This window comes from Malus domestica, chromosome 08 (assembly GCF_042453785.1).
Source record: "Malus domestica chromosome 08, GDT2T_hap1".
In the NCBI taxonomy this organism is placed as follows: Eukaryota; Viridiplantae; Streptophyta; class Magnoliopsida; order Rosales; family Rosaceae; genus Malus; species Malus domestica.
This window is the reverse complement of record NC_091668.1, coordinates 23,543,060-23,687,238: the sequence shown is the minus strand read 5'-3', so window position 1 is coordinate 23,687,238 and position 144,179 is coordinate 23,543,060. Positions and strand designations below refer to the sequence as shown.

Genomic DNA, 144,179 nt, shown 5'->3' with positions numbered 1-144,179 from the left:
TTGAAGATGAGTACTCGAGAGCAATGCCAGGTAAGTAATTCCAGGCAGTCAGTTACTGGCTGGAAGCTTGATTCTAAGTGCTGACTGATTGCTCTCTTTCTCCTTGTCTTGCAGGTAAGAACAAGGCCAAAGGAAAAGACAGGGAAAAAACATGATATGGGATACTCTTGCTTTTAACCCTGATGATATGAGATATTCTTGCTCTAGTATAGCTTGTTTACAGAGGTATTATCGGGGGGAAAGAAAGCTGAAAATTTCAAAAGGCTTCGTTGGGAGTGCCCTCTCAGATAAGAGGAAGGGTTGAGCATTTTTACAGGTCTGCCTGTCCGTTGGGGATGGAGGTCGACATATATAGGAGTCTCCCTAACATCAAGTAATAATGCTATTCCTTTACCCTGCTTGGTCATAGCACGGTAGTGGGAGCTGTCAGCTTCACATGTTTTAACTCTGTCAGAGCACTTTGAAAAAGTGGTCTGTGGTATCTGGAAAGCTGATGTTGCGTGTGAAGATTACAGACAAGCTTTATCCAAGGAGATCCAGCTCTTGAAGTTGGGAAAGTGGTGCCTCTTCGGTTTTCGAACAAGCAATCCTGTCAGGGATCTGGCTCTCTAGATTCGGAGAACGATGCCTCTTCGATTTTTGAGAAAGCAATCATGCTGGGGGTCTGGCTCTCGAGATTCGGAGAGCGGTGTCTCTTCGATTTTTGAGAAAGTAATCATGTTGGGAGTCTGGCTCTCGAGATTCGGAGGACGGTGCCTCTTCGATTTTGGGGCAAGCAATCTTGTTGGGAGTGTTTTCTCGAATGTGAGTAAAGGTTGGGCATGTTTGCTAGTCTACCTTGCCACGAAGCACAGAGGTTGACACACAGGGACTTTCCAATTATCCAGCAGTGGTACTGTTCCTTTACCCTCTCTTCGATTTTTGAGAAAGTAATCATGTTGAGAGTCTGGCTCTCGAGATTCGGAGGGCGGTGCCTCTTCGATTTTGGAGCAAGCAATCTTGTTAGGAGTGTTTTCTCGAATGTGAGTAAAGGTTGGGCATGTTTGCTAGTCTACCTTGCCACGAAGCACAGAGGTTGACACACCGGGACTTTCCAATTATCCAGTAGTGGTAGTGTTCCTTTACCCTCTCTTCGATTTTTGAGAAAATAATCATGTTGAGAGTCTGGCTCTCGAGATTCGGAGGGCGGTGCCTCTTCGATTTTGGAGCAAGCAATCTTGTTGGGAGTGTTTTCTCGAATGTGAGTAAAGGTTGGGCATGTTTGCTAGTCTACCTTGCCACGAAGCACAGAGGTTGACACACCGGGACTTTCCAATTATCCAGCAGTGGTACTGTTCCTTTACCCTTGTGGGTAATAATATGGTAGCTAGACCTTCAAAATTTATGTGTCTAAACTTTGGTAGTGTTGTTTCTTTGCTATTCTTTTACCCTTCTTGGTCAGAGCGATGTAGTGGGAGCTGCAAGCTTCACGTGTCTCAACTTTGTCAGAGAACTTTGGCAAAGTTATTTGTGGTACCCATGAGCTATTGTTGCGTGTGGGAAGTGGGTGATTGAACAGTACGATTCATGTGCTTTCTACTTCGCCAGAAATCTTCGACAGAATGCCCATAATTTCCGCAAAGCTGAGTGTGCGTGTGACAGGTGCTGACGAGGCTGGAAAAGTAGGTGCCTCTTCGATTTCTGAGATCGACCCTCGTGGTCTCTGAGCAGCCCAGCTTTTGAGAAAGCAAGCCTCTTCGATTTCTGAGATCGGCCTTCGTGGTCTTTGAGCAGCCCAGCTTTTGAGAAAGCCAACGCCTCTTCGATTTCTGAGATCGACCCTTGTGGTCTCTGAGCAGCCCAGCTTTTGAGAAAGCAAACGCCTCTTCGATTTCTGAGCAGGCGCCTCTTCGATTTCTGAAGCTTCGTCGAGTGCAGATTTTTATAGGGGCTGACATTAAGTTCCAAAGCACACTTGAATATCCACCAGTAGAAGCTCCATTCTTGCACTTCTAAGATCTTGATTTGTCCGACCTCTTCTCTCTTCAACACCTTTGAAAATGTCTGGCCCCTCCGACCGTCATTTTGACTTGAACCTTGTTGAAGAGGTAGCCCCGCCTTCTCCAGACAACATATGGCGCCCATCCTTCGTCTCCCCTACTGGTCCTCTTACCGTTGGGGATTCCGTGATGAAGAATGATATGACCGCTGCGGTAGTGGCCAGGAACCTTCTCACTCCCAAAGATAACAGACTACTTTCCAAATGGTCCGATGAGTTGGCTGTTAAGGATTCTCTGGCTCTGAGTGTTCAGTGTGCAGGTTCTGTGTCTAATATGGCCCAACGCCTATTTGCTCGAACCCGCCAAGTTGAATCATTGGCGGCTGAAGTGATGAGTCTCAAACAGGAGATTAGAGGGCTCAAGCATGAGAATAAACAGTTGCACCGGCTCGCACATGACTATGCTACAAACATGAAGAGGAAGCTTGACCAGATGAAGGAATCTGATGGTCAGGTTTTACTTGATCATCAGAGATTTGTGGGTTTGTTCCAAAGGCATTTATTGCCTTCGTCTTCTGGGGCTGAACCGCGTAATGAAGCTCCAAATGATCAACCTCTGATGCCTCATCCTTCTAGGGTTCTGTCCAGTACTGAGGCTCCGAATGATCCCCCTCCGGTGCCTTCTCTTTTTGGGGCTCTACCGACTGCTGAGACTTCTTCTAAGCAACCTTTGTGAAGGCTCCCTCTTGTTTGTTTATTTTGACTCAAGTATATGTACATATTTGTAACTGATCGGGGATATCAATAAATCAGCTTTCCTTCATTTCAACGTATTGTGTTAAATACACCAAAGCCTTCTACCGACAGCCGGCACTCCATGATTACGTCGAATCCTTATGAAAATGAATCCAGAACGAAATCCTCACTCGGGAAATTAAGGGAACACTACCTTAACCTACATGCTCCACTCACAAAGCTTCAACATACAAGCTTCAACAAAAGAAAATTCAAAGAACTTAGCGAAGACTATTAATCTCATGACACTTTCATACCTCATCTTTTTAAAATAATAATGTCATACCTCATCTTACGAATTTGTGTCAATGTCATACCTCCGTCAGTTTTTCTGTTAGTTTCTCTGTTAAGTGCTGACATAGCTAAAATAAATTAATAAAATATTAAAAAATTAATTAAATATAATATTATAAAATAAAAAAATTAAGAATAATTTTTTTTTTAAATGGCCTAGGGTGCGGGCCTCCCCTTTCCACCACCCGCACCAACCTTCTTCTTCTCTTCGACAACCACCAAACCCAGAAACCTTCCTCCACCCGTCCCCCAAACCTTCCCCAACCCACCTCTTCCCTTCCCCTACCTCTTCTCGTCCCTTTCGAACCCAAACCCTAACCCTAATTCCCCATTTTCAAACAGAAGCCCTCGACCCCATCGCTCTGATTCTCTCACATAACCCTAACTCATATCAGCATCTAGTCCCCCTGAGGTTCACCACCGAGAGCTACTCCATGGAGAGAAGACCTAGATACAGAGCCTACACGGAACTCAAGGAATCATGGCTAAGGAGGAAGTACGTGAGCCCAGAGGAGTCCAAAGAACCCGAATCGAAACTGACCCCATTGAAGAAACAAGTCAAATTTCAGACCCATCTGATCGATTCATAAAAAGGGTTTTCCGTTCTCGCTCAATCGATGCTTGATTTTTCAGCTGTTCTGCAAAAAGAGAACCACAAGCTATCGTTAATGCTTCCGTCGATGCATGAGATAACTCCGCTAGCGAAGAGTTGGGCGAAAGAGGCGGACGAGGTTCTGTCGAATTCAAGGGGGAGTAAATCGGGGATCACGGGAGAGAAGAGGTACAACCCACCCTCTCTTTCTCCTCTCTCTCTCACTTTTTTCCTCTCTCGCCAAACACCTGCATCCCCAAAACCCAAAAACCCTTCCCACCTTTCCCACCCGTCCCCCTACAACCTTTATCCACCATCATCTCTCTCTCCTCAGTGGCCCAAAAATTGACGGAACGTCGACACTTTTTCTCCCCAATGCCACGAACTCCATATCCTCCCTCACAAAGCTATTGTGCGTCCTACCATCGGTAATTCTGAAGCTTGGATTCTCCGCCACCAAAAACCCATCGTCGTCCTCGTCGAGCTTGAGATGAAGCACCTGTTTGCTACCTGCCATATCAAAATCCGGCGATGTCCATGCCTGAGCAGTACATACTCATCTGGGAGTAGAATCAGGCGACGTCCGACTTATTAATCGGCGACCCGGCGTTCTCGAACGCATCGAAGATTTTCTGATCGTTGCAGCTCAAAATGAGCAGGGTGCAGGAATAGCTGCAGGTAGCCCAGATAGAAAGAAAAGAGAGAGAGAAGAGAGAGAAGGTGGTGGAGGAAGGTTGGGGGGACGGGTAGGCAAGGTTGGGGTTTTCTGTTTGAAAATGGGGAATTAGGGTTAGGGTTTGGGTTCGAAAGGGACGGGAAGAGTTAGGGGAAGGGAAGAGGTGGGGGATGGGGGTAGGTTGGGAAAGGTTAGGGGGACGGGGAAAAGTTTGGGGCTTGTCGAAGAGAAGAAGAAGGTTGGTGCGGGTGGAGGAAAAGGGAGGCCCGCACCCTAGGCCATTTTAATATTTTTTTGTGTTTTGTATTCTTAATTTTTTTATTTTATAATACTATATTTAATTATAATATTTAATAATTAAATTTTAATTAATTTTTAGTATTTTATTCATTTATTTAAGCCACGTCAGCACTTAACAAAGAAATTAACAGAAAAACTGACGGAGGTATGACATTGACACAAATTCGTAAGATGAGGTATGACATTGTCATTTTAAAATGATGAGGTATGAAAGTGTCGTGAGACTAATAGTTGAGGTAGTTTTTTGTACTTTACCCAAAAAAGAATTCTGTCTTGAATGAGCAACTGTTGAAGAACTCATAAGTTCAACAGACCTACCATCAGTGTTTAAAATATCGGTATCGGTGAAAATGTCGATATACAAATTTGTAGAAATATCAGCAGATATATCAAATATCGATATCAATATTAGCTACTTTTGATGGAAATAATGGAAATTTATAATGAAATTTTAGGGTTGTCAAGCATTGGTTTGGACGAAATATAAGAGTCTCTCTGATATTTAACAAATGTGTCAGACATATCAAAGATATATGTCAATTTTAGCCTAAACTTAAGAGTTTCTTCTATGTAAGGTGAAGTTTAGACTTCAACTGCACCCCCCCCCCAAATTTCAAATCTTTTTATGATTTTTAAGATATTTGTATGGAAATATCGACTGTATTGAAGAAATTTTAAACCCTGCTACCACTAAGGAGTAGTTATATTACTGAACTAAAGAAAAGAAACATAAAGTGTTTCAAGTGCGAGGTGGAAGAAGTTTATAGTCTATGGGGCTTATAGGGTACTACTGTTGACTTTGTATTTTAGGTAGGATTCCTAATTGATATCAATTCCTTGTAATCTCCTGTAATCTCGTGTAATTAGTTTTCTTCCTATTACATTAGAGTTGTACACCTTGTATAAATACCTTTCATTAAGAAGAATAAAATCATCATTCAAAGCATTCTCTTCTTGGCACCAGAGCCTAGGTAAGAAAAAAAAAAGAAAAAAAATCGCATTGTGCCCAGAACCGAGAGCCACCGACCGCACAGCCAGTTGTGCAGCGCATCGTCACACCAGCGAGTGACGCCGTCGTTGCTGACACGAGTTCACCAAGCTGATCCCTGTAGTCACCCACCACTATCCGTTACTGCATCACGTGCCCACGAACCGAGATCCAAATCCAGAAATCTTGTCGCTGTAAATCTCGGTTGACAACCACAACTTCTGCCTGCAATTTCTTCTGCACCAGAAACTAGACCCTTAAACTCATCTTCCTTCTGCTACTCGACTCGCCGTTAGACCCACCTGGTTACCCGCATCGGAATCTGTCTGCCGATTTGTCTTTTCTTTGCGTCTGCCTAAAGCACAACGCTCATACCAATCTGTAGCTCAACACGTGTGTTTGTAAAAGTGATTTAGTCTGATAAGCATTTATTTTGCTTTGCCGTGCCTTGAAGGAAGTCCCCAGGACTAAGGAAAAGGAAAAAGAAAGAAAAAAAAATGGAAAAAGAAAAAAAGAAAAGAATAAAGAAATAGTTTTATTTTCTAGACACTGTTTGTTTTTTTTAGGGTCACATAGTTGGAATCTTTGGCCTTATTGATCACCTATACATTTCACCTAACTCATCTAGATCAATGGCAGCCCAGACACGTGCACTAATTGCCAAAGCTAAGGTAGCTTTTGAACATACATCCAACAATGGTAAGGCTTTAAAGGTTTTTGCATCTGTTATGAACAATACATGGATAATTGATTCCGGTGTTACTGAACATATGACTTGTGATTCTAGACAGGTACAAACCCTAAAACCATCCACCAAAACTGTCGTGAGTGTTGCCAATGGTAATCCTGCCCCTATTATCGGGGAAGGAACTGTGTCCCTTTCAGATACCCTTAGTCTTGATACCGTGCTTGTTGTTCCTTCTCTTGACTATAATTTATTATCTATTGCTCAAATATCTATCGTCTTGCATTGTCTTGTGATTTTTTGGCCTTCTTTTTATGTTTTTAAGGACATTCGGACTCGCAAGACGACTGGTTATGGTATTAGGAAGGAGAAGCTCTACTACTTAGAGCTGACATCGAACAGTTCTCGAATGTTGACTCAAGCTCTTGCAGTGGAAGGAAATCAGGGGGATAGGAATAAAGCTTTGGAGATTTGGTTGTGGCATCGTCGACTTGGACATGCTTCGTTCGGCTATCTGCGAAGGTTGTTTCCTAGCCTATTTATTAAGCATGATATTTCTAACTTTAATTATGGTGTTTATGAAATGGCTAAAAGTCATCGTACTTCATTTCCGCCTAGTTTGAATAAAAGTTCAAACCCATTTATGATAATTCATTCTGATGTTTGGGGACCATCTAAAACTGCTACACTTGGTGGTGCTTATTGGTTTGTTACTTTTATTGATGATTGCACACGTATGACTTGGGTTTGTTTGATGAAGTCCAAAAGTGAAGTTACTTTTTGTTTCAGAAGTTTTACAAAATGGTACAAGTACAATATAAGTCACAAATACAGGTTCTTAGGAGTGATAATGGTGGTGAATATGTTAACTCTGAACTTCATGCCTTTCCTCATCATCATGGGATTGTTCATCAAACTACATGTCCATGTACTCAACAACAAAATGGGGTTGCTAAACGTAAGAACCGTCAGCTTCTAGAGGTTGTTTGTGCTTCTTTACTCGAGGCGCGTCTCCCGTTATCCTATTGGGGAGAAGCTTTCACCTTAGCTGCGTATCTCATTAATCGTGTTCCATCCCGATCGGTTGCTTTTCAGACACCCTTTCAGGCACTTTCTTCACATGTTGATGCTCCTGCAGTCCCTAATCTTCCACCTTATGTGTTTGGTTGTGTGGCCTTCGTTCATCTTCATAAACAACAGCGAAGTAAGCTTGAACCTCGGGCCTTACGATGTGTGTTTGTAGGGTATGCATCAAGGCAGAAAGGATATCGTTGTTATCACCTTCCGACGAATAAATTGTTTGTCACTATGGATGTTGCATTTCATGAGCATGATATGTACTTTGCCAATCTTGAGTCTTCACTTCAGGGGGAGAATCAGAAAGAAGTTCAAACTTTTGATTATACTATTCCAGATATAGATAGAGTGAATGATTTGGATTTAAGTGGTGATCATTCACACAAAAACATTGATGTGAATGAATTGGAATTAAGTGGTAATGTCTTGGAAACAAGTGGTGATCATTCACATGGAAACAATGTTGAAAACCTTGAAATAGACGAGTCGACATCGCCAGATAACTCACTGCTTGATAGCTCACTGCCAGTTTCCTTACCACAGGACAACCTTGTGTCGCCAGCTACCTCACAGTTGATCTCAAGTCCCAATAACCATAACCAATCGTCTTCGATCCCGGATGCACTACCACCACGTCGTCTCCCTGATTGCATCAACCGAGGTATTCTTAAACTTACTTATAAAGCCGACCCTAAATGCAAAACTAGGTATCCGGTGAGTATGCCCAACCCTGAATCTAATGTGTTATACCCATTAAGTAATTATGTATCTACTAGTCACCTGTCAGAATCAAATAAGTCGTTTGTGCATCAATTATCTACTATATCCATTCCTAACAGTGTGCAGGATGCTTTAACTGATCCACGTTGGCAAGCAGCAATGAATGAAGAGTTGAAGTATTTGAAGAAGAATGCTACCTGGGAGATCACAAATTTACTAGTTAGAAAGAAAGTTGTGGGATGCAAATGGGTCTATATTATGAAATATAAAGCAGATGGGACGGTGGATCGTTTCAAGGCAAGACTAGTAGCAAAAGGATACACTAAAAAATATGGAATCGATTACACATATACATTTGCACCTATAGCCAAGATCAACACAGTTCGTGTTTTGTTGTCCTTGGCTGCAAATCTTAATTGGCCTTTACAACAGTTCGATGTGAAAAACTCCTTCTTGCATGGAGACTTGACAGAAGAGATTTATATGGATCTTCCACCAGGATGTAATGCTCTAGACAAAAGAAAAGTGTGCAGGTTGAAGAAATCCTTATATGGCTTAAAGCAGTCTCCTCGAGCATGGTTTGGAAGATTCAAAAAATCTATGAAAGCATTTGGCTACAAACAAAGTAACTCCGATCATACTCTGTTCCTGAAAAGACGAAATGGGAAACTTACTGCACTTATTGTGTATGTAGATGATATGTGGTAACAGGTAATAACCCAGAAGAACGTGCGGCCTTGCAAAGATATTTGTCTACAAAATTTGAGATGAAGGACCTTGGATCCTTGAAATATTTTTTAGGGATTGAGGTATCGAGAAGCAGTTCGTGAATTTTCTTATCACAGAGGAAGTATATTATTGATTTGTTGCACGAAACCGGCATGTCAGCTTGTCAACTAGTAGCTACACCATTAGAGGAAAGATTGAAGCTTAGTGTTGATCCTAATAAAGTACCAGTTGACAAAGAGAGATAGCAAAGGTTAGTAGGTCGTTTAATGTACTTGGCACACACAAGACCGGACGTTGCTTATGCTTTAAGTGTAGTGAGTCAATACATGCATGATCCCGAAGAACAACATATGAATGTAGTGATGAGAATTTTGAGATATTTGAAAGGAAGTCCTGGCAAAGGAATTTTGTTTAAAAGGAATAATCATCCTAGAGTTGAAGGTTATACTGATGCAGATTGGGAATGTTCGATTGACAATAGGCACTCAACATTAGGTTACTTTACATTCGTTGGGGGTAACTTGGTTACATGGAGAAGTAAGAAACAGAATGTGGTGGCCCATTCCAATGCAGAAGCTGAATATAGAGGCATGGCTTTGGGGATTTGTGAAATTTTGTGGCTTAGGCTCCTGCTTCGCGATTTGGGTATACTACATGATCAGCCCATGAAATTATTTTGTGATAATAAAGCTACCCGTGACATTGCACATAATCCAGTACAACATGATAGAACAAAGCATGTTGAAGTTGATCGGTTCTTCATCAAAGAAAAATTAGAAGAAAAAAGAATTGAGCTATTGACAATAAGAACAGAAGATCAGTTGGCAAATATCCTCACGAAAGTTGTTTCAAGTCATAAGTTTTCAAGTTTCTTACACAAGTTGGGCATGAGTAACATATATGCACCAACTTGAGAGGCAGTGTTGACTTTGTATTTTAGGTAGGATTCCTAATTGATATCAATTCCGTGTGATCTCCTGTAATCTCGTGTAATTAGTTTTCTTCCTATTACATTAGAGTTGTACACCTTGTATAAATACCTCTCCTTGAGAAGAATAAAATCATCATTCAAAGCATTCTCTTCTACTACTACATTTGTTCTCGTTGAGGCTACTACATTTGTAGCTCTAGTGAAAAATTTCATCCCTAATAGGCCGAAAAATGAGGCTACATCCATCACGTGGGCTAGTAACTTTATTCCTTGGATAAGAAAAAATTAGGCTACAACATGCACCAAATTGAGGGCACAATCTTGATTTTTGTTTTTTTTAGTTTAGAAAGGGGGCCCACCCATTTCTAATTCCAAAACTTGATTTAATAATTTAATTTTTCAACCATTTGTTTGATTAAGAAAAAATAAATGAACAATAGCTTTTTTTGTGTGTTCTTGATTAAGAAAAAATGTTGTGCTTTGCGTTTACTTTTCTAGACTGAAAAGTTCATAAAAATGATGAAATTTAACAGTAGTTTAGAGGTCTAAACCGAAAACATAAACAAACAACATACCTATATTGCAAGGGTATTACAATTTAAATATTTGAAAGCATAACAAGCAAACAAACCTAAATTGTAAAGTCACTACAATGTAGTTATCTAAATTCTACAAATACAAGACTTAGAATGTTATAAAATGAATTCTTATTTGTTTGATTGCGGAGAATGTGCCAATCAAATAAATAAATCAACGGATGAGGTTAAGATAATATAATCAAATTCAATGGTTATAATGAAATGAAATATTATCTTGTCTGATTTCTTAGAAACAACCAATGGATTATTAGACTGAGATACGAGAACCTAATTCAACAGTACATAAGTCATGAAATCTAACTTTGACAAATTTTTCCACTTAGTACTACAATCTAGTGATATTCATCTTCACTTGTAAGTGAGAGTTCTTATATTTGATTTTCGCCAAAGACGAATTTGAACCACATTATTGCAAGCCCATTGTGAGGCTTAACCTATTCCCCACAACCTTAATGTAGATAATATCGTTTGTTCATGAAAAAAAAAATTTATCAAAATTTGATTTTTTTAGGTTGAAAAGTTTATATATAAAAAAAATTAAAATAACACGCACACAAATCAACTTAAGAAAAATTAAGATAAAAATAAATCTACCATGTAATCAAATTACTACCTAAATGTCATTTAGTACTATGTTTTAATGGTCTTCCTTTCACTTGTAAGTGAGAGGTCATAGGTTCAATTCTTGTCAAAGACAAATCTAAACCACAATATTGTTATCATATTATGAGACTTAGCTCACTCTTCGACCCCTTAATGTAGATAATATTGTTTGTTCAAGCTACTACATAAATAAATATATAGCCCCATAGAAAGTCCAAAAGGTGTATAACTCCTCATTCAGAAAGATTCATTTTAGAGCTCCAAAGATTCCTTGGAGCTCTAAATTAAGTTATATCCACCACTTTTTTAACCTCATATATATAGAGTCCCTCATTGAGGATGCTCTTAAGTTAGGATAGTGCTATTCACACATTTCTTTTTATCTTTTAAATACCCTTATGTTATTTTTTTATTCTTTGATTCTCTTTAATTTATTTCGATCTAACAGCATATTAAAAGAGGCATGTGAAAATAAAAAGGGTGCGCATCACCCTTAAATTATTATTTGGCATGGGAATTGAGGGTGGGACATCTTCCTTTTCCAATGAAAGTTCGCATCCACCTTCCATGGAATTGTCTGTTTCTGGTTGAGTCAATTGATCTACCACTAAACAAACTAAATTGAAATAAGTGTCAGGTTCTACAGTGCTAGTGCTACTCCCCTTCTCAACTACAATTTTAAATGATGACTTGGGGTAATGTCACAGCATTACATTTTATAGTAATCGTACTTAGGATATTTTTCGTGTAATTTACTATAAAATTTAATAAAATAATATATGAAAAGGCGTACTTGCAGACTTAAGCACAAAACTCACATATAAATATCAGCATTTCCTAACCTCATTAACAGTTGAAAACAGTTTCACTTGATTCTATCAATATTCTCAAAATATTTGAAAGGTTAAATAGCCAAAATAGTCCTTGAGATTTGCATAACTCATCACTTTGGTCCCTAACATTTCAAATCGATAAAAGTGGTCCCTGAGATTGTCCACCATCCATCATTTTGGTCATTCCGTTAAAAACTCCGTTAAGTATCCCGGAGTTCTTGGCTCGAAGTTTGGGCAATTTTCAAAGCTTCGTAACTCAATCGTTTTTTAACCAAATTCGACCAATAATGTATCAAAATGAAGATAGAAAAGTGTAGAATAAGATTATACCTATTTTGAAGCCCAATGGCTGACGGAGATGGCCTGAAAATAGTCTCAAACTTGACTGGTCCGAGGGAAAACTAGAAAACTCGCCGGAAACTAGGTAAACTTTAAACGTTCATAACTTCTTCAATACTCAACGAAATCAAGTGATTCAAATACAAAAATCATACTTCTTGACGAGAAGAAGAGAATGGTATATTTTTAGACTGCTAAATCGTCGTGGTTTGGCTGGAAAACGGCTCGAAAGTGGCTAACTCGAGACCAAGACAGCCACTTTCGAGCCTTCTTTCGGCCAAAACAAGGTGATTTAGCAGTCTAAAATGGTACCATTCTCTTCTTCTCATCAAGAAGTATGATTTTCATTTTTGAATCACTTGATTTCGTTTAGTATTGAAGAAGTTATGAACGTTTAAAGTTTACCCAGTTTCCGGCGCGTTTTCTAGTTTTCCCTCGGACCAGTTAACGTTGAGGCTATTTTCAGGCCATCTCAGGCAGCCATTGGGCTTCAAAATAGGTATAATCGTATTCTATACTTTTCTATCTTCATTTTGATATATTATTGGTAGAATTTGGTTAAAAAACGATTGAGTTACGAAGCTTTGAAAATTGCCCAAATTTCCAGTTAAGAACTTCGGGATACTTAACGGAGTTTTTAACGGAATGACCAAAATGATGGATCACTTTGAAGTTTTCAAGTTTTTCCTCGGACCAATAAACTTTGAGGCTATTTTCCGGCCATATCCGGAAACTATTGGGCTTTCAAATAGGTATAATCTTATTCTACACTTTTCTATCTTCATTTTTATATATTATGGGTCGAATTTGGTTAAGAAACGATTGAGTTACGAAGCTTTAAAAATTGCCTAAACTGCCGGCCAAGAGCTTCGGGACACTTGACGAAGTTTTTAAACGGAATGATCAAAATGATGGATGGTGGACAATCTCAGGGACCACTTTTATCGATTTGAAATGTTAGGGACCAAAGTGATGAGTTATGCAAATTTCAGAAACCATTTTGGCTATTTAGCTTATTTGAAACTATCTCAAAACTTTGTAGTAACTAGAGAGCGATGGGATTTCGTGTGTATTGCCTAAGAAAAAACAATGTGAGGGAGGCCCTGTTAACGTTGTCCTTCAGACAATTTTCTTTTTTTAATAATAGCAAATTGTGGGTCATTATTTGGCTTACGAGTGAGAGAAAAATATTCTTCACTATTAAAATTATAAGTCTCTTGCATCATGCATGAGTGTAGGGGTGGACATAAAAACCGTCAAACCGCAAAATCGCATCAAACCGCATGAAAAAACAAAAAACCAAAAAGAACCGTGTTGACCGGCAAAGTCAAGTTTGAGTAAAAAACCGAATTGGACCATTCAAACTAGTTCTGGTTTTGGTTTCGAATGAACAAGAACCGGCCAGAACCAAACCGAACAGTTTTATTAATAATAAATAAATAAATTTTATATATACACACATGTCATGATATAATAAGTTGAAAAATTAGTTTCACCAAGTTGCAAAGCAGTGTGTTGATGCACAAAATCAGTGAGGACTTTGGTACAACAGAAAGTGTTAAGTTTGTGACATTCGTTAGATTGCTCCGGTTACTAGTGTAGATAAGTAAGTAAATGGATAGGGACAGGGAAGCAAACACAAGATGTACATGGTTCACCAAGATTGGCTACGTCCACGGAGTAGAGGAGTTCTCATTAATTGTGAAGGGTTTACATAAGTACATAGGTTCAAACTCTCCTTTAGTGAGTACTAGTGAATGATTTAGTACAAATGACATTCGAAAATATTGTGAGAGAATGATCTCTATTTATAGAAGAGAGTTTCTAGTTTCATTCTGACATTGACACGTGTCGTGTTGTGATTGGCTTCTGATGTTGACACGTATCGCGTTATGATTGGCTTCTGATGTCAACACGTGTCGCGCTGTGATTGGCCTCCTGGTTAGAAGGAAACTCTTCTGGGTCCTTGATGGTATAAAGTTGATCGATGCTTAGTAGTTTTGGGATTGGTCAAGTATGGTACAAGCAATGCTCCCCTAAGTTCCCGATTGAGGGAAGCTCCTCGGTTGGGGACTTGCAAGATCCAAGCGATTGAGTAATCACAAAACTTCTAAGTACCGAAGTGTGGTATCATTTTCACTTGCCTTATCTGTCTCATACATAGCTGTGGCATCATCTCTGGAAGTATTTTTCCTCTATCCAGGGGTGGTATCTTTAACCGATGAAGATGCACAAGGTAATGTATCAATTTCACTTGAACCTTACTTGTAGTTTCGAGCTTGGTCAAGTGCGATACAACACCCTATAGTAGGAGTCCCCCAAGTCGCCGAGCTAGGAGATTTGCCGAAAGAGGTAACATACAAGGTAAGCAATCAGACTTCCAAGCAAGCAACTTGGATCGGAGGTTCGACTTCGGCTTCCATTTGATTGTTCTCCTTCTCCTTGTGTCATAAATAAAAACAAGTATAAGGAGAAACAAATGTAGAAGAGATGATATGAGATACTTTTGCTTTTGAAGAAGTAACTTTCCACAAGCTTATTCTTGAACTGGGTTGGAAGGTTTTCTGGTTTCCTATAAAGTATAAGGCCGACTCAAGAATTTGAGGGTCAAAACAAGTCTATCAAATCAAGAGCGCGTTCGACCTTGATGATATGGGATACTTTTGCTGTTGACGAAGTAATAGATGAATCGGCACGTGTTCCGTTGCGCTTGTCTCCACATGCTTCCTTGTATCCTTCCCACTTGCCCTATCTGTTCCTCAGGCATATGTGGTATCTTTTCTGGAAGCATAAGATGTTGAAGATGAGTACTCAAGAGCAATGCCAGGTAAGTATTCAGGCAAGGGGTTCCAGGCAGTCAGTTCCTGACTGGAAGCTTGATTCTAAGTGCTGACTGATTGCTCTTTTTCTCCTTATCTTGCAGGTAAGAACAAAGGCAAAGGAAAAGACAGGGAAAAAGCATGATATGGGATACTCTTGCTTTTGACCCTGATGATATGAGATACTCTTGCTCTGGTGTGGCTGGTTTGCATAGGTATTAGTGGGGGGGGGAAGAAAGCTAAGTATTTTGAGAGGCTTCGTTGGGAGTGCCCTATCAGATATGAGGAAGGGTTGAGCATTTTTGTAGGTCTGCCTGTCCGTGGAGGATGAATGTCGACATATATAGGAGTCTCCCAAACAACAAGTAGTAATGTTATTCCTTTACCCTTCTTGGTCGTAGCAATGTAGTGGGAGCTGCAAGCTTCACGTGTTTTAACTTTGTCAGAGCACTTTGAAAAAGTGGTATGTGGTATCTGGAAAGCTAATGTTGCATGTTAAGATTGTAGACAAGCTTTATCCAAGGAAATCTGGCTCTCGAAGTTCAAAGAGCGATGCCTCTTCGGTTTTCGAACAAGCAATCCTGTCGGGGATCTGGCTCTCGAGATTCAGAAAATGGTGCCTCTTCGATTTTTGAGAAAGCAATCCTGTTGGGAGTCTGGCTCTTGAGATTCGGATGGCAGTGCCTCTTCGATTTTTGAGAAAGTAATCCTGTTGGGAGTCTGGCTCTCGAGGTTTGGAGGGCGATGTCTCTTCGATTTTTGAGCAAGTAATAATGCTATTCCTTTACCCTTCTTGGTCATAGCAATGTAGTGGGAGCTGTAAGCTTCACATGTTTTAACTTTATCAGAGCGCTTTGAAAAAGTGGTCTGTGGTATCTGGAAAGCTGATGTTGTGTGTGAAGATTGTAAACAAACTTTATCCAAGGAAATCTGGCTTTCGAAGTTCGGAGAACAGTGTCTCTTCGATTTTTGAACAAGCTATCCTATCGAGGATCTGACTCTCTAGATTTAGAGAACGGTGCCTCTTCGATTTTTGAGAAAGCAATCATGTTGGGAGTTTGACTCTTGAGATTCGGAGAGCAGTGTCTCTTCGATTTTTGAGAAAGTAACTTGTTGGGAGTTTGGCTCTTGAGATTCGAAGAGTGGTGCCTCTTTGATTTTTGAGCAAGTAATCTTGTTGGGAGTGTTTTCTCTAATGTGAGTTAAGGTTAGGCATTTTTGCTAGTCTGCCTTGCCACGGAGCACGGAGGTTGACACACATTGGGACTTTCTAGTTATCAAGCAGTGGTGCTGTTCCTTTACCCTTGTGGGTAATAGTAGGGTAGCTAGATCTTCAAAATTTATGTGTCTAAACTTTGTCAGAGATCTTTGGTAAAGTTATCTGTGTTACCCGAGGAGCTGATGTTGCGTGTGGAAAGTGGTGCCTCTTCGAAATCCTAAGAGTGGTGCCTCTTCGATTTTTGAACCAACGGCCCTGTTGCCCTTTCTTTTATAAGGGCACCAATTATGTGCAAGAAGTACATTCAGAGAGTTATTGCTTGTAGGAATTTTCCCCTTACTTCAGAGATTTATTGCACCTCATTTCTCCTTCATTATTTCTGAGAATGTTTGGCTCATCCGACCGTCGTTTTGACTTGAACTTTGGTGAAGAGGCAGCCATGCCTTCTCAAGACAACATATGGCGCCCATCCTTCTTATCTCCTACTGGTCCTCTTATCGCTGGGGAATCTGTGATGAAGAATGATATGACCGCTGCGGTGGTGGCCAGGAACCTTTTCACTCCCAAAGATAACAGACTATTTTTCAAACGGTCTGATTAGTTGGCTGTTAAGGATTCAGTGATCAGTGTGCAGGTTCTATGTCTAATATGGCCCAACGCCTATTTGCTCGAACCCGCCAAGTTGATTAATTGGCGGCTGAAGTGATAAGTCTCAAACAAGAGATCAGAGAGCTCAAGCAAGAGAATAAACAGTTGCACAGGGTCGCACATGACTATGCTACAAACATGAAGAGGAAGCTCGACCAGCTGCAGGAATCTGATGGTCAGATTTTACTTCATTATCAAAGGTTTGTGGGTTTGTTCCAAAGGCATTTATTGCCTTTGTCTTCTGGGGCTGTACCGCGTAATGAAGCTCCAAATGATCAACCTTCGATGCTTCCTCCTTCTGGGGTTCTGCCTAGTACTGAGGCTCCGAATAATCACCCTCTGATGCCTCATCTTTCTAGGGCTCTGCCGACTGCTGATACTTCTCCTGAGCAACCTTTGTGAAAACTCCATTTTGTTTGTTTATTTTGATTCATGTATATGTACATATTTGTAACTTATCAGAGATATCAATAAACAAGCTTTGCTTCATTTCAACGTATTGTGTTAAATACACCAAGGCCTTCTTCACTAAGTTCTTTGAATTTTTCCTTTTGTTGAAGCTTGTATGTTGATGCTTTGTGAGTGAAGCAAGTAGGTTGAGGTAGTGCTCCCTTAATTTCCCGAGTGAGGAAAACTTCTCATTTGGAGACTTGAAAAATCCAAGTCACTGAGTGGTCGTGAGACTTCCGAGTATCAAGGTGCAGTAGTATATGGTAGGAGTCCCCCAAGTCTCCGGTCGAGGGAGTTGACGAATGAGGCATTTCCTTTCTAAGTGGTAGCCTAAAACTCCTTCTTCATATATATTTGTTATGAAAGTTGTTAGGCCCAAAGAAGAGAAGGCCTAGACAATTTTATTTTATTTATTTATTTATTTTTCGAATTTTTTTTTTCGAATTTTCGAATTTTTGAATTTTCGAATTTCCGAAAAAAAAATTAAATATATATATATATATATATATATATATTGAAGCTTTGTAGGTGAAGCTTTAGTGTTGAAGCTTTTGTAGGTGAAGCTTTTGTGTTGAAGCCTTTGTGGGTGAAGCTTTTGTGGGTGAAGCTTTTGTAGGTGAAGCTTTTGTGGGTCAAGCTTTTATGGGTCAAACTTTTATGGTTGAAGCTTTTGTGGGTGAAGCTTTTGTAGGTCAAGCTTTGTTGGGCACCATGAATTGATATATCTATATTTTGAAGCTTTGTAGGTGAAGCTTTAGTGTTGAAGCTTTTGTAGGTGAAGCTTTTGTGTTGAAGCTTTTATGGGTGAAGCTTTTGTGGGTGAAGCTTTTGTAGGTGAAGCTTTTGTGGGTCAAGCTTTTATGGGTCAAGCTTTTATGGTTGAAGCTTTTGTGGGTGAAGCTTTTGTAGGTCAAGCTTTGTTAGGCACCATGAATTGATTTTGCTTCAAACTATATCCATCAAGATAGTGTGAAGCTTTTGTAAGTGAAGCTTTTGTGTTGAAGTTTTGTAGGTGAAGCCTTTGTGGGTGAAGTTTTGTGGGTCAAGCTTTTGTGGGTGAAGTTTTGTGGGCCAAGCTTTTGTGGGTCAAGCTTTTGTAGGTGAAGCTTTTGTGGATGAAGTTTTTGTAGGTGAAGCTTTTGTAGGTGAAGCTTTTATGGGTCAAGCTTTTGTGGGTCAAGCTTTTGTAGGTGAAGCTTTTGAGAGTTTGTAATTGTCCTCCATTGATGAAGCTTTTATTGGTGAAGCTTTTGTGTTGAAGATTTTGTGGGTGAAGCTTTTGTAGGTGAAGCTTTGGAGTTGAAGCTTTGTAGGTGAAGCTTTGGAGTTGAAGCTTTTGTTGGGTACCATGAATTGATTTTGCTTCACACTATCTTGATCAAGATAGTGTGAAACTTTTGAGAATTTGTAGTTATCCTCCATTGATGAAGCTATTGTTGGTGAAGCTTTTGTGTTGAAGCTTTGTAGGTGAAACTTTGGAGTTGAAGCTTTTTTTTGGGTACCATGAATTGATTTTGCTTCACACTATCTTGATCAAGATAGTGTGAAGCTTTTGAGAATTTGTAGTTGTCCTCCATTGATGAAGCTTTGTTGAATTTCCTTTTTTTTGTTTTTTTTTTGTTGGGAAACTAGAAATTTGAAAATGTGGGAGAGACAACATATACAAATTTTGCTTCCACACTGTGGAGCAAGAGATTGTGATGCAAGTCACACCTTGTAGTAGTCGAAGGTTTAGATGAACCATATAAATTGAATTTGCTTCGAAGGTTTGAGAATTGTAGTTGCCCTTAATTGATGAAGCTTTTGTTGGCACCATAAATTGGTTTTGCTTCACACTGTCTTGATTAAGAGTGTGTGAAGCCTTTGAGAATTGTGGTTGCCCTCCATTGATGAAGCTCTTGTTGGCACCATAAATTGGTTTTGCTTTACACTGTCTTGATCAAGAGTGTGTGAAAATTTTGAGAATTGTGGTTGCCCTCCATTGATGAAGCTCTTGTTGGTACCATAAATTGGTTTTGCTTCACACTGTCTTGATCAAGAATGTGTGAAGCTTTGAGAATTGTGGTTGAACTCCTTTGATAAAGCTCTTGTTGGCACCATAAATTGTTTTTGCTTCACATTGTCTTGATTAAGAGTGTGTGAAGCTTTTTACGAGTTGTAGTGTTTGCATTGTTACAGAGGGGAAATGTTTGAAGCAGATGCAAGAGGGCTGAATAGCTTGATCTTCATATGCCATGCATTGAAGTTGTTGTTAGCTTGCAATAAAACTTTGTTGGTGACTATAACTCTTGTTGGGCATAAGTGCTCCCCTAGTTGAGTTGTCAAGCTTGAGGGTTTTTGGTTATTTGTGAATGCTAGGAGTTCACATGTACAAGTTGTACCACTCATCTTCTGGTAGGTTTAATGAATGGTGGATTGATTTCATCACTTGGTTGGTGGTACGAAGGTGAGTTCCTTTATCACCTTTCATCACATTTCATCACCTGGTTGGTGGCACGAGGATGAGTTCCTTCTTCACCTAGTTGGTGGCATGAATGGCAAGTTGCCAAATGATATTAGAGTACGGGTTGTACATTTCATCACGTAGTTGGTGGCATGAAGGAGAGTACGGGTTGTACTTTTCATCACCTGGTTAGTGGCATGAAGATGAGTTCCTTCTTCACCTGGTTGGTGTCATGAGTGGCAAGTTGTCAAATGATATTAGAGTACGGATTGTACATTTCATCACCTGGTTGGTGGCATGAAGGAGAGTACGAGTTGTACAGTTCATCACCTGGTTAGTAGCATGAATGGCAAGTTGCCAAATGATATTAGAGTACGGGTTGTACATTTCATCACCTGGTTGGTGGCATGAAGGAGAGTACGGGTTGTACATTTCATCACCTGGTTGGTGGCATGAAGATGAGTTCCTTCTTTACATTTCATCACCTGGTTGGTGAGAATAAGGGCAGGGTGTCTAGGCACATTGTAGCAAGTGTCGAATGACACAAAGTATGTTGAACCCTTTCAAAGCACAGTTGGCTTATGTATGAATGTGTTGGAATGTATGATTGAACGAATATACTGTGAAGCTGTTCGTTTATTTGTATAGTCTTGTTGACATATATATAGACTTTGTTTCATGTTGGAAGCATTCATGTTGAAGCTTTGAACCTGAGTGTTTCATTGCTAGGAATGTAAGAGGATTAGGACCGAGTTGTCTAAATCACCTCTTTATTGAATTCATGCCAAATAGTCTTCATTACATAGGATGCCGAACGACTGAAGCTTAACACTTGTACAATGTGAGTTTACTTGTAATAGTACTTCAAGTGATCAGCGTTCCATGGATGGCCAAGGGTCTTGCCATCGGAGCTTTTAAGCTTGTAGGAACTAGGACGACTGATGCCAACAACTTCAAACGGTCCATCCCAGTTTGGACTAAGTGTTCATTCACTCGGGACTCTGTCGCAGAGTAATCTTTTCTTCAATACCCAGTCCCCTACTTTGAAAAAACGAGGTTTGACCCTGGAGTCATAGTGGTTAGAGATGCGCTGCTTGCAGGCGACATTCCTCAAGTGAGCCTGGTTTTTGTGTTCCTCAACTAGATCTAAGTTGAGGGTAAGTTGTTTGTCATTTTCGCTTTGCACGTAGTTCTAGACTCGGAACGTTGCTTGCTCAAGCTCAACTAGGACAACTGCCTCTGTACCAAAGGCAAGTGAGAATGGGGTTTCTCCTGTTGATGTCCGATATGAAGTGCGGTATGACTAAAGAACTTGGGGTACAAATTCTGGCCAACAACCTTTGGCCTTGTCCAAGCTGGTTTTCAAAGTTCGCTTGATTATTTTGTTGATGGTTTCAACTTGTCCATTAGACTGAGGATGAGCTGGGGAGGCAAAACATAAGTTGATGTTGAACTTAGAGCAGAACATCCATACGAAGTCTTCTATTTTGGCCTCAGTTGGATAATTGACTTCGCGGACGAAGCCTATGCCTTTGAGTTTTTCAACTTCTACCTTCATTGCCTCGTACCATTCAGCGTCATAAGATCTTCGCTTCTGTCTCATTGGCTTGGTCTTGGGGTTAATACTTAAGCGATGACAGATTATATCGGGAGAGATGCCTGGCATGTCCTCGTATGACCAGGCGAAGACCTCAGTGTTCTCTTGCAAAAAAGAGATCAATGCCAACTGAATGGGTGGTGACAAGGTGGTACCAATCTTCACCTTGCGATCCGGATAATTTTTTGAGATAAAGACCTTCTCCAACTCTTCAGCGGGTTGTGCTTGCTGGGTGAAAAAGTCTTCTCGAGGATCGTCGGGTTAACTGTTGCCACCTTGAAGATCCAAGTTGGCTTCGTCTGGGTTGGTCTTTATGACTTGGTCATGTATAGAAAGGGTTTCCTTGGGCACATGCAGGTGCTATTGCTTAACCGAAGTATTGTAACATAATTGTGTACTAAGTTGATCTCCTCTGATGTAACCATTACCATAGGGTGTTGGAAATTTCATCAACAACATATGTGTGGATACCATGGCCTTGAGATCATTGATGCCTGTGCGTCCGAAGATGACATTGTATGCCGTTGGACAATCAACCACCAGGAAGTTGTGGTAATGGTAGCTGTGTAAGGGCCTGTACCAATGGTGAAAGGTAAGTGTATGCTCCTCAAAGGTTGCACGATATCACCGAAGAAGCTTATCAGAGGGGAAATCGAGCGGTCGAGCAAGTGTTCAGCTACATTAAGTGCTCTGAAAGCTTTAGCAAACATGATATTGATCGAAGCCCCCGTGTCTACCAAGATTCGTCGTACTTCAAAGTTGGTTATGTGAGCTTCCACGATCAGTGGGTCATTGTAAGGGTAGATGATACCTCTTTCTTCCTCAGGCTAGAAACATATTGGATCCCAGTTAAGCTTTTGATACTTACCTCCCCTGATGTCTTCCATGTGAAACACTTGGTGGCCAGACCTTAAAGCTCGTTCACTATTTTTCATGGCCCTGTTTGAAGATTTAGATATGGGTGTGCCACCACTTATGGAATATATCATATTTACCTGGTGTTGGTTACGGTTACCCCTTGGAGAGTGAAGGAGGAATTGATTAATTTTTCCTTCACGTGCCAAAGCTTCAATATGATCACGAAGGATGATACATTTCTTGCCATCATGGCCGTTATGCTCGTGGTAGCAACAAAACGTGCTCGTGAGCTTGTAATTTGGCTTCGGTATCAAGTGTGCTATGCTGGGGTAAATGGTCACGCATGTGGCGTTCAAAGGTGTGTATGCCTCATACCTCGGGGTAGGGGCTATCCTGACACGTGCTTGACCTACTGTGTTGATTGCCTGGGGTCGGGGATTATCATGGCGATACCCTTGGTTATCATGGTAGTGTCCCTTACTTCTTTTACTAAAATAAGACTGGTGATGATGGAAATATTTCATTTTGCCCTGAGATTGATATGTCTGTTGACTTGGCAAAATATTAAGTAAGGCAGGGGGAGGCACCGCTGTAGTTTGGAAGGTCGAGGTCTTCTCATTTGGTTGGATCTGGCTTCCACTCCCTACTTGCTGATAATGGGTGGTTATGGGGGGTTTCCCTTGATATGTCATTTCCTCGGCTGAGGCATGGTTGTAAGCCTGTGCCATTATCTGAGAGTAAGTCTTCCAAGTGTTGGCATTGATTATGTACTTGAAGAAACAATCACGTAGGCCTACCGTGAAGGCCTTGAGGGCGGTCTTGTCATCTGCCTCAGCTCAGCGATAATACTCATGGCTGAAACGACTAGCATACTCTTGTAGTGACTCGTCCGGCTTCTGGTGAATAGTGTACAAGTTATCTGCAGAATGCAAGCAATCGTTCTGAAAGATATGTTGAGAGACAAACAGTTTCCTCAGTTCCTCAAATGAGTCAACTGTCTCAGGTGGAAGATGGCAATACCAGTTTAGACCTCCGCCAGAGAGGGTGGAGAGGAAGAGAAGACATCGCTTTTCATTGGTGTGCATCCGATATGCCATGGTGGACTCAAAGAGGTTAAAGTGTTCAATTGGGTCCTCCTTTCTAGTATAAAGTTGTAAACCAAGCTTTTGTTTTGTCTTCGCTTGAAGGGGGTGTCAATGATCCTCCTTCTGAGAGGGCCAGGCATGGGTTGGTTCCAGTCAAGTATCTCGACCTGACGTTCAGCCTTCAACTTGTTTACTTTCTCAAGGAGCTGTAGGACAAGGGGGTCTTGAGTGAAGTCATGTAACATTGGGATTTTCTTTCGTAAGTCTCCGTCGCCTCTTGGAATTAGGAAAGTTTGAGCAAGGGTGTGTGATTTTTCCTTGGACTCGCCGTATTGACTTCTAGGGTGAGTCTGTCGGAATACCTCAGAGTCTCCTGTACCTTCATGTTCCTCTAGGACATGTCGTTCCTTCCCTAAATTGGCAGCTGGCCTGGGTCGTGGGAGGGGACCGAGTCTTTCAGAAACCCTTGGGTCATTATTCTTCGAGCATATGTGAAGGGGATTCTCTCGATGTTGCTTTAGGAAGTCTCGGCAGTCACGATAAACGGCTTTCGATCCTTCCAACCCTTCTGCAAGGAGGTGTTTTCCTCCACTTCTCCTGCTTTGGGTCGAAGCAGCTGGGTTGAGAGAAGTCTCATGTTGATCAATGTTTTGATGATTAGCTTGCTCTTTATCAGGGATACCCATGACGAAGGAAGGTGACCCTCCGTGTTGGGGGGCACCCAGATGATGGTTGATGTCCACAAGGGCAACAAACTCGCGTGTTTGAGTACGCATAGTTTCGTGGAGTGTCTCAAAAAGCTTCTCATACTACTCCTGGAGGACCTCATTCTTCATGGCTATCTTGTTATTTTGAGCTTTTAGCTCATCGACTTTAGCTTGAAGAGTAACCCTCTTTCCTTCCTTCTTTCGTTGCTTCGCACTAGGTGCAAGAGAGGTGTCATTCTGTGTGCTGTGGCTTCCTTCGCTCCCCATGTTGGAGAGGGATGCCTGGTCAAAAGAGAGTGTATGAATGGTGGAAACTAGCTTGACAAAGCTGAAGAGAGTGGGAATAAGTGTCGTTCCCACAGACGGTGCCAAATGTTGATGCACAAAATCAGTAAGGACTTTGGTACAACAGAAAGTGTTAAGTTTGTGACCTTCGCTAGATTGCTCCTGTCATTAGTGTAGATAAGTAAGTAAATGGATAGGGACAGGGAAGCAAACACAAGATGTACGTGGTTCACCCAGATTGGCTACGTCCACGGAGTAGAGGAGTTCTCATTAATTGTGAAGGATTTACATAAGTACATAGGTTCAAGCTCTCATTTAGTGAGTACTAGTGAATGATTTAGTACAAATGACATTCGGAAATATTGTGAAAGAATGATCTCTATTTATAGAAGAGAGTTTCTAGTTTCATTCTGACATTGACACGTGTCGTGTTGTGATTGGCTTCTGATGTTGACACGTGTCACGCTATGATTTGCTTCTGATGTCAACACGTGTCGCGCTGTGATTGGCCTCCTGGTTGGAAGGAAACCCTTCTGGGTCCTTGACGGTATAACGTTGACCGGTGCTCAGTAGTTTCGGGATTGGTCAAGTATGGTACAAACATAGTGTATCCCATCCCATTTAGGGCTCATTCACCTCACCCTCACCTCACTCATGGCCTCACATCCCCATTCCCCCATTTCACACAGCCGACCCCTCTTCCTTGTCAACGCTCCGTTGATTTCTTCATTAATGGAGAAACGTCCTCACCTTAGAGATGGTTTTTAATAATTTCCTTGATGAAAATGTATTTTATAACATGCCTTTGTTCTATAAGCATGATTACTCTGATCAAGTCTAACTATTAGTTAGACATTGTACATCGTGCTTAGGACTTCTTGCAATACTAATATGTTCCACTCACGAAGCAGAAAAGAAACCTACTATTTAATTTCTATTACTTTATACTTGAGATTTTTTACATTTTGGTTTTGCTGCTTATCTGTTCCCACTTAATCAGTGTTACTGTTAAATTTGTTCTTTGGTATTTGTCTTCCAACTCAATTTCAATAATTGAGTAAGGCTACTATCAAATGTTATATTGTCTCCATTTACGCTTAGTATTCGGAACCGTAAACTGATAAGAACCGAATCGGAACCGAGGTAGACCGAACCATATGGTTCTAGTAATAAATTTAAGCGGAACCACACCAAATCGAACCGTTGATAGTTTCCGGTTTCGGTTCCGATTTAGGGAGTGTAACCGCACCGAACCGCACCATGCCCACCCCTACATGAGAGCAGTTTTAATTTTAACATATAGTCAAATTAAATAATTGCTTATCCCGATCCTCTCCTTTTCTTTTGGTCTTCTTTGTTAACTTCCAAAGTCTTAAGAGGGATTTCTAAGTCTATATTTGAATGAGGGATTTCTAAGTCTCAAGAGATTGATATCAATTTTATTTTATTTTTTTTAACAAACAATATTATCTATACTAAGAGAAAGATGGTGGACTTAGCCTCACAATAAGCTAACAATAATGTGGTTTAAACTCACATTTGGTGAGAATCGAACCTAAGACCCCTCATTTATAAGTGAAGAGAAATACCAGTAGACTATAGTACCAAGTGGCTGATATCAAGTTAGTAAGAGATAAATTATAAAATGTCAAACCGGAGGGATGAAAATGCACACAAAAGCATATAAGAGAGAATTTAAATGACTTATTCCAAATAGGGAGATACAAATATCTTCACATGACTTTGTAATACTCATATGGTGCATTTCTAATCCTTTCTATCTAATAATTTTGTGATGCATTTTTTACTAACTTGGCATCAATCCATGAGAATTAGAAATCCCTCGACCAAACAAAGCTAAAGGTTTTTAAGAGAAGAATGATTTGGGTTGGATATTGATCAAAGGGTAATGATAGGAAGACGAGATTTTTAGATTAAATTTTCTAAATCAAATGATGTGGTTATTAATGATTGGATTATTACTTAAATGTTGATTAATGCGCTTATTTTCTATCGGGGACACATCATTTAATTTATAAATTTGGTATACCTAGCATTGTTAAGTGGAGTTGGAAATCCATTTAACTTTTTGTACATAAAAAAATGATAATAGCCCACATCTGATGGGCCTAATCATCTATTAAATTGTTATTATTATTTATCCTATATTATTGGCATATGGAGATTGCATACTAACCATTTGAGATTTTATTTCTTGAAATAATTCTTTAAGTATGAAAATGCTATGAAATTCTTTATCAAATTTTTTGAATGAAGATCCTGTAACCCAAAGAATACAAAAAACTATTGTCAACTCTCGATATACTCATGGCACTTCCAACGGTCAAGTTCTACTTAAGTCAAGCTCTTGAAAGCTGAAGTCATATTACTTCAATCTATTTTGTATTATTTTCTTCATTATTGTGTCCATCAAAGGCAAATGACTATTTATCTACTTTTATTTATTTATATAACGGTTACACATTAATCAATATGATCATTAAATCATATCATGACGATGAATTTATATGATATCAGGACCTGCAGTCCCTCTAACTCTATAGCAAGAACAGGACCTCAGTCCATTTATCTTTACTTCCCTTCCTATATGAAGGGCAGGCATGTATCACCGTAAGAATAATATAAAGAAGATCTTCACGCAATTGGGAGCCTATAGCTCATTGCATCCATAACTAAATGGTTATATGAATATGTCGAATTCGGTGGATACTTCCCACCTTGAGTATTTTGTTTTTCCCTAATACTGATGATGATAAAATTATTTTGTCTCTTGACTAGGAATGAATTTCACGTACCCTAGATGAAAATTATTGGCTTGAATTAGAACTTAGAGTTGTTGATTCTATGTAATTGAGGGTCTGAAGTTCCTTAGTTTAATTGCATAATCAACCCACAAGAATGTTTTCTGTGGTAGTACTTATGGTATTGCAAATAGGCAGCGAGCATGACTCTGCCTCATGCGAAAACAATTGACGGTTGAGTTATCTCTCAATCGTTGGGCTCTTCATTTTAATTTGTTTTTTTACAGCACTTTATTATGTTTATTTCAATTTTCTTATGTTATTATGAATTTGTTAATTGAATTTACTTTTATATTGCATTGTATTTTAATTCCGTTCAATTCAATTTTCCATAGAAACTTATACTTTCTCTTATAAAATGCATTGCACAATTATATAAGTAGTGTATGCTTGTCATGAACCAAAAGTTCATTGACCAATTCATGGCATGATTATATTGGCCATTCTCTATCCACAATGAGATGTATGATTATCTTTGATATATTCTAAGGCTTAATAGAGTGCATTGTGCACGTCCTTGCAAGGATTTCTCACATGGGATTGGTCCTCATACCATTTAAGTCATAATTGACCTTGGATCCCCATTTTCTTCTTGACAATTTAATAGCGTATTTGTGAGCTTAATCAACATCTATGACTAGGATTATTTGACATCGATGTATCTACAAGATGGTCATAATTTAATATGTTTGTTATTACAAGTGCAATTTCTAAAATTTTGTAGGCTATTTCATGCCACTTGGGATTAATTTTGAGCACAAAACTTCTCATGGCTTACCACAAGCTTTAAGCATTTTATTCATTGCTAATATTTTCTTCGGAGATGCATCTTGATCACGTGCATCGTCATGATCAGCTCAGTTGAGGTATACATTCAAACCAATAAGTAAATGTGTACAAAAAGATGATTTTTTGTCCATTAATATTGCAATTCAAGTCAATTAGTTGTGCCCATATTTACCGTATTTTTGCGAATTGTCACTTTAATGAGACATTATTCCCGCCGCTTGGGAGATAAATGATAGTTTAATGAATGTCGTGAATCAACTTTGATACATTCGTTCTTGTCTCATAAGTCATAATTGTTAAATTACTGCATTATTAAGCACAACAAATATATAGGTTCAAACTTTGAACTCCCTAGATGTGGAGATTAGAGAGTTCAAGCCCCGATTTAATTGACAGTTATACGAGGTTATGATCCAATTCTCTAAGTTATTCATCTAAATTTGTTTGTCCTAGAAGTGGTAATGGAAGCCTCAAAGAGGCACAATACCTAAAGTATGATGAGCATGCACATGAAAAATATTTGGATTGCAAATTGATGATAATCTATAATTTTGATTATAGTAGTTACTTATATCATCAAGGTATTCAGTCACGTTTTCATAATAATGTTGACAAATTAAAGGGTTGGCCAAAATTAGAAAGATGGCAGTTCCAATTTTTGGGAGCCATTGAAAAACTTGAAATAAGGAAGCCTATAATTTAAACCCCAAAGGTTATTCTTGGGTGTGAGTAATGAAATGAAAAAAATAAAAAAGTCACTAATATGGCATAAGACTTTGTAATATATTCTCATTGTAGATGCAACCACATTTTTACAAGTATAGTGTTATTTTAGACGTGAGACTCGTGGCATGTGAAGGTTGCATGGTAACCATTTGAGATTTATCTCTCAAAATAATTATTTAAGTATTAAAATGCCATAAAATTCTTTATCAATTTTTTCGAACGAAGATCCTTAAGTCCAAAGAATACAAAAGCTATTATAAATCCCAATAACTCCTGTCACTTCCCATGATCAAGTTCTACTCAAGTTCAATCTCTTGAAAATTGAAGTCATATTACTTTAAACTTTACAATGATGACCAGTTGAAGGGTTACTATCATCATGGGTAGTAAGTTATCTAGCACAGTTATTGATCAAGGGGAGTCTTCAACAATATGCTATAATGGACATATATGTGCGTTGTGTCTTTCCCTTCAACCAAATTTTTATCCCACTTGATTTTCTCTTGTCAAGGTTTTAGCGAGGCAACATTATGCGTCTATTGCCTTATCAATGTCTTCTAAAATTGTGCTCGGTTTTTCTCCTTCATTTTGGTTGTCCCACTGGATTTTTCAAACAATGTTTTATCGAGGCAAATTGGTGGACATCTAGGGGGTGTTGTAGATATCATCTAGTTGTGGCTGCCCATATTCTATTGTTGGAAAAAAATCTACGCACCTCTGTGGATGGTGGAGGTACAAATCCAAGTAACCTGTAAAATAGCAAACAACCATGGACAAGCCCTTTTTATGATAGAATCGTTGTGCTAAGCTGGGAGAATCCTAGAGGATATCTAGGAGTAGATATTGCATCTTCTTTAGGAGTGTGATTACTTGTGGCGCGCGCCAGCTCTTAGATAATAGAAACTCTATGACATATAGAGGATCTGGCTAATTTTGTGTTGGATCAGATCTCTGTGTCTTGCGGAACAAGCATCTCAGCGAAGTTGCTCGGGTTTCGCCCACTGCTCCAGAACAAGATGATGGTGACACCATTACTCCATTAATCTAGCTCCACTCGAAGCTGTTGGGTCTATGGCTGGACTTTTAAGGTAACTGTATTCCAATCTGACTAACTTCGGCACTGAAAAATCACAATCTCACATCTAGGACAATATGTAATATGTTAATAGTTTAGTTCCTCATTGATGTAAATAATGAGAACCCTATGCTTATACATAGGGATTCTAATGAATGGAATAAGACACTCATATTTGTCCTCCATTTTTTTGATATTGTCTCTCTATTCTCTCTTATACTCTGTTGTCGCATAGTTTATTTCCAACAGTTAGCTATATTTGTCAAAAGAAGGCATAGATTCACAAACATATAGACTTTCTCTACAAAGAAATAAGGGAGTTCCAAAGTCCAATATAAAGCAGATCCAAAATCCAAAGTCAAATACCCCATTGGTAACCATGTTTTAGCACACATGTTGTCTGGATCAAATGTGGATTTTGTGAAGCAATTGTCCTTTATTATGGTCCCATGTAATGTCCAAGAAACGTTGGCAGATCCAAAGTGGAAGGAGGCCATGAACGAAGAAATGCGAGCTCTCCAGAAGAATGCTAATTGGGAGATGGTTCCCCTTCTACCAGGAAAAAGCAGTGGGATACAGATGGGAATATACAGTTAAGCTGAAGTCAGATGGATTAATTGAATGATACAAAGGTAGGTTAGTCATAAAAGGGTATACATAAAAATATAAAATTGATTACCAGGAAACGTTTACTCCAGTTGCTAAAATCAATTCCGTCAGAGTTCTTATATCCCTTGCTGCAAATCTGGATTGGCTACTTCATCAAAAGAAATTTATATATGGATCCCCCGCCAGGATGTAATATGGCTTTAAGAACCAGGTGTGCAAATTGAATAAGTTTCTTTGCGACTTAAAATAATCTCCCAGGGCATTGTTTGGAAGATTCACCAAGTCCATGAAAGCTTTTGGGCATAAACAGAGCACTTCTAGTCATTCATTATACTTGAAGCGTAAGAAGGGTAAAATCACTGCATTAATTATTTATGTAGATGACATGATGGTGAAAAGGGATGATCCTGAAGAAAGAACTGCGCTACAAGCATATGTGTCAAAAAAAAATTGTGATGAAGGATCTTGGTCCCTTAAAGTACTTATTAGGGATTGAAGTGTACATAGCGTCAAAAGATATTTTCTTGACTCAAAGAAAATATGTGATATAGCTGTTAATAGAGACGGGGAATGCTTGCTTGTAACTTGCTGATGTACCTAAAGAGATGAACTGCAAGTTATGTGAATAGGAACATCATATACCAACCAATAAGGAACAGTGTTAGCGCCTTGCTGTGGGGTTAATATATTTGGCACACACTAAACCTGATATGTCAAATGCAATAAGTATAGTTAGCCAATTCATGCATGCTCCTAGTATTGAACATAGGAATGTTGTTGATTGTATTTTGAGATACCTAAATACTGCTCTGGGGAAATGACTTATGTTCTCTAAGCATGGTCACTTGGATGTTTTTGGATATACTAATGCAGATTGGGTAGGATCTATTACTGAGACACTATTCTAAAAATCCCAGCCTAGCACTGCCTAGGCCTAGCCTAGGCGCTAGACGGCCAGTCACCGCCACGATTAATGCTTAGGCGTTTGAAAATTAAGAAAGGGCGCGTAGACCTGCTGAGGCACCCGCTTAGCCCACCCAGACCCACCTAGGTTGCAACTCACTTAGGCAGAAAATAGATAACTTTCATTTTGCATTTTATTTTTTTCAATAAATTGTAAGAGACTCGTTGAATATTTAAATGAGCACACATTATATGCTTGCTCCCTATGTTTTCAATATGTTCCAATACTTCATAATATATATGTCATTCTATTTTGTAGTTTATGATGAAATTATATATATTTTAAGTATAAACATACACTTATTTACATGAAATATAATGGATTTAGTTAAATCCGCCTAGTTCGCCTAGGTGGCCACTTAGACCTGGCCTAGCTGCCTAGGCGTTAGGCCCTAGCTCGCCGCCCGACTAGCGCCTAACGCCTTTTAGAACCTTGCTGATAGGCATTTAACCTCAGGTAATTTCACATTTGTTGGAGGCAATCTCGTAACTTGGCGAAGCAAGAAACATAATGTTGTTGCTAGATCAAGTGCTGAGGCAGAGTTTCAAGGTATGTCCCATGGCATTTTCAAGTTGTTATGGATTTGAAATTTACTTCCAAATTTGGTTTTTAGACCAAAAACAGCTATGAGGTTGCATTGTGATAACAAGGTCGCATCGACACTGCACACAATCCAGTTCAACATGATCGAACCAAACATGTTGAAGTGGATCTACCTTTATCAAAGAAAAGTCGGAAGGTAGATTAATTTGTATACCATTTGTTTAATTTGAGGATCAATTAGCAGATGTTCTTACAAAGGTTGTATGCAGCATAGTTTATCATAACTCACTTGACAAGTTGGGCAGTGGTCATATTTATGCACCAACTTGAGGAAGAGTGTTAATGTGAGCATTAGCAGTCCAGCCCAATTGGATTTCCTAGTTGACTTTATATTAGGGTTTCCTATGAATGTATAATTACCATGTATTGTCTCTTGTAAATCATATATATACTTGCTTCCATAACGGAGAAGAATATACAAAAAATGCAAAATATTTTAGTACATCGTACCAATAATAATTTGAGTAATGCTAAGAAGATCAAAATTTTAAACCAAATTTGCAAACTATAAGATGTGTCCTCAATAGGAAATAAGTAGTTAATCAACACTTAAGTAACAACCCAATCATCAACAACCACGTCTATAATTTAGAAAATTTGGTTTAAAAAGTTAGCATTACCCTAATAATTAATTTTATAGGTATCCATACCTCACATCCTCAATAACCATTGAATTGGCCTCTATGCTAAAGCTACCCTGATAAGGGTCAAACGAGATGGGGGCTGCCACAAGTTTATGGCGACTACAGCTGTGGAGCTGCCTGGCAGATCAAACGGCTTAAGTAAATAGCACATAAGTACTCATGTCGACGGCCAACTCAGCTGTGGCTGTTTGGGTCTCGCTAACCATTAGAATGGGGTTGGGGGTTGACCATTCACTTTGAGCAGAGGCGGAGACAAAGCCCCAACCATTAGTGATCAACTGTGAAGACATCTGCAAAAAAACCACATTATTTCTAAAATTTGCTAAAATTTCAAATAATTTCTTAAATTGCCTTAAATTTCAAATAATTTTTAAAATTTCACATATTTCTAAGACTTCAAATAATTTCCAAAATTTCAAATAATTTCTAAGATTTCAAATAATTGCCAAAATTTCAGATAATTTCCTAAAACATAAAATAATATATAAAATTTCAAATAATTTCTAATGTGTTTTACCATCTTCCCCACCCCATTACCCTATCCCATCATCCGACCAACTAAAACCACCACCATACCCATCCTAATACCGCATTCTGCCATCCTTACCACCTAAAGCAACCACCATGAGCCAACCACTACCTAAACCACCACCATAACCCACCCCATCGTACAACACCCTACCTTACCCCATTATCAGGAAGTGTATTTCATTGAATGAATGATAAAATTACATCAATTAGTATTTGTACAATAGCTGTACACTTAACAACTCACCATAACAAACTAACTATCATATAACCACCTATATCAGAAAATCAAAGTAATTACAAATTTGACACTGTTAACTTTTGTCTTTTACAAAACTATCCTTAATATGCCCCCTCAAACTGAACTTGGGCAACCGAAGTGAAAGTTTGGGTTGGAGCAACAAAAATATTGGCTTGGATGGTGATTTGGTGCAAATATCTGCAATTTGATCCTATGAGCACATAAAATGAACAGTGACAACATGAGAAAGAACTTTTTCCCTGATATAGTGGTAGTTTATCTCCACATGTTTGGTTCGGGCATGAAATAAAGGATCTTGGCTAAACAAATGGCAGAGATATTGTCACACCATAACTTAGGAGGACAAGGAAGAATCACACCAACATCAACCAGTAATTTGCAAAGCCAAGTGATCTCAGAGCAGTGTTGGCCAGGGATCGATACTCTACTTCAATGGAGGATCGTGCCACTGTTGGTTGCTTTTTAGCACTCCAACTAATGAGTGAATTTCCCAAAAAAATGCAAAAGCCTCATGTTGATCGTTTTTCCAGAGCACACCCTGCCTAATCTGCATATGAGAAAGCATTAATAGTGAGAGGGTTTGAAGTCTTTGGAAACCAAAGGCCTAAGTCAAGTGAGTCTTTCATATATCGTAATATTCTTTTGACTGCTTGAAAATGAGACTATCTTGGTTGATGCATGAACTGACAAACCATATTAATTGCAACGGAAAGATTTGTCATGAACCAGGTAAGATATTGTAAGCCCCCTACAAGTGATATGTACTCTTATAGATTAGAGAGCAAATGGGAGAAATGATCCAATTTAGATGTACTTAGAGGTGTAGCACATGGTTTTGCACCTTCCATACTTGTCTTCTTGAGCTGATCAATGATATATTTGGTCTGAGAGATAAAGATACCAGAAGAAGACCTTTTAACTTCAATTCCAAGGAAAAAATGAAGATAACCCAGATTTTTAATTGGGAAAAGAGCACTAAGTTGAGCTATTGTATCTTGGCAAGCTTGTGAAGAATGACCTATGACCAAGATGTCATCCACATATACAATAATAAACACCAAAGAATGATCTTTTTGACAAATAATGAGTGATCATTATGTGATCCACTAGATCCCAGAGACATAAGTGCACCATGAAGCTTCTCATACCAGGCTCGAGGAGCTTGCTTGAGCCCATAAAGACTCTTGTGTAGCTTACAGACATGATTAAGCTTGGTAGGATCTTGAAAACTAGATGGTTGCTGCATAAAAACATTCTCAGATATAGTTCCATGCAAAAATGCATTGTTGACATCTAATTGGTTGAAAACCCAATCATACTGAGATGCAAGTATAAAAAGAAACCTAATAATCACTGGCTTTGCCACATGACTGAAGGTTTCTGTATAGTCTAAGCCTTCATGTTGATGAAAGCCTTTAGCTACTAAACGAGCTTTATACTTGTCAATAGTACCAACAGCCTTCCTTTTAATTCTAAACACCCATTTACACCCAACAAGATTTTGAACAAGAGACCAAGTGCATGTACTTAACAATGCATTGAACTCCTCCTGCATTGCTTGTCTCCAATGAGAGTGTTTTGAAGCTTGGAGATAAGTGGTAGGTAGATAATCTTGAGAGATATGAGAAGGAATATGATGTTTAGTGGCAGAGTATGCCGGTAGGTAGATAATCTTGAGAGATATGAGAAAGAATAGGATGTTTAGTGGCAGAGTATGCCTTAGGTTTAAAAATCCCAGATTTGGATCTTGTTCGCATATGATGGAGGTGGTGAAGGGTTAGGGATAGAAGGAGAAGATGTAGTAATAAGTGAGGATGCAATATGAGCAATAGGTATTAAAGGTTAGGTTGGTGCATTAGTGATCTTAGTAAAGGTTAGGGTAGAAGGTATTTGAGGAGAATTGTTATAAATTGAAGATGAGACAGAAGGTTGAACTTTGGAAATTTGATGAAATGGGAATGTTAGGTCATCAAATATGACATGTCTAGAAATGTAAACCCTTTTTGATTGAATGCCAAGGCACCTATAACCCTTGTGATTTAGACTATAGCCTAGAAAGACACAAGGTTTACTATTAGGCTCTAATTTGGAATTTGTATGGTTTTAACCAAGGAAAACACCTACACCTAAAAACTTTTAGTGTTGTATAATCTGGAGACGTGCTGAAAAAATTTTCCCGATGACAAGATCTAGCCATGGTAGGCAATCTGTTAATGAGATAAACAGCTAAGGAGAATGCCTTAACCCAATAAATATGAGGAATATTAGAAGCAACTAGAAGTGTTCGAGCAATTTTCACTAAATGCATATGCTTGTGCTCCACATAACCATTTTGTTCTAGTGTGTAAGGGCAAGATAGTTGATGATGTATGCCATAATCTTTGAGATATTGAGTGAACACAGAGCTAAAAAATTCACCTCCAAAAATAGACCTCAAAGTAACAACTTTGGTATTCAACATAGTTTCAACAAGAACTTTGAATTCAACAAAGGTTTTGAACATCTCAGATTTACATTTGATAGGAAAGAATTAGCAATATCAAGTGAAATCATCCATTATAAGAAGATAATATATATAACCAGATACAGAGAGAATTGGAGCTAGACCCCAGACATCTGTGTGTAAAAGTTCCAATGGTCTAGTTGTAACATTAGAAACTTATACAAATGGCAGTTTTGAACTTTTACCCAAAGCACAATTGGAAAAAAAAAATCTTTTTCATACTAGTAGAAATAAGAATACTAGACTTAGAGACGAGTTTATTTAACACTTTGAAAGAATGATGGCCCAATCTTTGGTGCCAAAACAATGTAAATGCTTTGACAGTAGCAGCAAAAACTTTTGTGAACCAGCATTGACAGTTGTGGAGAAAAGATAAAAGCCATTCTTCACAGGGCATTTAAAAAGCATCATCCAAAGAAAGATCCTTCATAGTAAAGTGAAAATGAGATAGGTGAATTGAACACCAATTGTCAAGTGTAAATTGATTTGCAAAGAGTAAATCTTGCTTTAAATCAGGAACATGTAAGTTGAATCTCTTTGCTAAGAAACAAGCCATGAAGTTCATCAATGTTTGTAGATCCTAGACGAAGCTGAATTGTATCAATAAAAGAATCATACTCAGATGACAAACTATGAAGTGTGATGGAGATAAGTTCAGAGTCCTCAACCGGAGCTTCGATACTGGCAAGAACATCAACGATCTTCTCAATTTGTTGAAGATATGCAGCATCAGTGGATTCTCCTTTTGGAAATGTTGCGAAGTCGAGATCTGAGTTCATGAATATGAGATTGTGAGGCTGCTGCAAGAGGCGACTCAGGCTTGGACCATAGCTCTCAAGATGAATTTACACCCATAGTATATGGAATTAAAGATTCAGAAAGAGTTGAGTTTATCCAAATAAGAATATTCTGATCATTCTCAAACCAAGCGATGTACTCAGGATTCAAGATTAGGTTACCCAATGAATCTCGAGGAACTTTCGGCGGAGCTTCAATCGAGCCGTCAACAATTCTGATACCATATAAGGAAATGTATTTCATTGAATGAATGATAAAATTACATCAGTTAGTATTTATACAATAGTTGTACACTTAACAGCTCACCATAACAAACCAACTATCCTATAACCACCTATATCAAAAAATCAAAGTAATTACAAATTTGACACTATTAACTTTTGTCTTTTACAAAACTATCCTTAATACCCATAACCACCTAAAACCACGCCATACACACCTCTAAACCCCACTATGGACCACCCTAACCTACCTCTAAACCGTACCCACCCCATCTCATCCCACCTCGTACCAACCCATAAATTGAATCCACATCAAAATTTCATAATAATTTCACATTCAAATGCACAACAAAATTAAATTCACAACCAAAGCGAATTGAAATCGCAAAATAAACAAAAAAAATGAAATCAAAATTAAAAACTTACAATGAGAGTGAACGATCAAGAGGTAGTACGATGGTGACACGGTGGTGGCTCACGGCATGCGAAGGATGGATTGATTACGTGGCTCACGACGTGGTGGTGGCGATTGAGAGAATAACTGAGATAGAAAAGAGGGAGTCTGAGGTGGTGGTAGGGTGTTAGGTCACTGAGAAGAGAGGACTAAGAGAGAAGAGGTTGTAGAGTGAGGGTTGAAACGGCACGAGTATGAAGAATAAGAAGTTCTTGGTGTTATAAAAATTTAAAAACTTTGCTTGACGGCAAGTTCGTTGGGCAAAGGCTTTAATTTTTTGACAAATATAGAAAACCCTAAAGTTTTGTCGAGCAAACCCCAGATGTTCGTTGTGCAAGGTAAACTAAAATATTTAATTTTGCCTGACGAATTATTGGAAAACTTTGTCACGCAAATTTGGATTTTGGTGAAATTTGGAGGGGGGGTTTGATTTTGCTCGACAAAATAAAGTTACTAGCGGACGAAAGTTAAAAAGTTGACCTGACAGACACAAGTATTTCTTCATGCAAATTTATAAAAAAAAAAATCTCAAATTTTGAACATTAAGTTCAAAGGGTTAAAAAAATCATCGAATTTGATGATCAAGTAAATTTAGTGTGTACTTTTACTCTCAATTAAGAGCCTTATTAAAAATCAACAATATCAATGTTAAAACAACCATTAAATCTTGATTTTTTGTTAAAATGTCGAATGATTTCATCCCATTACCTAATCTCCGAACATTGGTTTTGGGTGATTTTTGGCGTAGGAGATCTCGAAGTGTATGCAAACATATTTTTACAGTTGGATTGTGGAAGCTAGTTTTGTAGAATGCGTGCCCACCTTGTAAAGAATGGAATCCAAAACATTTAGAGTTTATTCTCTACTTCCATTAAGTATAATGTAGGCTTTTGTTGTACCACTACTTTAAATTTTTTAAAATTGAGATCTTTCATCTTATTCTTCTAGTGTTAAGGATTGTATTTGTAAAAAAATCACTGTTCTAAAAATCCCCGCCTAGGCGCTAGGCCCCAGCCCACTGCCTAGACCACCTAGGCACCCCCGCCTAGGCCTCCTAGGCACCCGCCTAGGTTGCAACTCACTTAGATAGAAAATACATAACTTTCATTTTGCATTTTTTTTTCCAATAAATTGTAAGAGACTTGTTGCATACTTGTATGAACAAACATTATATCCTTATTTCACATGTTTTCATTATGTTCCAATACTTCATGATATATATGCATTCTATTTTGTAGTTTATGATGAAATTATATATATTTCACATAGAAGCAGACACTTATTTACCTGAAATATGATAGATTTACTTAAATCCGGCTAGTCCGCCTAGGCCCCGCCTAGCCACCTAGGCGCTAGGCCCCAGCCCGCCGCCCGACTAGCGCCTAGCGACTTTTAGAACCTTGAAAAAAATAAACAAAAATGGAGCTAAAACAACTGTTAAATCGTGATTTTTTTTTTCTAACCATAGAATGATTTCGTCCCGATACCAAATTTCTGAACCTTTTTTTTTGTGATTTTTGGCGTAGGATATCTCGTAGTATATGCAAATCTGTTTGATGGTTGAATTGTAGAAACTAGTTTCATAGAATATGTGTCCTCTTGTAAAGAATGGATTCCAAAACTTTATTCTTTACTTCCATTAAGTAGGATGTAGGCTTTTGTTTATCCACTATTTTAAATTCACGATCGGGTTTGTTCATCTTACTCTTCTAGAGTTGAGGATTTTATTTGTAGAAATCAACAAAATTGGAGCCAAAACGATCCTTAAATCATGATTTTTTGTTTCTAACTGTCAAATGATTTTGTCCCATTACCTAATTTTAGAGAGGATTGCAATTTTATCAGAATAGTGGATTCGAGTGAGCTGAAAATGAAGGAAGAAGGGATGTTTATAAAGTAGATGTGAAGATGAATCCAACGGTAGGGATTGAAGCATAGATTAGGTTTTTGTTTTCACATATCTAGATATGGGATCCTTGAAATGATGAAAATAGGACTTCGCGTTTACTCATCACGACTCATACATTAAATGTTATCAACCAATGTTGTGATACAAGACAAATCTGATTTTCCACTGCCTCATGCATTTGTTGGGGATTCCAAAACACATAGAGTTTATTCTATACTTCCATTAAGTACAATGTTGTCTTTCGTGAAAAAGAACTTAGCTAAAACATTTAGAGTTTATTCTATACTTCCATTAAGTACAATGTAGTCTTTCATGAAAAAATGCTTAGACATAGGGTTTAGAGCTTTGGAGTTACAAAAAGAACTAAGAAAAGAAGAGAAAATTTAAATGCTATCAACCAATATTGTGATACAAAACAAATCCAATTTTGCACTGCCTCATGCATTTGTTGGGAATTCTAAAACAATCAAGGTTTATTCTATACTTCCATTAAGTACAATGTACTCTTTCTGAAAAAGCATTAGCCATAGGGCTTAGAGCTTTGGAACCCATTACAAAATGAACTGAGGAAATAAGAGAAATTTTAAATGCTATCAGCTAATATTGTGATACAAGACAAATCTAATTTTGCATTGCCTCATGGATTTGTTGGGGATATTCTGATCATGGTGTGGTATCCTCAACATGTTCTTCAACATGCAAGACATCCGAGTAACTGTCGTCATCACCTTCTTCGTCACAGAGAAATTACTCAAGTACTCCACACGGTGATCTTATATCCATTCCAACTACTAGTTCTAATATTACCATTAGAAATTTTATAGTCGCTGCTAACCCCCACAATTGGCTTCACCACCTTCCTTTTCTCATACTTACTGCTATGGTTTTTGCCACCAATACCACTCCCTAGACCTCCATAACTGAAGGTACCTTCTTCGCCTAACTAGCCGTATGGGCCTAGGCACCGTCATCTTCTGGTTGTGGACTCAGGCAACCATAGCTATGGCTTTGTTCATGTTATTTTCATGAGGTACTTGGGAACCTTGCGCAAAGTGGTGAATGAGTAGGTTTGGGTAGTGGGAAAAGGGGGTATTGAAACAAAGAAGAAAAGGGAGAAAGAGGAAGAGGAAGGCATGAACTTATAATTGATGAATAGGCGTTTGCCCGACCAACCATTCAGTCGGGCAAGTACAAGAAAAACATCGAGCAAAGGCTTTGTGGGTGGATATTTTTACATGTCATTGTAACAGTTTATGTGCATCAATTCCTTGCTAATGGCTCGCTTCGAAAGAAAAGGCCTTTCCCGCCTACAGTAATACTTGGTCGATGAACACCAGATTGCTTGGGCAAACCGTCTGATATTACACATCATTTTTGTTAGTGTTTAAGTGTTTTTAGCTGAAATAAAACATTTCAGTTTTACTTGTTTTTAATTAGGGCCTTTGGATTACATTCCAAATGGATGCTCTAGATTAAGTGAGAGTTAATGATATAGAGTGACAACTGTAGCTATCTCATAGGATAGATGAAATGAATGGTTGTGATGTATGTTTTCTGAATATGAGAGAGAAATGAGTTAATGCTCTGTAGAGTGTGTGCTTTCGGTAATGTTCATTCCATTGCCAGAAAGAAGAGAAATGAAACTTCTTGTTCACTCATCTTTGTGAATACTCTCTACAACTCCTTGTTTTCTTTTATACAAGAAAGCTCCCAAAACAGCATCAAATCTATAAACTAACATGGCCTCAGAGCCAGGTTGCATCCTCTGCAACTGGGCGTGAATCTGTGAAGCTCACAGTGAAGAGCTCGAACTGACCGTTGAGTTCTCACTGAAAAAAACGCGGAGAAGAAAGTGTAGTGATCTTAGATCTCGTCTCACATGGCTGGATCGAGTGGAGCTGGTCTTCGTGCGCCAGTTTTCAATGGTGAAAACTTTGATTTCTGGCAGATTCGGATGAAGACAATATTCCGATCGCACGAGCTATGGGATATCGTCGAAAATGGTGTCGAAACTTCGACGAAGAAGGATGAAGAACTTACTGTAGCTGAAAGCAAGTTATTGAAGGAGAATATTGTCAGAGATGCGAAGGCACTTGGAATCATTCAAGGCGCGGTTTCGGATCAGATCTTTCCGAGAATCGCAATCCAAGAGACTGCAAATGCTGCTTGGAATGTGCTGAAACAAGAATTTGTGGGAGATAAACAGGTACGGGCTGTGAAACTCCAAGGCTTACGCCGGGATTTTGAATATACTAGAATGGGTGAAAATGAAGCTTTCTCTGCATATCTAGTTAGGTTATTTGATTTGATTAGTCAAATGAGAAGCTATGGTGAGGAGATAAGTAATCAGAGAATCGTTCAAAAGTTGCTAATAAGTTTACCTAGGTCCTATGATAGTATTGCTTCTGTGATTGAAAATACTAAGGATCTAGATATTGTTGATGTTCAAGATGTGGTAGCTATTCTCAAAGGTTATGAGCAAAGAATTGATCGGCATGATGAATCTCATACTGAGAAAGCATTTGTTAGTCTCAGTATTGCTCCAAAACAGAATAAGTACAATGGGAATCAAGGGTTCAAACCACAGAAGAATTGGAAGTCTAAATGGAAGAAAGGAGATCATAGACCTGCAAATCAAACTGGAAAAGTTGCAGGTACTTCTGAAGGAGCTAAGAATCCCTGTATTCATTGTGATAAATTGCATTTTGGTGAATGTTGGTTCAAAGATAAACCAAGGTGTCATAGTTGTCATAAGTTGGGGCATATTGCAAGAGATTGCCGAGTCAAGAAGGAGAAGACTAATCAACATGTGAATTTTGTTAATCAAGTCAATGATACTCCTACCATGTTCTATGTCTGCAATAATGTTAATGTGAAGAAAAATGAAGATATATGGTATGTAGACAGTGGTTGTAGTAACCATATGACTGGAAGGGAGGAATTACTGATTGACATTGATAGAAATATGACTGCTAAGGTAGAGATGGGTACAGGACAGCTCATTGAAGTCACAGGGAAATGAAGTTTAGTAGTTGATACCAAAATGGGAAGGAGATATATCAAAGAAGTGATGTTAATTCCAGGGTTAAAAGAAAATTTGCTCAGTGTAGGGCAAATGATGGAACACGGTTACTTTCTTGTGTTTGGAGGTACAACTGCAGAGATATATGATGATAGTTCAATGTCTAATCTGATAGCTAGAATACCAATGAAGGGAAATAGAAGTTTTCCTTTGAGACTTATACCTAAGATGCAGGTTGCCCTAAAGACTAGTGTGTTTCAGTCTTCTAAAATCTGGCATAGGAGGTTAGGACATTTGAATTTGAGCAGTTTGAAACAACTCAAAGAGCATGATATGGTGTTGGGATTGCCGGATCTTGAAATGACAAATGAGATATGTGAAGGGTGTGCTTTTGGAAAGCATTGCAGAGATGCATTTCCAAAGGAAGCATCATGGAGGGCCACACAACCTCTTGAACTCATTCACTCTGACATTTGTGGACCCATGCAGATTTCTACAAAGGCTGGAAATAAGTATTTTCTCACCTTCATAGATGACTGCACTCGGATGTGTTGGGTTTACTTCTTAAGGAACAAGTCAGAGGTGTTTAGTGTATTCAAGAAATTCAAGCTCACAGTTGAATTGCAAAGTGGATATAAATTGAAGAAGTTGAGAAGTGACAGAGGAGGAGAATATGTATCTGTTGAATTCAGGGAATTTTGTGAAGAAATGGGCATGGAAAGACAGTTTACAGTGGGATACACACCTCAGCAGAATGGAGTAGCTGAGAGGAAGAATAGAACCATAGTTGAGATGTCAAAGTGTATGATGATTGAAAAGGGTGTCCCATTTGAATTCTGGGCAGAAGCTGTTAATACATCAGTGTATATTTTGAACAGATGTCCTACCAAGTCTCTTGATAAGAAGACTCCTTTCGAGGCATATAGTGGAAGAAAACCAGGGATCAAACACTTAAAGATTTTTGGTTCTGTGTGTTATGCATACATTCCAAGACAGGTTAGACAGAAATTGGATGAAACAAGTACTAAATGCATATTTTTGGGATATGGCACATGTGAGAAAGGGTATAGACTCTATGATCCTATCTCAAAGAAAATAATTGTGTCAAGAGATGTAATAGTCAATGAAAATGCTTGCTGGGATTGGGAGTCACAATCTGAGAAAATCATCAGTGTATCCATACCTGGAAAGAAATTGTGTGAACAGAATGTGGAAGGAAATTCAAGTGATAAGAGTGATGAAAATGATGAATTCTTAGCATCTTCATCTGAAGCAAATGAGTCAATTGAAAATGATTCAAGACTGGTGCAAATGCAGAGTAACACAGGTCCTCAAGACTATGATCATACTCCTTTGAAGTTCAAAAGTTTGACAGAAATATATGCAAAATGCAATCTGTGCATTATTGAGCCTGAGAACTTTGAGGAAGCAGTAAAAGATTAATCATGGCAGAAGGCAATGGAAGCAGAAATAGGCATGATAGAGAAGAATTGCACCTGGGAACTTGTTGATAGACCATTTGATAAGCCGGTTGTGGGTGTCAAGTGGATCTATAAAACAAAATTGAACCTAGATGGGTCTATACAGAAGAATAAGGCAAGGTTAGTGGCTAAGGGATACTCTCAAAAGCCTGGAATCGATTTCAATGAGACATTTGCTCCTGTGGCAAGGCTTGACACTATTAGAACTTTAATTGGGCTTGCTGCACATAAAGGATGGAAGCTTTTCCAACTTGATGTGAAGTCTGCATTTCTGAATGGAGTTCTAAATGAGGAAGTATATGTAGACCAACCACTTGGCTTTGTGATTAGAGGCAAGGAAGACAAGGTTTACAAGCTCAAGAAAGCTTTGTATGGGTTGAAACAGGCACCAAGGGCCTGGTACAAAGAAATTGATTCTCATTTCTGCAACTCTGGTTTTCACAGAAGTCCAAGTGAAGCAACTCTCTACATCAAAGCAACTGAGGCAGGAATACTTATTGTTTCTCTGTATGTAGATGACATCATATACACAGGAAGTTCAGCTGCATTGATGAATGAGTTTAAAACAGAAATGATGGGAAAGTATGAAATGTCTGATTTGGGACTATTGCATCATTTCTTGGGGCTTGGAGTCATTCAAACTGAGAGTTGTATTTTTCTGCATCAAAAGAAATATGCAAGGACTCTGTTGGAGAAATTCGGATTGAAAGAATGCAAACCTGTTGCAACTCCACTTGCAACAAATGAAAGATTAAGCAAAGAAGATGGAAGTGAAATAGCTGATGAAAGTCTTTACAGGCAGATAGTTGGTAGTTTGTTATATTTAACAGCTACAAGACCTGATATCATGTTTGCTGCAAGTCTACTTGCTCGGTTCATGCATAATTCAACCAGGAAACATATGGGAACTGCAAAGAGAGTGCTAAGATATATTCAAGGCACACTGGACTATGGAATTGCATATGAAAAAGGCAAGGATGCTGTGCTTATTGGATATTGTGATAGTGATTGGGCAGGAAGTGAAGATGACATGAAGAGCACCTCCGGATATGCTTTTAGTTTTGGTTCTGGAGCATTTTCTTGGGCCTCAATCAAACAAAGCAGTGTAGCTTTGTCCACTGCAGAGGCAGAGTATGTTAGTGCTGCAGAGGCAACTGCACAAGCCATCTGGTTAAGGTTTGTCTTATCAGATTTTGGAGAGGAACAAGTGGAACCTACTCAAATTCTATGCGATAACACTTCAGCTATTGCAATCTCTAAGAATCCAGTGGCTCATCATAAGACAAGACACATAAACAGAAGATTCCATTTCATCCGAGATGCACTGCAGAATGGTGAAATTGATCTGATTTACTGCAAAACTGAAGAACAAGTTGTAGATATCTTTACAAAAGCATTGGCAAGAGATAGATTTGAGTATTTGAGGAAGGCTTTAGGAGTGATTTCAGCTAAACACTTAGAAGGGAGTGTTAGTGTTTAAGTGTTTTTAGCTGAAATAAAACATTTCAGTTTTACTTGTTTTTAATTAGGGCCTTTGGATTACATTCCAAATGGATGCTCTAGATTAAGTGAGAGTTAATGATATAGAGTGACAACTGTAGCTATCTCATAGGATAGATGAAATGAATGGTTGTGATGTATGTTTTCTGAATATGAGAGAGAAATGAGTTAATGCTCTGTAGAGTGTGTGCTTTCGGTAATGTTCATTCCATTGCCAGAAAGAAGAGAAATTAAACTTCTTGTTCACTCATCTTTGTGAATACTCTCTGCAACTCCTTGTTTTCTTTTATACAAGAAAGCTCCCAAAACAGCATCAAATCTATAAACTAACAATTTTTTCCCTCTTGGTGTCAAAATTTTTCCCAATGAATTGTACTTTGCCCTACGATTAACTTCCATCACGTAAAGGTTTTGAGTAAACCTTATATGTTGACCAGCTTTGCCCTACAAATTAAAAAATCCATCTGGTAACATACCTTCTCCCGACGAAATCATGTTCGTCGGGCAAACTTTTGCAGGACAAACCCTAATTTCAGGTATTGCTTTATTTTCAGGGACGTGGTTGTCAATAGTGCTGAACCAGGAACTCCTCTTCCTCGTGATCCTTCCGGTACTAGTTGGTACGTCGAATCGATGATGTTCTGCTACTTGATCTCTTTGAAATACTTTTCTAGCTAATTAATTCCCACATATGCTGTTCTTTTAATTTATGGTCTTGTATATCAGATCAGTGCATGATTCTGTTAACAATACTATACATATTACATATGCAGGGAACTATGGCTTGTGGGGATGCTTTGCTCAGTAGTTCTAAGCCTTTGCAAGAACAAAATGTGGCCATTGCTAAAATTCAAGGGTAAGGAAGGACGAGATATTTAATATCATTACCATCATCACCATCCTGATTACTTTTTTCTCTGATCTGGAAGGAGAGATTAAAAGTAAAGATTTTTTTTCTAGAAGACTTTAGTTCCGGTCTCTTATTGACTAACACATTAGATTGAAACTTTATTAACGTAAATACTTTAATTGAAGGACAATATGTTAAATTTTAGTATAAGATTTTATAACAAAAATTATTAAGGGGTTTTTGAACTTTAATCCTTGAAGAAGATTAAAAGTTAATAAAAACCTAGTGTTAGATTGGATATTGATTTTAGTCCTTTAATGTGGGCTAAATTCAAATTCATATTATATTTTTGTTTTAAAATTTAATAGATATCTTATTTAATGTTATTACATTAGATTTTAAATTTATTATTTAATTCATTAATTTTATTTAACTTCCTGTAATTAGTCCGTATCATAATATATTTTACTAAATTAGTGTACCGAAATGTCCATACCTAAATATATTGTAATGAATTATGACATAAAAAATATGCAAAAACATAAGTGTATAAAAAACTCCGTACTAAATATATGATACTAAACTAGTGCATCGAAATGTCGATACCTAAATATATTATACTAAACTAATGTACTAAAATGTCCGTACCTAAACATATTATACTACCCTAGTGTACTGAAATGTTCATACCTATATATATTGTAATGAATTAGTGGCATGTAAGAAAATATGCAAAAACATAAGTGTACTGAAAAATCTCTACAAAAATATTTTCTTATATAAGACACTTACCATAATGAGAATTAAAATTTATAATATTTTCAAAATTTAATTTATGTACACCATAAAATTATAAATAAAAAAGAGAAATATTGAATACATATGCTAGCATTAAATAGAGTCTAGGGACTAAAATCAAATTTTAATCTTGTATAAGACATTTTTCTAAACTTCATCTTGGATTCAAATCTAGTTTTCTTAATTATGAAATCCTTCCTAAAATCATGCAAAGATTAAAACCAAATAGAGATTTTTATTTATTTTTTCCTCAAATTTTGAATTGTGTGAAATCTGATCTGATTTGTTTTTTTTTACATTTTCAAAATAAAATTTTTTATTTGTATTTCTAAATATTGATATGTTTTACATAAAAAGGGTACATTTTATTATGAAACATGGGTACATTACAAATGAAAAAAGTGAACACATTTTACATTAAGAAAATGGGTACAATTTACATTAAAAAAAAATTGGTACATTTTACTTATATATAAATTTTACCTTATGAAAAATGAGGACATTATAAAAAATTAAAGGGTCAAACAAAAGATTAAAAAAAATTATGGGTACAAATAAAAGTTTAAAAATATAGGCATAGCACAAAAATTAAATATATGGGTACAAATTAAAACTAAAAAGAAAATTGGTACATTAACAAAATGGTTGCAAATTTAGCCATAAATATAAATATATCAACTGTAACGTTCCTAACAATAAATGGATCCATTTGGAAATGGTTAAATAATTTTAACCATAAATTTAAATATATTGATATGTAAATATTTATATTATTAAAATGATATTGTGGATAAAAAGAAAAGGACTTGATCAAAAATTAAAAGTGATAAGTTTTCAATCAATGAAAAACAAAAATGACGGATGAGAACTTAATTTCTTTTTTTTTTAGCGAAAAAAAAATATCACTAAATTAATTAATAAATGTATTTATCATTCAATATTGTAATATTCTCCGTGCATATAAATATGTATATATATGCACAACACTATTCAAAAGAACAATATATATATACACAACACCCCCTTATGTACAGAGATATTTTCAACGGTGCTGCATACAAAGAAAGATACGGCAGAAATGGTAGAGGAGGTGGCTGAGATAATGGAGGAGGCAGCTGACGACATTGCTGATCATCTTCCAGAAGGGAAACTTCGAAGGGCAGCAAGGTTTGTTGAGAGTGTGGCAAGAGAAGGAGCCAAGGATGCTGTGCTAGCAGAAGATGTCATTATGAAGGTAATCTTTCTTTATACCAAATCTCTTGTTTGATTTCTTGATTTCCACGTTTAAAAGTGAACCCCATATATATAATAAATTCGTAATTAAAATTAACGGGTGAGAGTCACATGTTTCCGTCAGCTCTGTGTTTAGCGGTTGTCAACGTTAGGCATATTATATAAATTTTTTTGATATGAAGAATTTAAAACGAGGATATGCGTAACAAAAAAGAAGACTAATGTGCTTATTCTAAACACAGTAAAGGGTGTAGGCGTGAGCGTAGCCAACTTGTGGGATAAATCTCATGTGAAACTTTTATGATCATATGTTGCTTTCACGTGTGATGGTGCATGTTATAATTTGTTTTTCTATTTAAACTTTGAATAAAAGATTAATTCTTGTCCGATCAACCAATTAGGTTATGCCATTAATCTGCTATTTATATGTTGTGTTCATGTGTGATGGCTCGTTTATTAATATGTAAGAAACTTAATTGAGGAAGAATTGAATTGATGAAAAGTTAGGATTGTAGTTGTTTATTAAAATTTTCTAGAATCGGAAAAGAATTAGTATATATTTCACATAAACTATTTACTAATTCACCTGCATCGAAATGAAAATCAATATAATTACTAAAATGCCCTTAGTTGATATAAATTATTTTTTGTACTAATTTTTTGGTTATATAATCGCCAAATATTGAACACACTTAAAGTTAAATTTTTTTAATTTAATTGTAATTATTGCTATTGTAATTGTTAAATTTCATATCCAACTGGCTTAGAATTTTAGAAATAAGTGAGAGTATAAGGAGAGGAAAAATTCATTTCGATTTCCTCAAAAACCCGGAATTCAAATACCACCTAAATAGAATCCAATTCCTCTAAATTTTGGAGTTAGATTACAAAATTCGAGTGGATCTGAATTTTGGAGTTGGTGATGCGAAAATTAACTTAACACACAAATTTAACCCTCTTTTGACAATTATAGTAAAAGTATAAGTAGGGATCGTTTTGGACCGGGGATTAGGAGAGCTTGCTAATAACCTCTAAACTAACTCACAAACATAAAACTAAACTTAAAAACACTTAACAAGACTCACAAGACTCAAAGCAAACTTAAAATACGCAAAACAACTTAAAACAATTAAATAAACTTAAACTAGACACTAGAAATGACTTTGGACGAAAATGGACTTTTACTTGAATCAAAACACTTAAAAACACAAATTAAAACAGATTTGAAACACTTTGAAACAAGAAACTAAAAGGGGGGTTTTGATTTGGATGAAGTTGAAACAAACAAACAATTTTGAAAAACTAGACAGATTGTAAAACAAATTTGAGAAATAAGATGATGGATGGGATAGCTAGAGGTTTTTTCTCCACACATGACATGTATGCAAACAACTCGATTTCCATTTACTACTTCATTGAATTATGAATGACAATGCCCCAAATTAACTGTGACATCACTAGTTAACCCTCAGATTTCCTTGTTTTATTGGATTGGATGACATAATTCGACAACCCAAAACATTCTTCAAAAGTTCCCTACATGACATCATAATAGAGATACAATCAAAGATCATTACGCTTAATGAAAATCGTAAGTATTGACAAAGCACTTGCAACTATGACATCATGTCACTCATGCTAGAATTAAACTTAACGCGATCGTTTATAAGCGACCTCCACTACTTATGAATATAAGTTTGTAACGATTATGTGAAACTTTCTTATATTCTAGCATCGGATTTATGCATGCCAATTAAGTGTCGACCCTTAATCAACAAATACAAATAAGTTATCAATCAAATAGTTAAGCCAATTGCATTCACGATTCAAGAGTTCATAACTGGAATTTATCAAATCATATTACACACATAATCATGGCTTTGAAATCACCCCTAGTTAAAAGGGGTTTAGCCACTCATGTTCACAACAAAATGAAAGAAAATGAATTTAAACATTGTAAACAAAAGAAAGAAAACACATAAACGCTCCAACGATCCAAGTTGGACAGCAAGCACGTCCAAGCACTTTCCTTCCCTTCCTTTGCTACGGCACAAGGTGTTGGTGAGTGTTTGAAGGTTTGTTTGTATGGAGGAATGGATGTGAAGATGAATGGATGTGTTTGGATGAAGGTTGTATTGAAATGGGGATGAATGATCAAGCAAAAACTAAACTATATGGCTGCCACACACACTTCCTTTTATAGAGGAAGTGCACAGCAATAGAGGGAAATTGGTGGTGCGTGTAATGATTCAAGGGTGAAAATGAAGTAATGATGCAAAGCATGGGGGTAAAATGGAGTGGTGTTGCAGCAATGAGTGCATGGAGTGGTGTTGAAATGATTCAAAGGTGAAAGTGAAGTGATGATGCAAAGCATGGGGGGGTAAAATGGAGTGGTGTTGCAGCTATGAATGTAAGTGGGGAACATGAATGATTGTGCACATGGTAGAGAAAGGAAAGGGAGGTGGAATGGTGCAGAAATGAGTTAAAGGTGCAGGTTGAGTCATGATGCACGGCATGGGATTCTAAAGGTGGTGGATGGTGCATCAATGAGTGCATGTAGTGGAGGTCAAAGTTGTATGAAATCTGATGGGTGAAGGGGACAAGGAATGTGCAGCAATTGAGTGCAATGATTCAATGTTTTGGTGCATGAAATCAGAAATAATGAAGGAGACAATGGTGGTGCACAACAAGGAGGGATAATGAGTGTAATGGTGCATGAAATGAGTGCAAGAAATATGGTGCATGAAGAGCACAAGGGTGATTAAGCATGGCATGGGTGGAAAGGTGAGTAAATGGTGAATTAATGAGTGCAAGGAGGTGAAAGGATATTGTGCACATGGTAGACAAAGGAAAGGAAGTGGAATGGTGTAGCAAATGAGTGCAAGGAGGGAACATGGATGAATGTGCACGGCATGGGTGGTAAAATGAAGTGATTTATGGCAGAAAATAGGAAAGGAATGGCTCCCTTGCACGACAAGGAAGAGAAATGGTGAAGGATGGTATGGCTTGGACTTTTAGGGCAGGTTTAGGACTTGTAGAATATGTAATGAAATGTCCCAAAGTATTTAGGAACCCTTCGTGTGACTAAATCTTTGGTAATTTAGGATTACGAGAGGTAACGACAAGATAAGGCAAGTTTGACTAGTCTTTCCTCATTCTTAATGGTTTCCTTGTCTTCGTTGGTCCACAATTTATTTTCTTCCTTTCCTTGGCACATTCCTAACTTCTTTAGATCTTTAATTTCGTCCAACCACTTTGCTCCATGCATGTGATATCCATTTCATGCCTAAAACTGCTCCAAAAGGCACCAAAATGCACTTCTTTGCCTCTTTAACCCTTTGTACCAACAACCACACTAAAATGGCTTGAAATACTAAATCAACTAAGAAATAACAACATAAATGCACAAGAACAAGCTAACTAAGTCGCATAAATATGCTCCTATCAGTTGGATTACAAAATTCAACTGGATCCCACCAACGTTTTGATTCTTCAATATTCGGTAAATGCTGGAGCATTCATAATCAAAATTCAATTTCACATTTTGATTTCAAATTACATCTACGTATACGTACCATTAGTAACTTCAATAATTAAGCAATTTAATGGAACTTCTGTTTGCACCCCTAAATTATTGATGTTTTTTTGTTCTTACTTTTTAAAATTACTAGGTCGTACCCAGTGCACAAGGCTCCCGCTTTATTTTACTTTTTAAAATTAAAATAAAGATAATTGACGTGAATTTTACTTTAGAAGGCCATGGCGTAGAATGTCATGGTGAAGGTGAAACCATGACATCCGTTCATGACTTCCGAGAATAAGTAAACTATTAACTTTCTTAAGAAATGATGGGTGCGTTGAGTCTCTATGTGATTTGATGTTTACTTTACAAAATTTTGTAGGCTGAGGAATTCGAAAAGGAGATGGATTCTATCATTGAACAAGGCAATCAGAAAATCGAAGTAGAAAATGATACCGAAAATCATGCAGCAAAAGCGACTGAGATTAAAACAAAGATAGGAGAGATCAAACAAATGAATGCTGTTAAAAATGAGAAAATAAAAAGCTAAGGCAGCAGGTGGTTCATTGTAGCAACTCATGTATTTATTTTTATTTATTTTTAACAAACAATATTATCTATATTATAGGAGTGAAGGAGTGGGCTAAGTTTCATAATGAACTAACAATAATGTAGTTCAAATTCGTATTTGATGAGAATAGAACTAAAACCTTTCACTTACAAGTGAAAATGAAACCATTTGTGCATTTTATTTGATTTAAACTTTTAGTTATGTAATTTGAATAATGGCGTACAAACAATGAGTAGTTTGGGTTTAAGGTTTAATATTTTAAATAAATTTATCTATTATTTGATACAAGCAATGTTTGAAATTTCTTCAATATGGTCGATATATACATGAAAATATCGGAAAAAATAGTGTTACATCCTTAGACTTGATCTCATATCAGAGACAGATTTCGTCGATATTTCTAATATATCAGTTAAATATTGACAAATTGCCATATGACATTTCTTAAAGTTTCATTTTAAATTTTCACGTTTTTAGCAAACTTCCATCATTTCCATTGAAAGCAACCGATATCGGTATCAACATATTCATCGACATTTTCACAAATTTTCATATCAATATTTCCACCGATGCCGATATTTTAGACACTGGATACAAGTTCCCACTAGTTCCTTTTGTATGCAGAAATATAATTTTACAAAGATGGATTGAAGTGCCTCCACCCGATTCTTTGAACAAATTCACAGATTTGTAGTGACCATTATGCTTTTGAAAAAAATATTTGTTTACATGCTAAAAGGATGAAAAGAACACAAATGGCTAGCCTATTTACTATACAAAGAATGAAAGAATCATTTATATACTGCCACACAATTGGTAACCCTAGAAGCATATGCTTAACACATTCTTCTCATTCAATCTTATAAATGCATTGCTGTCTTTGTCTTGTTGTCAACAGAGGTCTGGAGTTTTCTCGATAAAGTTTGGGTGGTTTGTTGAGTTGTGTAGGTGGGTTCATGAGGTGTGACAAAATGAACTTCAAGCTCTGGACTATGTTCAATATCCTCACTCAAACTAAGCTGCGGTGGAGGAGCAATTAATCATTGAGAAACTTGAATCGAGCCTTTGATAAGCTCTTTGTGATGATGTCCACAAGCTGATTCTTGGAGGCAGCATAACCTGTACCAATGGCTTTGCTAGCGACCAATTCTCATATCTAATGATAATCGATCTCGATATACTTTGTCATAGCATAGAAAATACGATAGGAATCAATGCCAGGGCACTTAAATTGTCCTAAAACAGCATAGATAGTGTCTAAAGGTAGAAGTGAAGAACCCGGAGTAGATGACAAAGCCAAGAGATTTCAGCAACGGTGTAAGCAAGAGAGCGATGCTCACTTCCAGTAGATGACCGGGCAACAATGGTATGCTTTTTTGCACTCATTGAAATAAGATTGTTGGCAAAGAAAATGCAAATCCAGAAGTAGAGCGTCAGTCATGTTGAGAAAGAGTATCAGAATACTAAATTGTTGGTTGAACCTTTAGTAAGACGTAGCCCCATGATCCGGTGGTCCGTTTAGGTACTGTAGAATTCGTTTTACCGTGGTGAGATGAGTGGTTCTAAAATTTTGAAGATGCTGACATACTTGATTAACGGAGAATGAAATATCCTGTCGTGTCAATGCAAGGTATTGAAGAGCTCCAACTAAAGATCGATAGCTTGTGGAGTCTTGGATAAGTATCAAGCTTGGTGGCCTTGGACAAAAGATCCAGAACATACTTGATTTTAAGCTTCTACTTTTTTGGGCTTCAGACTTGATTTTGGGTCGATGTATTTTATATATATTGTATTTGGATTTTTTTAGTTATTTAATGAAATACATTCTCATTAAAAAAAAAAAAAATATATATATATATATATATATATATATATCAAAAATAGTCCTTGAAAATGATCCACCCATCAACATTGTCTCAGAAAATTGAAAATAAATAAATGTAGTCCCTAAAAATAGATGTTACAAATTAATGAGGTCATTCCGTTACAATTCCGTCAAAATTTCTGTTATGTTCTGATATGGCACACAACTGGTCCTACTAGTCTAATTGAATATTAATATATGGATTAAAAATGTTTAAATAATAATAAAATTATAGTTTTATATAGACCTGGCATTCGTGTCGTATTTTTTGTGTTCATGTCGTTTTCATGACGTAACCAATATCTTAGCGGGTCGTGTCGTGTAATACCCGTTAAAGTAAACAGGTAATATTACCCAACTTGAAATCGACTCGTTAATATTATCAAGTAATATGACCCGATCCGTTACCCGTTAAAGAAAATATATTTTAAATCAATAAATAATGAAAAGCTAAAAAATGAAATTCAATGAGTAGAATAAAGCGTAAATGACAATCGAGTTTAAATTTAAATCTAAGGTTTACGGATTATGGTGTTGGATTTCGGAGTTGACCCATTCGTAAAAATTGTAAAGTTTGTCGTTATGTTTAATTGTATTTTTTTTTTTTACATTTTTCAAACTCTTATAACAATTATTATTAATTTTGCACTCAAATAAAAAATATCGTTCATGACATTTGGAGGATTTTAAAAATCTAAACGACCATGTAACCATCGTCTAAGCGTAGAGGATGCAATCATAAGCGTTTATATATGTTTTCACATTTTTCATACTTGTACATTAATGATTATCAATTTTATTTATTTTGAACTCCCTCAAAAATACTATCATGAGGGTATGTATGGTTTTAAAAATTTAAACGACGATGTACCCATCCTCAAAATGTAGATGATGCGATCACGAGCGTTTGCATATTTTTTTTCATATTTTTCACGCTTGTAAATAATTAGTATAACTTTTTTTAATGTGTCTGGTATTTTTAAATTACTTGATCTTTTTATTTTAATTTGTTTTATAATTTTTTTAATCTCACCCATTACCTATAGTATACTATACAAATAAATAAAACTTAAATTTTCTTTAAATTTATATAGAATAATAATATAATACTACATATTTATTGACAATATATACATATACACTATGACCATTGTATTTTATAGTAAGTTTTTTTTAGTAGTTTAAAAAATTAAAATCATCAAAATAACTTTGTTCTTATCGTGTTGAAACAGGTTACTTGCGTGTCACCCTCGTGTAAACCTATTAAGGACCCGTTATTAATAAGTTCTTATCGTGTGACCCAATAATGACCCAATTAGTTTTTATGTTCACCCGAAACTTGTTATGTGGAGCCAAAAAAAATCCCAAAAATCAACGAGCTGACACGTAGATTATTTCCAAAAAAAGACAAGACTGCCCCTGTTAAACGAGCAAGGAGCAGCCTCATTCACCACATGCAACTGACGTAGAGCAGGCAGAGATCAACCATTGCTCATAACACCCCTACCCATAGGAAAGTCAAAGGTATTTATGATAGAATAATCCTTTATTCTTATCATAAATACATTCCCAATCAGAAAAGACCTCTTTCAAGTAATCATAATCCTATTTATTTAGGATATTTACCTATTTATTCTAAGATATTTATTTACACAAATATCTTAGAATATTCCACCCAGAATACCACCTAGGGCCGGCCACTCCTTAAATTCGGTAAGCTTTGGCTACCCTTAAAGAGGCTCTTTGCTTCCCACAAACACTCAAACACATTCCTTACAGAATTATAACTTTGGCATCAGAGATTCTTCGACCAAAGCCCCCCATTCACCGTGGGCGTGTGAGGCTTTTGACCTTAATCTTAGGTGTTATTATTTTGCAGGTGCAGATTCATCAATCAAGGAAAGACGGAAATTTGCATCCACAAATTGGTGATTTCATTGAGAGCTCTGATCGAAGAATTGAAGAAGACTCTGGCTTTCAATTTCCTTCATTCGTAGGTCCATGACTACGATGGCAGGATATGGACCAATACATAGAGATCGCGACGTGGCTCCAACCCGTCGCTCATCGAGGCTCACCACAGCAAGGACTGCACCTTTACCACTATGAGGTACCGTGGCCATGCGAGCAATGGCAATCGCCACTACAGTTGCCCACGGGGCAGCCTCAGCAGAACCCGAGGAAACCCTAGGGTAGGAGGCCCATGGCACAAGCGGTTAGCAAGCGTAAATCCTAGCAGCTGCTTGCCTTCGACAGCAGCCTCTAGCGCCTACAATCTTCACTTGGACGCGAGTTGCTCAGACTAAGGCAGCCCCAGCTGCGCGGATCGAGGTGGCCTAACGCTCATGCGCCCGACCTGCTCCTGCAGCCCACCAGACGGTCCAGCATGTTCCCAGACCAGTTCAACTGGCCCAGATCTAGATCCAGAGGTTGACGGTTGAACCAAGGGTATCTACACCTCACCTTAATGCAGATCTGACCCATCATGGCTCAAGCATTGCATCTGGAGCCCATTACACTTCCCCAACTCAAGCAGACGTCTACCATCCCAACTCTTCCACTCCAAATGGCAAACAACACCTATCCCGACAGGTCGCCAAATTGATAAGCACCATCACGCAACAAACTACCTTGGTGAGTCAGCTCCTATAGCGCACTAAGATGCAGTGTGCCCCAGACGAGGTGTCCAAAAGTAGGACAAGGGCATGCGATGACATTTCTTTCTAATGGCAAACAGCCCTTCAACCAGCCACAAACTGAGCGTTCTGGTAGGTACACTCCAACCTAGGCCCTCGATATAGTGTAGACTCTTATCTTAACGTGTGGAGGAGCGTGTACTCTTGGTTAGGCCCCCGGATGATCATACATTCACGGTTGGGGCCACACTCTGATAATCAACATGAGCAACCTTCCAAGCGAAGTGTTCATTCATGACTAGGCCCACAAGGAGCATCATTCACCTCATATCGGAGTAGGCAGCACAACGGATGGGGAAAAGCTGTCACATAATTCAGCTCAAGTTCAACTGGCAGCCTACGAGTAATCTGTTTGCCTTCTAGGAACATAACGTATGCACCACAGCCACAATATAGACGAGCTGAGATTAGCAGGTCATGACCGAAGGCAACCGAAAGCCCCACTGCCCCGACAAAGGTAAATTTAGGAAAAAGTAGAACTGAACGATTGTGCGAATTCCAGCGCATTGAGACCACAGACGAAGCCCTTCGTAAGGACATGGCACACAGAGGCATATCATCTTTTACGAACGAGATCAAGCAGATGCAGCCTTCACATATGTTCAATACGCCACATGTCACCCTATTCAAGTAAAACAAATACCCGGAAAGGCACTTGCAGCACTGCCGCAGAGTGATGATCCTCTACCAAGCTAACAACGCTTTAATATGCAAGATGTTTGCCACTAGTTTGAAAAGCGAGGCACATGATTGGTTCCATACCCTACCTTCACAATCCATCTAGAGTTTTGACGAGCTTTTTGTAGTCTTCACTAAGGAATACTCATTTTATCGCTCGATCAAGAAGAAGTACGATCATCACTTCAACATCTAGAAAAACCTAAAGGAGTCCCTCCACGACTATGTCAAGAGGTTCAAGACGGAAAAGGAAAAGCAAGTCTGCTGCAACGACTCAATTACCAATGCAACCTTCCAAAAAGGACTTCCAGTAGATCATCGCTAGCAAACTCATTTGCTCTGGCAGATAAGCATACGTTTTGAGATGAAGCCCGACTAGTAATCAAGGCACTTGAGCAACAGTAATCTAATGATCGAAGTAGGCAGGGGGCCAAGCCTAAAGATCAGTCCCCGACAAAACGTTGCCAAGCCACTAAAAACTATGCCAAGTTCTCGATCCCAATCAACCAGATCCTCCACAACCTTAAAAGGAACCTTGGTTCTACCAAGGTCCCGGTCCACGACTGACACTTGCTATACCTTGAGAGATTACCTAAAGAATATGGTAAAGGAGAATAAATGTGACAGATACATAGCCAAACTAGCTGTATAGCCTAGGAGGAACACAGACACAGACGAGAAGCTACTTGCCAAGACTATCAAAATCAACGGCATTTATGCCTAGTCCGAATACTTAAACGCCACAAACAACTCCAAGAAGAGGAATATCCAGTAGGCTATAGCAATCTCCTAGGTTCAGGCAGCCTATGCCCAACTTGGACCGATCGTTGGTTTCAAATAGTAGGATGTTGAGGAAGTTGACTTCCCATATGGTGATGCTCTGGTAATGTTCATTCCACTGGCACACGTTATAGTCGATAGAGTAATGGTGGACAACAGCAACATAGTAAATCTACTTCAGCTATTCGTCACCCAAAAGATGGGCCTAGAAAGCACGATAATACGTCGAGCAGATGTACTCACCGGATTCAATGAATACACCTCAACTGCTATTGGTAACATAAAACGCGATGTGAGAACACCATCAATAGTCTCAAAGTAAGCGTTCATTATAATCAGCGACCCGTCCCACTATAACGGGATTCTAGGAAGGCATTAGCTAGTGAAACTGGGCGCCGTAACCTCACTCGAGTACCAAAAAATCTGATTCTGCATTATAGGAAGAGGAGTCGGAGTGATCAAGTCTAACCAAACCATATCCCGACGATGCACGGTGCAAATGCTAAAGGAGTAAAAAAAGAAGTCCTTCACTCCCGTATGAACTACCAAGGTTGAAAAGGCGACCCTGCTACCAAATAGCAACTACATCAGGCAGATCAAGATGATGGCGTTCAGGAGGATACAACGATAGAAGAAAAAGGATGGAAATCAGGGAAGGACGCCGAATACATCATTCTTAATCCTGAACAGCCGGAGAATATGGTTAGAATTGGCTCACAATTGAGCTCGAAGGAAAAAGAATAACTCACGACATTCCTTAGGGAAAATGGTGATGTCTTTACATGGTCACCCTCTGACAGGCCTGGCATTGATCCCAAGACAACCTGCCACAAGCTACATGTTAACCCTACTGCTAAACTGCTGATCCAAAAAAGGAGACACTTTACTCCAGAGCGAGTAACGATCATTGAGGCAGAGATAGACAAGCTACTGGAAGCTAGATTCATTGAGGAAGTGGTACACTCAACATAGTTAGTCAACGTCATGCTGGTAATGAAGAAAGAGAATGGAAAGTAGAGAGTATGCGTAGACTACACCGACCTCAACAAGGCTTACCAGAAAGATTCGTTCCTTGCCCCCTGAATTGACTTATTGATGGACTCAACCGTAGGGAACCAACTGTTCAGCTTCTTGGACACATATTCCGGCAACAATCAAATCGCCATGTTTGAGCCTGACAATGAGAAAACTGTGTTTGTAATCAAGCAGGGCACCTACTACTACAATCGGCCTCAAGAACGCAGAAGCTACGTATCAAAGGTTAGTAAGCATGATGCTCAAGAAGCAGATTGGGGTTACCATAAAGGTCTACTGATGATGGTAGAAATTATGAGGACAACGAGCATTTATCATCTTCTTCCTTACTGTTTATAGCATTTGGTATGATATCTGCACTCCCAATGAACATAATGAATGTAGTCCTGATTGTTGTCCTCATAATTTCTACCATCATCAGTAGATATACGCTCCGCACCCATTTGGTATCAGAGCCAAGTTAGTGGTAATTGAATTAGCATCTTCATAATCTACAATTTAGGTTCATACTCAAGCTTTCAATTTACAGTCTATCTTATTTGTCAGTCCTCACAGTCGTTTGTTTAAATTCCCCAACCAAACAGTAAGGCGTGTCCCAAACAATAAGTCCTAGGAGAGGCATGAGTGGATAGCATAAGCGAGGAAGGAGTTTAGCTAACACACGAGGAAGGTGAATCAGTATAAGTTTTATGTATTTTTCTTGTTTGTTTTGTGAACTTCATGAGTAGATTATTTAGATCTAATTCAATGGCCAACACTAGCTCTAAGTCCAGTTTAGGAGCAATTCCAGATATTGTTAATGAAGAACAAAAACTTGATTTTCAAACTGATGAAAGTGTTGACTTTGGAGATTGGAATATCTCCAAGGTTTCAAGTAAAAATATTTACAAAAAGAAATGGTCAGTAGCCTCATTTAGCAGTGACAAGCATGTTGAAACAGTTGAAAATGCTTATGCTCTTAGTAAAGAACATGAAACTTGCCAATTGTTTTCACCTGAACAAATCAAATCCCATAAGAAAGATGGTCATAATCACATTCATATAGGCTTAGTACAAATAGCCGTAAAACCATTAACATGAAGATGCCTTAACACCTCTATTTTATTGTGTCTCCGAGATGCTAGATTCACTAACTTTAGTGATAGTATACTTGGAATGATTGAATCCAGTCTTTATGATGGACCTCTCCATTTTGATTGTTTTCCAGATCTTACCATAAGTCTTTCAAACCCTCATATACTGAAAGCACTCACATTAAACATCAAAACTTCAGGATACCAAGTCTTTGAAGGAACACATCCCTTGGCTTTAATCCATAGAGTTTATTACAAAGTCATTGGCACAAACATGAATTTCCAGGCTTTAACCAAAAGTCCTAGAGATCATACACTCTTAATTCAAACAAACCAAGAAAAGGCAAACATTAAAGTTCCTAGAACCATTAGGTGGTCATATATCAGTTTACCTTCAGATCGGTGTTTGATTAATGAAAGTCGGCCAGTAACCATCCAGAACAGTTTAGTTAACCTAGACAACATAAAACAATATTTTGATGGGACTGTCAAAATCAATTTTGACCACCCAGCCAGAAGATCTTGTGGGTCAGTTCACTCACATAAATCTTTTGCTCACAACAGAAATTCTTTTTCTGGATCCATACCAACCGATATGATAGGTCAAGATCAGGAGTTAATCAATTCATTAGCCAATAGGAAATTAAAAGCAGCAGACACTAGTTCATCCGTAACTCAACAAGAATTAATTAATGATTTGATTAATATCAAATTAAAATCAGTAGAAACAACCTCTCAGGTCACACATCCAGTCTACCAACCCCAAACCCAAGATCAAGGAGAACAAACTTCTCCTACAAAATCTGATTTTGATGTAGGTCAGATTCATCATCAACTTTTAGTTTTAAATAATCCATTTAAAAAGAACCGCAAAAGGCTCAATGCTGATATTGAAGCTGAAGAAAACATTCCACGAAAGAATATTTTCCGAAATAAACACACTCAGGAAGAAAAATTAAAAATTTATAAAAAATGGAATGAATTTATGGAAACCCGCATATTTTAAGTATTTTTCTTCAATTATGTGGAAAAGTATTATGAGTTTGATAAAAAAATTATAGGTAATAACCAAAGAAAATTGGCTCAAAGAAGACAAGACTATTGTCTATTCTGGTCATCCACTACAAGAAACTATTCTCATTACAACTGCTAATAAGCAGATTCCAGCAACTCCTTTTAAAATCCCAAAAGAAGATGCAGGAACTAAACCCATCATTGAACAAAACAATTTTACTAATCAAAGTCTCCATACAATTGGAAAACAATTAGATAAAATTGAAACTAAAATTGACAAACTCTCTCAACCAAAGTCCTTAATCAGGGAAAACCCTCTAATTAATTTCCCAGATTCTTCTTCAAAGGCAGTAGCCTTGAAAACAACCTCCACAAGCCAAAAAAATTGATCAACTTTTATTAGAATTAAAAAAGGAAAAAAAAGTTCATGTTTTAAAACATCCTAATGAAACTCATTCTGAAATATCTTCATCATCCACTGAGTCCGAGAGTGATTCAGATTCCATTAGAAAAGTTGAACAAGCTTTTCAAAACCTTGAACTCAAAAGGATTACCAACAAACATGTCAATCCAACATCTCTTACCAAGAATTGGTATCCCAGACCTACACCTCCTGATATTCAATTTGAAGAAAGAAATATTCAAAATTAATTCTCAGTCTCTTCTGATAAACTCTATGAATGAAATATAGATGGTTTGTCAGAACAAGAAATTCTCAATAAAGTCCAACATATTTCTATGGTTGCTAATAGCTATATTACCAATCATAATCTCAGTCAACCCCAAGTTGTCGACCTCTTGGTCACTGGCTTTACAAGAATGCTCCATTTCTGGTGGGAGAAACATATCACTAAACAATCCAGAAATGAAATAATAAATTCTGTTAAAAAAGATGAAGAAGGATTACCTATTTTTGATGAAAATATCGGACAAGGCATCCCTGACGCAGTTAACATACTACTTTTCACAACCATAGAACATTTCATAGGAACACCTAGTAATGTCACATCTAGGATCCATGATCAACTCAGCAATCTAAGATGTCCAACTCTAAGCGACTTTAGATGGTACAAATATGTTTTCATGTCTGGAGTCATGCTCAGAGAAGACAGTAATCAACCATTTTGGAAAGAAAAATTTATAAATGGATTACCAAATCTTTTTGCACATAAAATCATAAATGTCTTAGTAAACGAAGAAGTTATTGTACCGTATCATACCCTTACTTATGGGAATATAATAAATATTATCCAGAAGGAAGGTTTGAAAATGTGCATCGATATGAAAATTTCAAAACAAGTTAATAAAGACAAATCCATCACTAAATACAAATTAGGAACGTTCTGTGAACAATATGGATTACCTCATATTGCTCATTCCAACAAAAAGAAAAGGTCAGATACCTACAATAGGTATCAACCAAATACTCCAGAAGACATCCTAAATACAATAAATATAAAAATAGGAATTTTGAAAGAAATGAATTTTATGAAAAACCAAAGACTAATAAGCCAAAGAGAAAACCTTCAGGGAAATTCTTCCCTAAGGAACAAAAAGGAAAATGTTATAAATGCGGCAAACTTGGCCATTATGCCAATAAATGTTGTGTTACGAAAACTATCAACCAATTGAAGATTTCTGAGGAAGAGAAACTTCGGCTAATCCAAGTTTTGGAATTAAAAGACACTGATCATGGTCAGTTCGAAGATGATTTGGAAGTATCTTCTTCTGATCAACTTTTATTAAGCAATAGCTCATCTTTAGACATCAAAGTCAGATGCACCGATGCTTGTTGCAATAATAAAATTTCAGTCCTTAATAAACAAGAGGAACAAGAGGATTTTCTACTTGAATTAATAAGTAAGGTCGATGATCCTTAATAAACAAGAGGAACAAGAAGATTTTCTACTTGAATTAATAAGTAAGGTCGTTGATCCTGAACTTAAATCCTTTTATCTCAAGAAACTAAAGAAGTTAGTTTCTTTAGATGAATCCAGCACTAGCCAAACCTAATCAACCCCAAAAATCTCTTTTAGCACAACTTTGGAAAGGTTTAATAAGTCTAAGAAAGAAATCACAATTAAAGATCTCCAAAGAGAAGTAAATAAAATCAAAGAAGAAATTAAGCTTCTAAAGTCTGAAAACTTAGAAGTCCGAACACAACTCAGTAGAGTTCAAACACATTTGTTAACAAATCCTCACAAAGAAGAACTAGATGGCTCTTCCTCTAGTTCTGATTCGGGATCCCAATCCATAGAAAATTTAGTCGTAAGTCTTTTAGACAAGATAAGAATCCAGAAATGGTATTCTAAAATTAAAATAATAGAAGATTTTCACTTAGAAACAATTGCTCTGATTGATTCTGGTGCAGACTTGAATTGTATTCAAGAAGGGTTAATACCTACTAAGTATTTTCATAAGTCAACAGAAATATTGAGTGCTGCAAACCAGTCGCCAATGCAATTAAATTATGAAATACCAAAAGCACATGTGTGTCAAAACAATATTTGTTTTAAACCCCCATTTGTTTTAATAAAAAATTATTTCTGATCCATATTAGGTCTCCCTTTTTTAGCACTCATATATCCTTTTAAAGTTCATCACAATAGGATTACCACCATAGTCTTGGGACAGAAAGTCACGTTTGAGTTCTACTTGGAAACAGATCTAAAAAAATTAAGACATTTACAGAAAAAATAATATTTCAAAAACCATTAGTATTATCACTAATCAGTCACAACACATTAATCTCTTAAAAGAAGAAATTAATCACAAAAGAATAGAATAACAGCTAACAAACAAATCTTTGTTAGAAACTATTAATAATTTTCAGAAGAAACTTAGTAAGGAGGTCTGTTCTGACATTCCCAATGCATTTTGGCATCGAAAACAACACATTGTTAAACTTCCATACATAAAAGAGTTTAATGAATCGAAAATACCTACTAAGGCCAGACCAATTCAAATGAGTCAAAAAGTCAGGAATTCTGCAAAACAGAGATCCAAGAACTTCTTAATAAATGAATTATTAGAAAAAGTAAATCACCATGGTCATGCCCTGCATTTTATGTTCAGAAAAACGTAGAATTAGAAAGAGGCACTCCCAGATTAGTTATTAACTATAAACCTTTGAATGAAGTTTTGGAATGGATTAAGTATCCAATCTCCAACAAAAGAGATTTGATAAAAAGGCTTTCCCGAGCAGTTATTTTTTCAAAATTTGACATGAAATTAGGTTTTTGGCAAATTCAAATACATGAATCTAATAAATACAAAACAGCTTTTATAACTCCTTTTGGACATTATGAATAGAATGTAATGTCTTTCGGCCTTAAGAATGCACCAAGTGAATTTCAAATTATTATGAATGAGATTTTTAATCAATATAGTTATTTTCAATTGTTTATATTGATGATGTTCTTATTTATTCAAAGTCAGTAGACAAACATTGGAAAAATTTGCATATGTTTGCTAGAATAATCAAATCCAATGGATTAGTTGTATCTGCTTCTAAGATTAAACTGTTTTAGACTAATGTTAGATTTTTAGGATACAATATTCATCGATCTACCATCCAACCTATTGATAGATTCATTCAATTTACTGATAAATTCCCAAATCAGATTACTGATAAAACTCAACTTCAAAGATTCCTTGGATCACTAAATTAGGTATCAAAATTTTACCTTCATCTTCGTCAACAGGGTAAACCATTGGTTAATCGTCTCAAAGATAATCCTCCAGCATAGTCTACCATTCATACCTCCATTGTCCAACAGATCAAGTCACATGTTAAGAGATTGCCCTGTCTTGGCATTCCAACTCCCAACTCATTCAAAATACTTGAAACTAATGCATCTGATATCGGTTATAGAGGTATCCTCTAACAGCAAACTTCTTACGGATCTCCTAAACAAATTGTTCGTTTCCATTCAGGAGTATGGAATCTTGCACAAAGTAAGTATAGTACTATTAAGAAAGAAATATTATCTATTGTATTATGCATTAGCAAGTTTCAAGATGATTTATTAAATCAATAAATTTTTGTTCAAGTTGATTGCAAATTTGCAAAACATGTTTTACAAAAAGATGTTCAAAACATTGCATCCAAATAGATTTTTGCACAGTGGCAAGCCATATTCAGTATTTTTTATTTTGATATTGAATACACCAAAGACAGCCACAATTGCATTCTAGATTTTTTTAACAAGAGAATTTCTGCAGGGAAAGAATATCAGGAAACAACAGTAGCCAGAGAAGGCTTCCGGCTACTCTTCCACCTCCACCACCAGTAAAAAAGGAATCTATTCCCGATTCCTCATCAGCCTTAACCATCACCAACATATTTACTCCCTTAAGATCTACTGTAGGACATATCCAACCAAATTACCAAAAGGCTTTAGCCAACCCATATGATCCATATTCATCAATGCCATCACCATCAACACCCAGAACACCTAGCTTTGCTAAAACATCCCCCTATGTAAAGAAAAATCCAATGGAATACCTCTTCAGCATCCCCAACCACATTGACAGAAAACAAACCCCAGAAAAACTAACCAAAACAATCTTACCTCTGAATTTCCATCATATACCAACTGAATCTTTCAAAACCCTCAAATACTACCAAGCAATTCTCAGTGAGACTGAAAGCATTGCCATCAAACCCATTTACAGTACCACCCATGAAAACAAAATACTCTACCATTCCCTCCATATTGAAAGCTTCCTTACCAAACAAGAATGGGGACTCCCCCTCTATCACACTAAATCACTTCACACCCAAAATGTTCTTATTCCCAACAACCATTATAATTATTTTGATTATATTCAAGCATGGACCAATATATTCCTACACCAAATATCTGATTTTAGTCACTTTTGGTTCATCACATTTGACAAAAGTTTCAGGTTAAACTTCCCAGCATGGTTTCCCAATTGGTGGTCAATTCACAGCCCAACAGCCAGCTTACTAGATCTCATGCAAATTTTATCATCTAGTTTCTAGAAAAGGTTTAATCAAAGCTGGTTCGACGATAGGATCACTCTTCTACCGTTGTTCATGGCAAAATACAAGGTATCTTGGATCATGAAATGGAACTACGAAGTTGAAACATGACAAGTTTACTATTCCCAGTGGGTTAAATGGTGGGACAAATTCGACTACCAAAAAATTATCAGTTTAGTCTCATCAGAATTTCCTATTGTTCCTATTCTAATGGTATCACCAACAACAACAAAGGCATTGCCAGAAATTCTAGAAAAAACACAATCATTATCAGACATTAGTCATTCATCCTCCCTCAAGGGAAAAACCAAATCATCCAGGTCCTCCAAAACAACAAGTTTGAAGAAAAAAGAGAAATCCTCACAGCTCAAGGAATTAGTCGATAAGCTTATGGCAGAAGCAACTTTGCTGCACAATGAAAAAGAAGACACAAATTCAGACTCATCAGACGCTTCGTCTCAACCCATCAAGTGGGCAGATTACCCACCGGATTCCCAAGACCCATTTGAAATTTGAAATTTTGAAAATGTAATAATTTGTAATCATTTCAGGATTTTACCCATGTAAATCACATAGTAGAAAACCATGTGATTTTTCACAAAAAAACAGCATCAGCAGTAGCAGCAATCATTCAGACATAACACTATCCATGAATAGTAAAATCACTTTTTACTATTCATCCATCATTTCAGCCAGTAGCAACGTGAATCCACAAGGAAAAACATTATCATTTGCCAGCCTTTACAACCTTTGGCACATGCAAGCTACAGATAGCAGCGGGATTTCCAACCTCAATAATCTTACTTCTCTCTACAAAAGCAAAATTCGTTTTCAGAAGAAGGGGACTTTAGACGAAAAATAGCTAAGACTTTTGCGAATTCTCTCAAGAACAGAAGCCATTATTCTGCTCCATCTCATATCCAGTTAAAATTACCAGGATGCCTGCGAGCACCACTGTTTTTCTTATCAATCTTCAGTAGAAGAAATTGTAAGTTGGTTTCCAATTTGAAATAAAATTATTTTAAACTCATATCTGCATCATTAATTTCATTATGAAGAATACTTTCATAACCACTGATTTTGAATGGCATAAAATTCTTACTCAGAGTCAATTTATTGAGTATCTCAAGTTCAAGGTAAATACCAATCGATCATTTATCATCTTCTTCCTTACTGTTTATAGCATTTGGTATGATATATGCACTCCCAATGAACATAATGACTGTAGTCTTGATTATTGTCCTCATAATTTCTATCATTATGAGTAGATATACGCTCCGCACCCATTTGGTCTGTGTGTGTGTGTGTGTATGTATACGTGTCTATATATACACACACATACATATTTTGGATTTTTTGGGTTTTGAATTGTAAAATACACCGAAGTGAGTATGAATGCACAAGCTTTAAGGAAGTTCGTTGAGGAGAATCAGAGATTGGTGTCGGAGTGTGCGCATCTAATGACTCAGTGCAACAAATGGGAGAGGGAGTGCTCACTCTACGATCATGACCTAGAGGCTCTAATGGATTTTGGGAATGAGGCTGATCAGCGTGCTAAGGAGGCCAAGATTCGTGATCAGGAGTTGGAGGACGAAGTCAGAAAGTTGAGGGATGAATTGGCGTTATTTAAGTACAAAATGGAGATGAATTCGGTAATTTCTTCAACATTTTATTTTTATCTTTTTTGCACTGTGAATAGGTTTTGATGGATAGAAAAAACTAAACTTGGACAACGGGTCAGATTTACTATGTTGGTTTTGTGAGACTTGCAAGTTCATGTGTTTATAATGTGAATTGCTTGTTTTTCTTTCACTGTGTAATGTTTTCGTGGAATGCTATTTTGTTTTACCTGAATTTTATTGTAGCTTCATGAAATTTTCTTTGTGCTTGGTGTATGCTTTCCGGAATGTTATTGCAGCTTCATTTATGCTTTTACAAAATTCATTGTTGATTTAGATGCTGTAAACAAGTTGTTATTCTTGGTTTCAATATTCACCAATTTTTCCAGCTTTGTGCAAACATCACATACATGTGCACACAATCACAGACAAATATTTAGATTAAAACTTGTGCCCTTTTTTTTAGTTTTACATTTTTCGGTTTCTTTGAAGCACTTGGCAGAACAAGTATATAAATTACTTACATGTAATTTTGTTCTGATGTTGAGCCATCGCTTAAATTTTGTCTTGTCAACATGGTATCTTGAAGTCGTTGTGTCAAAAAGTTATATCACTAGTTGCTATGGTAAAGGCACTTGAGAAGGATAAGGAACATCTTATGATCAATCTTCATATGGCTGATGAGGAGGTAAAGAGTGCAGAATATTTTCAACTTCCACTTGTTTTCCTTATGTCTTCTCGCTCGATTTTCCCTGGAAAACTCTATTGTACAAATGATATCCCATACTTGTGATGTATATACATCAAAATATCATAGAATGAGATCCCATATATCTCGTATGTAGGTCAAATTGCTTTTTGAAGAAAACAAAGTCCTAGATATGGAGAATAAAAGATTACTGAGGTTGTACCAGAAGGAAAGAAACCATTCTGCTTCTGGTGGAAAACATACTGACAGTGCATCAGCGAAGGTGGGACAAAGGGAAAATAACAGCTTTGACTCATTTATTCTTTATGTTGGTCTGCTCTAAGCCTCTAACACATGTATTGTTTCTTCATTGCAGTCAAATAAGCGCAAATCAAGCTCTAAGACAAGCAGCCTGATTCAAGGGAAGATTGATTTAGTGAGCAAGAAGCAGCAAGACAGTCCCTATCACCCTTGCGCTGTAACTCCCCTAACTCTAGAACCTATAAGAAGTAGTAAGTTTTTTGAACAATCCCATTTGTACGTTGTGTGTTTGGGATGCCTTATGATTGATTAGGGTTAAGATCACAGAGAAAGTTAGGAATGACTAACAAGTTTGATTGTAAGAAGTCTTTTAGTAAATGGTTAGGCGTTTTTCTGTTCAAAGGCCATGCCAAGTGCTTGTCTTTACAGCTTCGGTAACTTCTAGGAATGCAGTAGTTAATTGCAGTTGTGAAATTGTTTGCGTTTATGATGAATTTCTCTGATCATGTTCTCGTATATTACTATTGCCTATTAGTTTTAAAAATCTGTTCACAAAAGGTATATACTTTGACAATGCTCTCAACCCGTTCATGAAATTGATCTGATAGATAAAAGTTACTAAACCCACAAAATTAAAGCGATGAAACTAATAGATAACGAAGTTAACATTTCGGTTCTTCCGTTCACCATCAAAAGGATTTCCAAAACCTCTTCAGAACTAGGAACCAGGAGATACATCATCCAGCTTGTTGCTCTGCATCGGAGTTAAATCTATTGGCCTAATAAGTGCTTCCACATCTTCCTCGTATACTACACAGAAATTATACCTCTACACTTCCACATCTTCCTCATATCTGTTTGCCCAATCATTGCTAAACGGTTTCTGGATAGAAGGCTATAGAGCTTCATCTTCATCAAGTTTATCGACGTCAAACCTTGCGCCTCCGCAACATGTTGGATCAACAAATGTCTGATAAATCATTCATCCATATCCTATCGTCCACTTACAATTAATTACAAGAATGTCAACTCACGCTAACACCGCCTCTTAAGTTATGTATACATGTACTCCAGCGGCATACTTATCATGTAAAACACTTGACTCGTCATCCATCATATAAATCAGGTGTGCTAGAGTTTTCTTCTTTTTTGGACACTGTTTTGCCCAATGACCTTGTTTTCCACATAAGAAACATTTATTGGATTTAGGAAGAGGATTTCTTCTTCTAAGGCTTGCCTTTCTTTTTCGAAAATCAGCACAAGTTTGCTGTTGTGCATCCAAACTTCTGTAAATCGTTCCTGCAAAATTTTGCAAGTGTCGTATGTCCAGAAGCTTTCATGATTTGCCTTAATTGCTGAGATTGACAATGCTCCTTGAGTAAGGCTTCTGCTTTCTGGTACAGGCTTGCCAGACTGCAAGTAGTTAAGTCTTGAATTCCTTTATCTTGTAACTTCCTTTCAAGCATCTTCATGCTGACATATTCAGAATGAAAGTCCTTTTGATTACATCTATGTTTTTTGTTGAAGCGAAAGAATAACTGTTCTTGTTTAAGATAGTAATCCTATAGCCTAAGGATGTATGGATTCTCGAGAAGAGAGGAGCCGTGGTGGTCCCTCCCGGATCGCCTGGATCCCACGAGTAAATAGAAAGTTGGATCTACATTGGATCTCACCTGAATCGCCCCATCTATCCTCCTAAGTAGAAGTTGGTTTCAAACCACGATTAGAACAGGAGAAGTATGCCATTCTAATGTGCCTTAGATGATTCACATCTTAGGGTCAGGCACTGATGAGCACATTGAACTATCCTTGTGGCTGAGAGCCCTCACAGCCCAGGCATAACGACGCAATTATCAGGGGCGCGCTCTACCATTAAGCTAATAGCCCGTCGTGCAGGCCCCCCGCTAGAGGCTCGCTATGCCAAAAGCGAAAGAAACCCCATCCCTTTCTTTCATTTTTTACGCCTCCACGTCGCCACATGGGGACGTAAAAAAGGGGATCATATTAACTTGTTCCGACCTAGGATAATAAGCTCATAAGCTTAGTCTTACTTCACCATTGAGAAACGAAAGAAGGCTTCCATCTCCAAGTTTAACTCAGACGTAGCTCACTTCTTTTTGGGTGTGAAGCAGTGTCAAACCAAAATACCCAACAAGCATTAGCTCTACCTGAAAAAGAGGTGATCCAGTCGCACCTTCCAGTACGGCTACCTTATTACAACTTCACTCCAATCACTAGCCCTACCTTTGACATCCCCCCCTTGCGGTTAAGGTAACGACTTCGGGTATGGCCAACTCCCATAGTGTGATGAGCGGTAAATACAAGGCTCATGAATGAATTCACCGCCATATGGCTAACCGGCGATTACTAGCTATTCTAGCTTCATGTAGGCAAGTTGTAGCCTACGATCTGAACTGAGGACGGGTTTTTGGAGTTAGCTCACCTTCATGGGATCGTGACCCTTTTGTCCCTGCCATTGTAACACATGTGTCGTCCAGGGCATAAAGTGTGTAATGACTTGACATGATCCTCACCTTGATCACAGCACTTTTTTTTAATGCACTTTTCTGCACATCCTGCTTCTATTTCTTGGATACCTACAAACTCTCTAGAGACAAGAGTAAGTAGGAATGACATCGATTGTGGTGTGTTTAGACAAGCATGTCTAGTATTTTCTCCCAAACATATCAACAATTTGCGAAGTGATCCAATGCAAGTTGTAGCTAATCTTTCTGCCTCACCTTTGAAACCCAAAGTAGGGTTTATTAGAGCTTCTCTTTCTGTACAGGCAGCCATTTTCTCTAGGTAGCCGTCTTTTCTTCTGGATCAATAGGATCGATATTCCAGAAGTTTGTGTGATAGAGGAAAAGTATGTAGAAGAAATGATGAAAGAAAAAGAGTGAATGAAAAATTTGTGAAAGGCATGTCAAATGAATCTGTAAGGGAAAAGTAAGCAGGAGAAATGAAGAATGAAAAAGAGTAAAGGAAAAAATTGTGAAATGCATGTCAAATGAATTTGTATATAAAAAATAGTTATCAAATAAGAATCTGGATCCTTGCCGGATTCTCATTGTGAGGATCCGGAGATCCGTTCATCGTGTTCGTTTATTATACATCGTGTGGTTAAAAATCAATTTAAATATTTTTATTTAAAATTAAACATAAACATTACCTGATAAAAACTGATTGCACAATGTACGATAAATGAACAAGATTCACAAATCTCTAAGATCATTATAAAAAAGAGACAGTTTTAGGTGATGTTATAGACATTAACATTTACTTGTCAATTCTGCTAGTATAAAGTCAAACTCTCACTTTGAAATCACAAGCTTCGACAACAACAACAACAACAAAAATTGAACTTTAACGAAAAGCTCACAGTACTGTTTATTTTAACGAAAAATCACATTTTAACACTAAAAAGTCAATTATGATACTATTCACTTTACCTTTTATTTTTTCATTTTCATTAAAACTCAAAATTTTCAAATATTTTTCATTAGTTTTCCTAAAAACAAATTGGACAAATAAAGCACCGAAAGCACATCTGATGGGTACTCTTTAATGCATGTGTTAGTTATATTTAAGTCTATTGATCTCTTTATACACTCATGAATACAACTAATTTTTGCAAACTATTTTTTCGTCTTCTTGATAGAAAAGGTGGGCCCATGCACTTAGTTGGATTAATATGGTTTGATTTTTATTAGGTTTTTTCTTCATGTCTCGAAAATTACCGAGGAAAGTTCCACCATTGTGAAACTAGAATAATACAGGCAAATTACAAAACGTGAAGCGAATGAGAAAAAGAGATTGGGGATGACCATTCACTTTGATCAGCCTATATAATATTAAGGGTTTTTTAGATATAAATTCATGCAACACTTATTTTCTGGACAAAAATTCATCTCATTTTAAACATCTAAATAAAATCCAAATTTGAAGTAGAATGCCATGTAAACAAATAAATACCTATTATTTTCAAACTATTTACAATTGTGCCACAACACTCTAATTATGTTAATGAATTTAATTATTCACCATAATTGTGAGAAATAAGTGCCTTATAAAATTATCTACCTTATACTTCTCTTACCATCATATGTTTCATTTCTTTTATTTGTTTGACAATCATTGTAGGTAAATTATCTTGCATGTATGTATTAGACACCTTTTGTTAAAATTATATATATGCATACAAATAATTTATCTATATTTTTATGTAAAATAATATGTATTTAATTTATTTGAATCAATTGGCTAAAAACACTTATTTATTTTTCATGTGATATTACATGTATACTAGCCACATTTTGTTATTATTATATAGAGTGTGCAATCAATCGACATTCTTTTATTTTGTAGGTAAATTATTTTGCATGTAGGTAAATTTATATATATATATATATATATTTGCAAAATATTGGTATTTAATTAATTTTGAATAAAAAATATTTATTTATTTTGTAGGTAAATTATTCTGCATGTATCATTTTATAATTTACTAGGAACTTATATTGTTATATATGTTGTGCAAAATAATTTACCTATGTTACATTTAAAATATTGATAATTTTGAATAAAATAACTTTTTTATATTGTAGAATATACTAATTGTTAGCATCATGTGAAAACAACCATATAAGGAACATTGGTATCATGTAAATTTTTGCTATTAAATACATAGGAATCATGACATTTAAATTTTTTTTTTTTTACAAATCCCCATATGGTATTTGAACATTTAATTGAATAAAATAATGTAAAATAAATGTAGATAATAAATGAGAGACCCAAAGTAAGTGTTATTAGGGGTAATTTAGACATCCAAATATACAAATTTTGCCAAGTCAAACTTAATTATGGATATTGCTTAGTTGGAGCCTAGTCATTAGGTTTTTGTTAAAGAAATTTATCATGATGGGTTTTAATTAAAGAAAATTGAATTTCAAGGGTGTACTCATATTTTCAGATAAGGGCTCTTTAAATATAAACCCTTACAACTTTTATTTCCTAGATAAAAACCCACCTAGTTATAAATATCCAAATAAAACCCAAATTTAAAAATGACTGCCAAGTATAGAAGTAATTGAGGATTGCGAAATAGAATGCAAAATAAAAATTATATATTTTTTGTCTAAATGAGGATTGCGACCTAAGCGGGTGTAGGACTTGGTAGGCTAGCCAGGGCCTAAGCATGTATAGGCACCCCTTCTTAATTTTCAAACGCCTAGGGATTAATCGGGGCCGTTGCCAGTCGCCTAGCACCTGGGCGGGGCCTAGGATGCGCTAGCCAAGGATTTTTAGAACAATGCTAAAAAGTAGCCCATGATCGGGTGTTCCCTTTAGGTACCAAAGAATTCGTTTTACACCGGTGAGATGAGAAGTCCTATCTAGGATTTTGAAGATGCTGACATACTTGATTAACGAAGAATGAGATTTCCAATCTTGTCTATTCTAGGTAATGAAGAACTCCTACTAAAGATCAATAGCTTGTGGGTAGAGATGGCAACGGTTCGATTTGGGGACGAAAATGGTATATCCATCCCCATAAACATGGAAATTAACCATATTCATAACCGCAAATTAACCATCAGAAATTATCCATAAACATACTCACCGAGTAACGGATTTCTCATGGTTGACGGTTATATCCCTCTTCGCCAATACAAAAAAAATATATTTGTTCAGTTGACGCATTATAATTTAGTAGATGTTAATTTCGTCACTAAACATTTGATGTATAAATGGTTCAATGAACGAATCTCGTGGAGCATAAAAATTAAAGCATTGAATTTAAAACATTGGTGATGATGGCTGATCTTTGATATCTCCCATACGCACCATTGAATTATCATTGATTTTGATTCAAAAATTTTGAACTTCTCCACAAAATGCAACTCAAACAATACAACTTTTGTATTCTCAATGTAATGGGTTCGGTAAATAATGAATATACATACATACATACATACATACATACATATACATACATACATACATACATATATATATATACACATACATACATACATACATACATACATACATACATACATACATACATACATACATACATACATACATACATATATATATATACTATAACAATTATATTATATATTAGGGTATTCATATGGAATTCGGGTACGGATACGAACTTGGAAACCCTTGTAACCATATCCAAAACCATAACCGAATAATATTCACGATTTTTCCCCTATCCAAAATATACCCAATCTTTTATACACAAATATGTTCCATTCGGGGCGCTATTGGGTTTAACGGTTAGAATTACCATCCCTGCTTATGGATCAAGCTTGGTAGTATTAGGGGAGATAGGCTCACAGATTTGCATAAGCATGCTAGCCTTGGACAAAAGATCACACTACAACAAAATTGCCTTCATTGTGTCGGTTAGTGGTAGTGGTTTTATACTATTACTGTCGGATAAAATGTTTTTCTGACAGCATGTTTAAAAAGTGTCGGAAAGTAAAGTATTACTGTCGGTTATATCTAACAAGAATAATGAAGTGGGCCCTTAACTCCATTAGATACATTTTAAAAATAATTTTAACCAATTTTGGCCGATATATCCGACGTGAGTAAGTAATATGTCAAATATGTCAATTATTTTTGAATTTTTTATACTAACTCCGGCAGTTATAACCGACAAAAATATTTTCAAATTTTTTATACTAATTATGGCGGTTATATCCAACACAAATTGTGTCAAAATATTATATTATTTCCAATTTTTTTTAAACCATTACTTTTAATTAAACTTTCTTAAAAAATATTATATTATATTAAACAAATAGTGATTTTATTGTTTATAACCGTCGAAATTTTCGGTCCCGTTACCTAATCTTTGATTTTTTTTTTTTTTTTTTTTGCGATTTTATACGCATTCTATCTCGGAATATATACAAACATATTTGACGGTTTGATCATTGAAACTAGTTTCGTAGAATGCATATCCAATCAAATTGATAGATTTAACAAACACTTAAGAGTTAATGTTATACTTCCATTAAGTATAAAATCAGATTTATCCACTAGTGTAAATATTTTAAATTGAAGATCGAATTCATTCATTGCATTCTTATAGGGTCGAGGAGTGTAGCTGTTGTTTGTACCACACTTGACCAATCCCGAAACTACTGAGCAACGGTCAACGTTATATCATCAAGGACCCAGAAGAGTTTCCCTCCAACCAGGAGGCCAATCACAGCGCAACACGTGTTGACATCAGAAGCCAATCATAGCGCGACACGTGTCAACATCAGAAGCCAATCACAACACGACACGTGTCAATGTCAGAATGAAACTAGAAACTCTCTTCTATAAATAGATATCATTCTCTCACAATATTTCCTGATGTCATTTGTACTAAATCATTCACTTGTACTCACTAAAGGAAAGCTTGAACCTATGTACTTCTGTAAACCCTTCACAATTAATGAGAACTCTTCTACTCCGTGGACATAGCCAATCTGGGTGAACCACGTACATCTTGTGTTTGCTTCCCTGTCTCTATCCATTTGCATACTTATCCACACTAATGACCGGAGCAATCTAGCGAAGGTCATAAACTTAACATTTTATGTTGTACCAAAGTCTTCACTGATTTTGTGCATCAACATTTGGCGCCGTCTGTGGGAACGACACTTATTCCCACTCTCTTCAGCTTTGTTAAGCTAGTTTCCACCATTCGTACACTCTCTTTTGATCAGGCATCACTTTCCAACATGGGGAGTGAATGAAGCCACAGCACACAGAATGACACCCTTCTTGCACCTAGTGTGAAGCAACGAAAGAATGAAGGAAATAGGGTTGTTCTTCAAGCTAAAGTCGATGAGTTAGAAGCTCAGAACAACAAGATAGCAATGAAGAATGAGGTCTTTTAGGAGCAGTATGAGAAGCTCTTTAAGACGCTCCACAATACTAGCCATACTCAAACACGCGATCTTGTTGCCCATGTGGACATCAACCATCATCTGGGTGCCCCCCAACAGGGAGGGTCACCTCCCTTCGACATAGGTATCCCTGATGAGGAGCGAGCTAATCATCAAAACATTGATCAACATAAAACTTCTCTCAACCCAAATGCTTCGACCCGAAGCAGAAGAAGTAGAGGAAGACACCTCATTGCAGAAGGGTTAGAAGGATCGAAAGCCGTTTATCGTGACTATCGAGACTTCCTAAAGCAACATCAAGAGAATCCCCTCCACATATGCTCGAAGATCAATGACCCAAGGGTTTTTGAAAGACTTGGTCCCCTCCCTCGACCAAGGCCTGCTACCAATCTAGGGAAGGAACGACAGGTCCCAAAGGAACATGAAAGTACAGGGGACTCTGAGGTATTCCGACAAACTCACCTTAGAAGTCAGTACGGCGAGTCCAAGAAAAAACCACACCCTTGCTCAAACTTTCTTACTTCCAAGAGGCGATGGAAACTTACGAAAGAAAATTCCAGTGGTACATAACTCCACTTAGGACCCCCTTGTCCTACAGCTCCTTGAGGAAGTAAACAAGTTGAAGGCCAAACGTCAGGCCGAGATACCTGACTAGAACCAACTCAGGCCTGACCCTCTCACAAAAAGGATCCTCGACACCCCCCCTTCAAGCGAAGACAAAACAAAACCTTGGTTTACAACTTTATACTAAAATGGAGGACCCAATTGAACACCTTAACCTGTTTTAGTCCACCATGGCATATCGGATGCATACCGACGAATAGCGATGTCTTCTCTTCCCCTCCACCCTCTCTGGCGGAGCTCTAAACTGGTATTGCCGTCTTTCACCTGAGACAGTAGACTCATTTGAGGAACTGAGGAAACAGTTTGTCTCTCAACATATCTTCCAGACCGATCCCTTGCATTCTGCAGATGACTTGTACACTATTCGCCAGAAGCCAGACGAGTCACTACAAGAGTATGCCAGTCGCTTCAGCCATAAGTATTCTCGCTGTGCTGAGACAGATGACAAGACCGCCCTCAAGGCCTTCACGGTAGGCCTACGGGATTGTTTCTTCAAGTACATAATCAATGCCAACACTTGGAAGACTTACTCTGAGGTGATGGCACATGCTTACAACCACGCCTCAGCCGAAGCAAGGACATACCAAGAGAACCCCCATATGGTTAACCCCTATCAACAAATGGGAAGTGGAAGTCAAGTTCTACCAAGTGAGGAGATATTGGCCATTCAGACACCTATTGTTGAGGTCAAAAAAAAAAAAAAAAAAAAAAAGGAAAGAAGCGTTTCCTTAATTCAAGGAAAGTAGGAATGTGAGTGGCAAACAAATCAATGGTACACATTATTTTAAAGAAATCTACACCATCCATTGTAAAATAAAATAAATTTTAATTTTATAATGGGAAACAATTCCTCCATTTTTCTGGACGTGCAAAAGAAGTTAGTGCAAACTACCCACTTTCACCATACTTTTCACCCCACGTTGCTTCAAAGTCTATAAATAGGACATCAAACACAGAAAAAAAAAGAACAATAGAGGAGCACAGTAAGAGAGGCAAAGCAAGAGAGAAAAAGAAAAATGAGAAACAGAGAGAAAAACAGGATAAGATATCAAGTGATACCTGCAAGAACAAAGAGCAGGAAAAGCTACAAAGCATTTAAAGGTATAAATCTATCCTTCTAAATCTTTCTTTATATGGTTTCTCTCAGCTTTGCAGGAAAAAAAAAGCAATTTGTTTCTTCAAACCTCTCCCATCCCCAGTCCCATGAATTTCTTCAGGGTGATCTAAACCACCCCGTGAAGTTCCAATCAATCTGAGTGGTCCACTCCTCGCCGTTGCCGTCAATCCCATGAATTTCTTCAGGGTGGTTTAAACCACCCCGTGAAGTTCCAACCATGTCTAGATGATCACCGCACTGCAGCAACACCACCGCTCTTCAACTGTCGTCTCCGTCAGTCCTCCAGAAGACAGCCATGCCATGATCCCTGCCCAGCAAGTTCGTCCACGCCAAGAAGAAAAAAAGGAGCAGTTTGTGCCGCTACAATTAGTCCCATGAATTTCTTTGGGGTGGTTTAAACCACCCCATGAAGTTCCAATCAAACCTGAAAGAGAAGGAAAAATGGAGATTGTAAAGTCTACAAAAAGAAAGCTACAGCAGGGAATAAAAAAAGGGAAGTTGTCTTCAAAGTTGCTGGGAAATTTGACACAAACACAAAGAAAAGATGAGATGGAAATGGATTGATAGAAGCTCCAAGTCAAAAGAAAAACAACAAAGAAACCCGTCGCAGCCGTCGAGTGAAGGAAAAAAAAGGTTGCTAACGAAAGAAGAAGAATTGCACTAAAGCCTTACACCAGAAACAAGAAAGGAAGACCTCCAGTCAGTCGACAGGTCGTGGTCATCTCCAAGAGCCCTTGGTGTTCTTCCCAAAAATGGAAACGCGAAGAAAGCATAACGGAATAGGCGTTGGTTGTCACTAACCCAGTTTCATCCAAATTCTTAAATATAATCTTCAGTAAGCAAGAAGGATTCGTGACTTTAATTGAAGATTAGTTTGCCCCTGCGAAGACAAATCCATGCAGGATGCAGTAAAACTCAAAATAGGGGAAGTACTTGTTTTCAAAAAAAAAAAAAGCTTAGTGCATGGCACCTCAAAAATAAAAAGCAACGGCATATGAATATATGTCATTATCTTCAGTCTTCAGTGTACCATTTATTTGAAATAAGAGTTAAAACTCTAAAAAAAGAGCAGGCTCAAGATGCCTCATTAATGTTCAACCAACCAAAAATAAAAGGCTGTTTAAATGCCTTTTCAGTCCATATGGCGTGAATCCCACCTTCTACTCAAGGAAAGGACAAAGTCCTATTTACTTTGTACTGCGCAACCCACGCATGTTATTACTTGAAGAAAAAAGTGAAGTCCTATTTCACAAGGATCTATTGGACATTACCAAAGGTCATGTATGGGTTTCAAACAAATCCAATTGACTACTCATTTTGCCAAGACTGAACACAATTAGGCAAATCCAAATAAAAAATATGAACTACGCCGGTTTAATTCCATTAAGGATACGTAGGCAATCTGATATCAAATTATAGACGCAACCGTGAAATCAAGACGAATCCCTGGTTTATATAAACTAAATTCACTTCTGTTACTTTGACCAAGTAATTACAAATTCTATGAAGAGTAAAAGAGAAGCGAGCCGGTTCAAATTACAAATGACACGAAGCTGCTTCAAATGGTACAAAACCGTTTCAAGTTACAAATGGCACAAAGCCATATCAAATTTCAAATGGCATGAAGCCGCGTCAAATCCCAAAAGGCATGAAGCTGAAGAAAAATCTCAAATGGCATGAAGCCGAATCAAATGCTCCAACGACTTAAAGTTCTCGTCTGCATGAGCTAAAACTGCACAAGGCATCAAATGCTCCAATGGCGCAAAGTCCTCACCCGCATGAGCTAAAACTACACAAGGCATCAAATCTAAACAAGTATCAAGCATACAAGGAACTACGAGTGACTTTATCCCTCAACGAGGGTACATAGGTAATCTAGGGCTCTACCTAGATGCAGTCACAAAATCAAATAAACACCCAAATCCTCAAGTTACGATTTATTCATATTAGAATCAAAAGGTATTCCTTTCTTAAAAGAAAGGTTGTAATTAATAGGCGCGTAGCCTAGAATGGGTCGAACTCGAATTAAGAAAACCCTCCTCAAACGAATGAACAAGGGTGAAATTGTGTCAAGTGAATTATTTGTTTACATATTGTGTACAATTTTTGCTCAACACCCATTGCATCATCTCTTGCCTCATTTAGCTACTCGCTAAGTCACCAAACGTATCTGTCTCTTGGTAAGAGGAAAGATTTTTACTCTCAGCAAACCCATTACAACAAGAGGGATAAAAGTTCATATCAAGACAACCAGGGGTGAACGTACCGTCGACTATTATGACTATGGGGCCAAGCCTCACTCTTTCAAATTGAAGGACTAGGTACTGAAGGAAATGTTATTATAAGAAGGCATACACATTACAAATGTTTTGACTCTCAACCGCTTGAGATCTTTTGTCACATAAGCCATTCGGCAAATATTTAAAGAAGAGGGAATTCAGACAACTTCTTTTAAGTCTTTTGTGTTCCTAGCACTGGAACACTTAGTCTACGCTGACTTACCCTTATACTCCAACTCAGAGCTTCAACATGCGTACTTTGACACAAAGTACGTGATACTAAGTGTTACAACCAACATGGTTCACATATCAAAAGCATGGATCCCTTCATACATAGCAAAACATTCATAAGCATCACTCATATCAATCAACATAAATATCATACATTCCAACAAATCCATACATAAGCCAACTATGCTTCGAAAGGGTTCAACATACTTTGTGTCTTCAACACTTGCTACAATGTGCCTCGACACCTTGCCATTATTCTCACCAACCAGGTGATGAAATGTGAAGAAGTAACTCATCTTCATGCCACCAACCAGGTGATGAAATGTACAACCGGTACTCTCCTTCATGCCACTAACTAGGTGATGAAATGTATAACCTGTACTCGAATATCATTTGGCAACTTGCCACTCATGCCACAAACCAGGTGATGAAATGTACAACCCGTACTTTAATATCGTTTGGCAACTTGCCACTCATGCCACCAACCAGGTGAAGAAGGAACTCATCTTCGTGCCACCAACCAAGTGATGAAATGTACAACCCGTACTCTTATTCATGCCACCAACCAGGTGATGAAATGTACAACCCGTACTCTAATATCATTTGGCAACTTGCCACTCATGCCACCAACCAGGTGAAGAAGGAACTCATCTTCATGCCACCAACCAGGTGATGAAATGTATAACCCGTACTCTAATATCATTTGGCAACTTGCTACTCTTGCCACCAACCAAGTGAATAAGGAATTCATCTTCATGCCACCAGCTAGGTGATGAAATGTACAACTCGTACTCTCCTTCATACCACTAACCAGATGATGAAATGTACAACCCATACTCTAATATCATTTGGCAACTTGCCACTCATGCCACCAACCAAGTGAAGAAGGAACTCATCTTCGTGCCACCAACCAGGTGATGAAGGAACTCACCCTCGTACCACCAACTAAGTGATGAAAGCAACTCACCATTCATTGCACCAACTAGAAAAAAAGTGGTACAACTTGTACATGTGAACTCCTAGCATTCACAAAGAATAAAAAAAACCCTCAAGTTTTACAACTCAACTAGGGGAGCACTTATACCCAATAGTTACCAACAAAGTCTTATTGCAAGCCAACAATAACTTCAGTGCATGACATACGAAGATCAAGCTATTCAGCCCTTTTACATTTGCTTTAGACATTTCTCCTTTGTAACAATGCAAACATTACAACTCGTAGAAAGCTTCACACACTTTTGATCAAGACAGTATGAAGCAAAACCAATTAATAGTGCCAACAAAAGCTTCATCAATGGAGGGCAACCACAATTCTCAAAAGCTTCACACACTATTGATCAAGACAGTGTGAAGCAAAACCAATTTATGGTGCTAACAAGAGCTTCATCAATTGAGGGTAACCATAATTCTCAAAAGCTTCACACATTCTTGATCAAGACAGTGTGAAGCAAAACCAATTTATGGTGCCAACAAAAGCTTCATTAAAGGAATGCAACTACAAATTCTCAAAAGCTTCACACTATCTTGATCAAGATAGTGTGAAGCAAAATCAATTCATGGTACCTAACAAAGCTTCACCACCAAAGCTTCATCAATGGAGAACAACTACAAATTCTCAAAAGCTTCACACTATCTTGATCAAGATAGTGTGAAGCAAAATCAATTCACCCAACAAAAGCTTCTACTCCAAAGCTTCACCCATAATAGCTTCACCTACAAAAGCTTCACCCATAAAAGCTTCACCAACAAAAGCTTCACCCACAATAGCTTCACCTACAAAAGCTTCACCCATAAAAGCTTCACCACCAAAAGCTTCACCCACAATAGCTTCACCCACAATAGCTTCACCTACAAAAGCTTCACCCATAAAAGCTTCACCCACAAAAGCTTTACCCACCACAAAAGCTTCACCTACAAAAGTTTCACCCATAAAAGCTTCACCAACAAAAGCTTCACCCACAAAAGCTTCACCCACAAAAGCTTCCCCCACCACAAAAGCCTCCCCCACAAAAGCTTCACCAATAAAAGCTTCACCAACAAAAGCTTCACCCACCAAAAAAGTTTCACCCACAAAAGCTTCACCTACAAAATCTTTACCTACAAAGCTTCAACATAAAAGCTTCACACTATCTTGATCAGGATAGTGTGAAGCTTTTGAGAATTTGTAGTTGTTCTCCATTGATGAAGCTTTTGTGGTGAAGCTTTGTTGGGTACCATGAATTGATTTTGCTTCACACTATCTTAATCAAGATAGTGTGCAGCAAAATCGATTCATGGTATCCAACAAAGCTTCAACCTCAAAGCTTCACCTACAAAGCTTCACCTATAAAGCTTAAAATATATATACATATATATATTTTCGGAAATTCGAAAATTCAAAAATTCAGAAATTCGAAAATTCAGAAATCCGAAAATTCGAAAATTCAAAAATTAAAAAAAAAATGCCTAGGCCTCCCTTCTTTGGGCTTAACAACTTTCATAACAAATATATATGAAAGAGGAGTTTTGGGCTACCACTTAGAAAGGAAAATGGTTAAGTTTTGTTACTTTGGAAACTTGGCTACTAGCAAGACACCTCCTTCGTCAACTCCTTCGACCGGAGACTTGGGGGACTCCTACCATATGCCACTGCACCTTGATACTCGGAAGTCTCACGACCACTCAGTGATTAGGATTTTTTCAAGTCTTCAACCGAGAAGTTTTCCTCACTCGGGAAATTAAGGGAGCACTACCTCAACCTACATGCTTCACTCATAAAGCTTTAACATACAAGATTCAACAAAGGGAAAAATTCAAAGAACTTAGTGAAGAAGGCATTGGTGTATTTAACACAATACATTGAAATGAAGCAAAGCATGTTTATTGATATCTCTGATAAGTTACAAATATGTACATATACATGAATCAAAATAAACAAACAAGAGGGAGCCTTCACAAAGGTTGCTTAGAAAAAGTCTTAGCAGTCGGCAGAGCCCCAGAAAGATGAGGCATCAGAGGGTGATTATTCGGAGCCTCAGTACTAAGCAGAACCCCAGAAGGAGGAGGCACCAAAGGTTGATCATTTAGAGCTTCATTATGCAGTACAGCCGCAGAAGACAAAGGCAATAAATGCCTTTGGAACAAACCTACAAACCTCTGATGATCAAGTAAAATCTGACCATCAGATTCCTGCAGCTGGTCGAGCTTCCTCTTCATGTTTGTAGCATAGTCATATGCGAGCCTGTGCAACTGTTTATTCTCATGCTTGAGCCCTCTGATCTCCTGTTTGAGACTTATCACTTCAGCCGCCAATGATTCAACTTGGCAGGTTCGAACAAATAAACATTGGGCCATATTAGACACATAACCTGCACACTGAATACTGAGAGCCAGAGAATCCTTAACAGCTAACTCATTAGACTGTTTGGAAAGTAGTCTATTATCTTTGGGAGTGAGAAAGTTCCTGGCCACCACCGCAGCAGTCATATCATTCTTCACCATAGAGTCCCCAACGGTAAGAAAACCAGTAGGGGATAAGAAGGATGGGCACCATATGTTGTCTTGAGAAGGCATGGCTGCCTCTTCACCAAAGTTCAAGTCAAAACGACAGTCAGATAGGCCAGACATTCTCAGAAATGATGAAGGAGAAATGAGGTGCAATAAATCTCTGAAGTAAGGGGAAATTCCTACAAGCAATAACTCTCTTAATGTACTTCTTACACACAATTGGTGCCCTTATAAAAGAAAGGGCAACAAGACCGTTGGTTCAAAAATCGAAGAGGCACCACTCTCCGGATTCCGAAGAGGCATCACTTTCCACACATAACATCAGCTCCTCGGGTACCACAGATAACTTTGCCAAAGATCCCTGACAAAGTTTAGACACATAAATTTTGAAGGTCTAGCTACCCTACTATTACCCACAAGGGTAAAGAAACAGCACCACTGCTTGATAATTAGAAAGTCCCAATGTGTATCAACCTCCGTACTCCGTGGCAAGGCAGACTGGCAAAAATGCCCAACCTTTACTCACATTCGAGAAAACACTCCCAACAAGATTGCTTACTCAAAAATTGAAGAGGCACTGCCCTCCGAATCTCGAGAGCCAGACTCCCAACAAGATTACTTTCTCAAAAATCGAAGAGACATCGCTCTCCGAATCTCAAGAGTCAGACTCCCAACATGATTGCTTTCTCAAAAATCGAAGAGGCACCACTCTCCGAATCTCGAGAGCCAGACTCCCAACAAGATTACGTGCTCAAAAATCGAAGAGGCACCGCCATCTGAATCTTGAGAGCCAGACTCCCAACAGGATTACTTTCTCAAAAATCGAAGAGACACTGCTATCCGAATCTCAAGAGTCAAACTCCCAACAGGATTGCTTTCTCAAAAATTGAAGAGGCACCGTTCTCTGAATCTCGAGATTCAGATCCCCGACAGGATTACTTGTTCGAAAACTGAAGAGGCACCGCTCTCCGAACTTCAAGAACCAGATTTCCTTGGATAAAACTTGTCTGCAATCTTCACACGCAACATCAGTTTTCCAGATACCACAGACCACTTTTTCAAAGTGCTCTAACAAAGTTAAAACACGTGAAGTTTGCAACTCCCACTACATTGCTGTGACCAAGAAAGGTAAAGGAATAACACTACTACTTGTTGTTAGGGAGACTCCTATATATGTTGACCTTCATCCTCCACAGCCAGGCAGACCTGCAAATAAAAAAAAATGCCCAACTTTTCTTCACATCCGAGAGGGCACTCTCAGCAGAGTCACTCGAAATACTCAGTTTCTTTTCCTCCTTATAATACCTTTGCAAACAAGCCACACTAGAGCAAGAGTATCTCATATCATCAGGGTTAAAAGCAAAAGTATCCCATATCATGCTTTTTCCCTGTCTTTTCCTTTGGCCTTGTTCTTACCTGCAAGACAAGGAGAAAGAGAGCAATCAGTCAGCACTTGGAATCAAGCTTCCAGTCAGGAATTGACTGCCTGGAACCCCTTGTCTGATTACTTACTTGGCATTGCTCTCGAGTACTCATCTTCAACATCTTATGCTTCCAGAGAAGATACCACATCTACCTGAGGAACAGATAGGGCAAGCGAGAAGGATAAAAGGAAGCATATGGAGACAAGCGTAACAGAACATATGCCGATACATCCACTACTTTGTCAACAGCAAAAGTACCCCATATCATTAGGGTCGAACGTACTTTAGATTTGATGGACTTGTTTTGACCCTCAAATTCTTGAGTCAGCCTTATACTCTGGAGGAAACCAGAAAACCCTCTAGCCCAGTTCAAGAATAAGCCTGTGGAAAGTTACTTCTTCAAAAGCAAAAGTATCTCATATCATCTCTTCTCCATTTGCTTTTCCTTATCCTTGTTGTTGTTTACGACACAAGGAGAAGGAGAACAATCAACCGTAAGCTGAAGTCGAACCTCCGATCCAGGTTGCTTGCTTAGAAGTCTGATTGCTTACCTTGTCTGTTACCTCCTTCGGCAAATCTTCTAACTCAGTGACTTGGGGGACTCCTACTATAGGGTTTGTATCGCACTTGACCAAGCCCGAAACTGTAAACTTCAAGTGAAATTGATACATTACCTTGTGCATCTTCATCGGTTAAAGATACCACCCATGGATGGAGGAAAAGTACTTCCAGAGAAGATGCCACATCTACATATTCACGATTTTTCCCCTATCCAAAATATACCCAATCTTTCATACCCAAACATGTTCCATTTGGGGCGTTATTGGGTTTAATGGTTAGAATTACCATCCCTGCTTATGGATCAAGCTTGGTAGTATTAGGGGGGATAGGCTCACGGATTTGCATAAGCATGCTAGCCTTGGACAAAAGATCACACTACTACAAAATTGGCTTTATTGTGTCGGTTAGTGGTGGTGGTTTTATATTGTTACTGTCGGATAAAATGTTTTTCTGACAGCATGTTTAAAAAGTGTCGGAAAATAAAGTATTACTGTCGGTTATATCTGACAAGAATAATGAAGTGGGCCCTTAACTCCATTAAATACATTTTAAAAATAATTTTAACCAATTTTGGCCGATATATCCGACGTGAGTAAGTAATATGTCAAATATGTCAATTATTTTTGAATTTTTTATACTAACTCCGGCAGTTATAACCGACAAAAATATTTTCAAATTTTTTATACTAATTATGGCGGTTATATCCAACACAAATTGTGTCAAAATATTATATTATTTCCAATTTTTTTTAAACCATTACTTTTAATTAAACTTTCTTAAAAAATATTATATTATATTAAACAAATAGTGATTTTATTGTTTATAACCGTCGAAATTTTGGGTCCCGTTACCTAATCTTTGATTTTTTTTTTTTTTTGCGATTTTTTACACATGTTATCTCGGAGTATATACAAACATATTTGACGGTTGGATCATTGAAATTAGTTTCGTAGAATGCATATCCTATCAAATTGATAGATTTAACAAACACTTAAGATTTAATGTTATACTTCCATTAAGTATAAAATAAGATTTATTCACTAGTGTAAATATTTTAAATTGAAGATCGAATTCATTCATTGCATTCTTATAGGGTCGAGGAGTGTAGCTGTTGTTTGTACCATACTTGACCAATCCCAAAACTACTGAGCACCGGTCAACGTTATACCGTCAAGGACCCATAAGAGTTTCCCTCCAACCAGGAGGCCAATCACAGTGCGACACGTGTTGACATCAGAAGCCAATCATAGCGCGACACGTGTCAATATCAGAAGCCAATCACAACACGACACGTGTTAATGTCAAAATGAAACTAGAAACTCTCTTCTATAAATAGAGATCATTCTCTCACAATATTTCCTAATATCATTTGTACTAAATCATTCACTTGTACTCACTAAAGGAGAGCTTGAACCTATGTACTTCTGTAAACCCTTCACAATTATTGAGAACTCCTCTACTCCGTGGACGTAGCCAATCTGGGTGAACCACGTACATCTTGTGTTTGCTTCCCTGTTTCTATCCATTTGCATACTTATCCACACTAATGACCAGAGCAATCTAGCGAAGGTCACAAACTTAACATTTTCTGTTGTACCAAAGTCCTCACTGATTTTGTGCATCAACAGCTGTAAAAAATCATCAAAATCAGAGTTAAAATAACCGTTAAATTGTGATTTTTCGTTTATAACCATCAAAAACTTTTGTTCCGTACCTAATCTCTAAATGTTTATTTTTTGCGATTTTTTACGTATGCAATCTCAGAATGTGTACAAACAAGTTTGACGGTTGGATCGTTGAAACACGTTTCATAGAATGTGTATCGCATCAAAACGGTAGATTAAACAAACACTTAATAGTTAATGTTATACTTCCCCATCAAGTATAAAATAAGATTTTGTGGTATCCACTAGTGTAAATATTTTAAATTGAAGATCGAATTCATTCAATGCATTCTTATAGGATCGAGGAGTGTAGCTGTAAAAAATCATCAAAATCGGAGCTAAAATAACCGTTAAATTGTGATTTTTCGTTTATAACTGTCGAAAACTTTTGTTGTGTTACCTAATATCTGAATGTTTGTTTTTTGTGACTTTTTACGTATGCGATCTCGGAATGTGTACAAACAAATTTGACGGTTAGATCATTGAAAAAAGTTTCATAGAATGTGTATCGCGTCAAAACGGTAGATTAAATAAACACTTAAGAGTTAATGTTATACTTCCACCAAGTACAAAATAAGATTTTGTGGTATCCACTAGTTTAAGTATTTTAAATTGAAGATCAAATTTATTCATTGCATTCTCATAGGGTCGAGGAGTGTAGCTGTAAAAAAATCATTAAAATCGGAGCTAAAATAACTGTTAAATTGTGATTTTTCGTTTATAACTGTAAAAAAATTTTGTTCCGTTACGTAATCTCTGAATGTTTGTGTATATATATATATATATATTCAGGTTAGTTGCGAAACTAGAAACAAACTTGAAGAATTGAAGAATATGGTGTACCTTAGAAGAACGTTACACATCTCAAAGCTGGAAAATGCAGTGAATGCAGGGAAGGCCAACTTGAAAGGGAAAGAAATGATTCAGAAAGTGGTTTATATTTTTTTATTATTAATATATTTTATGTCGGTTTTATCTGACAGATAATGCTCTTATTTATTCATTATTAATAAATTCTCTATCAGTTATATTCGATGCAAGTTCTGTCAGATTTAGAGTATTTTTTGTCGGTTTTATCCAACAGAGAATGCTCTGATTTATTCATTATTAATATATTATTTGTCGGTTATATCCGACACAATTTCTATCAGTTTTAGAATATTTTCTGTCGGAAATTTCATTTCCTGACGCTGGCAATTCTGTCGCTTATTATATCCGCCATTACATCAATTTTCTGTCGAATTTTGCTTAATATCCGATAGTAATATACGTTTCTTGTTGGTTATCATAGCGACACTAATAAATGGTTTTGTAGTAGTGTCATGAACATCATTGAGTTTGAGCTTCTAATTTTTTGGGCTTCAGACTTGGTGTTGGACTGATGTATTTTCTTTTGGCATATTTGTCAATTTACTCTTTGAACTTGTATGGAGCTACCAATTTTTCTCAAAATTTTAATTTTAACTGATTACCCTTAAACTTTTATAATTAGTCAATTTTCCTCTTGAAGTTTGATTTTAGCAATTTACCCCCATCAACTTTTTATAAATAGCCAATTTTCCCCTGGCACTAAGATTTTAAAAACTTTCATCCAATTTTCCACCCATCGTGGTCATGAAGACAACACATGACAATATATGAGTGCAAAAAGAATGAAAAATTGGATAGATGAAAAATTGAATGAAAGTTTGTTCCCGGATTGCATGCCTACATCCGTAAGTAACTTAGTGCAACACGACAAATTTCATTGAGATGAATCAGCAAAGAAAAGAAAAACGGGTCAACAAGTATCATCTAACTGCCTTTCCACTTACCATTGGTTCTAAACAAACCCCAACAACCAATCATCATATCGGCTTGGCTTTAAGGGCTCGGCTTTAAAGTTCCCTATTTATAAAAGTTCAGGGGCTCGCCTAAAAATTAAAGTTCAGGGGAGAAGTTGGCTAATTTAAAAAGTTTAAGGGGGGTAATCGACTAAAATTAAAGTTTGGGGGGGGGGGTTGGAGCAGCTGCATACAAGGTCAACGAGCAAATCAACAATACCTCTTTTCTTTTTGCTATTTGTACTTGGACATTTTTTTGTTATTTAATTAGGGGTGTGATATCCACACCATTTTTACTTTTTACACATTTTTCTAATTTTTAGCCATTGGATTCGATGACTTAAAAAAAATCAAAAGATAAAAATTAACAAAAAAATGTGTGAGAAGTAAAATGTAATCTCATTATAAAAAAAATTAAAAAAAGAAACGATCCAGTCCGAATCGTGGCCAGCCCAACAAAAATCGTAGTTTATTTGTGATTCATTTTCCGTTTCGTTTGCCACGTGGATCCAGGTTGACGCCCGTCTTTATAAACTAGCTCCAACGGCTAGCGCCCCTTCATTTTTGAAATCTTCCAGACCAAAATTCAAAAAGTACAGCAAGAAAGAGCGAAGAAATCCCCAAATAAACCCATACTCTCGATTTCAGACCCCAAAATCCCCAAATCCCTAATCTCCACGCCCCGCGAATTTGAAATTCACCATTTCTAGGGTTTCAATTCGCACCCAGAGTGATTATCGGTAATCTTCCTTTCACCTTCCCATGAAACCTTAGCGGAAGATAAATCAGATTTTTTGTTGCTGCGTTTCTGGGGTTTTGGCGAGTCTAGGGTTTTCCAAGATCCATAAGAACTAACGAGAAAGAATGAATCTTCCGCAAGAAATCGACGACTATATCAAAGAGTCGATCGACCACTCCCTGGGCCTCCCTGTGTCGACGCACACCCTCGAATTGAAGTTTCGATGCTGCGAAGAAGCGAAACGGAGGCTTCAGAATCAGTACTCGCTTATTCTCTCGAAATTGAAGGAGAAAGAGCAAGTCCTGGAGCGCGCTAAGGTTCGTGACTTTACATATTTTTATGATTGTGTGTGTACACAGACACATACATATTTTGGATTTTTTATTGTTTTGTGAAACAGGCCGAAGCGAGTATGAATGCACAAGCTTTGAGAAAGTTCGTTGAGGAGAATCAGAGATTGGCATCGGAGTGTGCGCACCTGGTGACTCAATGCAACAAGTGGGAGAGGGAGTGCTCGCTCTACGATCATGACCGAGAGGCTTTGATGGATTTTGGGAACGAGGCTGATCAGCGTGCCAAGGAGGCCGAGATTCGTGTTCAGAAGTTGGAGGACGAAGTCAGAGAGTTGAGGGATGAATTGGGGTTATACAAGTACAAAATGGAGATGCATCCGGTAATTTCTTCTACTTTTTTTTTTTGTTTTTTTTTTTTTTTTGCACTGTGAATAGGTTTTGATCAATTGAAAGAAATGAACTTGGACAATGAGTCGGAATTTTACCATGGTGGGTTTGTGAGTATTGCAAGTTCATTTGTTTATAGTTTATACTGTGAATTGCTTGTTTTTTTTTTTTTCAATTGTGTAATGTTTTCGGTTTCCAGAATGTTATTGCAGCTTCATGAAATTTCCTTTGTGCTTGGTGAAATGGCATGTAAACTTTTACAAAATTCATTTTTGATTTAGATGCTGTAGATAAGCTGTTATTCCTGGTTTCAGTTTTCCGCAATTTTTCTAGATTTGAGCAAACATCACATACATGTGCACAGAATCACAGAAAAAAACTCAGAATAAAACTTGTGCCCTTTTATGAGGTTTATCTTGTCCGGTTTCTTTAAAGCACTTCGAAGAATAAGTATATGTATGCAATTTGGTTCTGATGTTGATGGCAAAAATTAGCAAGGAAAATTAATGTAAACCTCTCAGAAATCAGAAACTTCAATTGAAGCATTAAGTCCAACCAAAATAAAATGAATTAATCAAATAGGAATGAGTGTTAAAGACAATAATTTGTTTTCGACATTGTAGCATGTTTCTCAATCATGAATTTGGAGTTCTGTTTTTGTTTTGTTTCTCTTACAGTATAGCAGAAAGCATATTTTTGTTCCAATATTTTGCTATTTCATACTAGATGAAGCTCACACTAAGAGTGTTGAAATATAAAAATTTTGATAAAAAAAAAAACTATAATATTGAAAAGAGAAGTTAAAGAGAAATGTGAGGGGGAGAAATAGAGAGATGGAGAAAATGTGGGTTTCTTTTTCAAATTAGAGATGCTATGATGACATGTGGACATGCTCCCCTCTCTATAGCACGAGGCCTTTTGGGAACTCACTGGCTTTGGATTCCATCGGAACTCCAAAGTTAAGCAAGTTCGGGCGAGAGCAATCCTAGGATGGGTGACCCATTGGGAAAGTTCTCGTTTGAGTTTCCAGAAACAAATCCATGAGGGAATGGTAAGCCCAAAGTGGACAATATCGTGCTACAGCGGAGTCGAGCTGGGATGTGACAGGTGAAGTTTGAAAAAAAACAACAAAATTTGGTTTGCGTAAAATTACATTACTAACCATGATTTTATTTTGTGATAGAAGACCAAATTGTTTTTTCACCCTCTTTTGGTTGACAAAGAGGGTTTTGTTAATAGGTAATTTAGATAAATGTTGTAGTCATTTGTGAAATTCTTGGATTTAGTTTCTTTTTCTTGTCCCCCCATCTTGTTAATTCTCTTCTATTTTGATTGTGATTGACATGTAGGTTGTAAAATCCAAGTTTATTTGTATACGATTTTATGAAGGCTGATAAAAGTTTTTATATTGAAGGTTGATTCATCTGCTGAAGACACAGCAATTGAAGACAAACTACTGGATTCTGTTTTGGCAACATTGATCAGTAAAGATGAAGCTGTGTCTGCACGTGCGTTTCTGGAGGCCAACAAAGGCAATGAGTCATGTGCAAGATTGCTAAAAATGTGGAACTGGTGAGTTTGTTCACAATTATGAATGATCCTTTTCTCAGATGATTTAGTGAGTGCTAACATTGTAGTTTATGAATTAGAATCTACTTATGCAAAGTCTACTTTGAGAGTGGCTGCCCATATCTGAACTTGTTTCTGAATTGAGCCATCACTTAACTTTTGTCTTGATAATGTGGTAGCTTGAAGCCGTCCTCTCAAAAAGTTCTATCACTAGTTGCTGAGGTAAAAACACTTGAGAAGGATAAGGAACATCTTAGGATCAATCTTCGTACGGCTGAAGAGGAGGTAAGGAGTGCTGACTATTTTCAACCTCCGCTTAGTTTCCTTATCTGTCTTCTCGCTCGGTTTTCCCTGGAATACTCGTTATTGTATAACTATATCCCATACTTGTGATGTATATACGTAAATATATCGTAGAATGATATCCCATATATATAACGTATGCAGGTCAAATTGCTTTTTGAAGAAAACAAAGTCCTAGATGTGGAGAACAAAAGATTACTGAGGCTGTACCAGAAGGAAAGAAACCATTCTGCTTCTGGTGGAAAACATACTGACAGTGCATCAGCGAAGGTGAGACAAGGGCAAATAACAGCTTTGACTCGTTTGTTCCATGTGTTGGTCTGCTCTAACATAGTAACATATGTATTGTCTTTCTGTCGCAGTCAAATAAGCGCAAATCAAGCTCTAAGACGAGCAGCCCAATTCAAGGGAAGATTGATTTCAGTGAGCAAGAAGCAGCAAGACAGCCCCTATCACCCTTGCGCTGTAACTCCCCTAACTCTAGAACCTCTAAGAGGTAGTAGAAATTTTTTCAACGAGTCCCGTTTGTACCTTGTGTATTCAGGATGCTTTACTAACAAGTTTGATTGTAAGAATCGTTTGCTAAGTCTTTTAGTAAATGGTTGGGCGTCTTTCTTTTCAAAGACAAGTGCTTGTCTTTACAGCTTCGGTAACTTCTAGGGATGCAGCAGTTACTTGCAGTTGTGAAATTGTTTGCGTTTTATGATGAATTTCACTGATCATGTTCTCGTATATTACTGTTGCCTAGTGGTATGAATGAACAAGGAGATAAATCTTCCAGCATATTGCTCAGCGTCGAGATAAATCTCCACATCTTGCTCGTGTACTATACAGAAACTACATCTCTGCACTTCCACTCTAGACCATGTTAAGTGCTACTAGACCACTAGAGAGATCCACGACGTCACCACGCTCAATAATCAGCAATCTAAATCCTTCGAAAATTGTGACGTGTACACCTGTCAGAGGGATCCATGGCATGGGTACACCGTCACGTGGCACCACAGTAGCGATGAACCCGTTCCATGTAAATTATTCTCATAAAGGAGGTTGAAATACTTAAATCAAGTGCTAAGTACTCATTTAGACCAACCGCACAATGCATAATGTCAACTCATAATCCTCATTAAAAGCAGGTAAACCGTACACATAAAACCCAATTGGCTTGGTTTGACCCTTTGCATTATCTACTTGAAGAAGAGTTGAAATTTGTTGGATACTGAAAATATTATTAGAGCGTAATACTAAATGGATGTTATTGAACTAATTAGAGGTCTAAGATGAATGAATCTGAAATGCAAAGTTAGGCTAGATCTTGCATACTAGCATCATTTCTTGGATTTAAATCATGCGTTGATGATGGTATGCAGACATGAGTTTAGTCAAGTTAGCTTTAACAGTATGATTTTGCCCCTACACCTAAATTTGAATATCCTATTCATGTATTTCAGTGTAATTATTCTATTTTTAACAAATCATTTTCGACTTCGCCTTCAGTTTAAATTTTATTTTCCGTCAAACAACTTCATAAACGAAGAGGAAAAACAAAGGCAACAACAAACAGACGAGAACAGAAAAAAAAAATTAAATAAATAAATGACCCGAACCCACAGCACAAAGATGGCCAATGATCCAGCCTCTTTCGGTTTCCATAAAATCCAGAGGAGCTATGACCAAGGTGGGTGTACTTGTTCATGGACTGCAAGTAAACCAACCTGGATGCAGTTGCAGTTGTACACTTGCACAACATCCCGCCGCACTTGTACGACTGAGCCACCATTCTGGATGTTCATTTCCAGGAAAAACAAATGGACATGCGCAGCGAGTAACACTTGAAGCTTGGGGCAATCCAATCCTGCACGTCAAGCAAGTGAAGTTGAGACGGTCGAGAAATGCTCTCAGGTATGCTTTCAAATGGATTTCTACTCAGATTTAACTCAACTAACGAGAACATGCAGCCAAAACCGTTGGGAAGTTCCATAAGATTGCAGTCACTTAGATTGAGTTTTGTTAGAGAATGCAAACCCGATAGAGACGGCAACCAAAATGACGCTGGATTCGGACTTATTTTTAATTCTTAGCAACAATTTGAAACGAAAGAATTTTTCCATTTATTATTATACAGTTCGATAATCAAACAATTTAGAAATGATCATTAAATAATAATTTATCCTGACCATAAGCACAAATTTATGTGAATGAACCCCTAAGCGTTTTGAGGAGGAATTACTCCTTGCTCTCGAGTAGCGAAGTCTTGTGTGAGTAATTGCTTAATTGCCTATGGAATTGCTTAATTGCTTATTTAATCATAAAGTTAATCCTTTGTGTTATTTTTTAAGAAGATTACAATTAGTTAAGAACATTTACTTCAAGGTTTCGAGTTCAATTCTCCACTCTTATTTCGTTCATATAAAATTAAAGCATCATAAAATATTATAGAATGTTGATCAGTCTTGAAGGATAGTGTCTAGTTTGGTTAACCCTCCTAGTCCCTGACTTTTGATTTTTCTTATTTTACATCTCACATTACTTTTAATTTTCGATTATCAAATCGAATGAATTGAAGAATATTAATAAATTTCGAGCTTCTAAACTACTTCTAGCCAACTTTGTAATTAATCACCTCCGCTGCCAGTCTCCCACTTGACACCGCAAGACTTTGCTTATCCAAAACCCCAACACGCACTCCCTACCCCTACTTCCAACTTCCCCCTTCACAGACACAACAAAGCTCGACAGCAATGGCTTTACTTCGTCATCTCTCTTTCCCCACTGAACAACTCCTCCCTCTCACAACTCTCCTCTCTCTCCAAATTCCACAGCACCTCTCCAAGCACACTCCAACCACTCTCTCTCTCTCCCCCTCTCTTTGCTCCCCCTCTCTCTTTCTCCCCCAAACCCACTCTCGCTCCTCCTCCCTCAGGGCCAAAAAGCTCGGCAATTTCGTTCTCCAATTCTCCGCCGCCGCCCAAGACCAAGCTCTCGACGAAACCCCAGTTCTCGAGGCAGAGCCCGAAGAGTTCTCCGACACAAGATTGCTTGCCCAGAATGTTCCTTGGCATTGTACCCCGGAAGACGTCCGTACTGTGTTCGAGAAGTATGGCACCGTCGTGGACGTTGAGGTTTTTCATTTTTCTTTGCTTTGAAGAGGGGTTTTTTTTTTGGTATTAATAATTTGCTATTTTATTTCATGGGTTTTGATTGTTTTTGTCTGTTTTTTTCCCTGTGGTGGTGTAAGCTTGCCATGTATGACAAGACCAGGAACAGGGGTTTGGCATTTGTAACAATGGGTTCGCCGGAGGAGGCTCGAATGGCTCTGGATAATCTTGAATCATCTGTAAGTGTATCGGGTTCTGTTATCTTCTGTGAATGCTTGTGTTGTTGTGAGTTTAGTTTTATACTCGGTTTGGTCGGTGAGAAAGACTACTAGTTACTAAATTTGTGAATTTTATAACTTTTCACTAGATAAGACTTTATGTAGTGTTCTACTTATCTACTTGACTACTGTTTTGTGTTTGTTTCGTTCGAATTGAAAATTCATTGCCGTTTTAAAATATAAGAAGAGAATTTTGGTTCCTGGTTTTATGTATATGTGTGTGCATTTTCCCTGTGTCTGTACTTTGGAGCTTAATTGATTGGCAAAATTCACTACTATGATAGTATCCCTTCGACTTTAAGTTTAACTTCTGTCCCATATTAGGCACTGAATCTGGGAATGTGAGACGTTGAATTATTCATACAATTAGGGATGGCACATGAGTACTTATATAAGAGCCTAGTTTGTTATCGTATTCCTGGAGGGGAGGTCTATTGTTTCGTCTCTTCATTTGTAGATGATAAATGTCATTCAGTCAGTCATTAAGAGAGCATAAATGGCAATTTCTTAGAGGCTTTTGACACCTCTAGAAACAAGTTAACTCCATCATCATCGTCATCAATTCATGCCAAAATATCTATATGCCTTCATTCTTTCTCATGACGCCATTATTTAGCGCCATACCCTCTCACACGCTCACTTTCTATTTACCTTTTTCCACCTCTGACATTGGTTTGTGACCTTCTAGTCTTGTTGGACATACCTTCAACTTTGCTCAACGAGCAGAGCTAATTTAGCATCAAGGAACGAGGAATTGAGCTGGAACTATGATATCCTGAACTTCTACTGTGCTCATTTTATCTTTTTATCGTTGTGAAGGCTTTGAAAGTACCCTGTCAAATGATAATGAAACTTATTTGGTGCCCTAGAAACTGTTTGGGGCTGGAAGTGAAAGTATATTTTTGGTTGGAGAAAATTGATGCAAATTTCTTATTTTGTTGTAGTAATATCCACATAAGGCATATATATTGCAGAGTGATAAAATCTCTGGAACCTGCACGTACTTAACCACCAGAATCTTTATAAAATCATGTAATGAATATAACCTTGACAAGCTTGTTGGTTGTCAGTTGCATCCTTCTTAAACATAGGTACACATACTCAATTGGGTTGCTTTACCCTTTGTTTGTCCCACTTGGAGAATAGCTGAATCCATAGGCGCATCCTCGATCCAAGCTATCAATTGAAAGAATAGTTTTCTCATCCACTGGGTTTGTTCCTCTTCTTCTAAGGAGACCTTTTGGTGCTAGGAGAGTGACGAAGAGTGGCAAATTGTCAAAAGAGGAGAAAGCAAGAGAAATTTAAGAAAGGGGCAGGAGTGGTTTTTATAAAGTTTTAGGGCAACGAGAAGAGATATGTGCTTAAATGGAATGATAGTGGTGGTGGAGATTAGAAGATGTTTTAGGGAAGGGGAGAGGGAAGAAGGCAGTGCTGTTGTGCTGCCACTGTTTTCTCAATATTGGAGAACTAGATCATTTTATGCCCTTGAATAAGTGATCAATATGCCACTGAGTGACTGCTCACTTTATTAATATTTAGAAAAGATACGTTGGCTTTTCTGCTTTCGCAAACGTGTTAGATAAAGAAATCAAAAGTTCTTCAAATTACTTTTATCTTCCACTATATTTTGCGCAACTAAATGTATGATACTTATGTGGCTTCCTTCCCATACTGGGATTTTCTCTTATTTGGAATGCCTTATAGGAAATGGAGGGTCGTGTCATAAAGATGGCTTATGCCAGGCCAAAAAAGACGAAGATTCCTCCCCCTTCTTCGCAACCCAAGCCAATAACTTTCAATTTGTATGTGGAAAATTTGCCATATGAAGCAAGATCTAAAGATCTCAAGGAGCTCTTTAAGTCAGAGGATTATAATGTTGTTACCGCAGAAATTGTGTTCCAAAATAACCCGAGAAGGTCCGCAGGATATGGATTTGTGGGCTTCAAAACCAAGGCCGAGGCCGAGGCAGCTCTTTCTGCTTCCCACGGGAAGGTAATTTTCTGTTTGATGATTGTTGTGACTCAATTGAAATTATGTGTTCAAATCATGTCTAGGGCATGAAAAGTTAAAATTCTCAACGGCATTCTATACAGACATTTAATAAACTATATTAAAATGAAGATTTCCTCTTGGAAACTTTTTTCCTGCAGCTGCTTATGGGAAGACGAATTCGTGTGGCACGTGGTAAACAATTTGTTAAAGTACCAAAAACAGAAAGTTCTAAGCAGGGTGATAAATCTACGGAATTGAATTCTAGTGTCGAGGAAGTGAACACAGTTGTCAATGATACAAACTAAAATTTGGATGGCACAGTGAAGTTTCTGCATTATCTTCGCATCATATTTGTGTAGGTATGTCCTCTCTTTAAATCATGTTCTGCTTGTTTGAGACTAATGTAACTAGTTTTGTGTTATACCCTTTTGATTTTTGTTTAGCTTTGTAATAAGAACATTGTTAGTCAGATAATTAGTTCTTTCAGTGACTTGGAGCATTAGTTGGTTCACTAGAATATGCATGGTAGTATGGTACCCAAATTTCTGCAGTAACTTCTGCATTGTTTAAACTACTTTGAATTAGATATGTACTGTAAATTGCTAATGTCTTCATCCAGAAGTTTAATTATATAAATTGAATGTAAAGTCTGTGATTTTTTACCCATTGACCCAAAGTTGAATGGAGGTCGTCGCATTTAGCCTCTCTCAATGCCATTAATTTATTTGATCGACACGTCTCTGTTTGCACTTTGCATAGCAACTTAGCATCTCTCTTTGGATTCCAAACTAATAAACATACCAACTGGAAAGCTGTGAGATGTTCTGGACATCGGGATATTGATTCAGGAAAAGTGTAGTTAAAAAGTACGGGTTGCCTTGATCTTCTAGAATAATTTGGTTGCTAGAGAGTGGTACACAAATTTACTATACAAGGCTGAATGAGTTTTTGAACTTCGTTGATTTACCTAGAGTGTGGGATCAAATTTTGGCAGCTAACTTGCAATATTATTGATCAGGCATGATATAAGCAAACACTTGTTAGCTTGTTCAAGCATTGTAGTTAAACAATTATCTGTGCCTTGGGTACCTTCACAGTAATAATCTCTCTCCTTCCCTTTCATTTGCAGGAACATTTGTGTATGCTCACTCGGACTTTCCCTGCATACTTGGTGAGATTCTCGCCCATCGTTTGGGAGGGAAGGGGGAGGAACATTCAGTGGATTCCATCACTTTGGTACTTGTACAAGTTGCTGGAAGGCTCGAGGCTGGTTATGTACGTAGGCTACAAGTTTGGATAAATTGAGCTACTTGTACTAAAAAATATTTCAGTCTCTTGATCTGTATCTTGTCACCAAACTCACAACGGTTCATTTTTGAGATCTTATTTCTTATATATATGACATTTAGTCTTCCTTATAAAGAAAAAAAATGGAATCCTAATCAAGTTTCCATTGTTTTTCGTTTTTCGTATTCACGGCATAAGCGACTACAAACTTGAAACATCTGCCAACATTTGAAGAAGTATCACTAGACTTGGTCAAGTTTCTATATATTTTAGGACGTAGATTACCATGCCAATGACCTCCCAAAAACCCTCTAACCTATTAAAAGAAATTTTGTAATGTTTGCCTACATTATTAGAGTGTGAGTGCTGCGTCTTCAATTGAAAGAAAAACACACAACCAGAAAAGAGATTGAATGCTTTTTTACGTTGAGATTTTAGTTAAGGATTAGGTATGCATTATGGCATTGGAGATTTTCAGGATTTGTTTTGGAACTTGTCCACTTTTAGTTTATTTCATGACATGTACAAATTTCATACTCGGAATCGTTCAAATTCTTAATCAGCACTTAAAGATCCTTCCTACAAAAAATTATTAAAATCAAGATCATTTAGTCATCAAATGAACGAAACAAATTGATGGTGTAGGTACCAAGTAATATTTTCATAATGAACCGTTATGAGATGCAAATATTATTCTTTACGAATGAACTAGCTACGTTTCAAAGTACGATTCTAGAAGAAAAAAAAATGTCATTGCATTATTACAAGTGCAACAATTCTCAAGAACTCTGAAGTTTGTGCTCTAAAAGTTTGAGAAAAACTAGAAAACTCTCTCTTTCATTGAGGATAAGTTTTAAAAGTAAAACCATGGATACGTGCAATCACCAAAGTGGCGTTATCTTGTCTGATTTCAAATAAACAAACCAATGGACACGATTGAGATAAAAGAACCTAATCCAACGGTTCATAAGTGATGAAATGTTCATAAATTTTTAAACATTTCATAAATTTATTGCGTAATCAAATAACTACATAGAAATATATATAACCTCATATAAAGCCCGAAAGTAAATAACCTCCCATTAGGAAATATTATTTTATAAAGCTCCAAAGATTTATCAGAATTCTAAAATATATCAACCACTTTTTTAATCTCATATAGTGCCCCCCTGAGAATGCTGTTATAATACAATTGCCTGCTAGTATGTCAAGTTTTTATAAGGGGGTTTTTGTCAAGCAACTTAAGGACATATAAACTATTAATTTAATTTCATATCATTTTGACGTTCTGTTTGGAAATGATATATGAACTTATCATTTCTAACAATTTTGTCACACGTTTTTTATTCATTACACATGAATTGTATCATCATTTGATATGCTGAACACAATTCCTTTCTCTCGTGGATATACAATTCCATCCTCTCCTTTTGTAAAAGATGCATTCCTTATCTTGCTTTTTTTATATTTTTTTGGTAAAGGTACGTTCCATTTGTGGATGCAAATTTCCGTCTCCTTCTTCTTGGACGAAATTGCACATGCAAAATAATTAACACCTTAGGTCAAGGCCAAGAGACTCACGTGCCCACGATGAAGGGGGGTGCTTTGGCCGAAAAACCTCCGATGCCTAAGTTAGAATTTGAGGGAAAAGTGTTTAGAGAATTTTGGAGAATTTTGCAAGAGAGTTGGGATTAGGTTTTTGGAGAAATGAGATGGTATTTATAGGGGTGTGGCCGGCCCCCTTTGGAGAGATGGGAACCGGCCACCTATGGTGGTTTTTGGGTGTAATTGCAAGATATTATATCAAAATAATATCTTGCAATGAATTAGGAAATTAATCAATTAATTTAGGTAATTAATCCTATTTTGAATGAATAATTGAAGGTTACCTTGTGGGGAGGATTTGATGAGGATGGATCAAATAGGTTTTGAATAAATACCTATTTTGATCACTTTTGATCTTGATTGTGCCATGATTGTCTGCTGCTTGCGTGTAGAAGTTCCGGTGTGCCTCAAGGGTAATATTGTCCTTTTTCACCCAAAAGTACACATGTCACCTCCATAATTTTCTTAATTATTTTTTACTCCACAAATACCCCTACACATGTTGGGCTGCTCATAGGAAAGGGCAGCAAGTGTAGAGATCTCTAGTTTTTATGCAAATTCTCACTTGGACTTGGAATTAGATTCTTCTAGGAAAGGGAAATAAATAGCCTCCAAACCCTATTTAAGCCTACCTTAAGTAAGGGATTAAATCAACTTCGAAGGGCAATTATTTGTCCCTACAAGAAAGAAGGAAAACTAGAGAATTTTTGTTCCCCCTATCCCCTAGCACTCTTCTTTGCTTGCCCGTGCAAAAAACTGTCTTCCATTGATTTCTTTGTCTTCTCCGCATCGCACCGATGTTAGAAAAACTTAATTCTCCTTGTCTTCTTCTTGGGTGGTGCGGCACGTCAGCTGGCAGGGGCCAGGAGTTGGCTTGGCATGGGCCAAGGAGGTGGTGTGGCAAGGGCCATTAGTTTATCCTCTCACACTGGAGAGCAGACCCAGATGGGTGTTGGGGGATTAGTTTACACTCTCGCACTAGAGAGCAATTAGTTTATCCTCTCGCACTAGAGAGCAAACCCAGATAGGTATCAGGGAATTGGTTTACCCTATCGCACTAGAGAGTAAACCCAGATGAGTGTCGAGGGATTATTTTACCCTTTCGCACTAAAGAGCAATTAGTTTATCCTCTCGCATTGGAGAGCAAACCCAAATGGGTGTCGGAGAATTGGTTTACCCTCTCACACTGGAGAGCATGGAAGTCGTTGTCGTGAGTGCAACTGAGGAAAGTTAGACTGCTGGACAACTGAAATAATCCTTAGCCTGCGAGGTCTTGTTTGGCGATCTACTTGAGACTTCGAACTGCTTGTGGGATCCGCATAAGGGTGTAAGCGGGAAACGCATCGAGCTCAATCTGGACTTTCTTTAAGTATTGTGTCATCGTTAGATGTTTCGTCGTGTGCCCTTCTGAAGCTTGGTTGGTGATCAGTTGAGAATCTGGATGGATTGCAAACTTATTCACCGCTAAGTCTTTCGCTAGCCGGGGCTGCTAATAAAGCCTTGTCTTCTATTTCGTCGTTGGATGCTTTATAGTTTTGAGTGCCATGAAGTTGGTCGGTGCGATTAGGAGCCACATGGCGAGATCGGCAGGGCTGGGAGCCTTAGTGTAAGATCGGCACAGTTAGGAGCCATGGTGATAAATCAAGGGTTGCCAAAAGCCGTGGAGTAAGTAGGCACGACTGTGAGCGTAGAGCTAGGGCTGGCTTAGGCCAAGTTGTGCGCAGCATAAGGACTTGGACCACTAGGTCCTTGATGCTCAGTTACTGATGATGCGCTGCTTCAGTATTGAATCGTCTGGAATGTTGAGAATAAGGCATACCCCTGGTTCTTGGAAGTTGGGCTGGTGTGTCCTTATGGTACTCATCTGCCCCCGACGCACCATTAGGCTGAGATGTTGCGTTTGTCGGAATAAAAGTAATCTTTGTATTCGATAATATATGTGGGATAGTCTCGTGTGCCTGATCTTGTTAATGAAAGGTGTCCCACTTGTGTTGGTCATGTCTTGTCGAAGTGCCTCGTCAGTAACTTCGTTGCACTGGAAATCGCGCAATTATTCAGTTATGAGCCTCTTAACTTCTTCCTGAATTTTTCTTTAGTAGGGCAGCGGAGCTTCAGGCTGCCCCCCGTCGTGACCTATTGGTCTAGGCTTCTCTTCCATATGCTCGGCTCATCTATGTCGTGGTTGCACTGCATGTGGTACATTCCTAGCAGGTAAGCGAATTCCTCGTAGACTGCCGGTTGAACTTGAGCCGAATTGAGTGACTGTTTCTCTCTGTCCGTCATGTTGCTTACTCTAATGTGAGGTGGATGATACTCCTTACGAGGCCTAGCCGTGAATGAACATTTTGCCTAGAAAGTTGCTTATGTTGATTATCGGAATGTGGCCCCAACCGTGAATGTATGCTCGTCCTTGGGCCTAACCGAAAGTGTCCGCTCCTCCGCGTGCTAAGATGAGAGTATACACTATCTCGAGTGCCCAAGTGGGAGCATAAACTGCCAGTACCCTCGGATCGTGGTTGGTTGAGGGGCTGATTGCTGAGACGCTGCTAGAGAGGTTCGTCGTCTGCCCTTGTCCTGCTTTGGGACACCTCGTTGGAGGCACGCTGCAAAAGCTGATTCACCAAGGTCGTCTGCTGCTCGAGGGCGCTTGTCAACTCTATGACTTGTCAAGACAAGTGTTGTTCACCATGCGGGATGGAAGGGCTTGGATGGTAGGTTTCTCTATAGGTGTTAGAAGTGTAGTGGACTCCGGGCGCGAGATTTGAGTTGGGAAATGTCAAATATGCGAAGAAATTGGGTGAAAATGCCCCCGGTTCAATCGTCGACCCATAAATATGAAGCCGGGATGGTTGAACTGGTCCAAGACCAATTTGGATTACTTGGAAGGCCACTGGAGTGGGCTGCTCTGCATGCAGTGCACTTGGGCGTTAGGCTTGGGCTCAGCTTGAGAGCGCGCTGGGCTCGCATCAGGTCGTGGGTAGCCTTAGGCTTGGGCCCGTGTAGGTTGGAGTAACGCGACTTAGCCTCGGGGCGCACTGGGCTCGCGCCGACCTTGGGCTTGCGAGGTGTGGGCTACTCCAATTGTCACAGCTGCTTGGCCCCGTTGAATCTGGGTTGGGTACCTTATGGCACAGGCTTAGGCCTGCGAGGTGTGGGCTGCTCCAATTGCCGTAGCTGCTTTGACCCGTTGAATCTGGGCTGGCTGCTTGTGGCACGGGCTTGAGCCTTCTGCTGCAAGATGGCCTGCTCATCGTGGGCAGTGGGCTCACCAAGGGTCGCTGTCGTGGTTGCTACCATGGTGGTGCCACTCCACTCGTCGTTGTGTTGAGCCTCGTGGATTGTTGTGGTCCAAATCCTTGAACGTAGGAAGTTTTGTTCGTCGTGATTTTTGAATTTCTTGTCATTGTACTTTTCTTTTACGTTTATTCAAAGAATTTTTATAAAAAATTCTAGGAATAAGAACGTATGAAAAATCTACGAATGAACAAAAAAATGGAAAACCTTGAATGCGAGAGTCTTCTTCGAGCGTGTGAATCAAACTCTCAATGAAAGTACCAATTTGTGGATGCAAATTTCCGCCTCCTTCTTCTTGGACGAAAATGTATCTGCAAAACAATTAACACCTTAGGTTAAGGCCAAGAGCCTCACGCGCCCACGATGAATGGAGGGGTTTTGGCCAAAGAACCTCCAATGTCAAAGTTAGAATTTGAGGGAAAAATGTTTAGAGAAATTTGGAGAATTTTGCAAGAGAGTTGGAATTAGGTTTTCGGAGAAATAAGATGGTATTTATAGGGGTGTGGCGGGCTCCCTTTGGAGAGATGGGAACCAACCACCTATGGTGGTTTTTGGGTGTAATTGCAAGATATTATGTCAAAATAATATCTTGCAATCAATTAGGAAATTAATTGATCAATTAGGAAATTAATCAATTAATTTAGGTAATTAATCCTATTTTGAATGAATAATTGAAGGTTACCTTGTGGGGAGGATTTGATAAGGATGGATGAAATAGGAATAAATACCTATTTTGATCACTTTTGATCTTAATTGTGCCATGATTGTCCGTTGCTTGCACGTAGAAGTTCTGGTGTGCCTCGAGGGTAATATTGTCTTTTTTTTACCCAAAAGTACACGTGTCGTCTTCATAATTTTCTTGATTATTTTTTACTCCACATCACTACTTAGAGTTTTTGTAAAAAAAATAACTACTGACATTCTCTAATACATATACTAATTATATTTTTTATAATAAAATATAATAATTTTGTGTGTCAGAATAAAATTATTTTTACATGAAATGCTAAGATGTTTTTGGTAAACGAAATGCTAAGATGTATAAACTAAATACTTGAATTATCGACCATGTGGCAAGTGCCGCTGGTGCAGGCAAAGAAGCTGTCCTACACTCGTTGCATTGCCTTTAGGACGTGTAAAGTTGCGACTGTGAAAATTAATGAAGAAAATAAAAAGGATAATAATTGCTCTCACTAATTTTGTACCGTACATAATTATGGCGCCAAAAGTCAATAGTCAATAGTCAAGTTTCGACAGCTTGAGGCTGATCGTGACTTGCTATGGTAACCTGCGGGGTGGCCCCGGTTGGTTGGACGAAAAGTTGTCAAAAAATTTTTTTTTAATAAAAAATATAAAATAATTATGTAAATAAATAGTATGTGATTTTTTAAAGTAAAAATATTTTTAAAGTTAAAAATAAATAATACCCAAATGTTTCATTAAGATTTATTGTTGAATGAAACGATGCAAGAAGTCGTGGTGTTGAAAAACACTTCATTGAAATTGAACAGGACGAGCAATTTGATTTGATAATGTAAGGGGTTGTTTAATCACACGTCTCGAAAATTAACGAGGAAAGTTCCACCGATGTGAAACTAGAATAATACAGACAAATTACAAGACGTGAAGCGAATGAGAAAAAGAGATCGGTGATGATCATTGACTTTGATCAGTCTATATATAATATTGACTTTGCATCTAATCCACCAAATAGGGTCTCCAAATTATGCATTAAATCGAATATTTCTGAAACCTAGAGTTCCAACAATTTAATCCTGTAAGCCTAGAAAGCCACTTTCTCTGAAAGTGCTTTTACAAGCAAGCAGATTCTCGTTCTACACACTTTTGTTAGCTTTCTAACCTTGTTTCTCAGTCTTCAACAGAAGCCCATCTCAACAAAAAACTTGTATTTTGAGGCCATAGCCATGTCGATCAGAAGCTCAATAAGTTCTCCTTGCAGTTCTAGACATTTGAAGGCTTCAGTTTTAAGACCTAGTTGTCTGAGTACTAATCATCGGGACGGATGTCGTTTTCTCGGAAATCGGAGCTTCTTGCAGCCCCTTATCCTGAAGGTCGAAAGTGGTAGCCAGAAAAAGATGTAAGTACATTTTTCCTAGCTGTATATCTTCAACTCCATGAGTTTCCTAAATCTGATTGTCATGGATAAATAGTACGACCCTTTATTTTCAGGGCCGTGGTTGTCAATAGTGTTGAACCAGGAACTCCTCTTCCTTCTGATCCTTCCGGTACTAATTGGTACGTCGAATCGATGATCTTCTACTACTTGATCTCTTTGAAATACTTGTCTAATTAATTTCAACATTACTACATATGCAGGAAACTATGGCTTGTGGGGATGCTTTTCTCAATAGCTATACCCTTTTGGAAGAACAAATGGTGGCCATTGCAAAATATCAAAGGTAAGGAATGAGGACATACTTAATGTAATTATCATCAACACCGTCCTCGTCACTTTCTCCTCCGATGTGGAAGGAGAGATTTGAATTAAAGATTTTTTTTTTTCGAGTAGAGAGAAATATCATCAAATCAATTCGTTAATTAATTTTATGATCAAATACTAGTATGATGTAACATTCTCCGTGTTTATATGAACATATATAACAGCCCCAATATTATGTACAGAGAGATTTTCGACGGCGCTGGACAAAGTGGAAGATGTGGCAGAAATGGTAGAGAAGGTTGCTGGGGAAGTGGAGAAGGTGGCTGACGACATTGCCGATCATCTTCCGGAAGGGAAACTTCAAAGGGCAGCAAGGATTGTTGAAAGCGTGGCAAGAGAAGCAGGCAAGGATGCTGCGCTAGCAGATGATCTCATTGACAAGGTAATATTCCTTTATACCTAATTAATCCACTTGTTTAATTTCTTGATTTCCACGTTTAAAACTGAACCAACATATATAATATATTCGTAATTAACGGGTGAGGGTCACATGATTTAGTCAGCTCCGTCCGCGTTTAGTGGTTGTCAGCGTCAGACATATAATATAAGATTTTGTTACGATATGAACTTTTTTAAGAAATAATGGATGCGTTGAGACTATAAGTGATTTGATAATTACCAAACTTTGTAGGTTGACGAAGTCGAAAAGGAGGTGGATTCTATCATTCAGCAAGCCAATAAGAAAATCGAAGAAGAAAATGATACCGAAGATGAGACGGCAAAAATTAAAGATGCGACTGATATTAAAACAAAGATAGCGGAGATCAAAGCAACGAATGTTGTTAAAAAAGAGACAATAAAAACTGATGCAGTAGATGACTCAAAGTAGCAACTCATGTATTTTATTTGATTTAAACTTTTAGTTATGTAATTTAAATCATCGTGTGTACAATGAGGAGCTAGGGTTCAAGATTTATTATTGTAAATTTATTAATTATTAGATGCAAGTTCCACGAAATATAATTGTACCGTGTCACAATTGGTAACCCTAGAAACGTATGCTTAACGAAAAATCTTCTCATTGGGTTCAAGATTTATTATTGTAAATTTATTAATTATTAGATGCAAGTTCCACGAAATATAATTGTACCGTGTCACAATTGGTAACCCTAGAAACATATGCTTAACGAAAATTCTTCTCATTCAATCTTATCAGTTGTCAATGCCTTGCTGTCTTTGTCTTGTTGTCAATGAAGAGGTCTTGAGTTTTCTAGATGGAGCTTGGATGGTTTGATCAGTTGAGTGGGTGGCTTTTCATGAGGTGTGACACATTGGACTTTAAGATCTGGACTATGTCCAATATATGTTAGCCAGGTTATATAAGGTGCCAGCCCGTTGGAGTCCTCCACCTCCTCCTTTTGCCAAGCTCAATGTCGATGCTCGTTGGGAACAAGATACAAAATCGGGTTTCTCGGGGGTTGAACCTTTATTGCTGCTAGGAGGAGCAGTATTGTTGCTCAATCTGCGGCAGTGGCAAAGGCGATTGCGATCCGTCATGGCTGTGACATGGGTGTTGCTATGGGGTTCAATTTTGTTGTGATTGAATCTGATTCCCAGGATTCTATTTCTTGCCTTAAGGGTAAGATTTCAAATGGCAGGTGGGAGGCTTTTCCAGTGCTGACGAAGTGTAAACTGCTTGGAGATTCCTTTCAAGACTGTCGCTGGTCTTGGACTCCAAGATCAGCCAATATGGCGGCGGATTCTTTAGCGTCGCGAAGAAATGGGGAGATGTGTGATTTTACTTGGGTCGATAGGCCGCCATCTTCTTTGGTTCATGTATTATGTAATGATGGACTTCCTTGTCCTCCTTGAGTTAGCTTTGGTAATGGGAGGGGTGACGCTTGTTGTTTGTTTGTTGCGTCTGCTTCCTTCAACCCCTTGCATTACCCGGGTTCCTCTGTTGTTTGCCTCTGGGTAGGCTTCTGTTGTTCCTTTGGCATCTTTGCCCTGGTTTTTAATCGGATCCAGTTTCTCCAAAAAAAAAAAAAACCCAAACTAAAGAGTGGTAAACCTGATTCTTGTTGTAATTATGGTAGTCGACCAAGGAAGATGAAGGGCAAGACAACACCAAAGTCTTCTACAAACACCTAGCCGGATACAACTATTTTATGAGAAGTATTATGTTTTATTTTCAAGGACTTGTAGGGACCGATGTTTTTATATAGGCTAAAAGCTAGAGTTTCTATCCATAAAAGAAACCTAAACTTACTTTCTCGGCCTCCAAGTTAAATATCATAACCATAGTCAATTAAGGACTTCCTCAATCTTATTTTCCAATGTAAGACACCTTATATAGAATTGATATCTTAAAGTTATCAAATCACAATCAATATTATTGTCTAATTATATTGGATAAATCCAACAATATCCCCCTCAATCTAAGTTGTGGTGGAGGAGAAATTAATTTGGAATTGAGAAACTTGAATCGAGACTTTGGTAAGCTCTTTGCGAAGATGTCCACAAGCTAATTCTCGGAGGCAACATAAGCTGTATCAATGGCTTTGCTAGTGACTAATTCTCGTATATAATGGTAATTGATCTCGATATTCAATTGAATTTACGGTTTAATTCTCATTGTATTGCATAATAGATAATATATACATGAAACAATCCTTGTTTTATAAGGAAACAATAAAGGACACACACATATCCTTCCTAATAAAGGATTTTAATATTTACAATATATTTACACGTCCTTTTTATTTAAAAACACTCACGGCAACACTCCCCCTCTAGTTGGAGCATAGATATCACACATACCCAACTTGACAAGTGAGTCACCAAAAGATCTACTACACACGACATGAGTGAGGATATCCGCAAGTTGCTCTTTCGAGTTCACAAACGGTATTGAAACGATTTTCTTCTCCAGCTTCTCCTTAATAAAATGACGATCAACCTCCACATACTTTGTTCTGTCATGTTGTACCGGATTCTCTACAATCTCCCGTGTAGATTTATTATCACAATACAAACTTGTAGCCTCCTTTGCTTTGAAACCTAGACCACCAAGTAACTTACGTAACCAAAGGACTTCACATAATCTATGTGCCATACCTCTGAATTCGGCCTCAGCTGACGACCTTGACACCACATTTTGCTTCTTGCTCCTCCAAGTAACTAGATTTCCGCCAACAAACGTAAAGTACCCAGAAGTAGAGCGTCTATCAGTTACATCACCTGCCCAATCAGCATCAGTAAATCCTTCAATCCTCAGATGACCGGAATTTTTATACAAAATTCCTTTTCCTGAAGCCGACTTCAAATAAGCTAAAATCCGCATAACAGCCGCCATATGATCCACACTTGGCGAGTGCATAAACTGACTCACCACACTTACTGCATAGGCTATATCTGGACGGGTATGAGCTAAGTAAATTAGTCTTCTTACCAGTCTTTGATATCTACCTTTATCCACTGGTTCTTGATCCGGATAAATTCCCAAGTAATGTTTCTTCATAATGGGAGTATCCACGGGTTTACACAAGCATACATGTTTCCCTCAATAAGTCCATAACATATTTCCGTTGAGACAAGAAAATACCTCTAGACGAACGAGCAACTTCCACACCAAGGAAATACTTCAAGTCACCCAAACTCTTCATCTCAAACTCGGCAGAAAGGTTCTTTTCCAGTTTGACAATTTCATATGAATCATCACCTGTTATTATCATATCATCTACATAAATAATCAAGGCTGTTACTTTACTGTTTCTTCGCTTCACAAATAAAGTATGATCAGAATGACTCTGATAATACCCATTCTTTCTCATAGCCTCAGTGAACCTCCCAAACCATACACGCGGTGAATGCTTAAACCCATAAAGAGACTTCTGTAATCGGCACACTCCCATTTTTTCTCCGTTACTATACCTTGGAGGGAAGTCCATATACACTTCTTCCTTCAGATGTCCATGAAGAAATGCAATTTTTACATTAAACTGTTTCAGTGGCCAATTCAAATTTGTAGCTAATGAGATAAGGACTCGTATCGTAGTCATCTTAGCCACTGGAGAGAAAGTTTCCTGATAATCAACTCCGTACGTTTGAGTATATCCTTTCGCCACCAACCTTGCTTTATATCTATCAAGTGTTCCATCAGCCTTGTATTTTACGATAAAGACCCATCGGCACCCAACTGGTTTCTTTCCCTTTGGCAGCTTAACAACTTCCCAAGTATTATTTTTCTGCAATGCCCTCATCTCTTCATCCATTGCTTCGGTCCATTCTCGACTCTTTAAAGCGTCTTCTACCCGAGTTGGTACATGAATCGAATCCACATTATTCACCCACGCTTGACGTTCGGATGAAAGATTTTTACAGGACACATAATTGGTTATGGGATACTTCACTTTTCCTTCTGGAGAGAACCTGTCAGGAGGTACACCACGATTTTGCCTTGGTGGCAATTTATATGTACTTATAATATCATTAGTTACATGAGTATCATTAGTGCTTATCTCAGGGATATCCAGAGAAGATGTATTGGATGACGACACTATTGAGCTGGAGAGAAAAGGGGAAGATTCGGTAATAGTCGACTGATCACTAATGCATTCTCTTTCAGCAACACCAATACATGGCTTATCAGTCTTTTCTTCGGTGAGAAGCTATGTAATACTTGGGGCAGGTTCGGTGAGACCTTGTTGTCTACTCACAATAGCAGGTTCGGCATGAGTAGACCGAGCATCATCATCTGCATCACTCGGCACACCGTGCACTCCCTCTAAAGACGTTTCCTCTTGTACATCCAACCATTCGAGAACACCATCAAGATCATAATTAGAACTATCCCCCTTGTGATCTAAAGATGGTAATACGAGAGTATAAAAATATTCAGACTCAAAGAATGTCACATCCATGGTGATATACATGTAACGAGGGGCAGGGTGGTAACACTTGTAACCTTTCTGGTGGGATGCGAAACCCACAAAGACACACCGAAGAGCACAAGGATCCAATTTACTATGATGAATATTGTGAATATGAACATAAGCCAAGCAGCCAAACATCCGAGGAGTGAGTGTATTGGTAGAAACAACCGGAACATGTTCCGTCAGCACTTGGAGTGGAGTATGAAATTCTACAACTTGGGATGGCATGCGATTGATAACATACACAGCATAGGTGATGGCGTCTGGCAAAAAACTTTTGGGAACAGACCCACTAATAAGCAGGGCACGAGCGGTTTCCAAAATATGGCAGTTTTTCCTCTTAGCAACCCCGTTTTGTTGTGGGCTGTACGAGCAAGTTGTCTCATGAACAATTCCTTGATCACGGAAAAAATTAGAAAGCTCTTAGTTAAAATATTCCCCCCCATTATTAGTACGAAGAACTTTAATAACGGAGGAATATTGAACAGCCACCAGCTGAGAGAATGATCGAATAATGGCTCTTACATCACTTTTATGTTTCAACAAATACACCCATGTCATACGAGTGCAATCATGAACAAACGTAACAAACCACTTAACTCCTGAAACTGTATTAACAGGCGAGGGCCCCCAAATATCTGAATGCACAAGCTTAAATAGAAGCAATATTTTATTCATACGAGAAGGAAATGAAGCACGATGGCTCTTAGCAAGAATACATACTTCGCAATGTAAGTCTGACTCCTTTATTTCCTGAAACATACTAGGCAACATACGCCTTAAATAACCAAAAGAAACATGTCCTAACCGACGATGTAACAACCAAACTGCTTGCAGATTACTAGTACGGGATGCTCGAATTGCATTAGCTTTGCTAGGAACGACATCATCCATATAGTACAACCCCTCTCTCTTAGTGCCACGCCCAATTATCTCATTGGTCTAAATATCCTGAAGCAAACAAAGAGATGGATACATAAGTACAACACAATCCAATTGCTCAGTAACTTAGGGAATAGATAATAAATGGTGAGACAACGACGGAACAAGCAAACAGTGGTGAAGAGAAAGAGATGGCGTGAGGTCTACTGTGCCAGCCCCAGTTACCATGGCAGTGGTGCCATTTGCCGTGACAACACACTTTTGATGTGTCGTTGTCATATGTTTAAATAACATTTTATCAAAAGTCATATGATCAGTTGCTCCAACGTCCAGAATCCAACCTGTATGGTGTTCAGTACCAGAGGCTAAAAGAACACGTCTCTCAGTACCTGTATTGGATGAAGACTTACTGGGATTGAGTCGGGTCAACAAGGCTTGACTTGGATCCCCCTGAGTAGGCACGGCATTTTTGTTTCCAGTTGTTGCGGCAACCATAGGTGGACGCTTTCCACTAGCTCCGCTAGAAGCACGTTCTTTAACACGCAATTTCTTTTTCAATTCTGGAAACCATTCAAATACTCCATGTTTCTGAAAACATGTATCTTCTGTATGACGAGTTTGCCCACAAAAAGTACACTTTAAATCATCCTTATTCTCTCGAGTGAAATGACGAGAATCGGTTGATGAAGATGGACCATAGGTTCGGCCAGAAGAGGGCTGTGACACCATAGCCACGGGAAGGGTTCCTCTGTGGTTCCCAGCAACACTACCTCCCATCATAGTAGTATGGCTTTGAGCTTCCCGTTTAACTCTGAAAACGCTTCTTCCACAGATGGTAGAGGTTGAGTTCTCAAAATATTATAGCGGACCTTGTCAAAAACATCATCGAGGCCTGCTAAAAAAGCATACACACGGTCTAGTTGAACTTTTTCTCGAAGTGTCTTCAAGTCAAGAGCACACGCCATCTTGACTGGTATTCTCTGATCGAGTTCTTGCCATACAGCTTTAAGATCGGCATAGTATATATAGGCCTCCCTTCTTGGTGAAGTCGGAATGACTTCACTTTCAATTCATAAATCTGAGAGATATCAGATCCATTATAATATGTCCTGGCAACTTCTTCCCATACTTCTTTAGCAGTACGAAGATGAATGAAAAAACCCATGATTATAGGATCCATGGAGTTAATCAACCATCCTTTCACAATTGCATTCCCAGTTTCCCAAGCATCATATTCGGCACTGTCTTCATTGGGCTCCTTAATACTCCCTGTCATGAACCCCTTTTTTCCACGCCCAGCAATATGCATCTCTAATACTTTGGACCAAATAGGGTAATTTGATCCATTGAGTTTTACAGTATTTGGTACATTTGAAGCATCACTTTGAATAACCACAGGATTGACAACTGACCCGTGGGTAGAGCCTGATGTCCTACCCTCCAATTTCAACACAACTTCTCCTATATCACTTGCCATTAATCACAATATCCACCACACACAAGGTACGGAGCAGAAAGCCCAGAGTTTTTGCTGCAGGGATGTAGCGACAACTACTGAAAAAAAGAAAAAAAATAACGAAGCGGTCTTTGTCTCCTACAAAAAAACAATGTAGCAGCCTGGACTTACTGCAGAAACGCAGCAGATATCACAGTGACCCTTGTCTCCTACAAAAGCAACACAGCAAGCTGGACTTGTTGCAGAAACGCAGCAGAGATCACAAAGGTTTTCTTGGGGTTTTTGTTACTATAGCAGCGACACGGTGGGAATATGTTTTTAGGGTTACGCTTGGCTCTGATGCCAAATTGAATTTATGGCTTAATTCTCATTGTATTGCATAATAGATAATATATACATGATACAATCCTTGTTCTATAAGGAAACAATAAAAGACACACACATATCCTTCCTAATAAAGGATTTTAATATTTACAATATATTTACATATCCTTTTTATTTAAATACACTCACACAACATATTCTTCGTTGTAGCATGGAAAATAGGATTAGCAACAAGGGGCAGGGCACTTAAATTGTCACAAAACAACAAAGGTGGTGTCCGAAGGTAGAAGCGAGGATCCCCAAGTAGATAACAGAGCCAAGAGATTTCAGCAGCCGTGTAAGGGAGCGATACGCACTCTCAGTAGATGAGCGGCTACAATGGTTTGCATTTTTGCACTTCTTGAAATAAGATTGTTGCCAAAGAAAATGCAAAATCTAGAAGTAGAGCGTTGATCAAATTAGGCATCCGAGAAGCTACGATGTTGGTCAAAGCTCTAGTAACAAGTAGCCCATGGTCCGGTGTTCTTTGCGACTCCTTCTAATTATGTCATTTAATTTAGGGTAAAAGATTGTTTACTACCCTCAAGTTTAGTGGTTTTCAACATTTAGTACATCAATTTTTTTTCGTCTCAGAGTCATACCTAAAGTGTAAATTTTGGGACAGTCTCATACATCTGTTAGTCAAACTGTTAAGTCTCCAGTTAACTGTGACGTGGCGCCCATGTGGCCAATGATTGGGAGCTAGGTGGGTCGCCACGTGAGTCCACGTGTTTTTTTTTGGTAAGAGGGGCTTCAGTGAAAAAAAAAATTCAAAATTCAAAAATAAAAAATCACGACCCCCCATCTTACCTAGAAAAGTGAAAAAGTGAAAAGTGAAACCACTTTTCACTCCCCCAGAAAATCGCGACCTCCCATCTCCGTCCAAAACCCACGGGCCGTCACTCGACCTCACCGTCGCTCCACCTCGCACGCCATCGCTCCACCTCAAAATTCAAAAATCGCGACCCCCATCTCACCTAGAAAAAGTGAAAAAGTGAAAAGTGAAACCACTTTTCACTCCCCAGAAAATCGCGACCCCCCATCTCTGTCCAAAACCCTACCCACGGGCCTTCACTCGACCTCGCCATCGCTCCACGTCGCCGTCGCTCAACCTCGCACGCCGTCGCTCCACGTCGCCGTCGCTCGACCTCGCACGCCGTCGTACGTTGCACACACGTTTCTGGGAAAGATTGTCGTGAAGCCATCGCTGCCGATGGGTGGGATAAAAGGAGGATCGAAGTGGGTGAAACACCACTTTATCGTAAGTAACCTACCTTTTTCGATTTTTCAATTTTGAATTGTAGGGATTAGGGATCTGTGAGTTCCATTGGTTTTGTTTTCAATTGTGGTCCCCGTGGTTTTGCTTTCAATTTTTCAATTGTTTGTCTTCAATCGTGGTCCCCGTGGTTTTGCTTTCAAATTTTCAATTGTTTGTCTTCAATCGTGGTCCCCATTGGTTTTGTTTTCACCTTTTTTCTATGGTTTAAGGAAAAAAGGTGGAACTGTATTCATGGTCCCCATGGTTTTGTTTTCACCTTTTTTCCTCATGGTCCTACTAGTGTTTTCACCTTTTTCCCCGTGTGCCTCCAGGATTTTATGTTGTTTTCACCTTTCTCCTTGACTTTGCAGGCATGCCCGAATTATTTAGCCTTAAAATTAACCACGGTGGGAAGTGGTCTGAAAGTGCATATACGGGAGGGTTTGAGGCTTGGTTTGATTATGTAGACAAAGACTTCATGTCTTTTTTCGAGATTGATGAAATGGTTAAGGAGTTAGGATATGATGGGTTTATGTTGTATCACTATAGGATTCCTGGGATGTCTTATTGTGAGGGATTAAGGCTTATTGAACGGGACCAAGATGTGGGTGAAATGTGCAAGTATGTTCCAGGGGTTAGGGAAATAGAAATGTACCTAGAACATCTAAGTCCGAAAGAAACTGCCTTGAAACATAAGCTTTTGATGAATGTAGATGAGAGTGCCATATTAAAAAAAGGTGTCATTATAGAAGATATTGAGGAATCGAGTGTGGCAATTTCAATTACAAAGGGAAGTGGATCAAAACTGAAGAAGGGTAGAGCAAAAGGGGGTGCGGATGACTTAGAAAAACGGCTATGTCTTTTGAATGACATAGCCTACAATGGTGATGATGAACATGAGGCTGAAGCAACTGAGGGAGGACAAGGAAGTGGAGATGAGGCTGAAGATGGTCCTCTCAATGCTGATGATGAAGGTGATGAAGGTGATGAAACTGAAAAAGGTCACGAAGCTGAAGAAGTTAATGAAGGGACCGAAGTAGAAGCTAATGAAGGTAAAATTTTTGAAACATTTATTTTAACAATTTTAATTTCAGTATTCAATTATTTTTGCAAAGTTTAGGTTTTTAACAAATATGCATTGTTTGTGGCAGTAAATGCAGAGGATGACACTACAGATAGTGAGTTTGTGGACAGTGACTACAGTTTGGAAGATGATGATCGTCGTGCAGTAAATGATACGGCTGTAGAAAGTGTCGTTGGAGATGCTGAAAGGGGTGAAGGGTTTGCTGAAAGGGGTGAAGAGGTTGGGAACCAGCATCCAGAATACATTATTGATGCAAGGGATGTAGAAGACGTTCCCCTTGATGATAAAAGACAAGACTCAGATGGCTTGCACAATGTTGACGATTCAGGTTCAGAATGTGATGAGAAGGTCATCTACCCTGAGTTTAATGAAAAAGCCGACAGGGATGATCCAAAGTTTGAAAAGGGATTAAAGTTCAGAGATGCTGCACAGTTGAGAGAGGCAGTGTGGTCTTACTCCATTAAGCACGGTGCACCTTTTATTAAGCTAAAAAGGAATGAGAAATGGAAAATTAGTGCAAGGTGTGAGAAAAACTGTCCATGGAGATTGTATGCTTCCAGGATGTAAAATGAAGATTCAATCCAAGTGAAAACCTATGTTGGGAAACATGAATGTCCGAGGATTTGGAGGGAAAATCCTAACTGCAAAATGGCATGGCTTGTGAAGAGGTATGTGGACAAGTTCAGACTCAACCCAAGCATGCCCATCACTACATTTGTGGAAACAGTGAAAAAGGAAAGAATGGTTGAGATCCACATCAAGACAGCCTACAGAGTGAGAGCACAGTGTTTGAAAATCATTGAGGGGAGTCACTTGGATCAGTACACAAAGTTGTGGGAGTACTGTGATGAGCTTAGGAGGACAAACCCGGGTAGTACAGTTCAAATGAAGGTGCTGCCCTATGATGATGCTCATGTGATATTCCAGAGGATTTATATTTGTTTAGGGGCTTGCAAAAATGGATTTAAGAATGGATGTAGGCAGCTTGTAGGGTTGGATGGTTGTCACTTGAAGGGAGTGTTCAAGGGACAGTTACTATCTGCAGTGGGAATGGATGCAAATAACCAAACTTGGGTTATTGCATATGCTATAGTAGAGCTCGAGAACAAGGACAGTTAGGTTTGGTTTCTGGAACTACTAGCTGCTGACTTGGGAATTGTGAACCAGCGTGCTTGGACTTTCATTTCTGACAAACAAAAGGGTTTAATACCAGCTTTTGAGAGGGTGCTGCCTAATTGTAATCATCGGTTTTGTGTTAGGCACTTATACACTAACTACAAGGCAGATGGGTTTAAAGGGAAAGGATTAAAGGATGCCTTGTGGAATGCTGCCAAGGCAACAACCATTGCTGATTTTAGGGAGAGTATGGCTGAGGTGAATAGGCTGAATGAAAAAGCTTATAAATGGTTGGAGAAGAGACCAGCCTTGCATTGGAGTAGGTCACACTTTGAGACACACACTCAGTGTGACATTCTGTTAAACAACCTCTGTGAGAGCTTCAATTTTTTTATCCTAAGGTCTAGGGACAAGCCTATTATTACCATGCTGGAAACTATACGAGTTTTATTGATGAAGAGGATATGGTTGAGAAGAGATGCAATGAGGAAGGATAAAGGAGTTATATGCCCAAAAATCCAGAAGAAGTTGGAGGAGTACAAACTGAAAAGCTCACACACTGTAGCTACATGGTCTAGAGGAGACAAATTTGAAGTCGATGAAGGCAGAGGCAATGTATTTGTGGTGGATTTGAATGGGTGCACTTGCTCATGCAGAAGATGGGATTTGACAGGCTTTCCTTGCATACATGGTTGCTCGGCCATCTATTATGCAAGGAGACAGCCTGAGGAATTTGTTTCCTCTTGGTACAAGAAGGAGAAGTACTTTGAAGCTTACGAAAACTTGATTCAACCTGTCCAAGGCATGAAATTTTGGGAGCCATCTGAAAACAAATGCATTCTTCCTTCAACTTTTAAAAGGCAGCCATGGAGACCAAAAAAGATGAGACATAGAAAGGCTGATGAAAATGAATTCAAGTTAAGCAAGATAGGGCAAAAAAGTGTGAAATGTAGTGTTTGCAAGGCATCGGGACACAACAAGGCCAGATGCCCTACCACTCATCCTCCTCCAGCTGCTAGAAAAGGAAGAAAAAGCAAGCAAAATGAGGTATATGGGTTCATTTCTTAAGTGAATTTTGATATTTTTTGTTGATTTTTCATTTCTTAAGTGAATTTGTTATCTGTGAAGTGTACTATCTGTCAGTGCTAATGCTATATGGGTTCATTACTTAGGCCTTAACATCTAAGGCATCACAACCCTCTCAGTCATCTCAGCGATGCACTCAGGAAGCTCCACAACCTTCATCTCAGCCAACTCAAGCCTCTCAAACCACTTCAAAGTCTACTGCAAGAGGTCAGAAAAGGAGGAGGAATGTTCCATGATGCTGCTTTAATGCTTTAGGTTGTTTAAGGGTTCATTTTGTTATAGTTTAATATGCCCTTAGTTTTTTTTGAAACAACTTTTCGATAGATCTTTAGTGTTTTGGACAGTCAATTAGTTGTTAAAGTTGACCCATTAGTGTTTTGGACAGTTTTTTGGATAGATCTTTAGTGTTTTTGGAAGAACACCTTGACCCATCAGTGTGAATTGGATGGTGTATATTGAACTTTGTTATGAATTGAATGTTGTTGAGAATTCAACTTTGTTGGTAGTTTAAATGATTAATTTGCATATTTAGAATTCAAAGTTTATTTGGAATTGAATTTGCAGATTTGGAACAGAAAGTTGTGGTATTTTGCAGGGTGGTATTCAACTTTGTTGATTTTTTTTTTCAAAAAATTTTGGTGGGAAAAAAAATTTTGGAGGGAAATTTTTATTTTATTTTTTTTCACTGAAACCCCTCTTACAAAAAAAAAAAAAAAACAGGTGGACACACATGACGACCCACCTGGCGCCTAGTCATTGGCCACATGGGCGCCACGTCACAGTTAACTGAAGACTTAACAGTTTGACTAACGGATGTATAAGACTGTCCCAAAATTTACACTTTAGGTATGACTCTGAGACGAAAAAAAATTGATGTACTAAATGTTGAAAACCATGAAGTAAAAAGTTTTTTACCCTTTAATTTAACTCCCAATTTAACGATGTCAACTTTTCTTTTTATTAATTAATATTTATTTAAATACAAAATCTGATTCACTAAAGAAAATTGAAAATCAAAACAAAAAGAAAACAAATCCCAACTGGAAGTCGGAAAGTTTGCAACTCCCTCCAATCTTTTCCGAGCAACCAGTTGCCGCAGTCGGCGGCAATTCACACGGCCGTTGAAGCTTCCATTACACTCTCTCTTTCTATATCTCACCAGCGAAGTCCCGTAGGATGATTGAGTCGAACCTTCCCGTATATTACGATCTCGCCGTTTATTGTCATCGAGTCGATTCAAATCTCGTTTCTATAGATCGACCAGATTTCTTCCTTGCTTCCTCAAACCAAAATTTACATAAAATTTGAAGGAGAAGGAGCAAGTCCTGGAGCGCGCTAAGGTTCGTGACTTTACGTATTCATATAATTGTGTATATATACACACACATACAGATTTTGGATTTTGGATTGTTTTGTAAGATAGGCTGAAGCGAGCATGAATGCACAAGCTTTGAGGAAGTTCGTTGAGGAGAATCAGAGATTGGCATCGGAGTGTGCGCATCTGGTGACTCAATGCAACAAGTGGGAGAGGGAGTGCTCGCTCTACGATCATGACCAAGAGGCTTTGATGGATTTTGGGAACGAGGCTGATCAGCGTGCCAAGGAGGCCCAGATTCGTGTTTTCGGTTTCCAGAATGTTATTGCACCTTCAAGAAATCTCCTTTGTGCTTGGTGCAAACATCGCATACATGTCCACAGAATCACAGAAAAAAACTTATAATAAAACTTGTGCCCTTTTTTGAGGTTTACCTTTTTCGGTTTCTTTGAAGCACTTCGAAGAATAAGTATATGCATGCAATTTGGTTCTGATGTTGATGGCAAAAATTAGCTAGGAAGCAAAATTAATGTAAACCTCTCAGAAATCAGAAACTTCAATTGAAGCATTAAGTCTAACCAAAATAAAATGAATTAAGCAAATAGGAATGAGTGTAAAAGACAATAATTCGTTTTCGACATTGTAGCATGTTTCTCAATCATGAATTTGGAGTTCTGCTGTTGTATTGTTGCTCTTACATATAGCAGAATGCATATTTTTGTTCCAATATTTTGCTATTTCATACTAGATGAAGCTCACATTGAGTGTGGAAATATAAAAATTTTGATAAGAAAAAAAACTATAATATTGAAAAGAGAAGTTAAAGAGAAATGTGAGAGGGAGAAATAGAGAGATAGAGAAAATGTGGGTTTCTTTTTCAAATTAGAGATGCTATGATGACATGTGGGTGAGGTTTGAAAAAACACATCAAAATTTGGTTTGTGCAAAATTACATTACTGACCATGATTTTATTTTGTGATAGAAGACCAAATTGTCTTTTCACCCTCTTTTGGTTGACAAAGAGGGTTTTGTTAATAGGTAATTTAGATAAATGTTGTAGTCATTTGTGAAATTCTTGGATTTAGTTTCTTTTTCTTGTTCCCCCATCTTGTTTCTTCTCTTTTATTTTGATTGTGATTGACAAATTGGTTGTAAAATCCAAGTTTATTTGTATACGATTTTATGAAGGCTGATAAAAGTTTTTATGTTGAAGGTTGATTCATCTGCTGAAAACACAGCAATTGAAGACAAACAACTGGATTCTGTTTTGGCAACATTGATCAGTAAAGATGAAGCTGTGTCTGCACGTGCGTTTCTGGAGGCCAACAAAGGCAATGAGTCATGTGCAAGATTGCTAAAAATGTGGAACTGGTGAGTTTGTTCACAATTATGAATGGTCCTTTTCCCAGATGATTTAGTGAGTGCTGACATTGTAGTTTATGAATTAGAATCTACCTATGCAAAGTCTACTTTGAGAGTGGCTGCCCATATCTGAACTTGTTTCTGAATTGATCCATCACTGAACTTTTGTCTTGATAATGTGGTAGCTTGAAGCCGTCCTCTCAAAAACTTCTATCACTAGTTGCTGAGGTAAAAACACTTGAGAAGGATAAGGAACATCTTAGGATCAGTCTTCGTACGGCTGAAGAGGAGGTAAGGAGTGCAGACTATTTTCAACCTCCGCTTATTTTCCTTATGTCTTCTTGCTTGGTTTCCCCTGGAATACTCGATATTGTATAACGATATTCCATACTTGTGATGTATATACGTAAATATATCGTAGAATGATATCCCATATATATGACGTATGCAGATTAAATTGCTTTTTGAAGAAAACAAAGTCCTAGATGTGGAGAACAAAAGATTACTGAGGCTGAAGCCTATATGCACAAAGTTTTGTGAATTGACCCCTAAGCGTTTTGGGGAGGAATTACTCCTCCTTCTCGAGTAGCGAAGCCTTGTGTGAGTAATTGCTTAATTGCCTATGGAATTGCTTAATTGCTTATTCAATCATAAAGTTAATCTTTTGTGTTATTTTTTAAGAAGATTACAATTAGTTAATTAGTTAAGAACATTTACTTCAAGGTTTCAAGTTCAGTTGTCCACTCTTATTTGGTTCATATAAAATTAAAGCATGATAAAATATCATAGAATATTGATCAGTCTTGAAGGATAATGTCTAGTTTGGTTAACCCTTCCGATCTCTGACTTTTGATTTTTCTTATTTTACATCTCACACTCTTTTTAATTTTCGACTGGCGAATCGAATGAATTAAAGAAAATTAATAGATTTCGAGCTTCTAAACTACCTCTAGCCAACTTTGTAAGAAGAGTAAATTGTAGCAATGGTCCCTTAACTTTAACTCAATTGGAGCAATAGTCCCTCAACTAAAAATTCATTACCATTGGTCCCTCAACTCATCAAAATGTGCAACTATGGTCTTCAACTAAAAATCAATTACCATTGGTCCCTCAACTTTAATCCAACTGAAGAAATTGTCCCTCAATTTTAACCCAATTGGAATAATGGTCCCTCAAACTTTAACTCAATCGTAACAATGGTTTTTCCAACATAACTTATTTTGACAAAATTTTGATGAAGTTGACGAAGGGGACCATAGCTACACGTTTTGATGAGTTAAAGGACCCCAATTGTAGCAATGGTCATTCCAACATAACTTATTTTGACAAAATTTTGATGAAAGTTGATGAAAAGGACCGTAGCTACACATTTAATAAGTTGAGGGACCAATGGTATTGGATTTTTAGTTGAGGGACCATTGCTCCAATTTGATTAAAATTGAGAGACCATTGCTACAATTTAGTCTTGTAATTAATCACCTCTGCTGCCAGTCTCCTACTTGACACCGCAAGATTTTGCTTGTCCAAAACCCCAACACACACTCCCTACCCCTACTTCCAACTTCCCCCTTCACAGACACAACAAAGCTCGACAGCAATGGCTTTACTTCGTCATCTCTCTTTCCCCACTGAACAACTCCTCCCTCTCACACCTCTCCTCTCTCTCCAAAATCCACACCACCTCTCCAAGCACGCTTAGACCACTCTCTCGCTCTCCACCTCTGTTTCCTCCCCCTCTATCTTTCTCCCCCAAACCCACTCTCGCTCCTCCTCCCTCAGGGCCAAAAAGCTCGGCAATTTTGTTCTCCACTTCTCCTCCGCCGCCCAAGACCAAGCCCTTGACGAAACCCCAGTTCTGGAGGCAGAGCCCGAAGAGTTCTCCGACACAAGATTGCTTGCCCAGAATGTTCCTTGGCATTGTACCCCGGAAGACGTCCGTACTGTGTTCGAGAAGTACGGCACCGTCGTGGACGTTGAGGTTTTTCACCTCTCCCAGACCCTGCGTAAAGCGGGAGCCTTGTGCACTGGGTACGACCTTTTTTTTTTTTTGGTATTAATAATTTGCTATTTTATTTCATGGGTTTTGATTGTTTTTGTCTGTTTTTTCCTGTGGTGGTGTAAGCTTGCCATGTATGACAAGACCAGGAACAGGGGTTTGGCATTTGTAACAATGGGTTCGCCCTAGGAGGCTCGTACGGCTCTGGATAATCTCGAATCATCTGTAAGTGGATCGGGTTGTGGTATCTTCTGTGAATGCTTGTGTTGTTGTGAGTTTAGTTTTATGCTCGGTTTGGTCAGCGAGAAAGACTAGTTACAAAATTTGGGAATTTTATAACTTTTCACTAGATGAGACTCTATGTTGTTTTCGACTTATCTACTTCACTACTTGTTTTGTGTTTGTTTCGTTCATATTGAAAAATTCATTGCCGTTTGAAAATATAAGAAGAGAATTTTAGTTCTTTGTTTTATGTATATCTGTCTGCATTTGCCCTGTGTCTTTACTTTAGAGCTGAATTTATTGGCAAAATTCACTACTATGATAGTATCCCTTTGACTTTAAGTTTAACTTCTGTCCCATATTGGGCACTGAATCTGGGAATGTGAGACGTTGTATTATTTCATACAATTGGGGGTGGCACATGACTACTTATTTAAGGGCCTAACTTGTTATCGTATTCCTGGTGGGGAGGTCTATTGTTTCGTCTCTTCATTTGTAGATGATAAAAGTCATTCATTCAGTCACTAAGAGAGCATAAGTGGCAATTTCTTAGAGTCTTCTGACACCTCTAGAAACCAACTAACTCCATCATCATCGTCAGCAATTCATGCCAAAACATCTATATGCTTTTGATAGGGATTTTACTACTCATGTGAACGGGCTAAAACTCCTATTATACTTGCAAGAATCACAAGATTGTTGTAGTATAAACGGATTTCGCAAGGTCATTCTCCACAGGGATTATTAAATAATTCGAAACAAACCAAATTTCAATTAATTATTGTAAAGTAGAAATTGAGGTGATTGATTTTATAACCTACTTAAAATAAAAATGAAATTAAGTAATTAAAATAAACAATCTACAATATTAGAACGGGGGGGGGGACATTTTTGGAAGAAATCAAATTAAGAAAGCACTAGGGTTCCACCATCACTTAGCAATCCTATGAACTTTTATCAATTACTTATGATCTACACATGCCACTTTGAAGGTTAGATTTTCCTAATTCATATTCTACTTGGAACCTCCAACATAGAACGTATATCTAACATGCAACCTGTCCGGACGTTCGGATCAAATCTGAACATGAAAGACTCATTATGTTTTATGAAAACCCTTTGAAAAACCATGCATGACACACCCCGTCCCGAAGGAGGGCATGCTGGTCGTCATGTGAGAGTGACGTAACCATTTACACAGTTCAGAAGCTTTAAAGATACAATTACTAAGATGTAACACCCGAGGGTGAGTCCTACTTTTGTGAATTCTGTCAGAACACCGTTGGATTCCTCGTGACCACCAAAGCTCTGTTATCTTGAACCTGGAGGGGCGCAAAACAAAGTTGAGTGGTTCAGTAAAACAAAGTTGAGTGGGTCAGTAAAACAAAGTTTTTCAAAAATAAAATCATCTCATTATCAAGACGCTAACCCCTCGCTGTAAAACCCGTATACGTTCCCAGAAATATGTAATATGTATACTTGTCTCAAAACCATACTCAGAAGTAGTGATATGTTAATTATATGCCATGCCAAAATATATATCTCATCAAATCATATAAGTAACTCATGCAAAATAATATGTCAACCGGATCCACCTATAGTGGCCTGTACGGCTGAATCTATAGCTCATAATCAATCTCATCAATCTTATCTAGCCGGAGTCATTGCAACTCAACAATTACATAATTTAATTTATGAACTTACTTGGCACTTACCTGTGCGTCCGCAACACCAATCATGCATGTATGCAATTACTAATGCATAAATAAATAGGCATATATTTTGCATGGCATTTCATATCGCATTTCACTTAAATTGATTATCTGGGGAAAATCTCATTTATATAGATATATACGGAAAACAAAACTGCCCACTCACCTCGAGTTCGCCCTACAACTCCCTAGCACAACACATCAAGGCGTCATGACGATCGGCGCCTAGAACAATCATCAAATCAAACCTCAGAAATCATATCGATAGAATATAACTTATATAAAACACGTCACTACGTAGATCGATCCGGAAGATCTGCATCTCAGATTTCCGATCTGAAACTTCCAGAGGTCCACAATATATCTCTAGAACAACATCCTAAAATTTCCTTATCATCCAACGGTTGGATCTCCGTCAATAATCAAAACCAAGTGACGGTTAACATTCTATTTTATGAACTTACAACTCCAATTCCGGAAGATCCGTAAGTCGGATTCCCAATCCGTAAGTTCCTATAATCCTCAAATATTACGTATTACAACGTATCAAAGTTTGGTGACGATCCAACGGTCGGATCGTCAATTCACATTTTCACCTAACTACGAATCGTAATGAACTTAGGTTCAATTACTCGATTTACGTCAATCAATTATCAAAACTGAACCTAGAACATTAAACACATGCTAAGAATGACATTGGCGGGCCACTGGCCACGCGCCGCTGCACGGGCCGCCCCGACTCGCCGGAAAATCCAACTATTTCAAAAAATTCTCAAAAAATACAGAATTGAAGATCTCACAGAGTAGAGTAAACTTTATACCTGAGGCCAAGGCCAATTTGGCCTGGAAAGGCTCCAATTTGCTCAAACCCGTGCGAAACCCTAGAATTGGGTGAGTTCCAATTTATCCTCAAATCAACTCCGATGCTCCAACTAATGTTTGGGCTTTGTTCTAGGCCTCAAGAGGATTCCATGAGTGGTGGCAATTGAAAGAAATTGCTTTGGGATTGGGTGATTCGAAGCCAAAGCCGCCGCTCCCCTCCTTGCGTGTTCCTCCATTTTCAAGGCCAAATGTCTCCAAATTTGAGATGGAATGGATAGAGGGAAGGTCGTGGAGGGTTTTACAACGGTTGGTTTGATGCAATTTGTTGGAAAAATGGGCCAAAACTCGTCGGAAATGGCAAGAACACCGACCGGGTCAGGTTGCCAATCCCCGGGTCGTGATTCCCCGTTTCTCCCTTCCCTCCTTTCTCCTTCTTTCTTCTCTTCCTGATTGGTCAGATTCTCCTTCTCTCTTCTCCTGATTCATCCCCTCCTTCTTTCAGATTGGGCAGTTTTGCCCAATCCCATTTTTCCTTTCTTCTTCCTTCCCGACTGCCCTCTTTCTTTCCCACATTCTAATCATTCCAATAACAACTAATAAAATAATAATACTTATATATATATATATATATTAACCAAAGTAAAAGTACTTCTCAGGTTAGAGTTCCGTAAAACTTTAACTGTAACTCCAAATCCTCTTCTGCTCCTATTGTCGAGTATTTCAGGAATACGCTGAGAAAATTTCGTACTTCTCACTATACGTTGGTCAACAAAAGTCAAAACCCTTCACCTCTAGTGCATTTTTGAAAAATCAGGGACAGGCTGTGACAATGCAACCCTTAAGACGTGGTGTTCATCCTAAGTGAAATTACAATTATTAATCACAAGAAGCCAACGTCAATTTCAGGGAACCTTCCGACCAAAATTGTATCAAATTACTTTTCTAAAGATCCTAATGGTGATCAGGCATTAAGACAATTAAATAGTTTTTATCCCGGTAATTAACAATTCAAAGTATGCACGCAATCAATCATAAGCAATTAAATAAAAATCACATATTCATGCTAAGGCTCAAGGCTTCGCCCTAGCAAAAGAAATTAGTTACGCATATTCATAATTGAAATCATAGAAAATATTATTAAGAAAATGATTGAAAGCACCTTTAAGTAGAAATTCTCCAAAACCCTAGCACTTCTCTCCGTCTCCCAAAATTGCATAAAAAAAAGCGTAGTAAAAAACTGTAGACGGCCAAGCAATATATCTGCTAAGCCCCCACACAAACCCTAAAAACAGCTCCTTTATTCCCCCTAGGAAACTAAAATTAATAATAAAATAAAATAGGAAACATAACCCTAAATTAAATGGTAAAATTCGCCTAAAATCTGAACAGCCACGTTTTGGACCCATAAGCTGCTCCAAAACTGGCCCAATATAGCTGGATGTAATGTTTGGAATATTCTGAACACTTCTCCAGAAGGCCACGAACCCATCCGAGATCATCTTAGGCTCCAAAAACGCAATTTAAGCCCAAAAACGTTATTTTCCAGCATTGCGCATCGCTCCTTTATTTTATTGCCAGAAAATAACCGCTAGGTGGAAAAATCCCAAATTTTGATACAAACACGCCAAGTGACTCACGAACGTTCTCCAACTGAAATTACTCCAAAATTCGTCCATTTGGTCCTGTATTTCTCCGTCCTCCAACTGAAATTACTCCAAAATTCGTCCATTTGGTCCTGTTTTTCTCCAGAGGAAGTCGAAAGTCCTATATTGAAAATACAATTCAAAATATCAAAATTCTTTCAAAATATTAACCAAAATATACTAAGATTAGGGTAAAATATATAATATAAAATCTACTCATCAACCTTCATTCTTTCTCATGGTGCCATTATTACCCTCTCACACGCTCACTTTCTTATTTACATTTTTCCACCTCTGACATTGGTTGTGATCTTCTTACTCTTGTTTGACATACCATCAACTTTGTTCAACGAGCAGAGCTAATCTAGCATTAAGGGAACGAGGGATTGAGCTGGAACTATGATGTCATGTACTTCTACTATGCACATTTTAGCTTTTTGTTGTTTTGGAGGCTAAAAAAAGTACCCTGTCAAAATGACAATAAAACTTGTTTGGTGCCCTAGCGATTGGGGTTGGAAGTGGAAGTATATTTTTCGTTGTAGAAAATTATTCAAATTCCTTATTTTGTTATAGTAATGGCTACATAAGGCATACATATTGCAGAGCGATAAAATCTCCAGAACCTGCACGTACTTAACCACCAGAATCTTTATAAAATCATGTAATGAATAAATGCCTTGACAAGCCTGTTGGTTGTCAGCTGCATCCTCCTTAAACATAGGTACACTCACTCAATTGGCTTGCTTTACCCTCTGTTTTTCCCACTTGATGAATAGCTGAAATCCATAGGCCCATCCTTGATCCAAGCTGTCATTTTAAAGCGTAGTTTTCTCATCCACTGAGCGTGTTCCTTTTCTTCTAAGGAGACCTTTTGGTGCTAGGAGAGTAAATAAGTGTGTCAAATTGTCAAAAAAGGAGAAAGCAAGGGGAGAATTTAAGAAAGGTGCAGGAGTGGTTTTTATGAAGTTTTTTAGGGCGATAAGAAGAGATGTGCTTGAATGGAATGATAGCGGTGGTGGAGATTAGGAGATGTTGTAGGGAAAGGGAGAGGGAAGAAGGCAGTGCTGTTGTGCTGCCACTGATTTCTCAATATTGGAGAACTACATCATTTTATGCCCTTGAATAAGTGATCAATATGCCACTGAGTGACTGCTCACGACATTACAATAAGAACCAAACACACGAATTATAGTTTAAGGGGTTAAGTGTGGGTTAACTAGTAAAATATTCCCATGATACGTTGTCTTTTCTGCTTTTGTCAACGTGTTAGATAAAGAAATCAAAAGTTCTTCAAAATTAGTTTTATCTTCCACTATATTTTGAGTAACTAAATGTATGATATTTATTTATGCGGCTTCCCTCCCATATTGTGATTTTCTCGTATTTGGAATGCCTTATAAGAAATGGAGGGTCGTGTCATAAAGATGGCTTATGCCAGGCCAAAAAAGACGAAGATTCCTCCCCCTTCTTCGGAACCCAAGCCAATAACTTTCAATTTGTATGTGGAAAATCTGCCATATGAAGCAAGATCTAAAGATCTCAAGGTGCTCTTTAAGTCAGAGGATTATAATGTTGTTACCGCAGAAATTGTATTCCAAAATAACCTGAGAATGTCCGCAGGATATGGATTTGTGGGCTTCAAAACCAAGGCCGAGGCTGAGGCAGCTCACACGGGAAGGTAATTTTCTGTTTGATGATTGTTCTGATTCAATTTAAATTATGTGTTCAAATAATGTCTAGGGCATGAAAAGTTAAAATTCTCAACCGCATTCTATACAGACTTTTAGTAATCTATATTAAAATGAAGATGTCCCCTTGGAAACTTTTGTTTCCTGCAGCTGCTTATGGGAAGACGAATTCGTGTGGCACGTGGTAAACAATTTGTTAAAGTGCCAAAAACAGAAAGTTCTAAGTTGGGTGATAAATGTACAGAATTGAATTCTAGCGTCGAGGAAGATAACACAGTTGTCAATGATACAAACTGAAATTTGGCTGGCACGGTGAAATTTCAGCATTGTCTTCACATCATATTTGTGTAGGTATGTCCTCTCTTTAAATCATGTTCTGCTTGTTTGAAACTAATGTAACTAGCTATGTGGTATACCCTTTTGATGTTTGTTTAGCTTTGTAATAAACATTTTGTTAGTCAGATGATTAGTTCTTTCAGTGATGGAGCATTAGTTGGTTCACTAGAATATGCATAGTAATATGGTACCAAAATTTCTGCAGTAACTTCTGCATTGTTTAAACTACTTCTAATTAGATATGTACTGTAAATGGCTAGTGTCTTCATCCAGAAGTTTAATTACATAGATTGAAAGTAAAGTCCGTTATTTTTTACCCATTGACCTAAAGTTGTTGAATGGAGGTCGTCGCATTTAGCCTCTCTCAATGCCATGAATTTATTTGATCGACACGTCTCTGTTTGCACTTTGCATAGCAACTTAGCATCTCTCCTTGGATTCCAAACTATTAACCATACCAACAGGAAAGCTGTGAGATGTTCTGGACCTCGGGATAATGATTCAGGAAAAGTGTAGTTAAAAAGTACGGGTTGCCTTGATCTTCTAGAATAATTTGGTTGCTAGAGAGTGGTAGACAAATTTACTATATTAGGCTGAATGAGTTTTTGAACTTCGTTGATTTACCTAGAGAGTGGGATCAAATGTTTGGCAGCCAACTTGCAATATTATTGATCAGGCATGATATAAGCAAACAATTGTTAGCTTGTTCAAGCATTCTAGTTAAACAATTATCTGTGCTTTGGGTACCTTCATAGTAATAATCTCTCTCCTTCCCTTTCGTTTGCAGGAACATTTGTGTATGCTCACTCGGACTTTCCCTGCATACTTGGTGAGATTCTCGCCCATCGTTTGGGAGGGAGGGGGGGGGGGGGGGGGTGGGGGTGAACATTCAATGGGTTCCGTCACTTTGGTACTTGTACAAGTTGCTGGAAGGCTCGAAGCTGGTTATGTACGTAGGCTACAAGTTTGGATAAATTGAGCTACTTGTACTAGAAAATATTTCAGTCTCTTGATGTATCTTGTCACCTAACTCTAAGACTTTAAGTTCATTTTTGAGATCTTATTTCTTATATATGTGACATTTAGTCTTCCTTGTAAAGAAAAAAAAATGGAATCCTAATCAAGTTTCCATTGTTTTTCGTTTTTCGTATTCACGGCATAAGCGACTACAAACTTGAAACATCTGCCAACATTTGAAGAAGTATCACTAGACTTGGTAAAGTTTCTATATATTTTAGGACGTAGATTACCATGCCGATGACCTCCCAAAAACCCTCTAACTTGTAAAAAGAAATTTTGTAATCTTTGCCTACATTATTAGAGTGTGAGTGCTGTGTCTTCAATTGAAAGAAAAACACAACCAGAAAAGAGATTGAATGCTTTTTTACGTTGAGATTTTAGTTAAGGATTAGGTGTGCATTATGGCATTGGAGATTTTTCAGGATTTGTTTTGGAACTTGTCCACTTTTAGTTTATTTCATGACACGTACAAATTTCATACTTGGAATCGTTCAAATTCTTAATCAGCACTTAAAGATCCTACTTACAAAAAATTATTAAAATCTGAGATCCCTTAATTATCGAATGAACGAAACAAATTAATGATGTAGGTACCAAGTAACATTTTCATAATGAACCGTTATGGGATGCGAATATTATTCTTTACGAAAGAATTAGCTATGTTTCAAAGTACGATTCTAGAAAAGAAAAAAAATGTCATTGCATTATTACATGTGCAATAATTCTCAAGAACTCTGAAGTAAATCTGAAGTTTGTGCTCTAAAAGTTTGAGAAAAACTGGAAAACTCTCTCTTTCGTTGAGTATAAACTTTAAAAGTAAAACTATGGATACGTGCAATCACCAAATTCGCAGGTAGATAAGTTCAATAATTTTTTTATCTGTTTAAACACTGTATTGTATTATTTTATTTTATTTTTTTCATTTATGTTGATAGAATCAAACAGTGAACCTATCTTAATTCTAATTCTTCAACTATCTCCCTCAAAACACTTGCGATTCATATCATAATTCTTTTCCCTGGCCAATTGTTTACTAACCAGATTCCCTAACACAGGCAGTTGGTGGAACCATATCGCCTCCAACAACCCTTGCCAAAACCAAAGTAGTCAAACCCTATTTTTCACATATGAAAAAGTGACATGTGGTGAGATGGACCCACATTTTTTATTTGGGTCATGACTCATCTCATGCATGAACAAAAAATCATGCCCATAACGTCTAATGCTCACTTTGTTAGGTGAACCGTTTTGCTCAGAGAATGTGACTTCTCATCTCCAAAGACCAAACCCACTTTGACCTATGTTTGCACTCGGACAAGAATAAAAAGATTAACCAGAACTAGAAACAATATTAGTAAGGTTTACGTTCTTTTCATGCTAACTAGTAACCAACATTGAGACTTTTTTTTTTCTTTGTATTTGAATTTAGGGTTAATTGCAAATTTGTTCTCTTGACTTCTTACGATTTTATTGCTTCGATTCTAAACTTATTTCTATTTTACTTTTGTATATGAACTTTGTGTTCATTGAAGACAACATGTTAGAGCTTTGATTCCTCTCAATGAAATTTACCATGTTGTACTAAGTTACTTATATAATTTCAAATCTCTCTCAACGCTGAGAATTTTTTACTTGTCCATGCCAATAAAAAGTTTGGCTTGCTACTTCTCTACCCTTGCATTCAGGGTCGTGAAAGGGAGATCACCTCCAACTTGTTTAAGCGTGATGTCAATACTAAATCAATAAAACTCAGATTTCTATTAGGAAAATGTTATTTGCACTCTTAAAAAGTCATTACGTACTCATTTTTATTGTTATTCTCTCCTATATTTCTTTATGGGAGTATTGCAGGCTGACTAATTTGGAGTATCAACACATTTCCATATGTATGTAATAAGGGCTTAGGGTGCTAAGACTACAAAATTTCAAATGTACCATCTTTCACATATTTTATGTCTATTATGATTATCTTTGGATTCTCGTTGGCATTAATCATAGCTTTTATAAGCATAACATGTTAATCTTTTCTTAACTCGCAATCCATCATTAAAGAGATGGTGAAAGGTCTATTCACAAAGCCACAGAACAAATTAAAAGTAAACCAACCCTTTAATCACGTTTCTTTAATTTAATTAGTCCACTTTGGTGCTTAGAAATGGGTTTAAAAGAAAGATAGAACATTATCCTAACAAACCTAGATTATGATAGCCTTATTTATTATTACATTTCTTTCTTGTGAAAGTTAAGAGATTAACAATGCAAAAAGAAATAAAAAGAAAAAAGGTCACATTATTATAACAAAGCATTAGGTGTGACGTCTAACCTAAGTCATCCCCATGCAATGAGTTCCTTGACGGAACATTTTGCATTTTATCGGAAGTAAGTCGACCAAGGGCCACCAAACCCTACTTACTCCAACCCCCTTCATACCATTATATAACTGAATTCCCACTCTTTAGAATTATATCATCACAAAAGGCTTCTTCTTCCCTCTCTCTCTCTCTCTCTCTCTCTCTCTCTCATTGTAGCTGGCTCATCGAGAATGGCCAGAATTGTGGGTTTAGTCCTGGTTGTTGCCATGGTCATGATGCCAAGATGCTTAGCCACCGTGTACACCGTTGGAGACTCCTCTGGGTGGGCTAGTGGTGTGGATTATAGCACTTGGACTAGTGGCAAGACCTTTAAAGTTGGTGACAGCCTGGGTAAAATCCTTACTCCCTTTTGATTATTTGTTGTGAACATGCTTCAAAAATAATGTTTATAAGGTGTTATTTTGATGTGTCGTTTCAGAGTTACGTATAGATTCAATCTAGACTATTGATTAAGGGAGCTCTTGTTTAATGAGTAAAGTTTGAGAATTAAGTACAAACATTCAATCTAGATACGTGTTTTGAGAATTTCGTATAGATAATCAATTTAGATAATTGATCAGGTCAATTTTATTTAACTAGTGTGTGGTGTTAGAATTATTTATAGTCTAGCAGCACTGCCACTTGGTTTACGTTTGAACTGATTGTGTCAATTTTTCCTAAATTTTTGTACATGTTAGTGTTCAACTATGGAAGTGGGCACACGGTGGACGAAGTGACTGACAGTGACTACAAAACTTGCACTGTGGGAAATTCAATTACAAGTGACAGCAGCGGAACGACCACCATCCCCCTCAAGACTGCTGGGACTCATAACTACATTTGTGGCTCGGTTGGGCATTGTACGATGGGGATGAAGCTTTCTGTGACTGTAGCGTCAGGATCAACCGCAGCACCATCTGGCAACGGTAAATCAACATCCGGTGGTTCCGACGGTAACTCTACAATTACCACCCCCGCAAGTACCACCAAACCCTCATCAACTGGTGATGGGAGTAGCCACTCTAGCTCTCTTGTTGTGACTTTGTGGAGTGTTATTAGTTTGGTTGGTTTTTGTATGTTCCTTCTAATTTAATTTTGGCAATATCACTCCTAGTGCCAGGATAGAGGCAGTGCTATTTTATTTCTTCTTGTTTAAATGTTAAGTACTCTGAGTTTCTAGGGTCCATGATACATTATTTGTGTATCATGATTGAGGTTCATATATATTATGCACTTTGCTTTTGAAGGGCCATGATTCCCAAACCCATCTCACTCAACAACAATTTCTCGTACTATAACTTTTCAAACATGAACGAGAATGATTCTTATTTTTTTCATTCTAATTCTTCTTTGGTAGTTAATCGATATTTGCTATTATAAATATGAAATTTGAAAAGAAAAATAATCTTGGAGTGATTTAATTAACTTCATTAACCATGTTGATGCACAAAACCGGAGGTCTTGGAACAACGTAAATCCAACCGTGAATCTGCAAGTAATGTAAATAACACAAGATGTATCGTGGTTCACCCAAGGTTTGGGCTACGTCCACACTGATTATGTACTTATCTGAGAGGTGAGGGGAGTGAGGGAGCTCTGTAATGTGAGAGCTTTGAGAGGATGAAGGAGCCTTAAGAAATGGCCTTTTTCTAATTGTGAGGGTGAGGAGTCCCTTTATAAAATAAGGGCTCCTCACTTATTACATATTTGCCCATTCCTTTATTACATAATTACATTTAAGTCCCCTGAGTATTTGTACGAGATCTATATACGGAGGCCCTAAGTATGGTATAAACAGTAGTCCCCCAAGTCTTCAGTCAAGAGAGTCTTTTGGCTGGAAACTTGAAATTCAGTCCATGTGTGGGCCGAAGTAACTAGTTGTTGTCTTGAACTGATGCTCGATATGAGGAGGTGCTCAATCTGAAATGATGCTCAACTAGAAGTAGCACATGCTGCGAGGCTGCTCGGCTCGTGGCTTATGTTGCCTTGTGTCACGGGATGAAAGCCTTCCGCCCGTGCGGCACTTAGACTTGAATACCTCGATGAACAAGCTAAGTAAGCCTTCGAAGCCTCACTTCCCCGGATCGAATCACAAAGAAAGCTAAGATAGCTTGGAGAATGCTAAAATCACTTAGAAGATGGGAGAAAGGAAGCTTTGTATTGAAACTTAAGAGAACTTTACAATTGCTTACAATTCTTGGATGGTTTGGCCAAATGGCCTTACCTCCTATTTATAGGCCTAAGTCACCTCCTCAATGGAGGGTTCTAGAATCCCCTACTTACATCCAAAAATATCTAGCATAGTTCTAGATACAACTTGCCTAATCTAGATTATTCTAGGTGAGGCTTAAATATGTACACTTGTGTGGAATGTTCCGGAATGCCCTAGATTATCTTGAATGCTCCACCACGTTCTTGATTTCTCCGGGACGTTCCAGAAGCTTCCATGAAGACATGGCTTCATGGGCTTAGATATATGATGTCTTGGGCATTTTCTTTGTTTTTAACACATGGCTCGTGACATCCTCCCCCACTTAAGTCGTCGACGTCCTCGTTGACTCTTGCCTCTCGAATGTCTGAATCAAGTCCTTATATTGCCATAAGGACGTCTCTTTCTCCCATGTTGCTTCGGAGTATGGTAGCCCCTTCCATTTGACAAAGTACTCCACATGCTTTGGTTGTCTTGGTCGCACCACGACACGCTTGGCTTTAATGCTCTCCATTTCTTTGTCAAATGCCTCCGTCATAAAAGGGGGTGCTCGATGAGACTCACCTCGACTTGGTTCGTCATCGTCCGCATGATAAGGCTTCAAGTTGCTCACATGGAACACCGGGTGAAACTTGAGGCGGGGTGGGAGTTCCACAACATACGCGGCTTTGCCAACCTTCTTGATGATAGGGAATGGTCCCTCATATTTCCGCAACAAGCTCTTGTGCAAGCCATGAGTACTCTTGTGCTGAGACGCATTGAGCTTCACAAAGACTTGGTCGCCAGTTTGGAACTCCACATTCCTTCGCTTGCGATCCGCCCATTTCTTCATCTTCTTTGAAGCCTTCTCCAAATGAGCTCGAGCAAGTTCGTGGGCTAATTGCCACTCCTTAGCGGTTTTGAAAGCGGCTGGACTATTCCCCGTGTAGCCAGTCACGACCGTATTCGGGGTCAAGGGTTGTTGCCCTATAGCCAACTCGAACGGACTTTTCCCCGTCGACTCCGAACGTTGCAAGTTATAAGAGAATTGGGCAACATCAAGTAACTTAGCCCAATCTCGTTGATTGGCACTAACATAGTGCCGCAAATAAGTCTCCAACAATGCATTAACCCGCTCCATTTGTCCATCAGTTTGGGGATGAAAAGCTGTGGAGAAGTCTAACTTCGAGCCAAGTAGTTTGAAGAGCTCCTTCCAAAATCTACCCGTGAAGCGAGCATCTCGATCACTGACTATGCTCCTCGGAACACCCCAATACTTCACCACGTGCTTTAGAAACAAGCGTGCAGCTACTTCGGCTGTGCACTCCACATGTGCGGGTATGAAAGTGGCATACTTGGTGAATCTATCGACCACGACGAAGATAGATCCACATCCACCAGACTTGGGCAAATGTGTGATGAAATCCATGGTTAAACATTCCCATGGTCTTGATGGGGTGGGAAGTGGTTCCAACAGTCCTCCCGGTTGCTTTTGTTCCACTTTGTCTTGTTGGCACACAAGACAAGTCTTCACGTATGAATCTACATCATCCCGCATTTGTGGCCAATAATAAGCATCGCTCACCAAAGCCAACGTGCGGTGAGTGCCAGGATGTCCTGCCCACATTGAGTCATGGCACTCCTTAAGGATTTCTTTCCTTAAGCTTCCCCACTTTGGGACATAGATCCGCTTGCCCTTGGTGTATAGCAAGCCGTCCTCAAGCCAAAACCTTCTTGTCTTCCCATCCTTGACAAACTCCACAATGTTCTTGGCTTGGACGTCATGTGATAAACCTTCTCGGACACGGCCCAAGAGATGGCTTTGCGGCTTGAGTACCGTAGCCATTAACTCTACTCGTCTACTTAGAGCATCGGCCACCACGTTCTCCTTTCCTTGCTTGTACTCTAGCTTGTAATCAAACTCCGCTAAGAACTCTTGCCACCTTGCTTGCTTAGGTGTGAGCTTTTGTTGGGTTTGAAAGTAGCTAGTGGCAACGTTGTCCGTCTTGATGATGAATGGGGTACCAAGCAAGTAATGCCTCCAAACTCTAAGGCAATAGACGATGGCGGTCATCTCCTTTTCATGGGTCGTGTACCTCTTCTCGGCATTGTTTAGCTTGCGACTTTCATAGGCTATCGGATGTCCCTCTTACATCAACACTCCTCCTATGGCAAAGTCGGAAGCATCAGTGTGCAACTCGAATGGCTTACTAAGGTCGGGCAACCTTAGTACAGGCTCCTCCATTAGGGCCTTCTTCAACCTCTCAAAGGCCTCTTGACATCGGTCCGTCCATTCCCATGCCTTGTTCTTCTTAAGAAGGTCTGTTAAGGGTGCTGCTATGGCTGAATACCCTTTTATGAATCTCCGATAGTAGTTGGCTAGCCCCAGAAAGGATCGTAGTGTTGGTACCTTGGTCGGCGGTTCCCACTCTTGAATGGCCTTGATCTTGCCCTTTTCCATCATAAGTTTCCCCTCCTTTATCTTGTGGCCAAGAAATTCTACTTCTTTTGTGGCAAAGGAGCATTTCTCCTTCTTGACATATAGTTCATGCTCCCGAAGGGTCTTGAACACTATGCGCAAGTGCTTGACGTGCTCCTCCAATGTCTTGCTATAGACAACGATATCATCAATGTAAACCACGACAAACTTGTCAAGATAAGGATGGAATACCTTGTTCATCAATGTACAGAATGTTGCAGGGGCATTGGTCAGACCAAATGGCATGACTTTATACTCGAACGCTCCATATCTGGTCACCATCGTCGTCTTCGATTCGTCTCCAGGGGCTATCCTCACTTGGTAGTATCCCGATCGAAGATCTAACTTTGTGAAGTACCTTGCTTCACCAAGTTGATCGAATAAGTCGGCGATCAACGGAAGTGGGTACTTGTTCTTGATGGTAATCTTGTTCAATGCTCTATAGTCGATGCACAACCTTAGGCTACCTTCTTTCTTGCGTTGGAACAAGACGGGTGCACCATATGGGGACTTGGAGGGTTGGATGTAGCCAGCATCAAGTAGCTCGTTGAGTTGTTTCCTCAATTCCTCCAACTCGGGTGGCGACATCCTATAAGGTGATTTGGAGGAAGGCTTAGCACCAGGCTCCAACTCAATCGCATGGTCGACCTCTCTTCTTGGTGGCAACTTCTTTGGCAGTTCCTTAGGCATCACGTCCGCAAACTCCGTAAGGACGTCTTCCACTTGTTTCGGCAAAGGCCCGTACTTCTCCTCCCCTTCATTCAACATTAGGGTTGCAAGAAATGTGGCCTCACCTTTCTTCCAAGACTTGGCAAATTGAATTGCCGACAAGTGTTGGGTACACTTCTTGGCTTGCCTTTCCAATGGCACCAGGCAAGGTTGTCTCCCGTCGACTAGGATACAGAAGATATTGTAGAAGGGAATGGGAAAGGCTCGTACCTTGTCCATGAACTCTAACCCAATGACTACGCCATAGTCGTCCATCTTGACTACGGTGAAGTCGATCGTTCCCTTCCATATGCCAATGTCTACGTGCACATTACGCGCAACTCCAACAATAGGGGTGGCGGTGGAATTTACCGTCTTCACGCTACCAGGCTCCTTTGTGACTCGGAGGCCAAGCCTTGTGGCTTCCTCCGACGTCATGAAGTTGTGTGTTGCTCCCGTGTCCACCAACACACGCGTCGTCTTGTCACCAGTCTTGACGTCGACGAACAATGATCCTCCCCCAACTTGAGCCTTAGGTTGTGGGAGGGTTGTCTGGATGGCATTCAGTAGACGGATGCATCCCATCGTTGCATCGTTACTCTCTTCGGCCTTGTCCTCCTTGAAAGCCATGGCCTTAAGGGCCTTCTTTTGTGGGCAATCTCGCATCATGTGAGGGCCGTCGCATAGGTAACAAGTGGGTTGCCAAGACTTACCCTTGCCTTTGTCATGCTTATCGGCTTTCTTCTCATTCGGTTTGCTTGTATCGGCCTTGTCCTTCGGCTTATGTTCTCCCCCACTTCTCTCATGGTTACCCTTCTTCCCTGTGGACTTGGAATCACCTTGGTGGCTTGATTTAAACTCAATCAAGGATTCGGCAGCGGCAATGGCATCAGACAATGTTTGCACGTGTCTCTTTTGTAGTTCGAGTTTTGCCCAATTTTGCAGTCCACTCATGAAGTACATGAGCTTGTCTTCCTCTAACATGTTGGGCACCTCGAATAACAAGCTCACGAAGGCGTTGACATAGTCTTTGACGCTCCCCGTTTGCTTGAGCCACCTTAGTTTCTCCTTGGCTTCGTACTTGGCATTTTGGGGATAGAAGTGCAACATAAGATCTTTCTTAAATTCATCCCAAGTGGTGAGGGAGAACGTACCTTGCTCAATCTCCATGCTCCGACGACGCCACCACATAAGGGCATTGTCAGCTAAGAACATGGTTGCCGTTGAGATTTTGGACTCGTCATCTTCAAGCTTCAGGTACTTGAAGTATCGCTCCACGTTCCACACGAATGTATCGAGCTCATTTGCTTCCCTCTTCCCATTATAGGATTTGGGTTTAAATGAATCGATTACCTTGGAGTCCAACGCCTTGATTTCCCTCGGCCCTTGCACGAATTGCTTCACGACTGCTTCTTTACAAAACGCCACATCTCCCTTAAGTTCCCTTGTGTCCTTTATCTCTTCTTGAAGCGCCACAAACCTTGCCTCTATGTTGTCAAGGTGAACCTGGACTTCCCTCTGCATCTTGTCTGCCATGGTGTTGAGAGCGCCAAAGAGCTCATCTCGTAGCCCTTCCACCAAGCCACGTAATTCATCCTTTCCATTGTCCACCATGGTTTGGATTTCCTCCTTGTCGACAACGTCCTCATCAAGTCGAGTATCGAACTCGAGTATGGTTCGTTCCACCTTCTCGAGTCGCTCTTCCATGGTCTCCATCGATGCTTGCAAGTCCTTTAACTTTGGCTTGCTCTTGGCAACGTCTTGGACCTCGGCAGTACGCTCCCTTAGATCGGAGACTCCGGACACCATCTCTCCACTTGCCATATCCTACTTTCCTTCAAGTGATTCACGAGCTTGGCTCTGATACCAGCTGTCACGGGATGACTCTTTAAGCCTTCCGCCCGTGCGGCACTTAGACTTGAATACCTCGATGAACAAGCTAAGTAAGCCTTCGAAGCCTCACTTCCCTGGATCGAATCACAAAGAAAGCTAAGATAGCTTGGAGAATGCTAAAATCACTTAGAAGATGGAAGAAAGGAAGCTTTGTATTGAAACTTAAGAGAACTTTACAATTGCTTACAATTCTTGGATGGTTTGGCCAAATGGCCTTACCTCCTATTTATAGGCCTAAGTCACCTCCTCAATGGAGGGTTCTAGAATCCCCTACTTACATCCAAAAATATCTAGCATAGTTCTAGATACAACTTGCCTAATCTAGATTATTCTAGGTGAGGCTTAAATATGTACACTTGTGTGGAATGTTCCGGAATGCCCTAGATTATCTTGAATGCTCCACCACGTTCTTGATTTCTCCGGGACGTTCCAGAAGCTTCCATGAAGACATGGCTTCATGGGCTTAGATATATGATGTCTTGGGCATTTTCTTTGTTTTTAACACATGGCCCGTGACACTTGGTTGGCTCGGCTTGTGGCGTTGAAGGTGAGGGAGTCCCTTTTATAGAATAAGGGCTCGCTCCTCAATACATGAATGATGGGCTAGAGTTGATGCTCTCTAATGATGGTGAGGGAGTCCCTTTTATAGAATAAGGGCTCGCTCCTCAATACATAAATGATAGGCTAGAGTTGATGCTTGCGGCGAGGTGGTTGCTCAGTAGGCGGCGATGCTCTCTAATGGTGGTGAGGGAGTCCCTTTTATAGAATAAGAGCTCGCTCCTCAATACATAAGTGATGGGTTAGGAGTGATGCTCGCCGCGAGGCGGTTGCTCAGCTGGCGGCGTTGCTCTCTAATGAAGGTGAGGGAGTCCCTTTTATAGAATAAGGGTTTGCTCCTCAATACATAAATGATGGGCTAGAGTTGATGCTCATGGCGAGGCGGTTGCTCAGTAGGCGGCGATGCTCTCTAATGGTGGTGAGGGAGTCCCTTTTATAGAATAAGGGCTCGCTCCTTAATACATAAGTGATGGGTGCTTTCTAATGAAAGTGAGGGAGTCCCTTTGATAGAATAAGGGTTCGTTCCTCAATACATAAATAATGGGCTAAGTCCCCCAAGTATTTTTCATGAGGCCCAGTTGAGGCCCAATATATGGTGTATAGTGTAGTCCCCCAAGTCTTAGGTCAATAGAGTCTGTTGGCTGGAGACTTCAAATTGAATCCATGTATGGGCCAAAGTGGTGGTTGTTCGGAGGTGGTATTTGTATACCCTACACTGAAGCTTTGTAAGTGAAGCTTTGCAAGTGAAGCTTTAAAGCTGGAGCTCTGTAAACGAAGCTTTTAAAGCTAGAGCTTTTGTAAATGAAGTTTTTGAAGCTAGAGCTCTGTAAATGAAGCTTTTGAAGCTGATTGACATGAGTGATGCTCATGAATGTTTATGTTAATTGACATGAGTGATGCTCATGGATGTTGTCATGAGTGATGCTCATGAATGTTAACATGAGTGATGCTCATGAATGTTGACATGAATGATGGTCATGAATGTTTATGTATGATTGTCATGAGTGATGCTCATGAATGTTTATGTATGAATGACATGAGTAATGCTCATGTATAATTTGGAGTACTAGGCGTACTTTTGATCACCTGGTTGGTGGCAAGAAGGAGAGTACGGGTTGTACATTTCATCACCTAGTTGGTGGCATGAATGGCTAGTTGCCAAATGATATTAGAGTACGGGTTGTACATTTCATCACCTGGTTGGTGGTAATAGCGGCAGGTTGCCGAATAATTTTGGAGTACTGGGCGTACTTTTGGTCACCTGGTTGGCGATAATAGCGGCGGGTTGCCGAATAATTGTGGAGTACTGGGCGTACTTTTGATCGCCTGGTTGGAGCTGTTTTAGGCTTATGGGCCTTCGCCCTCTACACAACATTCCAGCCCATTTATTTTGGGCTTTGCCCTTTTTTTTTATTACCCTCTGATGGGGTTTATACATATGTCTCCAACAGATAAGAAAAATAAATTAAATCATTCAAAAATAAATCCGACCCTCTATTTTGCTTTTGCTTTCGGCCTGGTTGCTGCTGGGACCTTGTAGTGGGATGGCAAACAGCTTGGCATTTAAATGTTTGAATTCCTTTATCATCATGGTCGCCAGACTACTTTCTAGCTGTGTGTTTAAAGGAACCTGCTTTACCTTCACTGCTTTTGCTTTCTTTTTTATGCAATAGGATGCAGCTGGAATCACGCTTCAAAAGCTCATGAACACTGCCATTGTGGGTCAAGCCCCACCAGTCTTCGGGTCCTCGTGAATAGGAATATTAATCTTTTCTGGTGCAGGCAAATCTTGAATAGATTCCATATACAACTTAGTAGTGATCTCTTTTGTGCCTGCCTGGACTACACTTGTAGCTGACTGAGCTGAAGAGGAAACTGGCGATTGAGATTGGAAACCTCGATACGATCCATGTCTATGACTTCGAGCTCCCGAAAGCCAGACAAAGCCAAGTCTTTGAGCAGCTCGCAGCCCAGCCCACCAGCCCCGACCACCAAAACTCTGGCGTACTCTTTGAGATCATCTCGCAGTCCGGGGCTAGGTTCGAAGGTGGGTCCGACGAGATTGCCGGCGCGAAGGAGTAGCTTGTCGAGGTCCTTGGATCGGCTGTCTTCAGCGGTAAATGGTGGTGCCATTTTCTGGTCGCTGTTTGCTGATGAGAAGAGAAGGCCCGACGTACAGAAGGCGAGAATCTTTTTGGTCGGGTCGGATATGGAATTTGATCGGCTGTTCAACTTTCCGGGTTGAGTGTCCATGATTACCCTCTTTGTTGGAGGCATTGCTGCTGTTATTGTGATTTCGGCCAAAGCCCATGATTGCCGAAATCAGCCGCAGGCTTCACTGTTGTTGGATAGCAGCAACTTGTCTTTGTGTCACAATATGATCTGGGTTATTGCTGGACAAAGTAGAAGAAATCAAAATCTTCTGCAACGTAAACAACTGAAAGACATCATGTCAGTAAAAGCTTGACCGAGGTTGAGGGG

The 144,179-nt window shown here is 38.4% G+C and overlaps 6 protein-coding genes across 8 annotated transcripts; all 6 read left to right on the top strand.

Annotated features, from left to right (window-relative positions):
• Positions 1-67,671: 67,671 nt before the first annotated feature.
• On the top strand, positions 67,672-69,167 carry LOC103442881 (uncharacterized). Its single transcript, XM_008381673.2, has 6 exons — positions 67,672-67,932; positions 68,146-68,241; positions 68,531-68,587; positions 68,745-68,870; positions 68,964-69,065; positions 69,162-69,167. The coding sequence occupies exons 1-6, from the start codon at positions 67,672-67,674 to the stop codon at positions 69,165-69,167; spliced, it is 648 nt and encodes a 215-aa protein (XP_008379895.2).
• Positions 69,168-90,535: 21,368 nt separating this feature from the next.
• Positions 90,536-94,002, top strand: LOC103442528 (spindle pole body component 110). The gene is made up of 6 exons (XM_008381329.4): positions 90,536-91,035; positions 91,119-91,391; positions 92,813-92,970; positions 93,147-93,252; positions 93,415-93,540; positions 93,633-94,002. Exons 1-6 carry the CDS (start codon positions 90,844-90,846, stop codon positions 93,768-93,770), a joined length of 993 nt encoding a protein of 330 aa, XP_008379551.1. The 5' UTR covers positions 90,536-90,843; the 3' UTR covers positions 93,771-94,002.
• A 1,065-nt stretch (positions 94,003-95,067) lies between these two features.
• Positions 95,068-99,939, top strand: LOC103442527 (28 kDa ribonucleoprotein, chloroplastic). Of its 2 annotated transcripts, none has more exons than XM_008381327.4 (5): positions 95,068-96,392; positions 96,509-96,607; positions 98,351-98,638; positions 98,797-98,997; positions 99,768-99,939. In XM_008381327.4, exons 1-4 carry the CDS (start codon positions 96,012-96,014, stop codon positions 98,941-98,943), a joined length of 915 nt encoding a protein of 304 aa, XP_008379549.2. In that variant the 5' UTR covers positions 95,068-96,011; the 3' UTR covers positions 98,944-98,997; positions 99,768-99,939. The 2 variants fall into 2 exon arrangements, with proteins under 2 accessions (XP_008379549.2, XP_008379550.2); XM_008381328.4 differs by having other exon boundaries at positions 95,881-96,392; positions 98,797-98,993.
• Positions 99,940-106,275: 6,336 nt separating this feature from the next.
• Positions 106,276-108,316, top strand: LOC103442526 (uncharacterized). Of its 2 annotated transcripts, none has more exons than XM_008381326.4 (5): positions 106,276-106,922; positions 107,015-107,080; positions 107,162-107,244; positions 107,468-107,667; positions 107,917-108,316. In XM_008381326.4, exons 1-5 carry the CDS (start codon positions 106,750-106,752, stop codon positions 108,112-108,114), a joined length of 720 nt encoding a protein of 239 aa, XP_008379548.2. In that variant the 5' UTR covers positions 106,276-106,749; the 3' UTR covers positions 108,115-108,316. The 2 variants fall into 2 exon arrangements, with proteins under 2 accessions (XP_008379548.2, XP_028963006.1); XM_029107173.2 differs by having other exon boundaries at positions 106,317-106,922; positions 107,450-107,667.
• A 21,564-nt stretch (positions 108,317-129,880) lies between these two features.
• On the top strand, positions 129,881-130,462 carry LOC103436458 (uncharacterized). The gene is made up of 2 exons (XM_070826374.1): positions 129,881-130,155; positions 130,285-130,462. Exons 1-2 carry the CDS (start codon positions 129,881-129,883, stop codon positions 130,460-130,462), a joined length of 453 nt encoding a protein of 150 aa, XP_070682475.1.
• A 3,521-nt stretch (positions 130,463-133,983) lies between these two features.
• On the top strand, positions 133,984-135,118 carry LOC103436459 (blue copper protein). The gene is made up of 2 exons (XM_008374883.4): positions 133,984-134,223; positions 134,571-135,118. The coding sequence occupies exons 1-2, from the start codon at positions 134,064-134,066 to the stop codon at positions 134,963-134,965; spliced, it is 555 nt and encodes a 184-aa protein (XP_008373105.1). The 5' UTR covers positions 133,984-134,063; the 3' UTR covers positions 134,966-135,118.
• The last annotated feature ends 9,061 nt before the right edge of the window (positions 135,119-144,179 follow it).

Bases quoted from the DNA above. Each gene is read 5' to 3' on its own strand.
- LOC103442881 (XM_008381673.2), top strand. From the start codon at position 67,672: ATGAATGCACAAGCTTTAAGGAAGTTCGTTGAGGAGAATCAGAGATTG. The intron at 67,933-68,145 runs GTAATTTCTTCA...ATTTTATTGTAG, and splicing joins ACAAAATGGAGATGAATTCG to CTTCATGAAATTTTCTTTGT. The intron at 68,871-68,963 runs GTGGGACAAAGG...TCTTCATTGCAG, and splicing joins CTGACAGTGCATCAGCGAAG to TCAAATAAGCGCAAATCAAG.
- LOC103442528 (XM_008381329.4), top strand. From the start codon at position 90,844: ATGAATCTTCCGCAAGAAATCGACGACTATATCAAAGAGTCGATCGAC. The intron at 91,036-91,118 runs GTTCGTGACTTT...TTTGTGAAACAG, and splicing joins AAGTCCTGGAGCGCGCTAAG to GCCGAAGCGAGTATGAATGC. The intron at 93,253-93,414 runs GTAAGGAGTGCT...TAACGTATGCAG, and splicing joins TTCGTACGGCTGAAGAGGAG to GTCAAATTGCTTTTTGAAGA.
- LOC103442527 (XM_008381327.4), top strand. From the start codon at position 96,012: ATGGCTTTACTTCGTCATCTCTCTTTCCCCACTGAACAACTCCTCCCT. The intron at 96,608-98,350 runs GTAAGTGTATCG...AATGCCTTATAG, and splicing joins TGGATAATCTTGAATCATCT to GAAATGGAGGGTCGTGTCAT. The intron at 98,639-98,796 runs GTAATTTTCTGT...TTTTTCCTGCAG, and splicing joins TTTCTGCTTCCCACGGGAAG to CTGCTTATGGGAAGACGAAT.
- LOC103442526 (XM_029107173.2), top strand. From the start codon at position 106,750: ATGTCGATCAGAAGCTCAATAAGTTCTCCTTGCAGTTCTAGACATTTG. The intron at 107,081-107,161 runs GTACGTCGAATC...CTACATATGCAG, and splicing joins GATCCTTCCGGTACTAATTG to GAAACTATGGCTTGTGGGGA. The intron at 107,245-107,449 runs GTAAGGAATGAG...CATATATAACAG, and splicing joins GCCATTGCAAAATATCAAAG to CCCCAATATTATGTACAGAG.
- LOC103436458 (XM_070826374.1), top strand. From the start codon at position 129,881: ATGGAGGGTCGTGTCATAAAGATGGCTTATGCCAGGCCAAAAAAGACG. The intron at 130,156-130,284 runs GTAATTTTCTGT...ATTAAAATGAAG, and splicing joins GAGGCAGCTCACACGGGAAG to ATGTCCCCTTGGAAACTTTT.
- LOC103436459 (XM_008374883.4), top strand. From the start codon at position 134,064: ATGGCCAGAATTGTGGGTTTAGTCCTGGTTGTTGCCATGGTCATGATG. The intron at 134,224-134,570 runs GTAAAATCCTTA...TGTACATGTTAG, and splicing joins TAAAGTTGGTGACAGCCTGG to TGTTCAACTATGGAAGTGGG.